The sequence below is a fragment of the Lacerta agilis genome, chromosome 14 (assembly GCF_009819535.1).
Source record: "Lacerta agilis isolate rLacAgi1 chromosome 14, rLacAgi1.pri, whole genome shotgun sequence".
NCBI lineage: Eukaryota > Metazoa > Chordata > Lepidosauria > Squamata > Lacertidae > Lacerta > Lacerta agilis.
Genome location: NC_046325.1, coordinates 5,867,409 through 6,004,908, shown reverse-complemented (window position 1 = coordinate 6,004,908; position 137,500 = coordinate 5,867,409). Strand labels below are relative to the sequence as shown.

Genomic DNA, 137,500 nt, shown 5'->3' with positions numbered 1-137,500 from the left:
GCCACTAAAGGTTCAGCAGGAATCGCCCCAGCCTTCTTTTAGGCATCCCCGAAAAGCGGTGTTGCTTAAGACAGGCCTTTCAATCGCGAACCTTCTTTTAACTAATCAGCATTTATTTGATGTTTCTACTGGTGACTTTACGAATGTTTTTATTTATGCTATTGTAATTTTGTTTACGGGATACTGCCTTGCTGTAATTTTTTTTAATGAAAGAGCAGTCTATAAAATCTAAAATAAAAATAAATAAATGTGCAAACCTAAAGTTCTGGTATGCACATGAATCCCTCTAGAGGCAACTTGATTCGATTACCCACTGGGAACTTTGGTATAAACTCCCCCCTCCCCTTTATGCAAAAACACAAAACCCAAATACTCACCCAGAAGCTCTGGCTTCTTGTTGGACAGGATCTGGTAGAATATATGGTAGTTTCTCTCAGCTTTGAGCTGGAAAATCACCCGGGACTTTTCCAGGAGATCTGAGACAGAAAGTGGGGGGCTGTGTGAAAACTGAATTGATGCAAGCTGTGTAAAATCTGGAACAGCCACTTACACCTTGCCAAAATACAACAACACAAAAAACACATAGTTGCACAGGATTGGCATATATTAATTTATATGCCTAGATGCAAATTTAGACATAACTACTACATATAAGAATTTATTTATTTGCAGCAACGATTGCTTATCCTTTTAGGCTCTCTCAGAGCATCGTACAAAATCAGTTCTAAGACACTGCTTGCCCTCAGGTATAACAAATGGGGAAGAGGGGAAATATCAGTTTTTAATGGATGAAACAGGTTACTGGTAGTTGCTTTTAGAGTTTGTAGAGATGGTTTCGTTGCATTAGAGTTTGTTGAATTGATATTGTTGTTATTAGAGCTTGGGTTTCTGCTTCATTCTGTTTTTACTGTGTGCGCCCCTCCAATGGCTTTACACCGTGAAGTTTTCTGTAAATTTGTTTTAATAATAACAACTGCTACTCTTTCTTAATTGGAGTATGTATGGTTGGGTAAGGAATTTGAAGAGGGAGGCTGGGGTTGCCAAGCTTTTTGGACCAGTGGAATTTTTGCGGAAGTGCAGTGGGTTCCAGTCACAAGATGGCTGCCGCAGGGTGTGTGGCATAGTACAGTATGGATGCTGCGGGGTGTGTGGCATAACACAAGGTGGCTGCCGCGGGGTGTGTGGCATAGGACAAGATGGCTGCCACAGGGTGTGTGGCATAACACAAGATGGCTGCCATGGGGTGTGTGGCATAACACAAGATGGCTGCCGCAGGGGGTGTGGCATAGTACAGTATGGCTGCCGTGGGGTGTGTGGCATAGCACAAGGTGGCTGCCGTGGGGTGTGTGGCATAGCACAAGGTGGCCATAGCTCTCAACTTTCCCTTTTTTTGCGGGAAATTCCCTTATTCCAGCGCTATTTCCCACTGCAAAAAAGGAAGGTTGAAAGCTATGAAGGTGGCTGCTGTGGGGTGTGTGGCATAGCACAAGATGGCTGCCGCAGGATGTGTGGCATAGCACAAGATGGTTGCCACAGGGGCATGCTGGAGACACAGTGCAAACAGGAATTGAGGAGGAAGAGCCAACGGTCTCCCATTTATTGAAGGTTATTGAGGAAACGTTTATTGAGACCTTTTTTGGGAACCATAGGAGGTAGTGGCAGGCACAGTAACTGGTGCCTATGGGCACTGCAATGGTGACCTCCAGGCTAAGGGGTGACTAGAAAGGCATGTGGGTCAGCTAAGACAGACAGAAACACAGCTGGATATACAGGCGGACACACAGATCAGACGGACCGATCCAACTTCCCTTCACAGTCTTACTTACAGGTTTCTATGTCGGCTGACGCCAACTTTCCCGTAGCCCCGAAATGGATTCGGATGAATTTACCCTAGACAGAAACAGGAAGGCACGACTATATTAGAGCACTGGACTCTGATAAAGAAGTCTTGGGTTCAAATCATTCTCTAAGCTGTGAAGTTCATGGGGTGGCTTCGGGTAAGGCAGAAGCTGCCTCTATGCGCTGCCAAGCCTACCTAGCAGGGTTGTTAGGCAACAATGCCGTTCTGAACTGTTTTGAGGGAGAACGTGAGACACAGAAACAGAATAACAGCAAAGTTTAATTGCAAGTTGGGTCGCTTTGCATGCAGAAGTTCCCAGGTTTCATCTCTGGCATCTGCAGATTGGGCTGTGGGTGCCCCAAGCCGGAAACCCTGGAGAGCTGCTGCCAGTCAGTGTGGACAATACTGAGCTAGATGGAGTCCTGGTCTGACTCAGCTTCCTATGTGCCCAAGGGCCTCGGCTGATATACGGGACGCACACCCCAAAAGCGTCCCAGAAAAACCAGGACATCCTCCCAACCCCCATGAGATCATGGCAGCCATTTTGGGTGCTGTGACCTTGCGCGATTTCATGCCAACATCTCACCCTGAAAAAAAAAGCACTTTTATTGACCCCACGGTTTCGCACGGCACCCCAAATCACACGTGGGGTCTTCCATACACCTCCCTAACCAGCCAGATTCACTCACAAATCGGGACGAGTTGTCGTTCCGCAAGGTCTTGGCGTTCCCGAAGGCCTCCAGGGCAGGGTTGGCCTGGATGATTTGATCTTCCAGCGTCCCCTGAAAAAAGCAGAGGGTGGGGTGTGGGGTTTTGAAAGGTGGTGAGAAAGGAAGTAGATGTAAGGATGCAAGGAAGGGTATGGTTGAGTGTCTTTTAAGATGTGTAGAATGTATGTTTGTTTTGTCTGTAATATGTTAATGTACTGTCAACTCTATTGATGAATAATAAAATAAAGTTTTTATTTTAAAAAAAGAAAGAAAGAAAAGAAAAAAAGCAGAGTGAACGGTTAGGGCAGCTTAATACCAACACACACCCTGACACATCTTCAGATCCCACATCATGCTCTGTGGGGCACTGCTGTGGGGAAATTCAGAGCATGCCGGGGTCCACTGTGGGGAATTATTATTATTTTTGCCTCAGGGGTTGCCATGTTGGATTAAACACAAGGCTGCATTTGCACTGCAAGGTTAGGGTGCTACGACGCCCGCTTTGAACAATCATGGCTTCCCCCCCAAAGCATTCTGGGAGCTGCCTCTCTTTGCTGAGAGTTGTTAGGAGACCCCCATTCCCCCCACAGAGGTACAGTTCTCAGAGTGGTCTAACAGCCAATCCCTCTTTCCAGAGAATTGTGAGGGAAATGGGGTGGGGTGGGGGTCCCCTAACAACTCTCAGCGCCATGAATAAGCCGCAGCTCCCAGAATTCTTTGGGGGGGGGGAAGCCATGACTGCTCAAAGCAGTACAAGACCTCCTAGTGGTGCAGCAATAAAACCACTGGCGCATTCGCAAAGCTAAGCAGGGCCTGATATGGTTTCCAACTGGATGGGGGACGGCGTGTTGATGTTCCTGCAAAAGGAGTTGGGCTAGACGACCCTCGGGGTCACTTCCAACTCTGTAATTGAAATGTACGATGTTAATGGGGCCTTAGCCAGCTATGCCAAGGGGCTAATTCTCCCTGGGGCGGGAAACCTGTGTCCGGGCTGCACCAATTTCAGATGTAAATGGCGGCTCCCGGAACGGATTCCCACGCAAGAAAGCTAGCATGTCAGAAACCAGAGTTTCTTCACACGCATGCCTTCGTTTCAAGCAGCTCTCAGGGAAACTGAGTTCTCCAAGGGGCAACACTGAGACTAAGGAGGAAGAAGCTGGTTCCTGGGCTGGATTATGCGAAGGTAGACATTAGGGGGCTGGCTGGGGGCAGGCTGAGGTGAGGTCGGTGAGGCCCCATACACCCCAAGGGACCAGCCACGGAAAATATAGTTGAAAAGAGCTCCTTCCCTAGTGTCAGCCATCTTGGACCTTGTTGGTGGCTCAACCCAGCTGGCAGTGACAGGGCCTTTTTGGTGGTGGCTCCCCGTTTGTGGAATGTGTTCCCTGTTCCTCTCTTCCTCGTTACAGACTTTCAGGAGGGAAAGGTCTGCGCTTCGCACACGCTCACGCTCACTCGTGGCCGGGTACCTTGTTGGTGTTGGCGGCATCCTTCTTGCGGTCGCCGATGGCAGCGATGCTGGCAAAGTACTGGATCACCCGTTTGGTGTTCACCGTCTTCCCTGCGCCGGATTCTCCGCTGGAATGAGGAGAGATTACGACTGTGAGGCAGCCGGGTAGAGGGGAAGCCTGCAAATGCTTTTGCAGTCAGAAAATACTTTTGCTTTTTAAAACATGCCAAATTGGGAGAAGGGGGTCATTTTGAGGCACTCACGTGATGAGGACAGACTGGTTTTCTCGGTCTAGAAGGAAAGAAGGAATGTAAGAATCGCCATGCTAACCCTGCATTCTGTCTCTGGCAATAAGCGGCTAACCAGAGTTCGCCCAGAAATGTTCACATGCAAAGTAAGGTGCTGAAAGTTGCCCCCCTCCCTTTTACCCTTAATATCTGGTGGTCAAAGATAGAGTCCTTCGGAACATGGCAGTTCCATTGCTAGATATCTTCGGTGAACAGCCACAGGCCTATCCTCTACTGGTTTCCCCAGTCCTCCAATTATTTATTGAGAAATGCCACTTATACCTTGGAATGCAGTGAATTTGAGCATATTATGAGTTGCATTGAGGAGATTTTAGACTAGTTTTTCCACCGCCCAGCGCCTTCCAGATGCTTTGGGCTACAATTGCCCCGGAGCAGATTAGCCAGGAGGGTTCTGGGCAGGGACGTGCCCCCTGTCTCCCCCACACAAATAAAATCCCCACACAAGGGCAACGGATCCTTTCGTACCAGTCAACATGTATTGGTACGCGTTGTCGGAGATGGAGAAGATGTGGGGAGGGGCTTCGCTTCGCTTCTTGCCCCTGTAGGCAGAGACGACCTCAGCATTGTAGACCGGCAGCCATTTGTAAGGGTTAACAGTCACACAGAAGAGGCCGGAGAATGTCTGGGGGAGAGAAAGGAAGAGGGAATGAAAAGATGAGAGGGACACGCCGAGACCAAGTTGGAATAAAGTGTGAACTTCATGCCCTCCGACATTTATCCAGTGAAATCAGGGACATCCCATTTCATCATTATAATTTTACTATTTGTACCCCAGATATCTTACTGGGTTGCCCCAGCCACTCTGGGCAACTTCCAACATATATAAAAACATAATAAAACATTAAACATTAAAAACCCCTTCCCTATACAGGATTGTCTTTAGACCAGTGTTTTTCAACCACTGTTCCACGGCACACTAGTGTGCCGCGAGATGTTGCCTGGTGTGCCGTGGGAAAAATTGAAAAATTCAAGAGAATTACTTTATATATAGTCAATATAGGCACAGAGTCAATTTTTTTTAACATTTTCTAATGGTGGTGTGCCTCGTGATTTTTTTCATGAAACAAGTGTGCCTTTGCCCAAAAAAGGTTGAAAAACACTGCTTTAGACCAGTGTTTTTCAACCACTGTTCCGCGGCACACTAGTGTGCCGCGAGATGTTGCCTGGTGTGCCGTGGGAAAAATTGAAAAATTACTTTATATATAGTCAATATAGGCACAGAGTTAATTTTTTTAACATTTTCTAATGGTGGTGTGCCTCGTGATTTTTTTCATGAAACAAGTGTGCCTTTGCCCAAAAAAGGTTGAAAAACACTGCTTTAGACGGATCAGGGGTCAGATAGCTCCATACACTCCAACATTTCTCCGATGAAAATAGGGGCACTGAAATATACTTGGAGTCAAGTGTGAATTTCATGCTCTTTATTCAGCTCCTAATAGTGAGGAATGGAAGTTTCCCCAAAACGTTTGCTTTATATACACTATTTACAACAATGGGCCCCACGTGATTGGCTAATTCCAGGATACTCCTGTATGCCAATCGGAGTGCGGATTCACTTCCACCTGCAGCTGGATTAGGTGGCTCCTGCGGACCAATCAGACTGCTGCAATCTCAATCCTATTGTTCTGGGACCAATCAGACTGCTGCAATCTCAATCCTATTGTTCTGGGACCAATCAGACTGCTGCAATCTCAATCCTATTGTTCTGGGACCAATCAGACTGCTGCAATCTCAATCCTATTGTTCTGGGACCAATCAGACTGCTGCAATCTCAATCCTATTGTTCTGGGACCAATCAGACTGCTGCAATCTCAATCCTATTGTTCTGGGACCAATCAGACTGCTGCAATCTCAATCCTATTGTTCTGGGACCAATCAGACTGCTGCAATCTCAACCCTATTGTTCTGGGACCAATCAGACTGCTGCAGTTTGGATCCTATTCAACTCAGTACATAACACGCACCCTAAGGGAAAGTGGGACATTGCAGGATGAAATCAGAAACCGGGATGGCTTCTCTAATCAGGGACGTCCCTGGAAAACAGGGACACTGAAAAAATATTGAAGATCTAGCAAAGAAACCATAGTTGACCAAAGGGGACTACGATTCCCATCAGCCCCAGTCAGCAGCCATTTTAGACTACAAATCCCATCAGCACCAAGACAATCACCGTCGTCAGGTGGCTGTGCTGACTGGTGCTGTTGGGAGTTCTAGTCCAAAACTTTTGAAGGGCCTCCGGTTGGGGAGGTAGCCCCCTAGATGGTGGGGAGCCCTCCCGCCGGACTTACATAGATCATCCAGGCGGCATAGCGCTCCTTCAGATTGTAGAGGACGGCAGCTTCGTGCAGGAAGGTCAACATGGCCATGTCTTCGATCTTGTCGAATTTGGGCGGGTTCTGCTGGTAGACGTCCGCCTCCTTCACTGTCACCGTCTGGGGGAGTTAGCAGAAACAACCGTCCGGATCCCACAATCAAAAACACCGACCCACCAATTCCCATCGGACCTTTAAGCTTCCAGAACACCTCCTCCTTCCCCTTTTGGGTCCTGACCCTGGTTCTTTGGCCTTTGACAGATGCAAAAGCCATAGCTCCGTTTCCGCTCTCCTCTTCGAACATTGCCCGTTCGTTGACTTTACACTATCCTGCTCTCCTCAAAAATCATCGAAACGTGAGAAAAGCCTGCCGGATCAGGGCCAAAGGCCCATCTCACCCAGCATCCTGTTCTCATGGTGGCCAACCAGATGCAAGCGGCACCTGAGCACACTCTCTCCCCTCCTGCGATTTCTAGCAACTGGCACTCGTTCCTGCCTCCAACCGCAGAGGCTGAAAATAGCCATGGTTAGCTTTGTCCTCCACAAACTGGTCCATAACCCGCTTTTAAAGCCATCCAGATGGGCAACCCTCACTGCCTCCTGTGGCAGTGAGTTCCACAGTTTAACGATACGCTGCGGAAAGAAGCACATTCTTTCCCCTGCCCCAAATCTTCCAATATTCGGCTTCACTGGAGACAAGCGTCCTCACAAACATGAACCACTCCTTGCCCCATTGCCCCGCCCCGACCTCTCTTGGCAATGCTCTTCACTATTTGAGCCCCAAGGATTCTCATTCTGTTAGGGGACGGGCTCTTGCTTTGCACCCGGACGGTCCCAGGTTCAATTCCTGCTAAGTCCTGGACAGCCTCTGCCAATCCGTGTTGAAAATGCTGAACTAGGTGGACCAATGGGTCCTCCTCAGGATGAGGCAGATTCCTATGTCCCTACCCACCTCTTTTGCAAAGCCCAGACCCTGCATTGTAGGGGGTTGGGCTAGATGACCCCTAGGGTCCCTTCCTGCAATTCTATGATTCTGTCCTCTGATTCTTTGCACCGCTCCCGACCTCTGCCCATGCCACAGACCTTGCCGTTCTCGGTTTGCACGGTGACCATGCCTCCCTCTCGGCTCGTGATCTTGCCCTTGACAAACTCTTCCTTCTCGTCGGGCACAAAGCACTCCGTGCGGATGTCGAAGATCCGGGTCTGGGCCTCCAGGCGCTCCTTGTCCGATTTCCGGAGGTAGGGAGCTGCTGCCCCGAACTCGGCCATCACGGCGTCACCCATCCTGCGTGGCAGGAGAAGGCAGGGAGGGCATGAGAGAAGCTCCGTTTACAGCAAGAGAAAGACTGCCGTCCCTGGTACACAGCACCACCGGTAACTTTCCAGCAAGTTTGGGGAGCCTGTGACCTTCTAAGGGCTGTTGGACTCTGATTCCCATAAGCGCCAGCAGCCAGCATGATGGGAGTTGTAGTCCAACAACTCATGGAAGGTACTGCATCATTTCTCAGTGGCCTGCTCATGCGTAGTAGTGGGATAATCTGTCAGTTCCAGTTTCTCACAAGCTGTGCACACACCATACATTTAAAGGGTGCAAACGCACACCTGAGACTCTTGGGAACTGTATTTTGTTACAGGAGTTGTAGTTCTGCAAGGGGTAAACTACAGTTCCCACGATTATTTGGGCTGGGGGAAAATGTGTTTTTAATGTACGCGATCTCAATTTCTATTTTTTTGGTCTTAAGCGCTGAATCTAGGCATATATTTTTAAAAAACGCTGAAAATGCTTTTTAAAAAACAGTTTTAAAATACATATGGAATTTCCCATTAGCTCACCATCGCCACCTGGTGTCACATTTGTATAATGCACTTAAAACACACTTAAAACGTTATACCTGCAGCTGTATAGCTGAGTTGGGTCTCTGCATTTCCATATCAGTTTGCAGGGAAAACAAAACAAAACAAAAAAAGTTCCCAGGAAAGTTCATAAGCATTCTAAGGCGAATCTATTGTAATATATGCTTGAATGAGCTTTTGCCTGATAAGACACGTTTTTGCAGCGCAATTTCCCCCTATACAATTCAGTTCATATATGGGGAGGCACCGGGGGGGAAGCGACAGAAAGCTCACCCTACCTGTTAGAGCCTTGGAGGAGGAAGATTAGAGCCTGAGAAAAGAAATTAAAAGTGTTGGTGAAGCAAGACGAGTGTCTGGCTTGAGTCAGGAACCGGTCGCTGGCGTCTTCTCGCTGAGCAGGTGGGAAAAGCAGCTGGAGCAGCTGCCTCTTAGGAAAGTCTGGACCAAAAGGTGGGAGGGTGGAAGGGGAAGGGGTTGCAAAAACTCATAGCCTTATTGGGGAGGATAAATGCCCCCCATCTCCTTCTTCCATCCAAGCAACCCCCACATTTTTCTTTGCCCGTAACAGTCACCCACTTCTCTATCCAGCCTCTAACATCTTGACCCTTCCCTGCTCCATCTGTGAGCCGTGGCCTCTCTCGCCCCCTCACCATAAGCCGCCCCCTCCCATGCATACAGGGAACTGTAGTTCCTTTACCCTCTCATCTCCAACCCCTCTTCTAGCCCTTCTTTGTCGCCTTCCACAAAAAATATTTTTCTTCTTTATTCGATTTATGTCACACAACTCCTCTGGGGGTGGGTGGGTGGAGAAACCCTCTTCTATCCCTAGGACTATCTTACTGAACTGGGCTGTGTACATTTAAAGCAGACAACCCCCCCCAAAAAAATTTAATCCTGGGAACTGTAGTTTCTTAAGGGGGCAGGGACCTGCGGCTCTGTGGCGGGTAAACTACAAAATTGCTTTGGGTGGGAACATGCTTTAAATCTGCGTTAAATGTGTGGTGCGCACGCAGCCCAAGTGTTAATTTCAAGTTTCCAGTCCTCAGTGCTTTTGGAGCCCTCTCTTGGCCTTTGTTTACCTTCTCTGTTTACTGCAAGCTCTACTTGCGCCCCCCCCATATTGTCTCCTTCTTCAGTCAATGTTATATAAATACCTCCTCCCTCTCTATTAACTCGCCTCTCCCCCTGGCCCCCTTGTAGGTGGTAGCAAGCCTCTTTCTTCAAAAGCCCCGTCATCCACAAAGCTTTTCTTCACGCACCTCACCCTCATAGGTGACCGATAGATTTTTCGCAACCCCCTTTGGGGAGCTCCGGAAAAGAGACCTGTGAAACTCAAAAGCTTACTTCTACAGACCAGAACCCCCATCCTCGCAGTTTGTTTGCTCATCCCTAACTTCTGCTTCATTGCACTTGCCTTACGCCTGGCCTACAGACACCAGAGAAATGCGCCCAGGTGTGTCTAAACAACACAGGTAAACAGGCAGGTGTCTGTATGCCAGAGAGGCCACTGACACTTCCACAAATATGCAAGCCACTTACAGATTGTTGCTATCATTGTTCTGATTTGCTAAACAACTGAAGAAGTGTGCATGCACACGAAAGCTCATACCAAGAACAAACTCAGTTGGTCTCTAAGGTGCTACTGGAAAGAATTTTTTATTTTGTTTCGACTATGGCAGACCAACACGGCTACCCACCTGTAACTGCAACTAAATGTTGATTCCTGACGAAAGCAAACATGGACCAACTCATCTAGGATTCTTTCTAGTAGCACCTTAGAGACCAACTGAGTTTGTTCCTGGTATGAGCTTTCGTGTGCATGCACACTTCTTCAGAGCCGCACTACAGATCTGAAGCTCTCACCCCCATGGCTTCGCCTAAAGAATCCTGGGAATTGTAGTTCATGCACCACAGAGCTGCAATTCCCAGCACTTGAAATAAACGACAGTTCTCAATAATCTTTGGGGGGGAAGAGCTTACATGACCTCAGCAGCAATAGAAACAGCATCTCAGCCCTCTTATTCCGGATCCAGCTTGGAAGAAACTATTTGCAGCCGAAAGACATTTTTCTTCCTTCGCATCCTTTCCTGACCCACATGCCTGAGACCCCCAATTTATTCCCTCCACTACGCCCACCCCACAAGCCCCACCGGACACCCCGAGACCAGAAATCTCTTACGCCAGGACACGAAGAAGGTAAGCCTGGAGTCCGAGCAAGATCTGAGCCTCCGGACCAACCCCCCTCCCTTTATATCCTCCTGTCCGAAATAGCATCATCCCCCCCCAGCCCAGTCTTCCGCCCCCCCCTCCCCGAAACAGGCCCGTCGCAGCTGTGAGTGACATGATGACAAGGATTCGGAGAGATGGCTCCGCGAAGGACCAGCCTGACCATGAATGGCACTCGTCTTCATCCCTTCAACTGTCCTCCCCCCACAAAAACCTCTCCTCTCTGCAGCCCCTCGATTCCCGGAGGAGGGAGGCACATTCTTCAGGGGGGGACATGAGGTTCGGAGGGTGCTGTTAGTGGCTGATAAGCGCCAGGGAAGCGAGCTGGAATGACAGCATGTTTCAGGTCTACGCAAGTGTATGGAGGGAAGATGCTAGGGCAGTGAGGGAGACAATTCAGTGATAAGGAGAAGACTTTGCAGACGGAAAGAGGAGAGTCTGAAAGCACAGAAGTGGGCTCGGAAGGAAGGAATCCTGTTAAAGTGCATATCTCTAAAACGAGGGGTTTTGGGGGGCACAAGTTCTGCTCATATTATCTTTTAAAAAAAAGATATGCATTTTAAAAAAAATCAGAGCGGTTTGCAACAATTATCCATCGATGTTAAAATGTAAAAATTAGGAAAGCAGCTAACTATTATGGAAAGGCAGTATTTTTAATTGCCTGCATATGTTTCCAGCAGACCTTTAAAAATCGAAAAGGAAGGTGCTTGCTGAATGTCCACTGGTACAGCATTCCAGCCCATTGGGCCGATGACACTAAAGGCTGTACTACATTAATATAGACCAGAGCTTTCCAAATTTTGCAGGTTGCTGGCACACTTCTTAGATTTCCGTCATTTCGTGACACAGTGATTGCGCTTTGCATCGTTTCGCGACACAGTAGTTCAGTTTTTACTAGCAAACCAGAGGTTAAACTAACCCCTTTCCAGTCCCGGGAGGAGCGTGGGGAGCGTTCGTGTGACACACTAACGTGTTGTGACACAGTTTAGAAAGCTCTGAAATAGGTGTTTAATCTAGGAATGACAGATTATTCTTGTTGCTGGCGTTAGCTGATGATAACATCATTCCTTTTTGTTAAAACAAAATAAAAAATAAAAATAAAATCCTTCCAGTAGCACCTTAGAGACCAACTTAAGTTTGTTCTTGGTATGAGCTTTCGTGTGCATGCACACTTCTTCAGATACCAGATGCCTTTTTGTTAACATGCAGTAGAATAAAATTAATCATACGATCGTAGAATCACGATTGCATAAAGGATTATCATAGTGCTATAAATGTATGGCGCAAACAGGGTCTTACTTAGAGCGCAACTCGTATGATTTTATCATTTGCTTATTTATTAAATTTATATTACACACATACACACCCACTCTGAAAAACGCAGGACAGTATATAGTCCTGCTCTGGAGCATCTTTGTCATGAAAAACTGCAAGATTTCGGAAGGAATGCACACCGATTGAAAACTGTAAGACGGCCACGAAATTTTGCAGGTGCGATGGCTTGTTCCTGCGTCGCAGGGGGTTGGACTAGATGACCCCCGGCCACCAACTCTACGGTCCTACGATTCTTCGCGTGGCTGTCCCGGCACCACCATGGATGCCAATCATCACCGGTGCACGGACAGGATGTCCCTTGCGAAGGAGGGATGACGCTCAAAGAATGCCGTGGGGGGGTGGGCGGGTGGGAGGGAAATGTCTGGCTCTGACCTCTGCCCTCCCCTCCAAACCACCCCGGTCACCTTCCCTGACCTTGGGGGTTGTTTGAGGGAACGGGGACCTCGGAGGGTGGTCAGAGATGGGGAGCTGGAATTAGCTCTCTCCCTCCCTACACACACACCCTCCCCCCCCCCGGGAACTTCACGCCTTCCCAAGGCCTTTTCGGACCAGGGTGCCGATTCTCAGCTGCCATTGTTGACTGGCGCTGATTCTCAGCTGCTATTGTTGACCAGCCGAGGGAGGGATGGGGAATGGGGGACAGGTGCCCGGAGCCAGGATAAGCCCAGGGGTGGGATTAAGCGGCAGGAGGGGGGGGGAGATGGCAGGTTTGGCGGGGTTTGGGGATTAACACCTGTTTTGTTTGTGGCACTAGGATGCTTTCGGATCATTTCCTGGACCCGGCTCTCTTTTGTCGCAGGGGGGGGGGAGGAAGCGGTCCATGCTGGCGGGCAGTAGCGGATGGGGGGGGGGGGAGTCCAAAAGGCCCAGAGAAGTGAGAGCTAAGATGCTTTTCAGGTGGGGGTGGACGGCAGCAGCTGGACTGGGGTGCTGAGTGGGACGGGTGCCTCGGGGCAGGACAAAGGCAGGTGGAGTGCGAGATTGCAGGGCTCGGTTTCGTTCTCACGCATCCGCAGACCTTTGTGTATCCCGCAGAACTGCGATTGTGCCTCTGCGACGGCATAGTCTGTTTTGGCCATGAGGTTCTAGTCCTCATCGCTGGCACGATTAAAGGAGGCAGCAAGGAAGGTTTTCTTGCGGCCGGTAGGTGGGCCTTAACCACCCTGCAAAGCTTCCCCACATGTTGTAGGAGCAGAATAATTTGTCGTTTAATTTATTTACGATGAAACTGCAATCTATTCTGCTTCGTTCCTTCCGTACACAAGATCCATCTCTTCCTGGTGGAGAACTTTATTTAAAGTTATTTATTAAATCTGTACACCGCCCTTCATCTGAAGATCTCAGGGCGATTCGGAGCATTAAAAGGCAAAATTAAAACGCACAGCTTAGACCAGGCATCCCCAGACTTGGCCCTCCACACGTTTTGGGACTACAATTCCCATCCTCCCTGACCACTGGTCCTGATAGCTACGGATGATGGGAGTTGTAGTCCCAAAACACCTGGAGGGCCGAGCTTGGGGGTGCCTGACTTAGACTGAAACTTTGTCAGATGGCACTTTGTCAGATGGCCCTCGAGACTCGGATGCGAGGGAACGGCACACGGCACATGCTCAGAGGTTCTATGACGACGAACGGCCCCCAGTCTATTTGCATGCTGCATTGGTAACATACAGATCCAGTGAGTATTTGCGTTCATTTATTTATTTCGCAAGGATTATGGACGGCTTGATTATAGCGAAACCTCAAAGTGCTTTACAGAAAGAATAAAGCAATAAGGGGGAGGGGTGGAGTTTAAGGCAACTATTTGAAACACTCAGAAAATATAGTTGATATCAACGGTGTGCTAAAGATAATACTAAAGCATTTGTCAACACTCTGCATGTCTAGATAGTCTTTTTTTCTTCTTTCCAAATGTGCCTCCAGGGGCGGAGCGAGGGGGGGGCGTAGGGGGCGATCCGCCCTGGGTACCGCCCTGGGGGGGTGACACTTGGGGTGGGGCCCTCCCCCTGCGATCGCGCCTCCAAAGCCGGCGCGCTTGCGGCGCAGCAACAAAGCCGGCGCAGCCTTAAAAGTTGCTGCGCCGCCGCACGGTTGGAAGGGGTGCCGGCCGCTCGCGCCTGCCATCTTGGGTGGACTGCGCATGTCCGCACATGCGCAGTCCACCCGGGATGCTGCCGCGCGCATTGTGACGTCACAGCGCATGCATCGTGACGTCAGAGCGCGTGCGCGCTAGGGAGTGGCGCCCCGCCCCCAGGGGGGTGCCCCCGTATTTGCTGCCCCGGGCAGCAAAGCAGCTCCCTACGCCACTGTGTGCCTTTATTACCTGCGTATTTTCCAACGGATTTTCGATTGTTAGCAAGGTGTCAAATGCAAGTCCCCTTATTTTCTGTTTTCCATTTTTCCTTATTCCTTTTATATTTCCATCTTCTCTAATTACTTTGGCCAGAGTTTCAATGCCCAATACAAATAACATTGGGGAAAGGGGGCATCCTTGTCTTGTACCTCGGGCTAGTGTACTTTGTTCTGTTATACCATCGTTCACTTCAATGGATGGGTAAAAATGGGTAAAGGGTGTAAAGGACCCCTGGACGCTTATGTCCAGTCAAAGGTGACTATGGGGTTGCGGCGCTCATCTTGCTTTCACGCCGAGGGAGCTGGCGTTTGTCCACAGACAGCTTTCCGGGTCACGTGGCCAGCATGACTAAACCGCTTATGGCACAATGGGACGCCGTGATGGAAACCAGAGCACACAGAAACATCGTTTACCTTCCCGCCGCAGAGGTACCTATTTATCTACTTGGCATGCGTTCAAACTGCTAGGTTGGCAGGAGCTGGGGCAGAGCAACGGGAGCTCACCCCGTCACAGGGATTCGAACCGCCGACCTTCTGATCGGCAAGCCCAAGAGGCTCAGTGGTTTAGACCACAGCGCCACCCGCATCCCTAAATGGACTACAATGGATAGTCTTGCCTAAAGACAACAGCATTTTTAAGCAGAGCACAAAAAGAGCACAGTGAAAGCAAATGTTTGTTGTCAACAGGCAGGGAGTTCCAACATGTGGGATAATGAAGTTCTGTTCACACTCTTGCATTCTTTTGTCCCTTGGGGCAAGGGCAGGAAAGGATCATGTGACCTGGAACGCCCCCCCTTCCCCCTCCCATGTTACCAATGCAACGTGAATCCACATGGTTTTCACGTGAAGACAGCAAATGACTCAGACCAAAATCACCTTCATTACTGTGAGCGAAAACAAGATGTAGTACCACTGTATTCCGCTCTGGTCAGACCTCACCTGGAATACTGTGTCCAGTTCTGGGCACCACAGTTCCAGAAGGATACTGACAAGCTGGAACGTGTCCAGAGGAGGGCAACCAAAATGGTCAAAGGCCTAGAAACGATGCCTTATGAGGAATGGCTTAGGGAGCTGGGTATGTTTAGCCTGGAGAAGAGAAGGTTAAGGGGGGATATGATAGCCATGTTCAAATATATCAAAGGATGTCATATAGAGGAGGGTGAAAGGTTGTTTTCTGCTGCTCCAGAGAAGCGGACACGGAGCAATGGATTCAAACTACAAGAAAGAAGATTCCACCTAAACATTAGGAAGAACTTCCTGGCAGTAAGAGCTGTTAGACAGTGGAATTTGCTGCCAAGGAGTGTGGTGGAGTCTCCTTCTTTGGAGGTCTTTAAGCGGAGGCTTGACAGCCATCTGTCGGGAATGCTTTGATGGTGTTTCCTGCTTGGCAGGGGGTTGGACTGGATGGCCCTTGGGGTCTCTTCCAACTCTAGGATTCTATGATTCTATGTTGTTGATTCCCATTTTCTACTCATTTTCTGTATCACCCAAGCGCCAACTACACTGGCCCATTGATATTTTTTTAATGTTACAAACATTGGCCAAGCTTGGGGTTCTGCTGAGCATGCAGAGAGACTTTGTATGTGTGTGTCTTTAGTAACTTACACACACACACACACACACACACACACACACACATTTGGCTATTAGGAGTAATCCTGGAGTAAATTGCAGCAGAATTACAGGCACATTAAACAAAGCAACTAGCAAAAGAATAAAGGCATATAGTAGGGTTGCCATATTTCCCGGACATAGCTGGTATTCAGCCCTTGCAAAAAAACCAACAACAACGTAATAACTTTTGTGTCTGCTGGAAGAGTTAATTATGGCCCATCTAGACATAGCGACTGGGACATTCGCAGGGAAACTGTTATGTACTGAGTTGAATAGGATCCAAACTGCAGCAGGCTGATTGGTCCTAGAACAATAGGATTGAGATTGCAGCAGTCTGACTGGTCCCAGAACAATAGGATTGAGATTGCAGCAGTCTGACTGGTCCCAGAACAATAGGATTGAGATTGCAGCAGTCTGATTGGTCCGCAGGAGCCACCCAATCCAGCTCCAGGTGGAAGTGAATCTGCACTCTGATTGGCATACAGGAGTATCCCGGAATTAGCCAATCACATGGGGCCCATTGTGTAAATAGTGTATATAAAGCAAACGTTTTGGGGGAACTACACTCCTCACTACTATGAGCTGAATAAAGAGCATGAAATTCACACTCGACTCCGAGTATCTTTCAGAAACCAAAATGCTTGTTTACAAAGCTATTGTACTACCAACCTTCCTGTCTGCTTGTGAAACATGGACCACTTATAAACGCCATCTCCAACTCCTTGAAAGATTCCATCAACGGTGTCTCCGAACATTTTTATACATCACTTGGGAAGACAGGCGAACTAATTCCAGTGTCCTGGAAGAAGCAAAGATCACCAGCGTCGAAGCAATGATTCTTCAACATCAACTTCGTTGGACTGGTCATGTTGTTCGGCTGCCTGATTATCATCTTCCAGAGCAACTACTCTATTCTGAACTTAAAAATGGAAAGCGTAATGCTGGCGGTCAGCAAAAGAGGTTTAAAGACTGTCTCAAGGCAAATCGGAAAAAAATGTAGTATAAACACCGACAATTGGGAAACACTGGCCTGCGAACGCTCCACTTGGAGAACAGCCTTTACCAAAGGTGTCATGGGCTTTGAAGACACTCGAACTCAGGACGCAAGGGAGAAATGTGCTAAGAGGAAGGCACGCTCGGCAAACCCTGACCGTGATCAGCTCCCGCCCAGAAACCTATGTCCCCACTGCGGAAGGATGTGTGGATCCAGAATTGGCCTCCAAAGTCACTTGTGGACAGTTTGCATTTCTTCCCGACTCCCTGACATCCCTAACGGAGGCCACTTCTGTGGTCTGCCTCGACAAGTGCATGAGAGGAATGTGAAAAAGCCACAACAACATAGGAAGAGCCTGTTCTGGGGCCATCTAATCCAGCCTCTTCTTCTCACCATGGCTAACCACATGCCTATGGGAAACCCGCAAGCAGGATTCGAACACAAGAGCCTTCTCCCCTCCTGCGGTTTCCAGCAACTGGTACTCAGAAGCATTGCTGCCTCTGACCGTGGAGGCAGAGCACAGCCATCGTGGCTGCCAGTCATCGATAGCCCTCTCCTCCGTGAATTTTGTCCAATCCTATTTTTAAAGCCATCCAAGATGGTGGCCATCCCTTCCTCCTGCTGTGGAGGGAGTTCCACAGTTACGCTCTGTGTAGTTTTTCCTTCCACCTGTCCTGAATCTTCCAAAATTTAGCTTTGCTGGATGCCACCAAGTTCTAATATTGTGAGAGAGGAATTTCATTTCGTTTCATGTTTTATTTTTATGGTGCTCATCTGACTGGGTTGCCCTAGCCACTCTGGGAAGCTTCAAACAAATCAAAACATTGAGCGAAGTTGGAATACATCAGTGGCTGTGAAAATATTGGAATGCGAAAACAAAGGACAATAGTTAAGATAAAAAACCTCTGGAATTTGAAGTATGGGAAGCCTTAAATAAAATTTAAAATAATAATTCGGTTGATTTGGAACCTTTCTTGTTTTAATGATAATTGGAGAAATAATTTGGAATGTAATTTGGAATGTTTCATATGATTTTGTTGTATTGGAAACTTTAATAAATATGATTTGAAAAAAACAAAACAAAACATTGAGCGAAGTTAAAGCTGTCTGCCGATGTCTGTCTCTTTAGGGTGGGATATTTGGGGGTTTGGGGGGGGGGTTGAAACTAAGAGAGCCACACATCAGTTGGGGGTTGGAAGTGGGGAGCAAGGGGGGCTGGGATCCTTGCTGTGGTATCTGGGAGTGCTGCATTCCCTTGTCTCTGGTAAATATCTCACTTCACACCCAGCTGCTGTTGACAGATTTCCAGCCTTGGCTGGCTTTCTGGAATCCTGGGCTTTTTATATCGAGACAAAAAGAAGCAGGGGATAGCTTGGGGGGTGGGTGGCGGCAGTGGGGTGGGTGGCGGTGGGGGGGGGAGAGAAGAGTTAATTATCTTGAGGCCTTTGTCTCTCCTCCTCCTGCGCTAGGGAAACAGCATCCGCAGGAGAGAGGCTGGAGGAATTGAATCTGGCCCGGTTCCCCGAACATAATGTCCACTTAGTTGGTATAAAGTGGTGATACCCGAACAAGAGTGCAACTGTTATCCAGAAAGAGGTGTGACATTCCGGGGATTTGGAAGGGGGGGGGACACACACGCACAGAGAGGGTGTCGGTGCATCTGTGCAACCCAAGCCTAATGTCATCTGCAACAGAATTTGGGTTGAGCTGACCCCACTGCCGCCGAAACTGTGCCTTGTCCCCTGCTATGAGGAATTAGCTCTCACCTATCCATCTCTGCTGGCCCCTTCTGTCCCGAGCCCCCAAACCCACAACTCGGGTCCCTCCTGTGTTCCTTCAATCTGGCCCTCAGCCCCCAAACCTCATAAACTCCGTTCCTTTGCTTGGCTATAAAAGGTAAAGGTAAAGGTTGTTGTTTAGTCGTTTTGTCGTGTCCGACTCTTCGGGATCCCATGGACCAGAGCACGCCAGGCACTCCTGAAAGGAGAATGTTAGCCGCTTTGAGACTCCTTCGTGTAGTGAAAAGCGGGATATCAAATCCAAACTCTTCTTCTCTTCTTCTTCTTCTTCTCCTGTCTTCCACTGCCTCCCGCAGTTTGGTCAGACTCATGTTGGTAGCTTCGAGAACACTGTCCTCTGTCATCCCCTCCTCCATGTGCCCTCAATCTTTCCCCTGACCATTAGGTCCAGTCGCGGACGACTCAGGGGTTGCGGCGCTCATCTCGCTCTATAGGCCGAGGGATCCGGCGTTTGCCCGCAGACAGCTTCCGAGTCATGTGGCCAGCATGACTAAGCCGCTTCTGGAAAAACCAGAGCAGCGCACGGAAACGCTGTTTACCTTCCCGCTGGAGCGGTACCTATTTCTCTACTTGCACTTTTGGCGTGCTTTCGAACTGCTATCTTGGCAGCAGCAGGGACCGAACAACGGGAGCTCACCCCGTCGCGGGGTTTCGAACCGCTGACCTTCTGATCAGCAAAACCTAGGCTCTGTGGTTTAGACCACAGCGCCACCTCTTATCTCTGAACCAGAAGGCTCATTGCCCCATACTTGCCCCCTTCCTGCTCTAGCAGTGCCCCACAACCATCCTCAAGCCCTGCCAAGTATCCCCCCCAAAAAAAAAATAACCCCACACAGCCTGCGTTGAGATACACCAGGGCTCCTCAGGTTGGACCTGGGCCCTCCAACACCCCACCTTTCTCCCAGTTCTACTGACCTCTTTTACCAGACCCTCCAAGTGTCCCTAATTTCCAGGGACACCCCCCAGTTTTAAAGAAGCCATCCCGGTTTCTCATTTGATCCCGGAATGTCCCGCTTTTCCTTTGGACGTCCCTATTTTCACCGGAGAAATGTTGGAGGGCATGGAGTTATGCAGCCCCCCCCCCCAGCCAAGGAGATGAGTAACTAGACAACTTTTAGAAGACATCTGAAGGCAGCCCTGTATAGGGAAGGTTTTTTATTTTTAACGTTTAATGTTTTATTACATTTTTATATATGTTGGAAGCCACCCAGAGTGGCTGGGGCAACTCAGTCAGATAGGTGGGGTATTATTATTATTATTATTATTATTATTATTATTATTATTATTAAATAGGACGTCCCTATTTTCATTGGAGAAATGTTGGAGGGTATGTCAACGGCTATGCTTTTGTCTCCATAGTCAGAGGCAGCAATGATTCTGAAAAGCAGTTGCTGGAAACCACAGAAAATGGAAATTATATACCTTTAGGGGCCAGGCAAAAAACGTTCCTCTTTGGCTGATGGATGTCCAACCAACGCCCTTTTAAAATGTGTTGGGTAGTGGTGGGATTATTTGGTTAGAGAGCCAGTGTGGTGTAGTGGTTAAGAGCGGTAGACTTGTAATCTGGTGAATCGGGTTCGCGTCTCCGCTCCTCCACACGCAGCTGCTGGGTGACCTTGGGCTAGTCACACTTCTCTGAAGTCTCTCAGCCCCACTCACCCCACAGAGTGTTTGTTGTGGGGGAGGAAGGGAAAGGAGAATGTTAGCCGCTTTGAGACTCCTTCGGGTAGTGAAAAGCGGGATATCAAATCCAAACTCTTCTTTGGTTGTTCTTCTTTTTGTTTTTATTGCACATTTCATGCTATTGTGATTTTATCTTGTGTACCCCTGAGACCTTTCGGGTATAGGGCGGTATACAAATTTAATTAAATTTTTTAAAAATGCTCTTGTGCTCAGGTCCTGCTGGCAGGTTTCCCGCGGGCATCTAGTTGGTGAGAACGGGATCGTGGTCTCGGTGGGTCATGGGTTTCTGATCCAGCCGGTCTCTTCTGGTTTTCCTCTTATCCCTCGCATCAGCTTGCCTGACGCCTCCTAAGCTAGGCCCCAAACCCGCAAGAGACGTGGGTCAGCAGGGGGCTGGGCGAGAGGAGTGGAAGGGGGTTGGGTTCCCCTTGTTTTAATTCTCAGATTTAGAGCACCTGCTAGACCCAAAGGCTCTGAGAACACCATGGCATGGCTGGGTGGCCCGGTGCCTCCCTCGGGACAAACACAAATCGTTTTGAAACTTTGAAACTATAGGTATTCAGTGCACCAAACCTGCCACCTAGAGAGCTCTGGCAGTTGCCACCTCTTGCCCCCGGGGCCCAGGATACTGCAAGATATGGCAATGGGCACTTAAGAACACGTTCCTGATGATGGAGTCAGGGCCGCCTTAAACATATCCAGTGCCATGGTGCAAAGCTCCCTCCGGTGCCAGCAGCCCCCCTCCCCCCGTTTCCCAGAGTTATCGACCTCCTCCGCCGGGGAAGAGGCAGAGGCTGGGCGCAGCGCCTCCCGACTCAGCTGGCCGCTTCGTGCCACGGTGGCCACGGCAGACGGGGGCTCCGGGCGCGGCTCTGCTTTGGCGCAACATGGCGGAGGCAGGCAAGGGTGGCGAGCTGATGCCTCCGCCTCTTCCCTGGCGCCCTCCAGAACGTGGCACCCTGGCGCCCCGCACCACTGGCCTCTATGGGTAAGACGCCCCTGGATGGAGTCACACATATAGGGGAGGAGCTAAAAAAGCCAATGCAATTCTGGGCTGCATCAATAGGAGTATAGCGTCTAGATCAAGGGAGGTAATAGTACCACTATATTCTGCTCTGGTCAGACCTCACCTGGAATACTGTGTCCAGTTCTGGGCACCACAGTTCAAGAAGGATACTGACAAGCTGGAACGTGTCCAGAGGAGGGCAACCAAAATGGTCAAAGGCCTGGAAACAATGCCTTATGAGGAACGGCTTAGGGAGCTGGGAATGTTTAGCCTGGAGAAGAGAAGGTTGAGGGGTGATATGATAGCCATGTTCAAATATATCAAAGGATGTCATATAGAGGAGGGAGAAAGGTTGTTTTCTGCTGCTCCAGAGAAGCAGACACGGAGCAATGGATTCAAACTACAAGAAAGAAGATTCCACCTAAACATTAGGAAGAACTTCCTGACAGTGAGAGCTGTTTGGCAGTGGAATTTGCTGCCAAGGAGTGTGGTGGAGTCTCCTTCTTTGGAGGTCTTTAAGCAGAGGCTTGACAGCCATCTGTCAGGAATGCTTTGATGGTGTTTCCTGCTTGGCAGGGGGTTGGACTGGATGGCCCTTGTGGTCTCTTTCAACTCTACGATTCTAAGAGAGAATAATATGTCTTAGGAGGGGGAAACTAAATGGGCATGAGCTCAGGTTATGAGTTTTGTAAATGGGGGTGAGGGAGGGGTCTCCACACTTTGCACCTTGCTCCCTTTTCCAGCCAGTGAGCACTCCGCCTGCAGGTAAGCAACTTCGGGGGGGGGGAAGGACCCCGAGAGTCGTCTAGTTCAGCTCCCTACAATTCAGGAATCTCAACTAAAGCACCCATGGCAGATGGCCACCCAGCCTCTGCTTAAAAACCTCCAAGGAAGTTTAACCTCTGGGGGGAACTTTGGAAAAGTGAATTGACGTTTTATTCTTTGAAGGAGAACTACCTGAAAACGATTCACAGATGCTATTTAACTCCGAGTGGGCTTGCTAAGACGTATAAGACTGAATCAGATAAGTGCTGGAGATGCAAAGAGGTGGGGGGGGGGGACGTTCTTTCATATGCGGTGGACTTGCAAAAGGGTAAAAGAGTATTTGGAAGTGATCGAAATAACGAATTGAAAAAAATGTTTAAAAGTACTTTCCCCCCAAAACCAGAATCGATATCTGTTGGGGATAACTCAGACTGAAATTCACAGGTGTCAATAACGGTTATTTCTGTATGCCACTACTGCGGCCCGTGTTTTGTTAGCCCCAAAATGGAAAACGAGCGAGGTCCCAACCAAAGAAGAATGGCAACTTAAGGGCCTGCAAGAGCCTTTGGGTTGGTTTCTGTTTGATATTTATGCTTCATTCTTTTATTGGTGGGTTATTTGAAAATGAGACTGCAGTTTTAATATTGAATTTTAAAATTTGTATTTTAATTTGTTATTTTAATTTGATCGTGTTTATGTTTTTGCTGTGATTTTAATTAGTGTTAGCCGCCCTGAGCCCGGTTTTTGGCTGGGAAGGGCGGGGTACAAATAAAAATTTATTATTATTATTATTATTATTACAACTTGCAGACTTAACATATAGAATAAGAGAACAAGAAGAACATACGTTTAAAGAAGACTGGAAAACGTTTATTGAATATATGGGAAATAACTGTGTACAGCTGAAAACACTGGAAGCATTAAGATAAATTCAACAGTTTTGATGGATGCAATAATGAAATACTGAATGGTATGGTTTTTTGTGATATGTAAAATGAATCGTGGAAAGAGAAGAAGGGAAGTCACTGATATCTTAAGGAGGTAAAACGAGTATAGTATCTTAAGTTGTAAAACAGAAAACCTAATAAAAGTTATATTTAAAAAAAGGAAGGAAGGAGAGTCCAACACTTCCCAAGGGTTGAACAGCTCTTGCCACCTGAAAGTTCCTCTTGATGTTGAGTCAAAATCTCCTTTCTTGCCATTTGAAGCCGTTGGTTCGAGTCCTGCCCTCTGGAGCGGGAGAAAAGAAGCTCGCTCCATCTTCGTTGCAAAAGTGCAGAGCATGGGTTATTATTTATGTGCAAAATAAGTACTGTATTTTGTAGAGAAATAAATACATTGACAAAATGAGGCGGGGGCCATGGGATCCCATGGGGCTGAACCAGTTAGGAGCTGGGGTGGATTGACAGGCAGAGGATTGACAAGTGCATTGCTCCCCACTTTTCCAGCTCACAGCTGTCTCCTGCCCCTCCCTCCCCACGGCCTAAGACCCTCCCTCCGCCAGCCAGGGCAGCACCCCCTCCTCACATCAGATTAATCCCAAGCAAGAAGAGGCAACGGATACTGAGTTCTGGAGCCCTCAGACCATCAGGTACTTTTGCATACTTGAAATGTCTCAAGATGTACATTTGGGGTGGGGTGGGGAGGCACAGAGATTTCCCTTTCTGTAAATATATTTTTATTTCCTCATGTAACGTATACAAAAGTAACCGCAGGTGGAAATTGAAAGATGAAAGGCAAAACTATAAAGCAGGGGTAGAATGAGTTGTGCATGGGTTAAATTTGGGGGAAAGTGCAAGTAAAGGAATATCAGCATGATTTGATTGTCAAGCGTAGTTCCAATTTTTCTGGGCTTGTGATGAGGTTTGTCTTGAAAATGATGGTTCTGCTCCACGTGTAATAAAGGAATAAAGAAATGATATTAAAAGTGTCTTGTCGAAATCTCAAATTATGGCTAGTTTTCTCCATTATTGCTATATTCCAGAGCGCGTGGTAAGATTCCGGGTTGTTTTCCATTGAGTTGCAATTGCTATTTGAGCTGCTGAGATCATATACAAGACCAACTCTTTTGACAGTATATCTGCTATTGAAATTATTCAGTAGCGTTCATCTTGGACCACGGCGTAGAGATTTTCTATTGGGGAAAAGAGGCATTTCGGTGCAAAGAGGCAGTATTTTGGGCTCCCTTTGTTTTCCATCCCCCACAAGATGCTCAGCTTGCCGGGGAGAGAGACACAGAGAGAAAGAAGAGCTGGTTTATGGAGCTTGCAAGAATAGGCAAGCTTTGGAGCTACACAGAGCAGTTTATCACACGGGCCAGGAAGATAGCTCCATTCTCGGTTGTCTAGAGGCACTTTAAGAGAGCAACAACGCCGGTTAAGGAGATGGTGCTGGGAGGAATCAGATTCATTATCCTGTTGGCGCTGATCGATGTTTTAATGCACTTTTAAGTGGACATTAACCGTGTGTTGTGATTAGGCTGTTATCTTTCTGCCTGAAGTTAATGATGTCTGCATTTATAACTGAGGTGTCTTCCTGGGGAGCTGCTTGGAGGCAGTTTTGAACAGGGAGTTCCCCGACAGCTCTCTCCCGCCGGCTACCTGTCCCGTAACAATCATCAAGTTGGAAGGGACCCCGCGAGTCATCTAGTCCAACCCGCCGCAACGTGAGAGGGTGGAGGAAGCAGGAGAAGGCCCATCCTTCGTGGGAAGGGACCTGACTCTCGACAGGTGGAGGTAAAGATGGCAGCACCAGTGAGGGAAAACTGGGCCACGCAGCCGTTCGGGCAAGACCAAGGAACCGCCTGCGTCCCCACAGCACCCTGAAGGAGTACGACAGACACTGCTTGGATGGCTGAGGTAAGTCCAGGAGTTAATCCCAACCTCCAGGAACCGGAACGTTATCCGGCATCCATTGTATGGAATAAGCCAGTCTGTGGTCCCTTCTCTTAGCAGTGGAACTGGCAGATGGGCACCATGTCCATTGATAAGAAATAATATGCAAGAAGTGCTCCGCTGGTTCAGACCAAATGTCCCTCTAGCCTAGCATCCTGCTCCCAAAAGAGGTCAACCAGGTTCTGCCCCCCCCCCCCAAGGAAGTTCATCAATAGGAAACTGCCTTATGCAGAGCCCATCTAGCTCAGCACTGCTTACACTGGCTGGCAGCCGCTTGCCAGGGTTTCAGCACGGGAAATCACCCAGACCTACCAGGAGATGTCATCGGGGACGTTCGCTGTGTAAGGCAGATACCCCACCACTGAGTTTACAGGCCTAAAAGCCAGCTGTGAACATGTCGGACGCCTCTTTCATGTTTATTACTGACAATATCAAACTCGGGGTTTCCCTGCCTCTTGACGCGGAGCTGGGAAATGAAATACTTCTCCTTGTCGCAGAGTCCAGGGCAGCCTGAAATATTGCAGGCTCCGAATGACATGAATAGAATCGTAGAGTCGGAAAGGGGCCCCGAGGGTCATCCAGTCCAACCCACTGCATTGCAGGAATCTCAGCTAATAGAAGTGGGGCATGTGGGCACCTGTGCGTGAGAGGGGGCTGTTTTGGGGGAGGGGGCAAGGCTGTGATTTAAGGGCGCATGGCATCCTTCTCACGCCGCCCTTCCGCTTTGCGAGGCTGGGATCTGATTATGCACCCATGGGGATTGCCTCTGTAGCTTGGCTCGCTTGCTCGAGCTGTGCGGAGCACTTTGCTCGCCCTTTTCTTTCTCAGAGCGAAGATCCCAAAGGCACTGCTTCTCCCTTGCAGAAACAGAGCTGCTCCAGGATGCAAGGAACTGCCTGGGCATTTCCCCAGAGAGGAATTTTTTTCAGTGCAATTTTCGTAGCTGTTTCAGGAAGTCAGATCGACTTGCCCAGAAATGGCCTTGTCCTGGGTTGTTGTTTTTTCTGTTGTTGTTGTTAAAAACAATATCTATCAATAGCCCCCTTCTAATCCTCCCAAGTCTATTTTAATAGTGCTGACCTATTTTAATCAGTTTAATCAAGGGATCCGGCGTAAGACAGCCTAATCTATACATCTGCGTGCTTTCATCTCTTCTAATCTCCCTGAATATTGTGTTTAATGCCTCTGATCCCTTTTAGGCACCTACCAGCCTGGCCTAATCTCATTTGCACATATGCATATTTTAATCTGCCTTTTGTTCAGCAGCTGACAGATACCCCCCCCCCCCCGTGCTTTCCTTTTGCATCCCCAACAAATTTTTCGATGGGAATTTTCTGCTGGGTGTGAAACAGGGTGGCATTATGTCTCATTTACATTAGGGGAAAACCTCCAGTTCTCTCTCTCCTGAGACTCCCCAGGTCAGGACTTTCCCGGACAATTGGTGAGGCTATGCTTATTCCATTATTCAGTTTATTCCTTCAATCTGATTGATTGATTGATTGTCATTTGGATTGATTAAAGGGGGGGGGGGGAAATGCCCTGGATTAACCAAGCAGCTGTCTTTTATTTCTATTTTCATGGTTTCAATTCTCAGCACAAACAAAAAAATATAGATACAAACATCGCAAACCAGCAATTACAGGAACAGTGCAGATAGCTACGATACTTGACAAGCTTAGCAGCTGATTATTATTATTTTTTTAAAAAAGAAAAGTGTGAATTGTTTTTAATGCAAATGTTTGAAAGAGCTGTGAATAGCAGTGCCTGTCTTAACATAATGTGTCATCTAAGAGGGTGCCCGGTTTTTTTTTTTCCATATAAGGGTCCTGCTAGATCAGACCAAAGGTAGCATTTTTCTGTTCACTGGGGCGGATCGGATGCCTCCAGGAGGCACACAAGCGGCCTCCTCCTCTGCTGTTGCACCCCTGAAACTGAAATTCAGAGGTACACTGCGTCTAAACATGGAACTTCATCTAGCTAGCTATCATGGATAACAGCCATCAGCACACCTGTAGTCCATGAATTTGCCTAATCCCCTTCAAAAGACGCACCCATGCCAGCACCCACCACCAGTTTCATGTGGCAGGCAGTTCCGCAAGTTAATTCTGTGGGGGGGGGTTGTGTGTGTGAAGCAACCGCTTTGTTGGTCTTGAATCTACTTCCACCAAACTTTAAATCAAGTTCAGCTATGGTGAGAGAAGTGGGGGGGGGGGACTTCTGTAAGCTGATTACAACTGGTACGACCAACCCACTAATGGCGTGGAATCATTGGCCTCTCAGGTATCCCTGAACTACAGCTCCCATCGACCCTGGCCATTGGCCATGCTTGCTGGGGCTGATGGGAGTTGTAGTTCGGCAACGTATGAAAGGTCAAAATCCATTATGACTGTGGCGAGAGAGAAATGTAGTTCACCCCTCACAGAGTTCCAATTCCCAGCATCCTCAACAAACTATAGTTCCCAGGATTTTGGGATGGAGGGAAGCTGTGTGCTTTAAATTTATGGCATGGATGTATCCGAAATTGGTGCATCTTGGAGAACAGAAGTGCACATAAATGTCCCTCTCCACCCAGACTGCGTTGGAAGGCGGTGGTACTGTACTCTCCTTCACTGGAGTTTTTTAAGCAGAAGGCATGCTTTGCAGAGGATTTCCTGTGTTGGCCAACAGGGTTAGGCTAAATGGCCTCTGAGACCCTTCCACCTCTGTGATTTGGAGAAAGGCTATTCCTGCTGTCACAAGGCTGGCTTGTTGTTGTTCAGTCGTTCAGTCGTGTCCGACTCTTCGTGACCCCATGGACCAGAGCACGCCAGGCACGCCTATCCTTCACTGCCTCTCGCAGTTTGGCCAAACTCATGTTAGTAGCTTTGAGAACACTGTCCAACCATCTCATCCTCTGTCGTCCCCTTCTCCTTGTGCCCTCCATCTTTCCCAACATCAGGGTCTTTTCTAGAGAGTCTTCTCTTCTCATGAGGTGGCCAAAGTACTGGAGCCTCAACTTCAGGATCTGTCCTTCTAGTGAGCACTCAGGGCTGATTTCTTTGAGAATGGATAAGTTTGATCTTCTTGCAGTCCATGGGACTCTCAAGAGTCTCCTCCAGCACCATAATTCAAAAGCATCAATTCTTCGGCGATCAGCCTTCTTTATGGTCCAGCTCTCACTTCCGTACATTACTACTGGGAAAACCATAGCTTTAACTATACGGACCTTTGTCGGCAAGGTGATGTCCTTGCTTTTTAAGATGCTGTCTAGGTTTGTCATTGCTTTTCTCCCAAGAAGCAGGCGTCTTCTAATTTCGTGACTGCTGTCACCATCTGCAGTGATCATGGAACCCAAAAAAGTGAAATCTCTCACTGCCTCCATTTCTTCCCCTTCTATTTGCCAGGAGGTGATGGGCCCAGTGGCCATGATCTTAGTTTTTTTGATGTTGAGCTTCAGACCATGTTGAGCTTCAGGCCATACAAGGCTGGCACCAATCCATTATTTATCTGTGCTTTGGTTGCAGCATGGGACTTATAGGCTTTCTGCACAAAGGGCTGTGACTTGGGGGCAAAGCACTGCAGGAATCACAGGTGCGGGTTTATAGCTGGGGGCAGGGCGCTTGTGGGTCTCTGGGTGTTGCTGGGCTGCAGATCTCATTGGCTCACTGCTCCCGTCTGAAGCTCTGAGAACTGAGGCTCAGAGAGGAACGCCCGGGCTGCTTGAAAGCGCTTTTGCAAAGGGCTTCCGCAAAGCCCCACAGCTGCTGTTTTCGGAGGCTCAATCAGGAACTGCTTGCTTGGAAGCGCTTTCGCCAAAGGGCTTCCTGGCAGCCCCGTCAGGCTCCTGCCTGAGCCTCCCGAGGCTCAAAGAGGAATGCTGGGCTGAGCAGGATTTAACCCCCGTTAATCAGCTGACAAGTAGGGATTAAATCTGTGATCCTCGGGGTGCTGAGGACCAATGCACCAGGTATTCCCATAAGACCAGGAGGGGGACTTTTGCAGAGTTTGGTTTCGCTTTTGACGACTGTCCCCCAGGGGGGCTCACCTGGCGTCTTCATTACTTATCTTTAGGCGCCAGGCGTAAACGTTTCACTCTAACCAGACCTTTGGCTGATTAACATTCTATAGCCTTTTAATTGTGCTTGTGGGTTGTTTTTGTTTCATTATGTATTTTGCATTCTTATTTTCTATTATTATGAGACGGGCCAGCCACTCTGTGATCCTAGATGAAGGGCAGTATACAATTTTTAATAATAATGTCTGCTGCCTTGGCTGAGCCAGCCTATTTCCTGCTATTTCCTGTCCTCAGCCTACATCAGCTGGTGGGTGGGTGTAATTTGGGGGGAAATGCCTTCTAGGCGCTGGCCTAGAAAAGCACTCTGCACATGCTCTAAGGCGCTCCCGCCGGTTCGCAACCCATTTGCAGCGGGGCGTAGGGGGCTGGGGTGTGTGCAGGGCCGGATTTAGGTTTGATGAGGCCCTTTATGTGTCCAGCTGTCCTTTGTCAACAAGAAATTGTCGCTGTTTTTTTGTGTTGAATATGTGCTACATGGTAATTTATGGACCTCACAGGTATCTAAAGCCATTTGCACATAACAACACAACACAAAACACTGTTGCCGTATGTAGGTTTTATTTTTGTTTTTGTTTTTTATCTTATATTTTGGAAATACTGTATACATCTAGGGGTTTTTTTCCCTTTTAATTTTTTGGGGCCCCCAAGAGAGTGGGGCCCTAAGCTATAGCTTGTTTAGCTTATGTGTAAATCATATGTGCGCCCTGGGGCTTTTCTTCCACTTGCCCTACCCCGGCGCCAAACCGGTTCCTCCTCTGCTCCCGGCCTTAGCCATAGAGGCTATTGGTGAGTGCAGGGCCGGCACGTCCATTAAGGCGAACTAGGCAATTGCCTAGGGCGCCAAAATGGAGGGGGCGCTGGCCAGGCTTGGGGGGGCGGGGGGGGGGCTAGCAGCAGCTTCTCCACTGTAGTGGAGAGGTGCTGCTTGCCCCCTACACCACCCCCGGCTCCCGCTAAAGCAGGCTTTGGCGGGGGGCAGGGGGCGGGGCGGGCGAGCAGCAGCTTCTCCGCTACAGCAGAGAAACTGCTGCTTGCCTCTCCACCACCCCCACCTCCCGCTAAAGCAGGCTTTGGCGGGGGGCAGGGGGCGCCTGAAGGTGGTCTGCCTAGAGCGCAAGAAACCCTAGCACCGGTCCTGGGTGAGGGAACCACGGAGGAGCCGCCCTCCAGCTGCTGCCCACCCAGAGGAAAAGGTGGGGGGGCACCGGAGGGATCCTTGCACCACGGCGCCAGATAGGCTTAAGACAGCCCTGCTCTAGACATTCAAAATTATCAGCTATCAGATATCTTATCCACCTTTTGCTATAAGGTCCCAGAGTTACAGTCCAGAGTTACAGCAACTTAAAAATAATCTTAAAACAATTGCAGAGAATTGGGCAGCTCCTAAAAAATCTAAATCTTAAGATATCAAAGTCCGGGGGGGGGGGGAGATGTGTGCTTTCAGCGTGTGATGGAGACTACACAATGATGCAAAAATTCCACAATTTGAGGGCTGCCACAATTATACTGTTAGATCTATTTTCATTTCTGCATTGTTCTTTTTTACTTGCTTGTAACTCAGTTCGGGACTTTTTAGTGACACACAACACACAAATTTAATCAATTGAAAGCTAAGCCCCAGAGTCAGGGTTATAACCAATATTAGTGCTCCACCGAGTAAATCCACTAAAAAGAATGAACATGACCAAGGGCCATTGAGTCCAATGGGTCTAACTCTGAGTAGAATTCAGGCCACATTCGTGCTATACGTTTAAAGCACTATGATACCACTTTAAACTGTCATGGCTCCCCCCCCAATAATTCTGTGAACTGTAGTTTGTTAAGGGTGCTGAGAGCTGCTTGGAGACCCCTCATTCCCCTCACAGAGCTACAGTTCCCAGAGTCCCCTAGGAAGAGGGGTTGATCGTTAAACCACTTTGCTAATTGTAGCTCTGGGAGGGGAAGAGGGCTCTCCCAACAATTCTCAGCTCCTTTAACAAACTACAGCTCCCGGAATTCTGTATGGCGCAGTTGTGACCCTAGGTAAAGGTAAAGGGACCCCTGACCATTAGGTCCAGTCGTGTCCGACTCTGGGGTTGTGGCACTAATCTCGCGTTACTGGCCAAGGGAGCCGGCGTACAGCTTCCGGGTCATGTGGCCAGCATGACTAAGCCGCTTCTGGCAAACCAGAGCAGCGCATGGAAACGCCGTTTACCTTCCCACCGGAGTGGTACCTATTTATCTACTTGCACTTTTGACGTGCTTTCGAACTGCTGGGACCGAACAACGGGAGCTCACCCCGTCGCAGGGATTCGAACCGCCCACCTTCTGATCAGCAAGCCCTAGGCTCTGCGGTTTAACCCAAACTCTTCCTTACAAGGAAAGAGATTTGGCCAAATTAGCCAATAACAGGTGAAAGCCACAAGGTGGCAGCCGTCGTTCAGGAAGGGGCTTAAGATACTGCCAGAAAACTGGGCATAAAAAACGCCAACTCTGGATATTTTGTACAAAAGGGAACTTTGCCTTTTACTGTGAATTTGGTGGTTGTGCTCGCCCAGGGAGAAGGGGGTTGGTCGAGGGTGCTGTCCTGTGGGGACCAGGGCTGCAGCAAGAGAGAGTGTCTCCAGATTGCATTTCACATGGAGAGATTCAGACACATATCCGGAAACTCGGGTTTGCACAATTAAGATGGATTTAAGGGCTCTGTCCCCCTACTGCCACAAATCCTCTTAAAAAGAGAGAGGGCTTCTTGCAGTGATGGGAACATATGCTGGAAAGTGTGGGGCGAATGAATGACGGATGGGAATACATATAAATACCCCTCCAACAGATTAGAAGCAACACTCAGGAAAGACCAGGAATAGCCTGGCAGCTGTGTAAGCTTTGCGCAATAAAAAAAAACAGGAGGAATGGGGTATAAACGGGTAGTTTGGATGAGCCTAGAGATTGTTTCTTTTCCTCAGGGCACAGATCTTCACCTCCCTTGTATTCTGGGGAGGAAACCCAGCCAGGTGAGCGGGGTACAAATAAATTATTATTATTATTATTATTATTATTATTATTAAGCAGCAATGCACCTATTGTGGCACTAAATGCTTAGTAAAATCATCATTATTCCTTATAATTCTGACGTTCAGGCTATGAGTGCCATTGTTTCTGAAGCCCAAACAAAACCACACACACACACACACACACACACACAAAACAAGGCAGTATCAGCATGTTTAGGGGGAACCACAAATTTGCAGAAGGACAACAGAAAATCTTTAGGGAGGAATGGGCAGGCTTTGTGGCCACTAATAACTGAATGTCTGCTGGGAAATGAGGCAAAAAGAAAACCAAGTGAAGAGAGAATGGAATGGTGTTTCCGGGGGGCGAGGGGTGGAGCTCAGCTGGTTGGAGGACAGGGCTGGAGCACTTCATGCTGCAACATTTTATTGCAGCTCCCTGTTTGGTTTTATTTAAGGAAAAAAAGAGGATCCGGCACCACCAGACCGAAAGGCTCCTCTAGCTCTAGGACAGTGATTTAGCAGAACGCCTTCTCTCTTGGCTTGCCTCCAGCACCTGGCATTCATTCGCATGTACCCTGCGAGCCTTTATATCACCACCACTCTGGCAAATGGCCCCTGACATGTACAGAGACACATGGAACGCAATAGCTGTTTGATAGCCTTTATTCTACATTTCGGGGGCCGTGCTGATATACAGAGCGGGGGGTGGGGGAGCGTCCTCCACTGCCTTTCAGGTGTGGATCTGGGGGTACACGTGTGATTCGAGGATGGGGGGGCGTCTGATCTTCAAAAGGAGTTACTCCTCGTTCAGACCTTTCTGCAAGGGGACAGGGAGAGAGGAAGAAGGAGTCAGCGGAGAAATGCAGATACCAGGTGGGTGGGAGTGGGGAGGGGGTGGAACCGAAATTACAGGGAGCGTGGCTGGAGTTGGAGTGGAGAGAGAACGCACCAGAGGGTTTCTCACCTTTGCCCCGATATCACGGCTCTTGGCCCTCAGCTTGTTGACTTGGGACTCGGCGATGTCCGCCCGCTCCTCGGCCTCATCCAGCTCGTGCTGAACCTTCCGGAATTTGGCCAGGTTGCTGTTGGCCTGTTCCTCCTGCATTTGGGGGGGGGGGCGGGAGAGAGAAAAAGACAGGGTGAAATCACAATGGGGTGGTGTGTTAAAGCATCAAATGAAGATCCGAGACAAAACGAAAGCAACTTCTTCGCACGGTGCAAACTGCGGAACTCCCTGCCACAAGAGGTTAGCGGCGGCCACCAACTTGGATGGCCTTAGAAGAGAACTGGGAAATTCATGGAGGGTAAGGCTATCTGTGTCTCCCAGAGATGAAGGGCTTGGTTCTGCCTCCGCTGTCAAAGGCGGTATTGCCAGCTGCTGGAATCGCAGGTGGGGAGAAACTCTGTCCCTGCAGGTTGCTGGAGGAGGAGGAAGAGGGATGGAAGGGAGGCCCTGCCCCATTTTCCTTCAGCCCCGCCCACTGTAGCCATGGCCCCGCCCACTGCCAATATGCTGCCCCTGACACATTATCCTCAAGGGAATTCAGCCCTCAACAGGGAAATGAAAATCTTGCCCACCCTGGCCATACAGTAAAGACCCTTGTATAAGCCTCGCTCCTCCTTTCTGTCAGAAATTTGAGTCTGGCATCAAATGAGGAGCAGGGCCTTATCGGCATGGGCGCCCCTAGAATGGGATTTCCTCCTCTGGAAAGATTGTTAAAAACCACCTCTGTCCTGATTAACTAACAGAAACAAAACAAAAACCTCCTTCCTTTTTTCTTCTTCTTCCCCCCCAGCAGGCATTAAAGCAGGTGATGATGGTTGATTTTAACAGTCTGGCTGTTTTTAATCTTGTCATTTTACATCCTGCTGACATGTGGTTTTATTTGATTTTACGCTGCTTACAAGTTCTGATTCTAATGGAATTGGATATTGGATTTTCATTTGCTTCTGTTGCCATTATTTTTCCCGTTCGGCTGCCCTGTCGGCGGGGAGAGGCGTAAACAAGAAATAAGATAATACTTCTGACTGCGTGTAGTGCGAGGGGGAAATTCGGGCAAGATGGAAGTGCTCTCTGTGGTCGCCCACGGTGACCGCAAAATGCTCACCCGCAGGTCCATTTATTGAGGCACGTAAATGGGAATAATGACGGGGAATGGAGAAGCGAGGAGTGGATGCAGGGCTTAGTGGTTAGAGCACCTGCCTTGTGCGCAGGGTTCAGTCCTCAGCATCTCTGGGTGGGCTGGAAGAGACGCTTGTCTGAAACCCTGGAGAGCTGCTGCTGCCACCAAGAGCAGGCACTACTGATCTCAATACCAGTATAAGACAGTTTTCTGTGTTCCTATGTGGGCCACGTAGGAGGCAGGTCATGGCGATTTCTCCCAGGTGTCAAGGAGGCAGAAGGAGCATAGGAGAGTGTTCCTCAGCCTTGGGCCCCCCAAACATTGCTTTGACTACACCTCCCATCATCCCTGAACTGGCTAGGGCTGATGGGAGTTGTAGTCCAACACCATCTGGGGACGACGACCTGGGGCTGAAGGACGAAGGTTCTTACCGCTTCCTCAGCCTGCCTCTTGTAAGCCTTGACTTTCAACTGGAGTTTATCCACCAGATCTTGGAGACGGACGAGGTTTTTCCGGTCCTCCTCCGTCTACAACACACAATTAAAAAAGAGAGAGAGACAGGCAGGTTATTTAGCATCCACATAGCTGAAGAAGGAAACTGACCCGCTGTGCTGGGTTGACAGCTTTGCCACCTCCCATGTAGTATTTGCAGGGCTGCAAATGGTCCGCGGAGGCCAGATTAGAAGGAACAAACTTTACCCAAAACAAAAACAAAAATAAAAAAAATTCCTTCCAGTAGCACCTTAGAGACCAACTAAGCTTGTTCTTGGTATGAGCTTTCGTGTGCATCTGAAGAAGTGTGCGTGCACACGAAAGCTCAAACCAAGAACGAACTGAGTTGGTCTCTAAGGTGCTACTGGAAGGAATTTTTTAATTTTGTTTTGACTATGACAGACCAACACGGCTACCTACCTGTAACTGAAACTTTACCCAGCAGCACTAGACTGCTACCAAACTATTCAAAAACCAAAAGAAGTCAGGGCTTCTTAGCTTCCTTTCCTTGCTGGGCTCACCTGGAACTGATTCGTTCCTGCTCACACTGCATCCCAGAGCTGGCCCTAACATTAGGTGGCAATCGGCATCTGCCTCAGGCGGCAGGTGCTGGGGGCAGCGGCGGCTTGTCAGCAGCCATACCCCCGGAGACCCCGAAGCTAGCTCACTCCGTGCCCCCTAAGCAAGTCTGCTGCCTCCCAAATGTGGAATGGGAGGCTGCCATCTTGCCCTTTGTCACTGGACAAGTCCTGCCTTCCTTCCCCTGTCACAGCTGTGAGTCTAATTCCTTCTGGACTGTGCTAGACTTAAAAGATGGTGGGCATGTTTTGAAGCTCCACTGAGAGTCATCGCACCAGAACTCTGAATTCCTAATGGAGATATCAGTATTTTGATCTCCACACTGCGTGGTTGTGTTTGGCGAGGGGGGCGCTGTTGAGTTTACTGTTCCAGAGCACGTTTTTTTCCTCTCTAGAATTTACTCGGAACACAATGCTTGGTTCCAGCAGCCTTTCCTAAACTGATCCACCTGTCTCCTGGCTGACGCAATAAGTTACATTTATTAATTCATGTCAGGTGTACATTTTCAGTGCAACACACCTGGATTTTCATTTTCGGGAGAAGATATTACCTCTGAATTCTCAACTAGTTGCAACTCTCCCTGATATTCGAAAAATCACAGGGCAACGCAGTTCTTCACTAGGTTTTGTATGCCACCAGTTTGATTAGGTAATCTTAAACTCGGCGGGATCGCCATCCCGATTCTAGATCTTTCTAGATCCCTGAGCCAAGCCACTAGCATTCGGGGGGGCTGAGCTGGGTTCGAGGTGGCGCTGTCAAAGTGTTCTGGAGGCTACTTGCTCGGAATGCGGTTAGATCGAAACACGTTCGCTCTTGGCTCAACTAGATGCTGTTCCGCATAGAAAGGAGGTCTATGAGCCCCCGCACCTGGTAGGTGAGCTCCTTGATGCGCCTCTCGCACTTGCGCATGCCCTTGACGTTCTCGGCGTTGCGCTTCTGCTCCATCTCCAGCTCGTTCTCCAGCTCCCGCACTCGGGCCTCCAGCTTCTGCAGCTGCTTCTTGCCGCCCTTCAGGGCCAGCTGCTCCGCCTCGTCCAGCCGCAGCTGCAGGTCCTTGATGGTCTGCTCCATGTTCTTCTTCATCCTCTCCAGGTGAGCGCTGGTGTCCTGCTCCTTCTTCAGCTCCTCCGCCATCATGGCCGCCTGGAGGAACGCAGAGAGAACGCAGAGAATTACCTCAGTCTGGCAAACACCAACGCAGGCCTTAAAAATCCCGAGGGGAGGAGGTGAAGGGGGCAGGAGCCCGTACTCCTCTTTATATCCCTGAACCACTTACAGGGGTGCCTCGGTTTTCAAACGTCTCCATTGACGAACATTTCAGTTTATGAACGCCGTAAACCCAGAAGTAAATGCTTCGGTTTTCGAACATGCCTCGGAAGTCAAACATGCCACGCGGCTTCCACTGAATGCAAGATCCTGAGGCCTAGCAGTCGGTTATTGAGTTTTCGGTTTTCGAACGTTTCAGAACTCAAACGGTCTTCCAGAATGGATTACGTTCGAAAACCGAGGTACCACTGTATTCTCGTCAATGTGACTAACAGGCCTCTCCTCCTTATGCACCACAGAGAGGATGGCTCCTTCCTCCTCTCAATAAATCAAAGGAAAAAGCGAATTCTGGGATATGCTTACATTATCTTCACTAAACATGGTTCTCCTAGTGGGGGAAGAATACATTGTTCTGGGCGGGGGGGGGCAACATTTTTTTTTCTGTCAGGGCCGCATTCCTTCAGGAGTAATCCCTCAGGGTCCGCATGCTAGCAGTGGGCAGAGCTGCTGGTTGGAGGAGCTAGCAACAGAAATAGGGCTTTTTGTTGTTGTTTATTAATCCAGAAAAGAAAAGAAAAAACCCTGCTCTGCTTCAATTTTCACCATGGCTACCTCAGATTAGAATTCCTGGTCCTGCGAAAATTCAACTCAAAACAAAGTGCCACTGAGTTCAATGTTGCTACTCTCAGGTAAGTAACTATACAACAGAACTAAAGTGAATGAATAAAATCCCTTTCTTACTTTAGTGTGCTTTAGCAGACACATGCACACAGAGGAGACTGAAGTTTACGCGTTTGTTCTCAGGCTGATGTGCCAAAATAAACCTTTGCCATATAAAACGGGGGAAAGGTGTTTTTTTTTAAAGATCCCATCAAGTTATTTTAATCAAATAAAACACTGCGCCTTCCAGCTGTTTTGAAACTACACAGAAAGGAGGGAAGCACACTAGGAAGAACCTAGGAAAAGCTAGGAGGACGTTAACAGGAAGGAAGGGAAGATGGGTCAACTTTCGGGAGGTGTTGAGGGCCACACATGATGAGGTCAGGGCCGCAGGTCACCCACCCGTGTTGTAGTGCGCAGTTGAGGCAGCTCCTCCTAAATAACCTTAGTAGCAAATGCTTCTCATCTGTCTAAACCCTGCCGGCCAGTGTAGACAACACTGAGCTCAATGGGCCAATGGTTTGAGGCAGGTTTCCATGTTCCCAAGGAACCCTTCCAGGTTGGAGCCACTGCTTCTGTGGAGGAGGAGAAGAACGCATCTCTTTCCCCACTCACATCCGTGATGGCTTTCTTGGCTTTCTCCTCGGCATTCCGGCATTCCTGGATGGCCTCCTCCACTTCCGTCTGCAGCTGGGACAGGTCGGACTCCATCTTCTTTTTCTGGTTGATGAGGCTGGTGTTCTGTGAAACAAACACGCTGTGGGTTTTTTGATCTAGGGCTGCCGGCCTCGGGAGAAATAGGAGGCACCAGGCAGAGGGCCTTCTCGGTAGTGGCGCCCGCCCTGTGGAACGCCCTCCCATCACAGGTCAAGGAGATAAACAACTACCTGACATTCAGAAAATACCTGAAGGCAGCTCTTTTCAGGGAAGTTTTTAATGTGTGATATTTTTGTATCTGATTTTTGTTGGAAGCCGCCCAGAGTGGCTGGGGAAATCCAGCCAGATGGGCGGGGTACAAATAATAAATATTATTATTATTATTATTATTATTATTATTATTATTATTACCTGCCGAAATATGACCTTAGAAAACGGTTTTATAGCGCGAGGCAAAGGCAGCCACTCTTTCTAGACCTCTGCTGGTCACCTCGTAGCCCCCACTCCCCAATTTCTGAACCATCCTAAGAAATCCCACAGCACGCTGGCCCCATGGTTTCTGGAATCTTCTATGGACGGTAAGCCCATTCCCCCACACCAGAGGCAGGAGTGACCGACCAGCGTCATGGGGAATGAGGGCCTTCCTAGGTGTTGCTTCCTTTCTGAGGTCCTGCGCATGCCTCTTCCCCACATTCCAGATGTTTCTCTGGCGGCCTGTGGCACTGCCACCATCTCCCCCGGCTAAGAAATCATCTCCCGACTCCGGTCCGTGCTTGGCATCCCAAGCTTCTGCTACTGGTCAAACCATAAATCCATTGCCCCACACCACTCCTGAGGCAGTGGTAAAAACATTAGGATTATACGGTGAATGCTCGTCTCTGCTCAGAATGTTCTAGAAAGCCCAGGAGCAGCTCACAGGGCAGGGAAGAGCTGCGGCAACAGCGGTGGCATCACTGCCGAGGTGTCGGTGAGGTCAGGGCTGCATGGCCACACCGGGGAGGGCCCCACATTGGATGCCCTGGTGCCTCTGCCTCCCAATAAGGCAACTCAATTGCTGAGAAGTTACTGTATCTTTCCGTCTATAAGACGCCCCCATGTATAAGACGCCCGGGGACTCCGGTTTAAGAAAATGGGGGGGAGATCTATCCGTGTATAAGATGCCCCCCAAATTTTGTACATTATTTTTGAGGGGGGAAACCTAGTCTTATACACGGAAAAATACGGTATTTATTTCATTTTTTTAAAAAAAGTTATGCACTGCTTGATTTAAAATAAAAATAAAAATAAAACACCTCAGAGCAGTTTGGAAAAACAATAAAAAAATAAAATTTTCAGTCACAAAGAGTTAAAAACAGCTGTTTTTTAAAATAAATAAATAAATCCTATTAATTAAAACCAGCTGTAAGCTAAAAAAACACACACACCCCAATTAACGTGCTCCGTATCTGAGTAGGCTTATCTAAACAAAAATTATTCTAAGCAGGCGCCGGAAAGAGCACAGGGAAGGCCTCACCCTGGTGTCAATCAGCAGGGAGTTCCGAAGCATAAGGTGCTGCCACACTAAAATACTGATTTCTTACAAATGCAGGGTGAGTATTAAGTCACTCCTGCGAATGCCACTATACAGAGGTATAGCGAAAATGCACATAATAGGAAGGGACGTCTGAGGGCAGAAATCTTCTGTTTCCCGGCTGATCCCAATCCAGGAGGTATAGTAAAAAGCCTTCCTTCTGAGGGTGCTCTTACTTGTGTGTGGAGGAGCTGGACCCTCTCGCTGGTTTCTATCAGCTCCTGCTCCGCCAGCTTCCGGGCCCGCTCCGTCTGCTCCACCACGGCACGCAGCTCCTCCAGCTCCGCCTGCAGCAGGTTGTTCCTCCGCTCCACAATGGCGATGTTCTCTTTCAGGTCCTCGTTGGCTCGGACGGCATCGTCCAACTGTATCTGGGTGTCCTGGGAGGGAAAAGGAAGGAGGCCGAGATTAAGTGCCGGAGATACAAATAAAACTCGAGGCTGCGTTCTGTCATGTGTGGTGGTGGACCTGTAAAAGGGTAAAAGAGCATTGGGAAATAATTCATAATGAATCGAAAATAATGTTTTAAAGTACTTTATAAAAAAATAAGAGTTCTTTCTGTTGGGGATAATTCAGACGGAAATTCCCAGGTGTCAAAAAAAGGTTGTTTATGTATGCCACTACAGCAGCTCGTGTTTTTTTTTAGCCCAAAAATGGAAAACAAGCGAAGTCCCAACTAAAGAAAAATGGCAACTTAAACTGATGGAATATATCCAGCTTGCCAATCTAACTTATAGAATAAGAGAACACGAAGAACATTCGTTTAAAGAAGACTGGAAAGTTTTTATTGAATATATGGGGGGAAATTGTGTATATTTGAAAAGGCGGGCAGCATTAAGATAAATTCAACAGTGTAAATAAGTTTTGACGGATGCAATAATGGAATACTGAATGGTTTAGTTTATATAAAATACGCAAGGATTTATGTTATGCGAAATGAGCCACGGAAAGAGAAGAAGGGAAGTTTTTGATATTTTAAGGTTGTTTAAATGAATATTATAAAATGTAAAACAGAAAATTTAATAAAAATTATAGAAAAAGGGAGAAGAAGGGAGCCAAGATGAAGCCAGGGGTTGGGGGGGAGGGAGAGATGAGGTATAAACTGAAGGGGGCTTCACCCCACTGCTGCGTTGCCGGGGTGTGTGGGGAACGAGAAGACTGAACTTTCTGGTGTTACCTTGAGGTATCCCTGCAAGGTTTTGACTTGCTTCTGCGCCTCGGCTGCGATGCGGTTGGCGTGACTGAGCTGGATCTCCATCTCGTTGAGGTCGCCCTCCATCTTCTTCTTGACCCTCAGCGCCTCGTTGCGGCTGCGGGTCTCGGCGTCGAGGGAGGCCTGGAGCGAGTCCACCATCCTCAAGTGGTTGCGCTTGGCTTGCTCCATCTCCTCATCCTTCTCGGCCAGCTTGCGCTCGATGTCGGCCTTGATCTGGTTGAACTCCAGCTGGGCCCGCAGGATCTTGCCTTCCTCATGCTCCAGAGAAGCCTGGATCGCGGAGGGAGATATTGGGTAGAGGGAAAGGGACAAGGTCATGCCATGCCCTCCCGCGTTCCTCAGGTGAAAATAGGGGCGAGGAGAGAAAGGCCTGACAGAAAGGACATTTGTACAACTATAGGCGAAAGATCGTGAGGGGAGGATGAAACGAAACTGAGGGAATGGAAAGGGGAAGGTAGAAAGGCCAAATGAAAAACAAGATGGCCGCGGTGTCGCTTTAGGGTCACAGCCAAAGGCCCTCCTCACCTCAGCCTCCTCCAGAGCCGCCTGCAACTCCATTTTCTCTGCGTCAAGTTGCTTCCGCACTTTCTCGAGCTCGTGGATGGTCTTGCCGCTGGATCCAAGCTGCTCCGTGAGGTCGGAAATCTCCTCTGCCAGGAACAGCAAAAAGATAGGGAGTCAGGCGGCATCCGACAGGAGTGGGTTTCGTTCGGGGCACGGCAGCGTGCCAAGGGAGGATTGGCCCCTGAGGGAGAAAAGGGCTCACCTTGCAAGTTCTTGTTCTCCCTCTTGAAGGTCTCCAGGTGCTCCAGAGACTCCTCGTAGGCGTTCTTCAGCTTGAAGAGCTCGGTGCTGAGAGAACGGGCCTCCTTCTGCGACGACTCCAGCTCCGTCTGGGACTCCTCGTACTTCTGCTTCCACTCTGACAGGAGCTGCGGTGGGTGATGGAGAAGCAGAGAGAGTAAGGCTTGAGAATTGCTATTTTTTTGAGGCACTCCTAGGCCCAATGCTCTCACAGCGAGCAAACGGACACCCCTGAAGCCAAGCCGTTGTGGCGTACTGGTTAAAGTGAGTTAAGAGCACGTGGCGCAGATGTGAGCTGAGCTTCACAAGCGTCCAGTACGGCCCAGTATCCCCACTAAGCAGAACTGGGTTGACCACAGCTGTCCCCCTACCCACCCCCTTCCGGATCCTTCCCTCTGCTTTTCCCGCCGTACTTTGTCAAAGTTCCTCTGCTTCTTGTCCAGGGCAGCTGCGGCCGCGTTGGAGCGCTCCACGTCCACCATGAGGTCTTCGATCTCGTTCTGCAGGCGGTGCTTGGTCTTCTCCAGGGAGGAGCACTTGGCGTTCACGGCCTCCACCGCCTCTTCGGCGTCCTGCAGGCGCTGCGCCAGCTTCTTCCTGACACACAAACGGGTCAAGGGGACGGGCACCATGAGCCAATGGACACGGAAGTAGCCCAAAAACCATGACAAGGAAGGGCACCTCTGGGGCTTAAGGAAAGGAGATAAGAAGAAGGGGCTCACCCCTCCTGCTTTGCTTAAAACAAGGGTAGGCAAACTAAGGCACGGGGGCCGGATCCGGCTCAATCACCTTCTAAATCCGGCCCGTGGACGGTCCAGGAATCAGCGTGTTTTTTACTTGAGTAGAATGTGTGCTTTAATTTGAAATGCATCTCTGGGTTATTTGTGGGGCACAGGAATTTGTTCACCCCCCCCCAAAAAAAATAGTGCCGGGCCCCCCCACAAGCTCTGAAGGACAGTGGACCGGCCACCTGCTGAAAAAGTTTGCTGACCCCTGGCTCAAAACCACAACTCCTCTGGGGAAATTAAATTCGGGCTGGAGTCAAAAGGGTTGGATTCCAGGCCCAATTCAAGGAGCTCATAGTGCCGTTTAAAGCCCTAGGCCACTTAGGCCTCACGGAAGATGACCTCCGTCCCTAAAGACTCTCTCAGGTGTTGAGATCGGCAGAGGGGGCCCCCTTGGTGCTTAGGGTACCCTCTAAAGTGCAGGGCAAGAACTTTCTCTGTGGCAGCCCTTAAGCCACTGAATTCCCTCCTCACAAAGCCCAGCATCTTCATTGTACGGCTTCCGCAGTATAAACCTCTACTTTCGCCTGCTTTGTTTTACGAGACCCATTTCTTTTGCTGAATCGACTGTCCTGCCTTTGGCTGGGACGGTTTTACCGTTCTACATGTTTTTGTTGTTTCAATTGCTTCCCCCCCTTTTATTGGCTATTGCATTGTTTTAACTTGGGTGGTGCAACAGGCCTGTGGTTGTGAGCTGAGGTGAGTTGTGGGTCTCACTGCCCTCCGCCCCACTTACTTGGCCTCCTCCAGCTCCTCCGTCCTCTGGATGGCGTCGGTCTCGTACTTGGTCCTCCACTGCGCCACCTCAGAGTTGGCCTTCGACAGTGAGCGCTGGAGCTCCGCTTTGGCCTCTGTTTCTTCCTCATACTGCTCCCTCATGAGGTCGCAGTCATGGCGGGCCGACTGCAGCGCATGCGCCAGCGCATTCTTGGCCTGAGGGGAAGGGAACAGCCACGTGGTCTCGGTGGCCGTCAGTCCCGACCGGACCAGTTATCTACCCTTCGCGTTGAGTCCTGTGGACTTCCTTCCCAAACCTCTTTGTGTCCCCCTTACCTTAGCTTCTTCTTCCAGTTGCCTCTTCAGATCTTCCAGTTGCTGGGTGTACGTCAGCTTCCCTCGCGTCAGCTGGTTGATCAAAGCGTCCTTCTCGTCCATCTGGCGGGATAATTCACCTAGGGAGAAGATTTGGGGCGGAGGAATCCATTATCTCAGGGAGTTTTGTTGACATCGGAATCGGCAGCCATATTGAACAGGGATCCCACAGGCTAAACGGTGTCTGTCTCTACACGCTTCTCTTCAGAAAATGTTCTGCAGAGGGTGCAACCGAAGATGAACACCAAATTAGGTGGACTACTTAAAAAAATAAATAGAAGTTAGTTGCTAGCTGGTCCCCCCCCCATTTGCAGGGTCAGGAGTTGAGGCAAGAAGGATAGCTCGGGTCATTTACGTATTCAGGGTTTCTTTTGGAGTGGGGAGGAGCATCAGAATATTGATTTTTAGCTCGCAAAGTAAATGAAAATGGTACAGTGGTACCTCGGTTCTCGAATGTCTTCGTTGACGAACATTTCGGAACCCAAACGCCGAAAACCCGGAAGTAAATGCCTCCGTTTTCGAACGCGCCTCGGAAGTCGAACAGCTTCCGCCGCGTGTTTTTCAATTATTTTCAATCGAATTTGCAGACTGCCCTTTGCGCCTCGGTTGTCGACCGTTTCGGAACTCGAACGGTTTTCCGGAATGGATTACATTCGAGAACCGAGGTATCACTGTGTGAGCAAATAATTTTGAAGGAAAGGGGAAAGAGGGAGGGGTGATGAAAGTAGGGCATGGCAGGAAGGAAGAAGAGAAAGAAAATTTTGAATGGATAGATGGATGGAAGTTTAGGTAGGTGGAAACCTGGTTCCATCTGAGCAAAGATGGAGGAGAAATGGCTAAACCAGAAAACTGTCAAGAAGGGCCAGCCATCAAGCTGTGGGAGACGGGCTTTAGCTCAGTGGTAGAGCACCAGCCTGGCATGCAAAATGTCCTAAATTCAACCTCCAGGAAAAAAGACGTTGTATGAACCGAGGGACGCACCAGCCTTCCCTACTCACCATTCTCAGTCTGGAGCTTAGCTCGCTGAGAGGTGAGGTCGTGGACCATTCGCTGACTCTCCTCGGACTTGGCCCGGTGCTCGTTCATTTGGTCTTCAAAGGTGCGGCACATTTTCTCCAGGTTGGCCTGAAACCCGACGGTGAGAGCAGTTGTTGGGGAATAAATGTAGCGGTGAATGGAGAGCATCAGCACCAGGTTGGAGGAGGGAACAATTTTAATTTTAACTCTGGAATGAAGGGTGCTCCCTCTGAATCTCAACCCCTCCCTATCTCTGTATCCCAGTCCAAATCAACCGGTTCGATGTCTCCTGGCTGTTCTCCCGCCGTGTTACGACCCCGCCGCAAACCGTGACTCCGCCCTCAGACCGTGACATCACCTGCCTCGCCCCACCCCAAACAAACAAACCCTGCCTCCCATTCTTTGGCTTAGAACCTTGGCTTTCAGCAGCTGCTCCATGTTGGAGGCAACGTCGTCCAGCTCCAGCTTCAACTCGCTCTTCTCCTTCTCCAGCTTCTGCTTCACGCGCTGCAGGTTGTCGATCTGCTCCCCCAGCTCCGCCGCCGAGTCGGCGTGCTTCTTGCGGAGCGTGGCCGCCGTGGCCTCGTGCTGCAGAGTGGCCTCCTCCAGGTCGCGGCGCATCTTCTGGAATTCCGCCTCCCGCTTCTTGTTCAGCTCGATCTGCACAGAGGTGGCCCCGCCGGCCTCCTCCAGCCGCTCGCTGATCTCCTCCAGCTCCCGCGAGAGGTCGGAGCGCTGCTTCTCCACCTTGGCCCGGGCTGTGCGCTCCGCCTCCAGCTCCTCTTCCAGCTCCTCGATCCGTGCCTGGACCAGGGAAGGAGGGAGACATTCTGTCAGCAAGATCTAGAAAAGCACGCTCCAGGAATTCTGTTGGCGGCCTCCATTTCAAAAGCCCAGGCTTAGATCCAGATTTGCGAAGCTTCTGTGGAGGTTCAAAGGACAATAACATCTAGGGGCACTGGAGGATTCCATTCAATCTGAATCTTTAAGTGGACTGACCCAATTTGCACTTCCTAGACTAGTACATGGATCGGAACACAGTTCCAGTCATACCTTGGAAGTCGAACAGAATCCGTTCCGGAAGTCAATTTGACTTCCAAAATGTTTGAAAACCAAATTGTGGCTTCTGATTGGCTGCAGGAAGCTCCTGCAGCCATTCAGAAGCCCTGGAAGCCCCGCTGGACGTTCAGGTTCCAAAAGAACATTCGTAAACCAGAACAATCACTTTCGGGTTTCCAGGGCGTTCAGGATCCAAGGTACGACTGTATCCTTTGGAGTGACTGAATTATGCAATTCTCAGCTCGTAAGGTTGCATATAGAAATGCATTTCATGGGAAAGTGCATGCAAATGTGTATATTTTAGAGGGAAATGCATACAGTTTAAAAGCGAGAAGTTTGTGGGCTAAAAAAAAAAGGCAGAAAACTGAGCAGAATGTAAAGCTAACATGGACTGGTTGCTATTAACATCCCCATTTCCCCACAGCAGATATTTGAGGTACAGAATTTCTCAAAAGCTATTGCTCTTTTAGAAGCAGCTATCCTCTACCCAAAAATATTGAGTTCTGTGCCTCATTTTGGTCCTGGGTTTATATATATTGTCAGGGATCTGCCCTCCGGGGCCAGGGAAGGTCACGGTGGGTACAGGCAGCCCCAGCCACTCCTATCTAGTGATACATCTCCCAGCGGTTCTTCCAGCACCACCCTTGGGGAGGAGGAGTTATCCTCAGGCAGCCAGGTGGAGCACAGGCTCCAGGATGTTGCTCAGAGACCCAGCACCGTCCGGCAGACCCGCTCTGAGGGGGAAACGCCACTTCCGTCGCCTGAGCTGCGCAGAGGGGTCAAGAGACCGGGGAGGCGGCACTTTAGGGTGCCGAAATCCCTATGTTGGGGTCGTAGCAGAAAACAGGCACTTCCGGATTCTTTGAGCGACTAGGCAGTCATGTTTTTAGGTAGCTCCGCACTGTAAATAGTTTGACACAATAAAGCTGTTAAAAGACAAGACGGACTTTGTCGTTACTCGCGAGCAACCCCCTTGCGGACCTGTATATATGCATACACACACACACACACACACACACACACACCATAGCTGTCAACTTTTCCCTATTCTTGCGAGGAATCCTATTTGGAATAAGGGAATTTCCCTTTAAAAAGGGGGGGAAGGTTGACAGCTATGACACACACGCAAACACACACACACACACACACACACAGAGAGAGAGAGAGACCACATCAGTGAAGTTGGCTTCAATGCACACCACCCTGTTATCAACCTTTTACCTGTAACTCTTTGAGTTTCTTCTGCAGCTGAATGGCCAAGGATTGCTCATCTTCAATTCTAGCATTGAGTGCGTTGAGCTCAAAGTCTTTCCTGGGGAAGACAAGAACCAACTTGCTGCATCCAACCACAGAGCGGCAGGAAGCAGCAGCACAAATATCCGTAACGAAAGGGAGGCGGGGAGTCAGCGATAAAATAAGGCACCACCCCTACTTCTTCAGCTTCTCGTCCAACTGCTGCTTGTCGTTCTCCAGGTCCATGATGCTTTCTTGGGTCAGCTTCAAGTCCCCTTCCAGCTTCCTCTTGGCTCGTTCCAGGTCCATCCGGATCTTCTTCTCTTGCTCCAGCGAGCCCTCCAGCTGTTGAGCAAAGACAGCGAGACCCTGAACCCAGAAACTGAGAAAGGAATCGCTACTCCTAAGATCAACAATGCGGTTGCTGTTGTTTTTACTACACTGAACGCCTTCCGACTCCTTTGAGGAAAATGCGAAAAATAACAGGCCGCCTGCCATGCGAGTGCTGCAGTTGATGCACTTACATCGTCCACTTGCTGTTCCAACTTGACCTTTGCTTTCGTAAGGGTGTTGACCTTGTCTTCCTCAGCTTGTAGGTCATCCAAGGCTTGCTGGTGTGCCTCCTGGAGAGCTTTCTTCTCCTTGGTTAGCTTCACGATGATCTCATCCAGGCCAGCCATCTCCTCTGTGAGGTTCTTAGCCTATGGGTGTATTATAATATTGAGTTATTAGATGAAACCCTCGAAAGATTCCATCAATGGTGTCTCAGAAATTTTTTACACATCACTTGGGAAGACAGGTGAACTAATGCTAGTGTCCTGGAAGAAGCAAAGATCAATAGTGTCGAAGCAATGATTCTTCAACATCAACTTCATTGGACTGGTCCTGTTTGGATGCCTGATTATCATCTTCCAAAGTAACTACTCTATTCCGAACTTAAAAATGGGAAACCGTAATGCTGGTGGTCAATAAAAGAGGTTTAAAGACTCCCTCAAGGCAAATCTTTAAAAATGTAGTATAAACACCAACAATTGGGAAACACAGGCCTGTGAACGCTCCAATTGGAGAACAGCCTTTACCAAAGGTGTCATGGGCTTTGAAGATGCTCGACCTCAGGACGAAAGGGAGAAATGTGCTAAGAGGAAGGCACGCTTGGCAAATCCTCACCGTGATCAACTCCCACCCAGAAACCAATGTCCCCACTGTGGAAGGATGTGTGGGCCCAGAATTGGTCTCCACAGTCACTTACGGACCCACTGTTAAAACCGTGTTTATGGAAGACAATCTTACTCAGCTATGAGTGATCACAGAAAATAAGGAGGAGGAGGAGGAGGATGTAGGCAAAATTCAAGGCGGCACTGAATGGAACGCAACCAAGGTTGGAGGTTCCTGAAAGAAAACTCTGAGTCCACCCAGGGTGGAATCTCATGGAGAATCAATTCTCCCGGCTGCCAACCTTAAACCAGATCCAACTGATAGTAGCAAAAGCTCCTTGGACTACCTAGCGAAGACAGATTTCGCTTCTATCCCCGCTCACCTTGTTTTCCGTGGCATGCTTCTCCTTCTCCACTTTCGCCAGGGTCAGCTCCAGGTCGTCAATGTCCTTCTTGAGCTCCGAACACTCGTCCTCCAGCTTCCGTTTCTTGGCTGTCAGCTCGGCGTTCATCTCCTCCTCGTCCTCAAGCCTCTCCGTCTGCTCCTTCACCTTGGCTTCCAGCTGGATCTTGTTCTTGATCAGCTGGTCACAGCGCTCTTCCGCGTCTGCAAGGTTGTCTTGCTCCTGGCGAAGGAAGAAGACATGCCCCCAAGGCTTTACCGCGAGTTCATGGCGCTTTTCGACCACTTTGCCTTTAGCTGTTAAAGTCAAATAATATCTTTGTTGCCCCATCACCCCAACTTACAGCCTGCACTTGCAGGTGGAGGTCGTTCTTCTCCTGGAGCAGGGAGACCATCTTCTCCTCCAGCTCCTTCCTCCGGGCCTCCGACTTCTCCAGAGCCTCCTTCAGCTTGGCAAACTCCTCTTTCATGGCCAACATCTCCTTCTCGGTCTCTGCACTCTTCAGCAGAGGCTTGATCTTGAAGTAGAGCCTCATCCAAGGCCAGTTCTTGACCACCATGAAGGACCGGATGTTATACTGGATCACCAGCAGCGATTCCCTGCAAATCAGAGAATGGGAGAGTTTGGGGTGGCATGATGAGGGAGGACACGTCAGGGTACAGAACACAGAAAAGGCCACCTCCCCAAGTTGGAGACCACGCACCCCTGCCTGAAACAGGAGGCTCACTTGAAACAAGCAAGGTTGGGATTATCCCACCATTCTGCAGTTGCATTCAGTGCAGGAAGCACAGAATTCCACATCCTGAGAATCTAATCATCCATAAATTTTATAGATAGGCTTAGTTTGTATGTGAACAGTTTCCTGGGTCCACCTAGTTCTGACTAAGGGAGGAGCAAGTCTGTCATTTCGGTGTCTCTCAGCCTCCCAATTCCCCCTCATTCAATTCTCCACATTAGTTTGCAATTCTTTTTTTAGAAAAACCAGGCCTGGTGAAAATTCACCAGCAAGTGTTTACCATGAGGGTATGCAATTTTGTATCAATACATCGCCGAAGAATTGGTGCTTTTGAATTATTGTGCTGGAGGAGACTCTTGAGAGTCCCATGGACTGCAAGAAGATCAAACCTATCCAGTCTGAAGGAAATCAGCCCTGAGTGCTCACTGGAAGGGCAGATCCTGAAGCTGAGGCTCCAATATTTTGGCCACCTCATGAGGAGAAGACTCCCTGGAAAAGACCCTGATGAACTTGGGAAAGATGGAGGGCACAAGGAGAAGGGGAAGACAGAGGACTAGATGGTTGGGCAGTGTTCTCGAAGCTACCAACATGAGTCTGACCAAACTGCGGGAGGCAGTGGAAGACAGGAGTGCCTGGTGTGCTCTGGTCCATGGAGTCATGAAGAGTTGGACACGACTAAACAACAACAACATGCAGTTTTGCCTACTGCACCCCCCTTTTTGCACAGCTTATTTATTTCCACTAATACATGCGTTTCTCTGCACACTTCACCCTGCTATATGTATTTTTGGGAACATTACTTTGCCTGGAGAATAGCATTTGCAAAATTCAGGGAGCTGTGAATTTTGAAGGCTGACCAGCTTTCAGTTTCAGTGAGCGTGAACAGGGCAGGTTAAATGAGAACTGGACTGAATTTCTCCCCAATCCCAAATTCTAACCGGAGGGCTCCAACACGCCCAGGCCAGTCCCCCATCTAACCACACATACAAATTCCGGAAAAATCCACTAAGGGACTTACTTCCTTTCCATGATCTTCCTGACTTCTATCCTGGCAAGGACTCCGCGGGACTGGGCCTGGATTCGGGTGATGATGCGGGAGAGACGCTCGTCCCTCATCTCCTCCAGCTGACCCAGGAGACCAGCCTTGAAGAACACCTGGGCAAAAAAGAGAGCATTGTGGTTTGTTGTTGTTGTTGCTGTTGTTGTTTTGGTTTTTTAAAGAAAAACAACCTGTGCTCAGACCCCTGCACAGGTTACCAGTTTGCTACTGGGCCTATATAATCTCAGCTGCCCTGCTCTGTACACGTTGAAGCTTGGATCTTGCATCTGTGTCTGTGCGTCACAGCCAATCCAAACCTCACCAGGGAGTGACCCACATTAGACAGCAGGGAGATCACATAACCCAACACAGCATTAGCCCTAGTCTCCTCTGTTGTGAAGAGCCAATCAACAGCACGGCCTGGAATGATGATGTCACCGCCGTTTCCTCGTGAGGAAGTGGCTCATCCCGCCTCTCACCTTAGTGTGCCCAAATTTGTACTGGTTGTGGTCGATATCGAGGGAGGTCAACAGTTTCTCCGCCCCTTTCCTGCTGTCGATGAACTGGCCTTCAGGGATGGCGGCTGGGTTCAGGATGCGGTATCTGGGAGAGAAGAAAGGAAGCGGTGCTCGATACCCCTGGCAGCTTCCCTTCCCTGGGCTTTTTCCTCTCAACATGGGCAGATGCCCAGATCAAAGGCCAGGAACGTGTATATTTCACAACTAAATTGTGGCAGAATACACAGGACCCAAAGAATCTCATCTTTCTCTCTCTCATCAAATTTCTAGTCCTCATGACTGTGAAAGCAAGTTTGGACAGATGTTGCCCATGCCTGCTGGAATTTCAAGAAACCAGAGAAGGTGGTTTGGATAGGAATGTTCAAGAGGACTTCCCCATATAACCACTTTAAAATGATGATCGAGCAGTATGAAAATGCCTTCACAGTCGTACCTTGGAAGTCAAACGGAATCCGTTCCGAAAGTCCGTTCGACTTCCAAAGCATTTGAAAACCAAATCGCGGCTTCTGGTTGGTTGCAGGAAGCTCCTGCAGCCAATCAGAAGCTGTGGAAGCCCCGCCGGACATCCGGGTTCCAAAAGAATGTTCACAAACCGGAACAATCACTTCCGGGTTTGTGGTGTTCGGGAGCCAAAACGTCCCGAGTTCTAGGGCGTTTGACAACCAAGGCACGACTGTATGTGTAGCTATGATTTCTGTATGGCAGGGGGTTAGACTAGATGGGGTCCCTTCCAACTCTACAGTTCTAGGATTCTATAAAAGGCACAATGCATTTTCTTTTTTAACTGAGCAGACATAGCCCAGACAGTGAACAGCCATGCAGGCAACTTCCCTCAGACGTTACCCCATTGCGCTCGGGGCACCCCCCATATTCATGTACCTTCCCCCAGTGACACTCTCAGCTTCTCTGAAGCATCATCCGTCTTCACCACTTGAGAGTTAAGCCTACCTTTGCCGAAAGTCCCCGTAGAGGATCCGGTTGGGGAACCCCTTCCGGCAGATCCGAATCCCCTCCAGTACCCCATTACAGCGCAGCTGGTGCATGACCAAAGGGTTGTCCATCACACCTGAGACAGCAGGAGAAAGGGGATGGATGCGTGAAAGGGGGAAATCGGTCCCTACCACGTAAGCACTTTAATCCAGTGGTTTAAAAGCATTTCTAAACCACTTAAAATACTTCAAAAACCTCTCTCACTGGGGTTACACCAGTTACAATGGAAACCCTAGCTGGAGACACCAGGGATTGAACCTGCGACCTTCAGCATGCAAGGCAGGTGGCTCTACCACTGAGCTACAGGCCATCCGCAAGGACTACAGCTCCCACCATCCCTGACCCTGATGGGAGTCCAAGAGAGAGAGCGGTCAGGACCCCAAAGGCACATCATACAAGAGAGACCTGGGATCTCACCTGGAGACTTGGTCTCGTTGGGGATGATGCAGCGCACAAAGTGAGGATGGGTGCAGCGCAGGTTGGTCATCAGCTTGTTGAGGTTCTCCTGGGCGAGAAAGGAAAAGCAGGTGGGTTGAGATGGGGTGGAGGAAGGCGAAAGAGGAGGAAGGACGACTTGGGAAGGCAAGCAGGTAGTTGAGATGGAGCAACTTTTATGAAAGAGGGCGGAATGAGAGGTGTCTAGGCAGGCAAGGCAGAGGATGGGCAGGTGGATTTGATTGACGGGGAAGGAAAGCAGGCAGAAAAAAGGAGTTATAGTTTTGCTGGAGTCAGGAAAGGGGATGACAAAAAGGGATTGGAGACCACAAAGCAGGCTTGGCCAACCTCTAGATGCTTTGGGCTATAAGTCCTATCAGCCCCAGCCAGCCGAGTTGCAGTCCAAAATAATCAGGATGTCTGATTATCGTCTTCCAAAGCAACTACTCTAACTTAAAAATGGAGAGCGTAATGCTGGTGGTCAACAAAAGAGGCAAATCTAAAAAAAATGTAGTATAAACACTGACAACTGGGAAATATTGGCCTGCGAGCGCTCCACTTGGAGAACAGCCTTTACCAAAGGTGTCATGGGCTTTGAAGACACTCGAACTCAGGACGCAAGGGAGAAATGTGCTAAGAGAAAGGCAAGCTTGGCAAACCCTCACCATGATCAGCTCCCACCCGGAATCCTATGTCCCCACCGTGGAAGGACGTGTGGATCCAGAATTGGCCTCCACAGTCACTTACGGACTCACTGTTAAGACCGTGTTCATGGAAACAATCTTACTCGGCTACGAGTGATCGCCAAAGAGGAGAAAAAGGAAGAAGTACAAAACATAATGTAAAAGAGACTGGGATGGGATGAAAAGAAATAAGAAAAGACTGAGATGGACATAAGTCAGTGGCTGGGGAGAAAATATGTGTTCGTCCACTTGGTCCTCACTGTGGGAACTCAGTGGCCTCCACTGAAGGGACATTTGGGCGATGGGAGCCACATGGCAAGCTTGGCTCAGGCCTCGCTGGGTCCCCCAATAACGTCCTTGCTACCCCTTTTGTTTCCAGACAGCCAACAAGGTTGGTGGTGATGGGGCAAGTAGACCTAAGGAGAGCGCTGCAATCAGAGGAAGCCCACCACAGAAGCTCATCCTCCTCTGGGGAAAGGGGTGCAAGGGAGCACAGCCCAAGGGCTGACCCCTAAGGATGGTGCTGCCAGCCTCTCCAAGGAAGCAGTCCTCAGGATATCCTCACCCGGTGCAGAGCAGACACAGTCTGGAAGGAAGAACCCTTCTTTTTGTGGGTCGTTTTCCCCTTGGAATCGGGAGCTGTTTGGAGAGAGAAAAACGGGGATTGAAGATGCAGCCTAAAGAAATACTGAATATGTGAAGAAATACCGAAATGCATTAATCAGGAAGGTGTGGGATCCAACAAGAGAGGGTCACATGATTCCCCCCCTACTGCTCAATATCTACATGGTTGGAGATGACTGCCACGAATTACTGGTGGCTGGTTTGAAACTATATGTGCTGAGACAAGGGCAAGGCACAAGGTCAGGCTGAGAGTGAGCGACTGGCCCAACGTCGCCCGGGGAGCTTCGTGGTAGAGTGGGAATTCAAACCCCAATCTCCCGGGTCCTAGTCCCACACTCCAACAGCCGCACCCACTGAGGGTCGCTGGGCTGCGCCGTGCCATAGTATTAAAGCGAATGACGCCAAGCCAGAGTCTTTGGTTTTCTGCAGATCCTAGCTCACGGACCGGAATGGAGTTTGGGACGGAGACGGCCCTGACTTGCCCCCCTTCCATTCCCTCCCTTACGTGCGTCCGATCCGGTGTAGTTGGCGAAGAGAAGAGCCAGGAGCTTGAGGGACGACTTCTGGTAGAGCCCCACCACTGTCTCGTTGAGGGGGTCCTTGTTCTTCTGCAGCCAGTGGTTGATGTTGTAGTCGACGGTGCCGGCGTAGTGCATGAGGGAGAAATGGGCCTCCGGCTTGCCCTTGATGTTGCGCGGCTTCCCAAAGTTGGCCGACTTGCCCAGGTGGTTGTCGTACAGCTTGGCCTTGAAGGTCATGTCAGAGGCCTTGGGGAACATGCACTCCTCCTCCAGGATGGACATGATGCCCATGGGCTGTGGAAGAGGACCAGGCATCAGGGGGTGGAGGGCAAGGAGGAGGCACCAGCAGGCAGCTCCTCCCCGTGGCTGTTTGCTATGGACGGAGGAAGCTGCCTTTCGCTGAGCTAGGCCATTGAGTCCACCTAGCTCAATACTGCCTACACGGACTGGCAGTGTCCCCCCAGGATTGTGATCGCACAGAGGCTGAGCAGGGAGAGAGGCCAGGGACTGGACCTTCTGCATGCAAAGCAGGTATTCCACCAATGGGCCACGGTGTTCGTCTTTATGGCATTTGCCACAAAGAGCAGCAGCGGCATGGTAGAGTCGAAAGGGACCCCCAAGGGCCATCTAGTCCAGCCCCCTGCAACACGGGAAGAATCCCTGGCAGGTGGCTATCCAAGCTCTGCTTAAAAACCTCCCAACACTGAGAAAGAAATACTCTGACTGTGCAGATTGCAGTGGCAACAGGTTCCTATGTCAGGGCATCCAGACAACCTTAGGTGGTTCCCCTCGCTTAGGGACGGAGGGGAAATTTTTTCCAGGCTGCTGCTTTTGGAAAAGGGCCAGCTTGATTTGCCGGTCCCAGACTGAATGTGCAGATTGGAGCCCAACTTTCAAGTGGATTTCGTGGAAGTCCGAACTTCACCATGCAGTCTTGGTGCCAATAAATGTACACAAAAATACAGTGGTACCTTGGTTCTCAAATGCCTTGGTACTCAAGTAAGTGTTCCAGTTTTCGAACTTCTTTCGGAAGCCGAACATCCGATGTGGTTGTTGGCTATTATTTTGGGGGTGCCTGCACCAATCAGAAGCTGAGCCTTGGTTTTCAAACATTTCAGAAGTCAAACGGACTTCCGGATGGGACTAAGTTTGTCACTTTTTGTTTTTGCTGTTTATCTTGTGTTGTTGTTTTTGAGGCTTTTTTGGTTAATTTGTTTTTGTGACTGTGTAGAACCCAGTTCAGCTACTGATTGATTGATTGATTGATCGTGTGACTGCAGAAATGGATAAAAGCAATGACTATCATCAGTGCAGGTAAGGAAAAAAAGTAATTTTAATTTTTATAATCTACAATACTGTCTTATTTATTTTATAGTACAGGTGAAACTCGAAAAATTAGAATATCGTGGGAAGGTTCATTTCTTTCAGTAATTCAACTTAAAAGGGGAAACTAATATATGAGATAGACTCATGACATGCAAAGCAAGATATGTCAAGCCTTTATTGTTATTATTGTGATGATTATGGCGTACAGCTGATGAGAACCCCAAATTAACTTTGGAGTTTTCATCAGCTGTATGCCATAATCATCACAATTATAACAACAAAGGCTTGACATATTTTGCTTTGCATGTCATGAGTCTATCTCATATATTAAACTCCAGTAGCTAATGAAAACAATTGCTTACATAAATGGACTTTTCCACGATATTCTAATTTTTCGAGTTTCACCTGTACAGTACATTGATTATTGCTTTCATTTTATGGATCAACGGTCTTGTTAGATAGTAAAATTCATGTTGAATTGCTGTTTTAGGGGTTGTTCTTAAAAATGTGGAACGGATTAATCCGTTTTGCATTACTTTCTAGGGGAAAGCATGCCTTGGTTTTGGAACGCTTTGGTTTTGGAATGGACTTCCGAAACGGATTAAGTTTGAGACCCAAGGTACCACTGAATGCATTTTACATTTTTAAAATGTGGGGGGGGGATGCATATTTTGGAGCTGGGTGCTGAAGAGGATGCAAAAATGCACATTTCTGGGGGAAGAATTGTGCATGAAGGTGAACAAATGCAAATTTCCCATGGATTCCTTTGAAAAATCCATGGCATGGAACAGACCTATGATTGCGGCACATGTGAAAATGAGATGGAAGAGAAATAGACAGATCTAGTAATCGGTGGAGGTTTTTAAACAGGTTGGATGACCATCTGGAAGGGATTCTTTAGCTCAGCGGTCTGCAAACTTACAGCGCCTCGGGCCAGTGTCTCCAGCGCTGATCGCGCAGTGGGCCGGAGTGCGGGGGACCATGCGCCCATACGCTTGCACACACGCTATTTCTGGCGCACTTCCAGGTCAGAGGAGCACCGGAAACAGCTTGTGCGCTTGTGCACGGGCCTCCTCCGACCTGGATGTGCACCGGAAATAACGCTTGCGCATGCGCACACATGCTATTTCCAGTGCTTCTCCGACCCAGAAGTGGGCAGCCGCGGGTGGCGGCAGCGGGGGTTGCCGGGGGCCGGATAAATGAGTCCCGTGGGCCGTAGTTTGGAGACCTCTGCTTTAGCAGTTCACTGCAAGGGGTTGGACTGGATGACTCTCAGGGTCTCAACCCCACAATTCTATGATTCTACAATCTCTTACTATCGACAACCTTGCACACTCTGGGAGGCAACTTAGGCGTAAATGAGTGGAAGTTGCCCTTTGGGGACTAAGGAGGGCGTGTTGGGGGCAAGGGGGCACCTTCTCAATGAGGTCGATGCAGGCCTGGAGGTCCATGCCGAAGTCGATGAAGACCCACTCGATCCCTTCTTTCTTGTACTCTTCCTGCTCCAGCACAAACATGTGGTGGTTGAAGAACTGCTGCAGCTTCTCGTTGGTGAAGTTGATGCACAGCTGCTCAAAGCTGTTGAACTGGGCAGAGAGACAGGGGAAAGGAAATCAAGGACTGGCAATCTGTCCTCCCCTTCCCTCCAGGGAGTGTCTCCCTCCTAAAACTACTTATGTGTCTTAACCCACCCAAGGGCATACAGGTCTCCCCCTCCTTTTCAATCCATCCCTGCAACAACCCTGCGAGGTAGGTTAGGCTGAGAGGCTGTGATGGGCACACTCAGTGAGCTTCATGGCTGAGTGGGGATTCGAACCCTGGTGTCCGGGTCCCAACTTGGCACTCTTAACTGCTCCGGCACACTGGTTCACTAGCCAGGAGCGATGTTGAAGGCTGCCAGTCTTTGCAGGAAGCCTTCTGAAAATTACCCCGTGAACTATTTTGCATAGATTCATGAATGGGTAGTAATAATAATAATAATAATAATAATAATAATAATAATAATGCCAGCAGAAATGGGGAACAGGCGGTTATTTGTAGGTCACGCTGGACCACCCATTCGTCTTTCCTGGTTTCCACCTGGCAAAGCCAAGCTGGACCACCCAGTTATTTACTCGAAATGGTTTCTCCCTGGAAGAGAACTACTTACATCGAAGATCTCAAAACCAGCAATGTCAAGCACCCCGATGAAATACTGGCGCGGAAGCTTGGTTTCCAGTGTGACATTGATTCTGGTCACCATCCAGTTGAACATTTTCTCATATACAGACTTGGCCAGGGCTCCAGTTGAGTAGTACACCTGGGTTTTTGTTTTTTGTTTTAAAGGGAGGGGGAAACAGAGAGAGAGAGGGAGAGGGGGGGATCTCATTAACCAGCTAAAACAAATCTGGGAAGGTAGAGGGGGCAACCTGTGGCCTTCAAAACCTCGAAAGAATGCCCCCACACCCTGACATTTCACATCCAGTTAAATATACATATTTATATACTGTATATGGTGCCAAATTTCAAAATGTGGTTCCTTCTAGCTCTGGTTCCAAGAGACTGGGAAAAGGAGTCCTGCCCCCCCCCTCCAGGACTGGCTCTCACCTGCTGGACATTTTGCCCTTTGGTGACGTACTCATTCCCAACTTTGACCCTCGGGTGGCAGAGACCCTTGAGCAGGTCGGCCGAGTTCAGGCCCATCAGGTAGGCAGACTTGTCGGCTTCTGGAAATTCAGAATTGGGGCGGGGTGGGTGGGTGGGAAATCACTCGATTATACCATGGCTCGCCTTGGTTGAGGAACGACAGTAGAAAAGCCAGAAGGGCTTCCAAAAGTGATGCAGCGTCAAAGGCAGATCCCGTGAAGGAAGAAGAAGAAGAATTTGGATTTGATATCCCGCTTTATCTCAAAGCGGCTCACATTCTCCTTTCCCTTCCTCCCCCACAACAAATACTCTGTGAGGTGAGTGGGGCTGAGAGACTCCAGAGAAGTGTGACTACCCCAAGGTCACCCAGCAGCTGCATGTGGAGGAGCGGGGAAGCGAACCCGGTTCACCAGATTACGAGTGCACCGCTCTGAACCACTACACCATAGCGGGCCCACCTCTCCCAGCCTCTGAGTTTGTATGGGATTCTGCTACCGACTTCTGCTACATGTCAGGAAACTGAGAGAGCCTCTTTTCATTTAAATTTCATTTAAAATTATCAAGTTTCTAGCCTGTAAGGCTAGAAACAGGGCGGAGGCAGCAGGCAAGGCATGATGAAATCTTTAGGGAAGTTTTTGATGTCTGTTGTTTTATCGTGTTTTTAATGTTCTGTTGGAAGCCGCCCAGAGTGGCTGAGAAAACCCAGCCAGATGGGTGCGGTAGAAATAAATTATTATTATTATTATTTGGATGGATGGATGGATGGATGGATGAATAAGAGAGGCAGTTGGAATTTCTCCAGCTGCAGGAGGGTTTCATTGCCCCACATGACTCCTACCCAGGATTTGCCAAAACAGAGTGCCATAGGTGACGTATATATGCACATACATGTATCCATAATTTACAGTACACAGGTTGTGGGATTCTGTTTTCTCGATGCAAAGGAGGCATCAGGCTGGGGAAGGCTGGGACAGAGCATCCTGCCCTGCCATCCAGCGTTCGTTTGCCTCGCTTGCGTACTGCTGCGAGCATCCTTCCTCACCTTCTGTGCCGTCGGGCTCTGCCTGTTCCTCGCGCTGCTTCTGCTTGAACTTCATGTTTCCGTAGTGCATGATGGCGCCCGTCAGTTTGTAGATGGAGTTCTTCTCTTCCTGGGTGAAGCCTAAGACGTCAAAGGCGCTCTGCAGGCGGAGGAAGCAAAGGGAGGGTTGGGTGCTGCTGCCCACACAGCCGTGAGGGGTGGGTGACTTGCTTGGAATATGGCTTCCACCACCCCCCATCCCCCAGCCACTCACGTCAGTGGCCAGCAGCTCCTCAGCATCATCGATGGACGGCACCGTGGTCTCTCCTTGGGAGATGAAGGCGTAGTCGTACGGGTTATTGGTTACCAGCATCATGTCTGGGAAGGAAAGGCATTGGGCAGGGAATAAGGCAAAAGGAAGCTTGTCCCTTTCCTTAAAAAAAAAAGTATTTTATTTTCATTTTTTAAAATTTCCAATTTTCCCCTATATATTTTTTCATCTAATTACATTTTTCCAATCCATTTTATCTCCTTTTTTTTTTTTTACCTTAACTCATATTACATTACAAGTGTTACAACAATCCTGCTAACGTTTCTATAAACTTTTTCCACTCTTGATTGAATTCCTTTGAATCTTGGTGTTTTCTTCTTTCGTTTGGACTTTCTCTTCCTTCCACTTCTGGGCAAGTAGCATTCTTGCGGCTGTTGTCGCATACATAAATAGCATTTTTAATTCTTTTGGTATTTCGTCTCCTGTTAACCCTGGTAAAAAGGCTTCTGGTTTTTTGATAGTTATAGGAAACTTTCCCCCCCAATTCATTATATATCATTTCCCAGAAGTCTTTTACATGTCCACCACATGTGGTGAAAAGTACCCTCTTGTTCTTTACACTTCCAATGTAAGTTGGAGGTGTTTTTATACGTCTTTGCTGATTTTACTGGAGTCGAAGATCGGCTCTTCCATCACAAGGCAAAGGGCACGGCCACAGACTGGTACAACCAATCAAAAGGAAGATGCAGCTCAGGCCAACTTGGCAAGATCAAGCCAAGCCAAGAGGTGACCCAGCAAGTCTCCGGGTTGGGAGGGAACTCAATGCAGCTTGCGAGAGATGGTGGAGGAAGACACGTTTCAACCCAAGGTAAGTACAGAGTTTCAAACTCAAAACATACACTATTTGCAGGGAAACACCCAAGTCCACCCAACCATGGCGGGGAGAAACATCAATTTGGTCCCCTTCGCTGGAGGTTTCAAAGCAGAGGCTGGATAGCCACCTGCCATGGATTCTTCAGTTCGCATTGCAGGGGGCTAGACTAGATGGCCCTTGGGTTCCCTTTCCAACTCTACAATTCTAGGACCAGATAAACAGAGATTTCTAGGAACCCGCTCGCCTCAAATCTAAGATAAGATACGTTAGCAGGTTGGACCCGCTAAATTTGGGTAATCGGAGATGCGAGGGACCACAAGGATGGGGGAATTTACTGCTGAACCTTAAATACAACCACAGGCCTCATCCAGACCCACCTCAACAGTTCCATCAGATGTGCCCCTACTCGGCATGATCCTGCACAGCCCAGCTGTATATGACAGAGAGACCTTCTGCTTAATGCAGCTCGTTAGAGAGAAAGGGCGCAGCTCAGCTGAATTAAGACTACAGGAATCTGCCACCAGACCTTTGATCCCTCTAGCTAAGGGGTCAGGAAACTTTTTCAGCAGGGGGCCGGTCCCCTGTCCCTCAGACCTTGTGGGGGGCTAGACTATATTTTGAAAAGGAAAAAAAAATGAACGAATTCCTATGCGGGTTGATGAGCAGCGGGCGAAAGGGCTCCGGAGAGGGGATGCTTAAAATGGCGGCCGCTCGAGCAGTGCTGCTGCTGGCACCAACAAAGCCCAGCCCCCTTCCTCCTCTAGGCAGGGCAGGGAGAAGCCAGGAGGAGGGAGGGAGGAGGCGCCACCGCCGCCGTGTGAGGGAGAGGGAAAGAATGTGCGCGCCTGCGATCCATGCAGCGATTCCTGGACCATCCGTGGGCCGGATCCAGAAGGCAATTGGGTCTGATATGGCCCGCGGGCCTTAGTTTGCCGAACCATTCTCTAGGTCAGCATTGTCTACTCTGACTGGCAGCCTTTCAGGCAGGGAATCTCCCCCATCCCTACTATGCAGATGACCCTAGGACCTTTTGCCTGCAGAGCAGGTGCCCTACCGCCGTTCTAGCGCAGGCTTAGATTTCTTCCGCGTAGAGAACACCTCAGCAAGATCTCAGACCCAGGCCAGAGTGGCTCTCCTTTGCAGCAACTCACCCAGGAGCTCCGGCTTCTTGTTGGACAAGATCTGGTAGTAGATGTGGTAGTTCCTCTCAGCTTTCAGCTGATTGATGACCCGGGACTTTTCCAGGAGGTCTGAGGAATAAGAGGAAGAGAAGGCAGCTGAAATGGAGGAGCAACGGCGAAAGGGGGGAAAAAATCATGGAGGATAAAGGTTTCTAGCCAAACTTCAGTCTCCACTGTTGGAGGCAACACGACTGTGGATCCCAGCAGCTGGGAATCGCAAGAGGGGAAGATGGTCTTGCACTCAGGTTCTGCGTTTTGGGGGCTTCCCACAGGTGAGAAGGTGGACTAGGTGGGCCATTGGCCTGATCCGGCTGGCAGGGCCTTACTTGCGTCCTTATGTTAATTCAGGGAGGAGGGCCAGAGATCGGGAGAAGTAAAGAAGGACAGGCCTTTGGCAAACTCACAGGTCTCTATGTCGGCTGAGGCCAGCTTCCCCGTCGCACCAAAATGGATCCGGATAAATTTGCCCTGGAAGAGAAAAGAAGAAACTGAGCAGGAGGTGCAGGCAGGGCGGGAGGAGCACAAATAATTATTATCTGTTGGTTTTATTCCCCCCCTCCCCAATTATATACCGCTCGATGGCAGAGGAAACCTTCGCAGGAGTTTACAAAAAAGAATAGAACAATGAAATTATCAGTGAAAACAATTCGGAACAGCTGTTTCAAAGAATCATATAATCTAATTCAATTCAGGAATATGCAGCTGTCCCATACGGGGATTGAACCTGCAACCTTGGCACGATCAGCTCTAACCAAGCTATCCAAAACATTCAAAAAACAAGTCAACGATAAGACAAGAACGTGCTAAAACACATGGCAATGTTCTAAATATCTGGGGAGTCTTGCCTAGACAGAAATGCGTCTAGCAGACGCTGAAACGAGTCCTCTGGTGTCAACAGGCAGGGAGTTCCTCACCATCGCAGAACAAGGGCTATTGGGCCCCTGTAGCAGTGCCAGTTCTGCAGGTGGAAGCGACTTGAGTGGGCCTATATGGGATTATGCAACCTCGTAGGCAGTTATTTTGGCATTGTCCCTCCTCTTCCCCGCCCCTGCCTCAAATTCCCTCTTGAGTTGACACTCACAAATCGGGACGAGTTGTCGTTCCGGACTGTCTTGGCATTCCCGAAGGCCTCCAGCGCAGGGTTTGCCTGGATGATTTGATCTTCCAGAGTCCCCTGTCGGTAGAGCAAGAGGTTAGAAACATTCTCTCTGCCAGCTCATTATTATTCCTTATCCATTTGCATGCCTCTTCATCGCCAAAAGTGGTTTACAAGTCTAAAACCAATATATCTGTGTGTGTACACACACACTCACACACATAGCAGACTGGAATAAAATCCATAATTGTAATGAACAATAAAGGAAGCCCATTTAGAATAGCAACCAAAACAATGGAAGAAGGAGGTTTGAGTCATCAGATCCGGGGAATGCCTGTTTAAACACGTGAGGATCAATGTGGTTTCATGGTTAGAGTGCCAGACTAGGACTTGGGAGACCAGGGTTCAACTCCCATCTGTGTGACCTTGGGCCAGACACCGTCCGTCAGCCGAGCCTACCTCACAGGGTTGTTGTGGGGCTAAAATGTGGAGGGGAACATCTTGGAGGAAAGGTAGGATATGAATATAAATTGGGTTCCATGATCACTGCAGATGGTGACAGCAGTCACGAAATTAGAAGACGCCTGCTTCTTGGGAGGAAAGCAATGACAAACCTAGACAGCATCTTAAAAAGCAGAGACATCACCTTGCCGACAAAGGTCCGTATAGTTAAAGCTATGGTTTTCCCATTAGTGAAGTGAGAGCTGGACCATAAAGAAGGCTGATCGCCGAAGAATTGATGCTTTTGAATTCTGGTGCTGGAGGAGACTCTGGAGAGTCCCATGGACTGCAAGAAGATCAAACCTATCCATTCTGAAGGAAATCAGCCCTGAGTGCTCACTGGAAGGACAGATCCTGAAGCTGATGCTCCAAGACTTTGGCCACCTCATGAGAAGAGAAGACTCCCTGGAAAAGACCCTGATGTTGGGAAAGATGGAGGGCACAAGGAGAAGGGGACGACAGAGGATGAGATGGTTGGACAGTGTTCTCGAAGCTACCAACATGAGTCTGGCCAAACTGCGGGAGGCAGTGGAAGACAGGAGTGCTTGGCGTGCTCTGGTCCATGGGGTCACGAACAGTCGGACACGACTAAACAACAACAAAAACCAGCAAACAGCGTAGAGGTGGGAGGAGGAGGAGGAGGAGAAGGGAATGTGGTTAGCAGTGGGAAAGATACGACGGCAGAAGTCGGTGGACAGTGGCAGTTCCTTCTTCCTTGCCTCTCTGGCTTTCGTTGCCTGCTTGAAGCTCTGAGTAGCTGTGGTCGGGCTGCTTTTCACGCGGTCCGGGTGCAACATGCAGCCGGTGGAGGCTGTTCCTTTAGGCTCCCAGCTAGCCCTCACCTGCCTGCTTCACCTCTAGCCAATCAGGGGGTGGGTGGCTCCGCCTACCATGATCTCTGGCGCCACCTGCTGTTGGTCTCCTGGCCTTCTGCCCTACCAGCCCTGACGGGTGCCAGCTACCACTACAAGAAGCCAGAGCCAGACAAAGCGGTCACCTTGCCAGTAGCCGCGGCTTGCTCCTTCTTGCTACGGTCGCCGATGGCAGCGATCACCGCGAAGTACTGGATGACACGCTTGGTGTTGACCGTCTTCCCTGCTCCGGATTCTCCGCTGCGGGGCAGAAAAACAAGGCTGCAGAGCAGGTGTGTTTGTAGACCAATCCACCGATCGATCAACTGCATCCTCATCCCTCTCGAGTGATTCCCCCCCACCCCAAAATCAAGGGTATTTTTTAAAAAATGTAATTTATTCTTCTAATATACCACATGGCTGTTCTTAAGAATACAAGTGTCACAGGCTGCCACTACAGCGTTGTTGCAAATGAGGAACAGTATCGTAGGTTTGCAGAGAAACAACAAAATCGAGGAACCTGATTTTTAATAGTTAAGTCTGTGGCACAAACGTTTTTAATATCTAATGCTGTATTGTTTTAACATTCGTTTGGGAGCCGCCCAGAGTGGCTGGGGAAGCTCAGCCAGATGGGCGGGGTACAAATAATAAATTATTAAATTATATTATTATTAGCAGCGGGGAGGGAGAACCACCCAGTTTTCTGAATCTTCCTTGCTCAGATGGTCACCTGGCCAATTTTTGCTGCTCACCCCAGGAGACCAGATGAGGAAGCAATCGTTCCCGCCCGTCTGGAGACAGAACAGGGCAAATGAGAATAGGAGGAAAGAGTGCGAGCTGGAGGTTTGCCATGGTGTCAATGGGTTTTAGGGAAGACCTGTTTAGGGAATTTTTAAATGCTTGATGTTTTATTGTATTTTTTATATTCTGTTGTGAGCCGCCCAGAGTGTCTGGGAAAACCAGCCAGATGGGCAGGTATTATTATTATTATTATTATTATTATTATTATTGTTGTTGTTGTTGTTATTGTTATTATTGTTATTGTTATTATTTTGATGGAGACAGCCAAAACAGCAGTGTCAAGAGTCGGTGGACCAACCACTTGGAGGGTTTAAAAATAAAATGAAGCAGTATATAAATTTTATGAAATAAAATGAATAGACCAAGAGGCAGCCTTAGATAAAATGGCAGGTTTTAGGGTGCAAGGGTCATAACATCCGCTTTGCATTCATAGAATCGTAGAATTGTAGAGTTGGAAGGGACCCCAGGGACCATCTAGTCCAACCCCCTGGAATGCAGGAATCTTTTGCCCAACATGGGGCTCAAACCCACAACCCTGAGATTAAGAGTCTCATGCTCTACCATCCAGATGATCCCAGGTTCATTCCCCGATGACATCTCCTGTTAGGGCTGGGGAAGAACCCTGCCGGGAAATCCTGAGGCGCTGTTGCCAGTCAGTGCAGGCAATATGGAGCTAGGTCTGACTAGGGCAAAGGCAGATTCCTCTGCACCTAAGGGTGTCCTGGAGACTTTGTAGGGAGAAACAGAAAGGGGAAGGGAAGGGAGGACTTACGTGATCAGGATAGACTGGTTCTCACGATCTAGAGAGAGAGAGAGGGAGAGAGAGAGAGAGAGAGAGAGAGAGAGAGAAGAGTTAAAAGGAAAGAGAGGAGGGGGAAATGGAAGGGGAGAAAACACAGAAGAAATAGGAAGTGGAAAATAGCAAAGCAGGATTTTTGCTCCCCAGTTTCTTGCCAAGACAAACAAACACATACACAAACACACACAGAGTTTCTGCTCCTTCCCCCTTTTCCTTACCTGTCAGCATATTCTGATAGGCATTGTCAGAGATGGAGAAGATGTGGGGAGGGGATTCGCTTCGCTTCTTCCCCCGGTAGGCAGCCACTACTTCCGGGTTGTAGACCGGCAACCACTTGTAGGGGTTGACAGTCACGCAAAAGAGCCCGGAATAGGTCTATAGAGGAGAGAGGGAGGAGGAGGGAGGAGGAGGAGGAAGAAGGGCGTTCTGTAAGAAAATTATGTCTTGTGGGGAATTAAAAGGGCAAGAAACTTGAAGGGTGGTGTGGGTTGTGAAAGGAAGCCAAGAACCTCAGGAGGCTTGGAACTGTTACTTTTTAACCCTCCCTGCAGGTTTCCAGGAAACCAGACGGCTGTCCACTGTTGGAAACCGAAAGCTGGGGTAGGTGGAATTCTGGTTCGATCCTGCAGGGCTCTCCTGACATTCTTAACTATCAGTGCCCAACAAGTCCACTCCAGCAAGGTGGGAATATTGCAGATTCTGGATAATTTTCAGGCGCCAGCTAAGGGGGAATGTCTGCAGCGCCTCACAGCCAATCGGCTGTCCTGGTGGATGGGAGGAGGAGGAGGAGGAGGAGGAGTCCAGCGTCACCCGGAGGCCTGCAAATTTCCTACAAGGAAGGGCCGTAGCTCTGGGAGAGGACACCTGCTTTGCATGCAGGAGGTCCCAGGTTCAAGATCCCTTCCTGAAACCCTTGGAGAGCCACTGCTGCCGGCCGGTGCTGGTGATACTGAGCTACACGGACCCAAAATGGCCTGGACTTGAGATAAGGCAGCTTCCCACTTACATAGATCATCCAGGCGGCGTAGCGCTCCTTCAGATTGTAGAGGACGGCAGGTTCGTGCAGGAAGGTCAACATGGCCATGTCCTCGATCTTGTCGAACTTGGGCGGGTTCTGTTGCATGATCTGGTCTTCCTTCACCGTCACCGTCTGCGGAGAGAAGGCAACGGAGCCTCAATCCAGCGGGACAGGCAGGGCCCAAAGGACGGGGAACCTCTTCCTCCCAACGGCCCCCAAAACTGAACCCACCGGGTTGCATCCAGTGCCCTCCTCAGACTGGCAGGTGCAATGAAGTTAACGGGCGCCACTCAGGTTCACGCCTTCGTTACATGTATTTAGGCATGAGGCAAAGGGATTCCTCTTCTCCCTGGCTAACTAAACGATGGATGGCCTTTTAAACTGGTGGAGGTATTTTTTTCCTGTTGTCATTATGGTATCCGTTCGTTATATAGCAGGGGTGGCCAACTTCCAAGGGACTGTGATCTACCCCCTTTTGGGGGGGGTTCAGGTCGAAGTTGTTGAGGTTATTTTAGGAAGGAACAAAATAGAAAATTCCTTCCAGTAGCACCTTAGAGACCAACTGAGTTTGTTCTTGCTATGAGCTTTCGTGTGCATGCACACTTCTTCAGATAGAAGAAGTGTGCATGCACACGAAAGATCTTCAGATCTGAAGAAGTGTGCATGCACACGAAAGCTCATACCAAGAACAAACTCAGTTGGTCTCTAAGGTGCTACTGGAAAGAATTTTCTATTTTGTTTCGACTATGGCAGACCAACACGGCTACCCACCTGTAACTGGAATTTAGGAATTTGGTGGTTCAGGTCATTTAAGGGGTGCAAGGCAAAGATGCTGAGCTTTTTTTAGGGGAGCCACTGATCTACCGGTGATCTACCACAGACGTCCAGTGATCTACCGGTAGATCACGATCTACCTGTTGGACATGCCTGTTAGTATTGTAAACCGCCCTGTGACCTTCAGATGAAGGGCAGCCAGAGAAATAAATTGAAACAATAATAGTGATAACGATTGTTCTCAACCATTGTCTCAAGGCAATTTGCACACAAGGTAAAAACGAACAGTTAAAGAACCCAAAATAACAAACACAGTGGTACCTTGGTTCTCGAACTTAATCCGTTCAAGGAGTCCATTCAGCTCCCGGAACTGTTCGGAAAACCGAGGCACAGCTTCCGATCGGCTGCAGGAGCTTCCTGCACTCAACCTGAAGCCGCGTCGGATGTTCGGCTTCTGGAAAAAAACGTTCGCAAACCTGAACGCTTACTTCTGGGTTTGCGGCGTCCGGGAGCCGATTTGTTTGACAGCTAAGCCGTTCGGGAACCAAGGAACCACTGTACATTTAAAAGCAAGGCTAGACGCTTGTGGCAAAAGGCCCATTTTATCCAGCTTGGGGGGGGGGGAAGCCTGTCGGAAGAAAACTGTGTATCACGACAGGGATGTTCGCTCGAGAGAACAGGGGCAGCCACACTAGAAGCCCCCAGTCAGGGCACGGCAGCTGGCACGTAGCTTCAGTGGGGAGGTGGGTGGCGGAACAGCATTTATAAAAAGACAGAGGAGAGATCATAGGCAGAAGGGAAGGTGGTTGTGGCTGGGTGGGAGGCATTTTTTTTAATGCCAAAATTTTGGAAGTTATGGAGCACAGCACGCAGAAGAGATACGATGGGATGGGCAGGAGGGGCAAAGAGAAATAGTCTACCACCTTGCCGTGCTCTGTGTCCGCGGTGACTTTGCCACCCTCCCTGGACGTGATCTTGGCCTTGACGAACTCCAGCTTCTCGTCCGGCACAAACACGTCCTTCTTCATGTCGAAAGGCCGGTTCTGCGCCTCGATCCTCTGCTTCTCAGACATGCGCAGGTAAGGGGCTGCGGGGCCAAAGTCGGCCATCCCGGCATCCGAAGACATGGCTGGAGCTGGAACGGGAACATTTCCAAGGGTAACAACCATGCAGCAAGCAGCGGCATCCTCGCACCTGTGACAGGAGCTTGTGGGATTCGAACCCGGGACTTCAAGGCCCGACTGTTGGGGGTGGTGCAATTTGCCAACCAGCCACCGGGGGGGACACATCACCCCATGAAGAGGAGGTATGCAATATATGCAGTTCACAAAATGCCCGTGGGGGGGGGAGCTCCATGTTGCCCAACACACATCTCCAAAAGGGAAGCTGTAGTGCTGCTGCCCCCAAGTGGACATTGGGAGGATTGCGCCATGCTTAATGCCACTGCCTCCTGCGCAAGTACCGTTTTTTTTCCGCTCCATAAGACACACTTTTTTCCTCCTAAAAAGTAAGGAGAAATATCTGTGCGTCTTATGGAGCGAATGGTGGTCCCTGGAGCCGAATTGCCCAGGGGCCAAATGCTTTTTATTTTACAAAGAGAAAAGGGGGTGTTGAAAGGGCCCTGCTCAGCAGCTGATCACCAAGAGATCGGGAGAGAGATAAGAGTCCCCGGCTCCCTTTCAGCCCCACCCTCCTTTGTTGAATGTGCTGCAGAGGGAGGTTGTTTGTTTCCCCAGCGACATGTGACTGGCTGATTAGATTATCTGTCTGGAAACTGTAGAAAAGGCTCCCTTTCCTTTAGAAGCTGCAGAAATGTGAGTTGAACCCCATAAAAGGGGGTTTTCTTCTTTGGTTTTCCCCCTTTCCAAAAGGAGCTTTGCTTTTCCCCCTTTGCAAAAAAGCTGCAAAACTTTTAGCTGATCCTCAAAAAAACCAGGGCTTTTCCCTTTGCAAAAAAAAGCTGCAGAACTTTTGGCTGATCCTCCAAAAAAACAGGGCTTTTGGAGGAGGAAAACCAGGGGGAAAATTTTTTCCTGGGTTTCCGCCTCTAAAAACGAGGTGCGCCCTATGGTCCGGTGCGCCCTATGGAGCGAAAAATACGGTATTCTGCCTTCTTGTGGGCTTGCAAAAATAAAATAAAACACCCCTTAGAAACAGGTCTGGTGCTTCACCCTAGAAGACACTGCGATCTGGATGCCAGCTAAAAGCAAACTGTGAATAAAACACCCGCAGAAGCAACTGCACCTGGACAGACGCTCCCCATATTTACCTTGTTTATTTTCCTACGGTTCCACAGGAGATTGGCTACCTGGGGCCGGATTACTATAGGTGAAAAAACACAAAATATATGCATGTTTATCCTCCCTGCCCTGCCCACCACAAACATATACGATATCTATAATTCTCTTCTGCTTGCACTTTCCTGAGAATTTTCCTGATTTGCAATTCCTGAGCCACTGTGTGAACAAAATCCTTTAAATTTGCACCTTGCCAAATCTTGTGGCCCCAAATTTTCTGACTGACCTCGGTCTGCCATCAGCCAGCCCATCTGACTGCCTTATACCCTGTCGAGTGAGCGACCCTGCCTGTCGGCTTCCTTCTCCTTCATCTTGGTGTTGCCCCTTGTGGAACTCAACAGGGCAAAAGCAGAACTAAAATTCAGCGTCCCTGCCTAGCATTGGCTGCGGTTGCGACGGTCGTTGGCTGTGGCGCCACCTACTGCTGGCCTCCTGCCTTGCGTCCCTGCCTCCCACCAGTCCCAGTGGACCCCAGCAGCAGGGAGGCGGCTCTAGGGACAGAGAGCGGCAATGTTGTCTGAGGGAGCAGAAGAACTTCCTGTGATTGAGAATGGAGGGCCTGGAGGAACGAAAGCCACAGGCAAATACCGATATTTACATGTTGCCCTAGCAAATAAATCTTTGTGAAAAGTTCGCCTCCGTCCGAGGAGCTCGGGGCAGCGTATACAGTTCTCCACGCACATTTTATCATCACGCAACAGCCCTGCGAGGTGCGTCAACCTAGGAAGCTGGGGCAGGGAGAGGGAGACTGGCCCAAGGTCACCCTGCAGGGTTTGTGGCTGAGAGGAAACTTGAGCTGAGCATCTCATGCCCAATTCTGCAATAAATCTCATGCCTGCAAACGGACAGAAGAAATTGTTGTTGTTGGACTACAACTCCCATCATCCTTGGTCACCGGAGATGCTGACGGGGGATGATGGGCTTTGTAGTCCAACAAACTACCAACAACAGCCTACACTCCTGGGTTACAGCCTGCCCCGTAGTGAGTCACGGCAGAAGCAGTACCGCCCTGCAAGTGTCAGTCCCCGCATGCAATTTTGGTCTAAAGTTAGATAGATCCCTGGTCTGAAAAGAGTCAAGAACCTCGAGTAGAGGCTTTCCCAGCCGTCATCCGAATTAAAATATTGTTTTGTTGGGAGATGCCAGGGAACCCTGAATCTTCTGCCAGCGATTCATGTGCTCGGATACTGAGCTGTGATGCTCTAACCATCACTGTGCTTTGGGGCTGCCTAGATAAGAGCATAAGGTGAGCTGGATCCGAACACAGGTCCATCTCTTTGAGCATCCTGTTCTCACAGCGGCCAACCAGATGCATATCAGAAGCTGGTAAGCAGGGCTTAAGCTCAACAGCGCACTCTCCTCACCTGCGATTCCGAGTAACCAGTAGCACATAACCATTATGGCAGGCAGATTTATTGTCCATGAATTCGTCTCAACCCCTTAAAGCCATTCAAGGCTGTGGCCATCACTACGCCTTGTGGCAGCGAGTTCCACAGCTCAGCTACGTGCAATCTGAAAATTGCTAGGCTCCCTGCGCAATTTCTCTCGCACCAAGGCTGTGATTTTGCACAACGGCTTCTAAAGGGGGGGGGGCGGCTGAACAGCTTTGGGTTCTTGAGGCAGAAGCTCCCCAGTTTTCCTTCCAGAGTGAAAACAAGCTAGACTTATGGCTAGCGCACACACAAAAACGGAACAACGATTTGTTATTATGAAAAACTTTCCAGAATTCTCTCCCTCAGGCCACACTGTTTATTACACCAGAAGCAAACGCGGGAGGAAAGTCCTTCGTTTCTCAACATACGGCCCATAGAAATCCTCACTCGATTCTCAAAGCCGCATGTAGGCAAGAGAAATCCCGAAAGATTTCAACACCTAAATTTCAAACTTAAGTTTTAATATTCAGCTGATAGGGGAAATAATAGCTTTGGGATTCCCGGTGTCTGTTTGCATTCACAATCTAAAGGAAATACTTGAGGGGGGGAGAGGAGGAAAGTGTTGTCTTCAAAATTCAAACAAGATATGCCTTTACACCACCCATTCCCAGGATGTAAACTTTCTCAGAAGGATGGATGAGGTATTTAATGGTCTAACCACTGGCATTCGGGTGAATGGTGGACGGGAAATTCTCAGTTCTCAGGATTTGCAGAATTAACACAGACTTCTTGAATTTGCTGGAAATGCACAACCAGGCACACTCACCACTACAAACAAAATAGAAAATTCTTTCCAGTAGCACCTTAGAGACCAACTGAGTTTGTTCTTGGTATGAGCTTTCGTGTGCATGCACACGAAAGCTCATACCAAGAACAAACTCAGTTGGTCTCTAAGGTGCTACTGGAAAGAATTTTCTATTTTGTTTCGACTATGGCAGACCAACACGGCTACCCACCTGTAACTCACCACTACAAACTCACACTTACACACTCACGAAAACACAGGCAGGGCTCTGTGCGGATGGGACACAATCCTAGCCCCTTCGCGCAACACATTGTTGAGAGCCGCGTCCAGTCCTTACAAGCCCCACTTAGGATGCGTGCTTATTTGCATATACCGTTTGTTCCATGCGTGCAAATCTCTCTCCGAACACACGACCCACCAACGGGCACGCACAAAGCCCCAATTTTGCACAGAGACCCCAGCACAAACACACACACGCCTGTGTGTATTTGCAAACACTGCAGCCAATTCCCAATTCCAGCCACTGTCTTGTGAGCTGCTGGTGTCAGGATTAAGACCTGGGAGAGACCAGGGTTCAAATCTACAAAGCTCGGCCCGTGAAGTTCACGACTGGGTGACCCTGGGCCGGTCGCCAGCTCTCAGCCTAGCCTACCTCGCAGGGTTGTTGTGTCAATTAAAATGAGGGGGGTGGGGAGAAGAACTAGGTGTGCCAGCTTGAGCTCCTTGGGAGAAAAAGGTGGGAGATAAAGGCAGCAAGTCAACTTCTACCGTTTGCCTGCATTGCAAATGTGCAAAAAATAAAAATAAAAATCATGAACCACCAGGTAAATTGAAAGCACACCTGGCTGCTTGGATTTCATTCACTGCCCCTAGGATACATCACGTGGTAGATCATAAGACTCTTAATCTCAGGTTTGTGGGTTCAAGCCCCATATTGGGCAAAGGATTCCTGCATTGCAGGAGGTTGGACTAGATGACCCTCAGAGTCCCTTCCATGGGTGCAAACTCCTTGCCTAGATCTTCCTATGCCCAGATGGCCAGAGCACAACCACAGGCAAACACAATACCTTCTCAGCCATCCCCAAACCCTCAAATGCAGAATAGCTGGCGTTGGGCCTTACCTGAGACCAGTGCAAGATGGGTGGGGTTGTAAGCTGGGTGCTTGGCCAGGACCCTGGTTATAAACCCCCTCTCCCCCCGCTCCCTCCCGCCGGCCAGCCTCATATGGGCACACGGACCCATTCCTCTCTCTTCCCCCCCCCCAACCACTTCCCTCCCCACCACCCCAATCCTATCGTGCTTCCCCTGGAACAATTGGAACAAGTCGTCATTGTTGTGGTATGAAGAATAAGAACAGGTTCAGGGAGAGGGGAGTGGGGGGGGGGAGACATCAAAATATCTTGGAACAACAGGGTTGAGATTCCATTGGGGGGAGAGTAGGGGGGTCTCCGGGGAGATGAGAGAACGGAGCTGCACATACTTTTTGCAACCAAGGAATATTCCACTGCCCTCCCCAACGCTCAGTTTCCACATGTAATCTCTTGCACACCCTCACCCATAGTTTATTGGAAACCCCCCCCCCCACACAAAAACCCTTAGCCATAGTTTACTGTTCCCCCACCTGGCAGAAACGTAATGGGAAGAATCCAGAGAAAGGAAAACGTTGCATCGAGGCATTGCGTTATCAAGTGCCGTTGATTTCGTCGCAAGCCGAGCGCCGAGATGCAACTCAGAGGGTTTGGGGGTGGTTTTGAACATGAGTAGGCAAACTAAGGCCCGGGGGCTAGATCCGACCCGATCACCTTTTAAATCTGGCCCACGGACGGTCCGGGAATCACCATGTTTTTACATGAGTAGAATGTGTCCATTTATTTAAAGTCCATCTCTGGGTTATTTGTGGGACCTGTGTGGTGTTTTTACATGAGTAGAATGTGTGCTTTTATTTAAAATGCATCTCTGGGTTATTTGTGGGGCATAGGAATTCGTTCACTTTTTTTTCCAAAATATAGTCCGGCCCCCCACAAGGTCTGAGGGACAGTGGACCGGCCCCCTGCTGAAAAAGTTTGCTGACCCCTGGTTTTGAAGGTGTAACTGATTTATGTCCAGAGCCCTGAGTTGCTTAGGGGGGGCTCGGCAACACCACTTGAAAACTTGTCACCATCCTCTGTTCTTCCCTTGATCCGGTAAACAGAATCGGGCAACGTGAAGCCGATTACGGGAGCCTCATCTCGGGAGACGTTTTCCTTTGCCTTCTCTTGAGGTCTTTTGCCACTCAATCGAGACTCACCTTTTGTAAGCGCAAACCAAAGACAAGTGCTGTCATAGATATCCCCCATGTTGTGCTTTCGCTGCCTGAATTATCACGGGAGGAGGTGTTCCTGGGCCGCTTTCCCTGTGCGGACTCATTCCCTGGAGAATATTGTAAGAGGGTTTCTACTGAGAGAGGGATATATATTTTTCCAATTTAAAAAATTATTATTTGAAAGCTGTTGCAGAGGGACATGATTTGGTCAAAAGAAGGGCTGTTCCTGGAACATTAAGCAGTGCTTGAAACTTCCCACCCACTCAGGAGTGGGAGAAACACAGGCGTGACAGAGGTACCTCATTTCTCCCCCAGAGGGGCTAATAGCAGCTTCCAGGCAGTGGGATTTGGAGTGGGGAAAAGAGGCAGAGAAGGTTGAACGCTGCCCTAGCTCAGCGATAAGAGCATTCTCTCTGCATGCAGAAGGTCCCGAATTCAAATCCTGCCATCTCCAGGGAAGAATAGCAAGAGATCCCTGCTTGAAACCCTGGAGAGCTGCTGCCAGCCAGTGTAAGCCCATCTTGTCTAGCATCCTGTTTTCGAAGTGGCCGCTTGGATGCCAGTGGGAAACTCTCGCAAGCAGGATTCAAGCACAAGACCCCTCTCCCCTCCTGTGGTCTCCAGCAACTGGCATCCAAAAGCGTTATTTCCTCGACTGTGAAGGCAGAGCACAGCTACCCTGTTTCTCCTAAAATAAGACATAGCCATAAAATAAGCCATATCAGGATTTCTATGCATTGGCGAAATATAAGCCGTTCCCCGAAAATAAGCCATACCCCGAAAATAAGCCATAGTGACGTGGTACCTCCCATTAAAACAGCCTGGAGAGGCGTGGCTATGCAGCTTACCGATGCGACACGGTTAAAATAAGACATCCCCTGAAAATAAGCCATACTGTGTTTTGTTGAGCGAAAAAAAATATAAGACGGTGTCTTATTTTAGGAGAAACACGGTAGCAGCAGCAGATCTGATCGCACACCTCACATGTAGCAGCTGTCTTGCTCTCACTTTCACGGGGAACAGCACCGCTAGTCCCATTTTACAGCTGGAGAACTGAGGCCAAAAGGAACATGTGCAATGCCACACATTCAGTCTGCAGCAGAGGGTTGTTTGCGTGAATGGACAAACTCGCCTTTTCCTCTTTTTTTTCCACTCAGGTGGAGAAAGTTTAGGTATACGAAACTCAAAAAGTCCAGCTGACAGCCAAACCACATTCTGGTTGTCTTTCGATTCATAGTTCGATTGCCCCGAGGCAAAAACATGAACCTGTTTAAACTTATGTAAGTTAAGAGGGTGATCTCTCAAACGGTACAAAACCCCTCAGAACAGTAGGCTACATAGGCAATACCCCAGCTAAGCAATTATGTGGAGAGCTGCAGGCATTTTTTTAATACTAGGAAGGAGGCTTTTCTTTCGAGGGGAGAGGGCTAACAGCCAGCAAACTATAGATGTCTTTTACCCCAGCAAAGAGGTTTTAACCAAGTCTTTTCCATTTTCCTGAGAAATCCACTTGCTCTCTGGAAGGGCTTGAAAACCATTGCAAAAACTATCTAGAGCTGCACTGTAATGGCATATAAACAGTAATAACAGAACTGACAATCTTCTCCATCCTCCCCGCCCCCCAACAAGATTTAGATTTCAAAATTTGGATCCGGAATTTGCAGGGTTGTGAGGAAAGCATGGGATCTATGCTAAGCCCAGACTTCCCTTAGCTGCAGAGCCAATTTCAAACCACCAGGACTCCGTTCTCGAAAGTCAAGGCGAGTGTACCTCTGAGCATGCACAGAGTGGCTTTCCTTTGCCAATTTGCCACCACGTGAGGCCGCACGCACAAGAGCTTCCGAGCCTGGGCTTTTTGTTCCCCTTTTCTTGCTTTTTAAACAACGTGAGAAGTTTGAAAACACAAAAGCTGCTTTTCATCGCAACCGCCCCCCCCAAAAGGCCTAGGCCTTTTAGCCCATCTTTGAGCCTGAATCTGGGTTTTTCCATAGCCTAGCCGAAGGGAAGGCTGGGACCCTGGACTCCTTTGTCCCCAGGCCTCGAGGAGAGCCGAGGCGCTGGATCGAGACCAGGGCATGCCGGGAGGCAGGACTCCTGGGTTCTATTCCCGTCTCCCCGACGAGGGGCTATAATAAGGAGCCTTTGTGGCGAGGTTGCTATATAAGGGCCGCCAGAGGAGCCGGCCGAGAAGGTCACGCTGCCTCAATGCCATTCCTGCCTTTTGTTCTGGGCCAAGGGGGGCCATCGGCGGACGTCACCCGCCAGATCGAGTGACGGCCAGGCGGGACCGGCGGCCAGCGCAGAGGGGAGGCGAAGGCCTGACATTTGGGGAGGGAATGCCGCATGGTGGGGGGGGGGCAGGCCATGCCCTGGAAGGCAGAAACGAGAGATGGCAGGGAAGGAGGCAAAAAGCAAAAAGCCAGGAGGGCGGAAAATGCCCACAGACAAGGCCGAAGGGAGGCCTGCATGGAGTTAATGGCCGGAAGGTGGCAGCTCCTGGCACGGTGCCCCCCATTCGCTGGCGCTGTGCCCTGCCCCGGATTATGAATTGGCTCCGGCCTCCCCCTCGCACCTGCTCCCTTCTTTGTCTCTCGCCTGGCACCCCCCCCCCCGCTCCCATGTGTCCATTGTCTGTCCTAATAATGCACGGCACAAATTTAGCCTCTGCAATGTGCTCCCTTTTTCCATGCAGCCCCGGCCACCTCAGCTTCCTTCGCAGAAGCGGGAGACGCCGGACAACTCTGAAGAACTGGCCCTGCTTCTTACGTCTTCCGTTTCTGAAAATTGTGTTTTTGTGTTGGGGTGTGCCTTTCCTCCTCTAACCACTACACCTGGCTACCCTGTCACCCTGGCTCCTAACCAGGATGAAGGCTCCATCTCCGTGCGCCCTGAACACCAGTGACGCATGAGCATCGCTCAGCTGACCATAAAGGCGCAATTAGAAGTCGTTTGGGGGCCTAGCAATTCAGTTGCCACAACAGGCAGGAATATGTCATTGTCAAGTGACCCACGGACGGCAGGGGAGCTTGAGAAGCACAGCCCTGAACCGCAAAATTTATCTCCGGAATTCGCATCGCCATCCCAAGCTGAGCTAAAAAAAGCAGGAATCGGCACAAGCTTTCTCTAACCACAAGGCCTGCTGCCCAATCGTCTCGCCTCCTGAACCTGCTCTTCAGGCTTTGCTGGTTCCGTCAGAGAAGAGAGAGGAAAGGACCCAGGAGTCCTGGCTCCTGACCCCCGTCCTTTACCCTTAGGCACGCCAATTTTCTTCCGGCAGACCCCTGAAGTCCTAGCCTTCAGCGCTCCTCGCACACCCTGCTCAGACCACTAGGCCCCACAGTCCCCATTTTGAAATCTGAGCGCAGGACTCAGCAGTCTGTAACACACGCTCACACTTCCGACAAGCCAATTTTCCCGGCTTCCCCCCAAATGAGCCATTTCTCTCCCCTGCCTGATGGGCACTGATGACTTTTTGGAGCCAGAATTCCAGCTGCGAGGGTAATAGGAAAGGTTGTTCCAGGAGCCCAGCTGGGAATGTAATTGGCACGAAAGCCATGCAAAATAAAAAAGAAAAGAAAAATGAACCAGCTTAAGGGAGTCCCCAGCTAAGGGGAGGGATGGGGAAGAGGGGGGCAGCCCTGGCAAGATGCCCCCCTCCGCCTTCGAAAACAATAGGCAGGTGAAACAAAGGCTAAACGTGGGCTGGAGAGAAGACAATGGGATTCCTGGCGCGCCCTGGCACTATGCGCCTGGCTATTGTTCCCGAGCCAGGATAGAGCAGAGGCCTCGACAGGACAGGAAAAGATCGAGAGGTCAGCGGGAGGGAGCGGCGCACCATCGCACAACTGTGTCACCCGTGCGGCATGGCGGCCAAGACAAGGCTAACACTCGGAGCATGTGTGGATGTCAACAGAGCCAGCACGTTGTTGTCGTTCAGTCGTGTCCGACTCTTTGTGACCCCATGGACCAGAGCATGCCAGGCACGCCTATCCTTCACTGCCTCTCGCAGTTTGGCCAAACTCATGTTAGTAGTTTCGAGAACACTGTCCAACCATCTCATCCTCTGTCGTCCCCTTCTCCTTGTGCCCTCCAGCCAGCACAGACCATGCTAAAATGCATCTGGGTTACGTTCGCGGGCAGGAAGCAACTTAGGTACCCGCCAATGAATCCGCCCGCAAAGCGAAAACAGGAATGGGCTCGTAAGGTTTATGCACATCGTAGGAACATTAAGAGGAGCTGGTGGGATCGGGCTAATGGCACCTCTAGGGCAGCATCCTGTTTTCACAGTGGCCAGGCAGTTGCTTTGGTGGGAAACCTGCAAGAAGAAGGGAAGGAGAGTTTGGATTTGATATCCCGCTTTATCACTACCCAAAGGAGTCTCAAAGCGGCCAACAATCTCCTTTCCCTTCTTCCCCCCGCAACAAACACTCTGTGAGGTGAGTGGGGCTGAGAGACTTCAGAAAAGTGTGACTAGCCCAAGGTCACCCAGCAGCTGCATGTGGAGGAGCGGAGACACGAACCCGGTTCCCCAGATTACGAGTCTACCGCTCTTAACCACTACACCACACTGGCTGTCATCTTGCGCTTCCCCATCTTGCAAACCCCAGCCAACTGGTGTCGCTTTCCACTCAACAAAGTCCCAAAGCGATTTGCAACCAAAGGTTTTTTTTTTAAAACCGTGAAATAAAAACCATGTAAAAGTTATTACAGGCAGATTTAGCCGTAGGAGAGCATATTCCTGTTTTAAGTCTTTGCCTGGTGGCAAAACGATGGCAAGGTTGGCACCAGGCGGGTCTCCTTGGGGACACAATCCCTTAAGAAAGCTGCCACGAGGGAGAAAGCCAGTTTGGTGGAGAGTCTGAAGACCGGCAGCTCAGTGGGGCAGAGGCTCTGGTTGCCACCCTCCAGACCTCTCACGGAGGGGCATGGAGAGGAGGGCCTCACGCAACAATCCCAGGGTCTGGACAGGGTCGCGAGCCGCCTCGGCCCATCTCCCCGCCATGCAGCGGGGCATCGCCCACGCAGCACCACCATCTCTCTACCACCCTGACCACAGATCAGCCCATGAAATCCAGGTGGCACCAGCTGAAAGATGTAACCCAACAGTACCCACAGCAACCTCCCGAGTTGGGTAATGGCTCTGGGGGAGAACAGCTGCTTTGCCTGCAGAAGGGCCCGGCAGAAAGGACCAGGAGGATGCTCCCCAGGGCTTCTTTTGGGGGGACAAGACATATGTCTGTCTAAACTGGTACAAGGCGTATGCGACCGTCATTCGCCTCTTTTTAGCCCTGGCGTGATTGTTTCGAAAATATCAAGCAGATAAAGCACGCCGGGGTTGCGAACGGCAGTAATGTCATCTTCTGGTTGGCCGAAGGGATGATGTTATTTGCTGGGAGGGAGCCAAGTTATGGGGGAGCTCAGGGGGGAGGAAAGAATGGGGGGGGGGAATAAACGGCCAGAGGGAAGGAGGAATATCGGGGGTGGCCGACGCGGGACGGTTGGTCGAGAGATAATGAAATATTGCGGGGACCCTAAATGGGGGTGGCTGTGATACCCGAGGATAAAGGACGAGAGTGTAAATACTTGCAGCTTCCACCCATCTATCAGCGGTTTATTAAGGTTCTCAATCACTGGCGTTGCGTCGCTGCATATTATAGGAGCAGAGAGCTGAAACAGCGACAAGGTTAACCCTCTGTGAATGCTCTGATCCCCCCCTCTCTCAAACTTTGCTTCCACTTTGGAAACCCCTCTCCCTTTTTTAATGCACGGTCGCCATTTTTATTTTTCATGTAGGAGGCTAAACCCATGAAAAGGGCGAAACAGCCAAACGGAAGGTGGGGACATTTATTTATTTTTAAATCAAGCCTGCTGCTGTTTCATTGGATTTGGCCTCTAAGGTTCGCTTTCTTTTTCCTCCCCACCATAGCTGTCAACTTTCCCCCTTTTTAAAGGGAAATTCCCTTATTCCAAATAGGATTCCTCGCAAGAAAAGGGAAAAGCTGACAGCTATGCTCCCCACCCCACCGCCCCACCCCGGATTTTAGGTTATGCTTAATGCTCTTAACATTTTGCAAGACACTTGGAGACGTCGTATTCAGCAAGCAACTAAACAAGTGACTTATTATTGGCAATGATAAATCCATCGAAGAATGAGCCAAAACGTGCGGGGGGGGGGTAGTTTCAGGGCGAGGACTGGGCTCTGTGTGCAAACCAGTTCTGCGAGGGGGGAAACTACAGTTCCCGTTATTGTATTTATTTTGGGGGTGTGTGTGGTTTAAATGTAGAGTGCACAAGCAGCCTCCGGAAAGGCGCAAGAGGGGGACATCGACACAAAGGCAGTGGGGGGTGGGGGATATGAACAGCTGGGAAAGGAGAGGGGGGACTGGGGTTCTTGGCAGCAAATTTAGCATTCGAACAATAGCAATGCAGATTCCTGGAAGCAGGAGGTGAGGGGAAGGAATGCCTGGCATCCCATTGTCTCTCTCTCTCTGACTTTTCACTAGCTGCCATGCTGAGGGTGGGGGTGACATCACTCGCTGGTTGCTCCAGAGGAGACTCTGCCAGAGATGGGGGTCTCCACACCCTCAGCCCTTGCCAGGCGCATTCTCAGCTGGGCCTTCGGGTGCTACCTGCCCATTGTCCTCGCGGCTGCAGGCCTGGCACCGAGGACCAGTTGCGCTGCCAGCTGGGCCCTAGATTTAAACATTGCGTGCTAAACATACAACAGACCAGGGTCCCACTATGCTGTAATTATCCCAGAGTTCCTAAGCGCAAAAAATGGTTGTTCACTTGCTCCAGTCAAGGGGTCAAAAGAGGTCTGTGGGTGGTGCGTTTTTCCAGACCGAGATAAAACAAAAGAACAGAATCGCTGTGTTTGTTCTTGTCGGGCACAGGGTGGTTGTGAAGTCAAATGGGGCGCAGAAGGCGCGCATCACAGATGCCACCTCACTTGAAGGGCGGAATAAAAATGTCTCGCCAGTAATAAATGGTGAGCGAAGACTTGCGAATATATAAAATTTGGGGGCTGGATAGAGCTCAATTGCCTGTGCTAATGAAACAGAACAGTAGTTGGCAATGGATTAAACCCTGCATGGCGTTCTTTGCTGTAAGGCTGCAGTTGGGTGAAATGAGCTCCGGTCCACGAAAGCTCATGCTGCAATAAGTGTCACTCCTTAAAAAGTCATTTCTATTACCTTTGCTGTTGACGAATGATCGGCCGCGTCTTCACCTGACATATGCAACAAACATGTGACTATACTGGTCGCGGTTCTGTATCAACAGAGAGGGGCAGACGGGGGTGGGAAGGCAGCCCATCTAGGAGAAGGAAAGCTCTGGAGTAAACCCTACACAAAACCGGAGTGGAGTCCCTAAGATGGTTGGATGCCACCAGGTATACCTTGTTCCAGCAACTCCTGCAGCCAAGCTGGTGCCAAATGTATTGCTCTGCTTTTCTTGGACCACATCAGCCAGGCCAAGGGGGGCAGGGAAGGAATCTTGTCGTCTTGGCAGCCCCGGACCTCCATGCACATTGCCCAGGTCACTTCAGTGCTGCTAATGCAGCAGTCTGATTTCACCCCCCTGAGGCCACTCCATTGCCTCTCACGATACACGGAATCCAACAATCAAGAGAGAACTCAGATCTGCGGCAATGGCACGTTTGCAAGACACCCGTTCTGCACACGGAAGGAACCAGTTCTTCATTGTACTTTGGAACTCCCTGCCCATTGATGGTCTGAGCCAGTTGATTTACCACTCTGAACAGCTCTGCCAGGCAATTCACTGAGGACACCACAGAGCCCAAGAGATAAGCTCTCTCTCCACTGCCGCCCCCCACCCAAAAAACATGGGGGGATCCTAAAAAGTGGGGTGGGGCCGGGGGAACAAAAAGAAGAGGAGAACCAAATGGAGCAAACTGGGAAGGGGCCAAGCCGGCTGGCAGCTGGAACCCAGACCAGGAGCACTGCACTCCGAAAAGCAGAGTGTCGCAGTGAGGTCCCACCTGCAAAAGTTCACATTCTTACCGTCCATTTCCTATGTGTTGCATCTTACTGGTTGGTTGGTTGGTTTTTACCGTAGCTCTTGAAAAAAGAAAGAAACATTCGAAAACTTATTTTGAAGACATCCCCCCCCGCCCAAATAAAAGCAACAACTGAACAAATCCAGCCCAGCGTGCTAAAAGCGACACAGGTTCCCATTTCAAACAGTATTAAAATACAGTATTAAAAAGAATACAGTAATTCTTAGGCTAGAGTTTTGGCGGACCTCCAGAGGACTGCACGACCCTCATGGTATTGTAGACTTGGGACACCCAAGGCGCATCTAGCCCAACCCCAGCAAAACACGGGCGTTCTAACCGCCCTGATTCTCAACGCAAATCTCTTTTATGAATTGGAGTTGTAAATTGGAGAAGGTCCCGCTGATTGGGCTACGTGTTTCCCGCGGGGCGGGTTTCAAGCTCCAATTGGCTGTTACGATCTGAATCCCCGCCTCCTTCTCCTCCCCCGCCCCGCTTCAATAGTATATTCGGCTCACACATCCTTTCTCTGTTTCGCATCGCAAACCCCCTCTCCGTGCCTCTGATTGGCCAGCGTTGCCCAAGAGGCCCAACCTTGTCACCTCATTGGCCAAACCTTCCCCGCAGGAGGCGGCCTTTCGGGCGCTATTGGTTATTTCTATAGCAACGGGGCGTTCCAATTTGTAAAGAGGCGGAAGTCGACGAGGAACTCTCACACACGCACACCGCGGCTCCGCCTTGAAATTAGTCCTCCTCCCCGCGATTGGCTGGAAGAGGCTCCTGCGGGGCGGAAGCCTTCCGGCCATTGGCCCGAACTCTCGCGGACCGAGGAGGTGGTTGCGTTTTGATTGGTCCGCGCCCTCAAAGAAGGCGGGGTGTTCCACCCCAGATGATTAGAGGCTCCTTCCTTTCCACGTGGGAGTAGGAGCGATGGACATGGCGGAGAGTCAGCCTGGGCCGCCTGCTTCTCTGGACCTGGGGGTAAGAAGGGAAGAGGGCGATCGAGGCGAGGGTGTCCTTGAGCACGTGCAGAGGGCCTTGCTTTGATCTCTGAGTTAATGCAGGCACGATCCTGAATTTACACCAGCTCAGTTGCTTCATGATGCCAACGTGTAACTTTCCTTTTCTTTTTGCCCAGCCCCATAAGATTATTGAACCCTGTTGTTTATCGTTTGCGCGTTTATTTGTTTGTTTATTAAGTTTGTATACCGGATATCTCGGGGTGGCTCACAGCATAAAAATACAAAATGAAAATACGCAAAATACGCAGTAAGAACAAGAACAAAACAAACGATTTACAGACACACACCCTCCCCCACAAATATATATATATATATATATATATATATATATATATATATATATATTTAAAATGTTGTTATTTCCTATTTTTACAACGCTCTTCTTGTCGGTCTTTATGCCGTAGCTCTTGATTTTATGATGGTTTTATTTTTCAGTGTTGTACCTTAGTAGCTCCTCTTAGAGATTTTAAATATTAAAAGAGTGGTTTACAGATGCTTTTGATTAAAGAATGCCATGCAGGGTTTAAGCCAATACCAACTGCTGATCCCAACAAATGGGGCTTCTAGGATGGAGGAGATTAGGGTATCCCGTAGGCTAGAATGAGTCCAGTTTTCTCTTCTTTATTTCTTCTGTCCTGCCTTTTAAAAACATTTTTCATTAGGGTTCTCATTTGATTTATCTCTACGGAAGTAGAAATGGCGTTTGTGTGTGTGTTTAAAAAAAAAGTGCATCCAAGTTCCTTATTTTTTTCGTTATTTTTTTTAAATGAAGGATTTGGAATCCTAAGGATTATGTTGAAGGTTATATAGGTGTGATAATAACATGTAAGTAACCTGCTTAAAGCTAATTTTGTTGGTTAGTAACTAAATAGCAAACGTAATTTAAAAAAACCAAAACTTCTGTACCTCTCACTTTAGAAATGAGCAGTGCAACTCTGTGCATGCTTTACTGGGGCTTGTAGAATTTCAGCTTCCCAAAATCAGGGGTGCTAAGATGTTGTAGTGTGACTTTGGGATTCAAAATATAGTTTGGTTGAATTGATATAATTAAAACAAAATAAAATAAAAAAATTCTTTCCAGTAGCACCTGAGAGACCAACTAAGTTTGTTCTTGGTATGAGCTTTCGTGTGAAGTGTGCATGCACACGAAAGCTCATACCAAGAACAAACTTAGTTGGTCTCTAAGGTGCTACTGGAAGGAATTTTTTATTTTATTTTGTTTTGACTATGGCAGACCAACATGGCTACCTACCTGTAACTGATATAATTAAGTTTTGCTTGGTAAATAAATTGTATGTAGAATCATAGAATCATAGAGTTGGAAGAGACCACAGGGGCCATCTAGTCCAACCCCCCTGCCAAGCAGGAAACACCATCAAAGCATTCCTGACAGATGGCTGTCAAGCCTCCGCTTAAAGACCTCCAAAGAAGGAGACTCCACCACACTCCTTGGCAGCAAATTCCACCGTCGAACAGCTCTTACTGTCAGGAAGTTCTTCCTAATGTTTAGGTGGAATCTTCTTTCTTGTAGTTTGAATCCATTGCCCCGTGTCCGCTTCTCTGGAGCAGCAGAAAACAACCTTTCTCCCTCCTCTATATGACATCCTTTTATATATTTGAATGTGTGTAAAATTACGTAGAAATCATTTAAATGATTGCCAAGCGTTTGCAACTATATATTATTTTTAGAACCATTTCAGAATGGTTTCAGAACTGTTTTTTAAGGTATGGAACGTGTTGCATTAATCTAGGCCAAGTTCACACCACACATTTAAAGGACGATGGCTCCTCTTTAAATAGCCGTTCACTGTTTCCCCTGAAATAACTCTGGGAATTGTAGCTCTTTGAGGAGAATTGGAAGTCCCCATACCCCTCACAGCACCCTTAACAAATTACACAAGCGATTTAAAAGCATTGTGTGGATGGGGACCTTGTCCAGATGTGGCCATGGTGTGGGTGACAGTGGCCGGATATGCTTTTCCAAGGGATTTTGGGGTGAGGTTCTAACAAAGAGGCCTTTTATATGAGGAAATTGTGCATTTTGGTGTTGGGAGCAGCAGGGTATGGAGCGTGGGGAGGTTGATGGGGGAGAGAAGCACAACCTTCTGTGCTCCAGAGATTTTGGATCAAGACCTCCATCGTTCCTGAAGGTTGACTGTTCCTGGTGGTATTTGTCTTTCCACCTGGAGGGCTTTCTGGTTCGGTAAAAGCTGTGGCAGTGCATTTTGGGGTTGTTCACCATTTTTATGGCCAGTTTGAGTCATAATAATAATAATAATAATAATAATAATAATAATAATTTATTTGTACCCCGCCCATCTGGCTGGGTCTCCCCAGCCACTCTGGGTGGCTTCCACCAAACATTAAAATACATTTAAAATATCACAGTTAAAAAACTTCCCTAAACAGGGCTGCCTTCAGGTATTTTCTGAATGTCAGGTTTATTCCCTTGACTTCTGAGGGTGGTTTGAGCAGGTTGGGAAGATTGGATCTGAGATGCTGCTTCCCCCCTTGCTTTGGGAGGGGTGAGGTGCATATTTTGAAAATTTCTCCCCCTTTCTGTTTTCCTTCTTGCTCCAGGAGAGAGTGGAAGCAGATCTGCCGGCAGCCCTCGGCCTCTTGAAATCCCTCCAAGACCAGGTGAGGGACACCTTCCTCTTCCCTTTCGCGGCAGGCATCCCATCTCTGATCCCTCTTTAAGCTTCACTGTCTTTCTTATTTTGCCTCTTGCTGGGGTACAGGTGGTCGCGGTGACCCATCATGTACAGACTCTGGCGCAGAAGGTTCGGGCAGGGGCCTACGCCACCGAGAAGGTGAGTTGTTCTTGGAGGAATTTGGGGTGGGGAGCCTAATTCGCACCTGGCCCTGGCTTCTCTGTGACTGCTCTATTTCTTGGTTTGGTAATGTGAAACCAAAAAGGCAGGCGCCTCTGAGCACGTGAAGAGTGCCCTTCCCGTTACTGTGCTTAGGCTTTGGGGCAGGCATCAACCCCCAGAGCGTTCAGCTAAGGGAGCCTTCCCCCAGGTTTTATAATTCTGAAGTTTGAATGATTTTATGATGCACTGCTTTGATATATAAATAACAAGCTGCCTGTTTATATGGAGAAAACTTTTCTACTTAATTTTATTTCAAAAACAATCATATACCGCTTGATTATTATTTTTTGCAAGCACCTCAAAGCCTTTTACAGAAAGAATAAAAATGAAAATTTCAGTTTAAAGATGATAAAACAGTCAAGAAATAATCAGAATCAATTTTCAATGGAAAGGCAAATTGCGGTAAAATACACATCAACATTCTGCATGTCTGGATAGCCTTGCCTAAAAAATGTTTTTAGCAAGTGCTGAAAACAGTACAGGAAAGGCCCCTGTCTGGAATCAATAGGCAGGGAGTTCCAAAGGTTGGTTTCTTACATGTACGAAATGAGTATTACGGGACTCGCAACTTCCACCTGTCTCAGCCATCATTGCCTCTCACGAGGAATGATGGGAGTTGTAGTCCAAAACATCTGGGAGGGGGCACCTGCATGGGAGAAGGCTGTCTTAAAGAAAATACTATTGAATTCCCAAGATACTGGCCACTGATCTCTGACTTCAAGTCTTTCTTTCCGGTTAAAAATGTCCCATAATTTCTCTTGCTGTTGTATTGGGGGGGGGCCCTCTGCTCCCCCATTTATATATTTAACCAAGTCAAACCAGATTGAATAACGTGTGTTTTTCCTTGATATCTCTGTGTGAATGAACTCTATGCATTAGCTTTTTTGTTGGTCATTGCCAGAATCCAGACTGTGCCACACCAGATTTCCCATGCGCTTCCAAAACCATCCCTTACTCTTTCTCACTCCCAGGGCCTCAGTTTCTTGGAAGTGAAAGACCAGCTCCTCCTCCTCTATCTCCAAGACCTCTCTCACCTGATCCTGGAAAAAACTTCGGGGAACTCCATGGCTGACAACCCGGCCTTACTGCGCTTAGTGGAAACCAGAACGGTAGGAGTGGGGAGGAGGCCTGGAATAGGGGGAATTTTTGCACTGATGATTCCTTTCTGAATTGGTTAGTTGCTTTGTTTTGCCCGGGGCAACCCGAAACATCTTAAAGCCAAGAACAAGACAGATAATTAAAAAGGCCACATAGAAAACAAGAAATACCGTATTTTTCGCTCCATAAGACACACTTTTTTCCTCCTAAAAAGTAAGGGGAAATGTCTGTGCGTCTTATGGAGCGAATGCATGGTTCCTGGAGCCGGATTGCCTAGGGGCCAAAAGCAGATCGGGCTCTTTTTTTTACAAAGAGAGAAGGGGGTGTTGAAAGGAAGCCGTTCAGCAAGTGATCTGGAGAGAGATAAGGCTCCCTTTCCAGCCCCGCCCGCTTGCCCAGGCCTCCATTGTTGAATGCAGAGGGAGGCTGTTTGTTTCCCCAGCGACATGTGACTGGCTGATTAGATTATCTGTCTGGAAACTGTAGAAATGGCTGGAGGACTAGAAGCTGCAGAACTGTGAGTTGGACCCCATAAAAAGGGGGCTTTTCCTTTTTGCAAAAAAGCTGCACCACTTTTCAGCTGATCATCAAAAAAGCAGGGCTTTTCCCTTTGCGCAAAAAAGCTGCACCACTTTTCAGCTGATCCTCAAAAAAACAGGGCTTTTCCCTTTGCAAAAAAGCTGCACCACTTTGAGCTGATCCTCAAAAAAAACAGGGCTTTCCTCTTCTAAAAACTAGGTGCGTCTTATGGAGCGAAAAATACGGTGCATTAGAAACATCCCACCCACTTTTAAAGGCTTCCGGGAAGAGGAATGCTTTAGACTGGTGCCTATAGAGATGTAATTAAGGTACCTGGGGAGAGCATTCCGCAAACGGGGAGCCACCACAGAACAGGCCCTTTCTCGTGTTGCCGCCTTCCAAACCTCTCATGGATGAGGCACATGACGAAGGGCCTCAGATGCTGACCGCAGGGTCTGGGTTGGTTCCTATGAGGAGAGGTGGTCCTTGAGGCATTGCAGTGCTGAGCCGTTGAAGGCTTTATCGGTCAAAACCAGCACTTTGAATTGGGCCCGGAAACTAATCGGTAGCCAGGGCAGTCGACCCAGGATTGTCTTGCCTCGGTGAGCAACCTGGTCGCGGAATTCTGCACTAGTTGAAGTTTCCAGGCAGAGGGCCTTCTGCCCACCCTGTGGAATGCCCTCCCGTCAGATGTCAAGGAAATACACAACTATCCGACTTTTAGAAGACATCTGATGGCAGCCCTGTTAGGGAAGTTTTGAATGTTTGAAATTTTATTCTGTTTTTAATGTTCTGTTGAAAACCGCCCACAGTGGCTAGGGAAACCCAGCCAGATGGGCAGGGTAGAAATAAATTATTATTATTATTATTATTATTATTATTATTATTATTATTATTTCCGAACCGTCATCAGAGGCAGCTCCATGTATAACACATTGCAGTAATCTAGCCTGGAGGTTATCAGAGCGTAGACGGCAGAAGTTAAGCTATCTTATCCTTGAAAGACCTGCATTGGCTCCCAGTACATTTCCGAGCACAATTCAAAGTGTTGGTGCTGACCTTGAAAGCCCTAAACGGCCTCGGCCCAGTATACCTGAAGGAGCGTCTCCACCCCCATCGTTCTGCCCGGACACTGAGGTCCAGCTCTGAGGGCCTTTTGGCGGTTCCCTCGCAGCGAGAAGCCAAGTTACAGGGAACCAGGCAGAGGGCCTTCTCGGTAGTGGCACCCGCCCTGTGGAACGCCCTCCCATCAGATGTCAAAGAGAAAAACAACTACCAGACTTTTAGAAACATCTGAAGGCAGCCCTGTTTAGGGAAGCTTTTAATGTTTAATAGATGGTTGTTTTTTTAATATTCTGTTGGAAGCCTCCCAGAGTGGCTTGGGAAACCCAGGGCAGGGAATGAATGAATGAATAAATGAATAAATAAATCATCAACATCCTTGCCCAGAGGAAGGGCCCAGCTGGGCCACCAGCCGAAGCCAATGGAAGGCACTTAGGCCACCTCAGCCTCAGGTGACAGCAGTGGACCCGGAAGTACCCCCAAGCTGCGTAGCCCCATCAGGAGCAGGCGACCTCCCACCCATCCAGTCTAGGGACCCTCCCGCTAACAGTGCCTCAATCTTACCTGCATGCAGGATACCTGTTGGTCTTTTCACCTGCATGGCCGAGTTGTAGGGTCTGCAGCGCAGTGTTAAGACGCTTGTTCTGCGTGGAACACCCCTTCTTCGGTCACCAGTATCTCCAGATTAAGGGTGACTCTTTGTATATTTGACACTCTCTGTTCCCACGGCCGAGCTGGACAAATTGTGTCTCTGGATAAGGCTGAAGGCTGACCCCTCCCTGTCCTTGACATCTTGGCAGGTCTTGGAGAAGATGCGTCCCATTGACCAGAAGTTGAAGTACCAGGTGGACAAACTTGTGAAGGCGGCCGTCACAGGGGCACTGGGTGAGACATGCGGACATTTCCAGCTTCAGAGTGGGGGGGAGGGAGGCAATCCTGGGACTTTTCCGAGGGTGCGGCCTAATTCACACTCCTGGGACGCTGCTTTCTTTGCAGGCGAAAACGACCCGCTGCGGTTCAAACCGAATCCTGGCAACCTCGTGAGCAAGGTATGACAAACGGGTGCTGGGAGTGGCTTTGGTTCAGGAGCAAGGGCTTCTGGGTTTGCCAGAGGTAGCGGTGGGCTGGCATTGGTCTGGAGTGGAATGTCCTTCTCATTTTAGATACACAAAATAAAAGGGCCTGTTCGGGGCATGTTGTTTGGCAGAGCCTTATCAGTGGTGGCACCATTTCTCTGGAGTTTCCTTTTCGGGGAGCATGAGAGCTTGCCTCTCTATTTTCTGACGTCAACCAAACACAGTACTTTTGCCAGGCACATTTGTCTACCATGGGACTTTACACCTGAGTAAAGTTTTTCTGTAATTTAGCAGGGTTGTTTTTTTTTTGTTCTTAGTTTAGAATTAAGGAATTTTTTTAAAAAATCAATTTCTTCTTACATCGTTGCTGATTTTAATGTGTGCGTTTCTGCATCACTTTTAAATGAGTCCTTAGGAAAATGTGACAAACTTCAAGATTTCCAACTGGTTAAGGTGTGCCTTGTCTCAATTCATAGAATCGTAGTTGTAAGAGTTGGGAGGGACCACGAGGTCCAGGTATTTTGCCTAATGTGGGACTCGAACCCACAACCCTGAGATTAAGAGTCTCATGCTCTGACTGAACTTCACTTTTTAAAAAAACTACTTAAAAGCTTCATTATATGTTTGTTTATTTTCTCTTTCCTGTTCCTATATTAATCCTTGTATTTGTTGGCACTCTTCTTCTCTCTTACTCTCTGGCCTGTGAAAAACTTTCCCACCTCCTTCAAGCTCCATTTTGTCTTTTGAGGGGGGAGGGGTTGATGTATTTTAAGATCAATGACAAACCTAGACAGCATCTTAAAAAGCAGAGACATCACCTTGCCGACAAAGTTCCATATAGTTAAAGCTATGGTTTTCCCAGTAGTGATGTATGGAAGTGAGAGCTGGACCATAAAGACGATCGCCAAAGAATTTATGCTTTTGAATTATGGCGCTGGAGGAGACTCTTGAGAGTCCCATGGACTGAAAAAAGATCAAACTTATCCATCCGTAAAGAAATCAGCCCTGAGTGTTCACTGGAAGGACAGATCCTGAAGTTGAGGCTCCAGTACTTTGGCCACCTCATGAGAAGAGAAGACTCCCTAGAAAAGACCCTGATGTTGGGAAAGATGGAGGGCACAAGGAGAAGGGGACGACAGAGGACGAGATGGTTGGACAGTGTTCTCGAAGCGACTAACATGAGTTTGGCCAAACTGCGAGAGGCAGTGAAGGATAGGGGTGCCTGGCGTGCTCTGGTCCATGGGGTCACGAAGAGTCGGACACGACTGAACGACTGAACAACAACAACAAGATCAGGCCTGCCCACCTTGGATTCCACATGTTGTTGGACTGCAGCCTCCATCATCCCTGGTCATTGGCCATGCCGGCTTGGAATGAAGAGGGTTTCATCCGACATTTGGAGAATGCTGTTTCAGATTGTGAGACACTGGGCATCGAATGATTGTGTCCTGCTCTCCTTCTTACATCTGTACAGTGCCTCCCCAGCAGATGCAAGATACACACCATATAAATAAAGATTTTTATAACGCTTCAGTGGACCAGGCTAAGCCTAAGTGTTCAAGAATGCCAGAAACCAAACTTTTATTTTAAAACAGGAAGAATCCCGGCAAACAAATGTGAGCATCGCGAAATGGTTGGGGCCTCGCCTTGGCTTGGAACCAACCGGGGCATAGCTGTCAACTTTTCCCTTTTTTAAAAGGGAAATTCCCTTATTCTGAATAGGATTCCTCGCAAGAAAAGGGGAAAGTTGACAGCTATGAACCGGGTGTCCTGTCAGAGGGCATATAATAACTTTAAAAATGCTTGATCCTTGTGATTTTCCTCTGTTCTCTCCGCAGCTCGACGACTCGGAGGAGAGCGAAGATGGAGAAGCCGCTGGTGGCGCAAAGAATTCTGGGAAAGGGGCGTCTAAAGGAGGGAGCAGGAAATACGTCCCGCCCCGCTTGGTTCCTGTACATTATGGTATGCAGGATAATTTAGGTGGAGGAGGGTTGGCCTGGCATTGCTGACAGGAGCAGGGATGCGGTGCTGGCAGATTTGCCCTTACCCCACCCAGAAGTGGCTGCGATTGAGCAGCTGCAGGGCTGTTTTACCCATAGACGCTAGTGGTGCGGGGCGCCGGGGTGCCAAGTTCTGGAGGGCACCAGGCGAGAGTCCGGGGAACACTGAATAAGCGCGCTGAGTGAGTGAGGCTGCGTGTGCCGCTCCCACCGAGCGCCGGCTCGGTTTTTTCCCTTTTAGCTTGCAGGTACCGTGTCAGACTGTTGCTTCTCTTTGCCTCAGATGAAACGGAAGCCGAGAGGGAGAAGAAGCTTCTGGAGCAGGCCAAAAAGCGAGCACTCAGCAGCTCCATCATCCGGGAGCTGAAGGAGCAATACTCGGATGCCCCGGAGGAGGTCCGGGAAGGGCGCTATTCTCATGCCAGCCGGCAGAGCCGAGAGGATGAGCACCGGTTAGTTTGGAGGGGTAGGGAATCACAGGGAAGAGAGGGGCAGAAGTCGAGGGCGTCTTTGCAAGTGGAAGGGCTGTGAGAAGCCAGGAAGAGCTCTGGGGCTGGGTGAAGCCAAGGCCTGTCTAGTCCAGAAACCTGTTCTCACCGTGGCCCAGCGATATGGGAAACCCACAACCAGCGCAAATGTGCTGTCCTCACTTGAGAATCCCAAGAACTATTACAGTGGTGCCTTGGTTTAAGAAGAGTTTGGATTTGATATCCCGCTTTATCACTACCCGAAGGAGTCTCAAGGCGGCTAACATTCTCCTTTCCCTTCCTCCCCCACAACAAACACTCTGTGAGGTGAGTGGGGCTGAGAGACTTCAGAAAAGTGTGACTAGCCCAAGGTCACCCAGCAGCTGCATGTGGAGGAGCGGGGACGCGAACCCGGTTCACCAGATTACAAGCCTACCGCTCTTAACTGCTACACCACATAATCAATTCCGGAGGTCCGGTTGTAAACCAAAACAGGTTGTAACCAAAGGCGCGCTTTCGCCAGTGGGGCCTCCCAAAAAAATGGGTTGTAATTAAAAAAAATGGCTTGTAATCCAAAAAAAGGACACACACTTCTGGGTTTGACGTGGTTGTAATCCAAAATGGTTGTAATCCAAAGCGGTTGCAAACCAAGGTACCACTGTATTTTGAGGCACAGCGGTGGTAGGAAATAGCCCATTTGGACGCTGCTAAATCTTGTGGAGGCGAATTCCATAGTTTAACCCTGCCGTCTCCCATGGGATTCTGGTATGAAAAGAGAATTTTCTCCCTGTTCACTTCCTCCACACGGTGCCTAATTTCCGCACTTTTCCTGGGTCTTCCCTTCCCACCCCCAGCAAATGTCTGAGGGTTGTGGGTTTTCTCGGAGCAGTGCATGGGTGTTTTAAGGGATTCTGGGGGCTGGTTTCAAGCAAAGGGTGGAGCGTGCTGGGAGATCGAGCTTCCGGGCTCCACGCCATACCTACAAAAGACAGGCTGTTCTGGAAGGTTGGAGAGGCTGCCTTTCTTTTTCCCGCTCTCCCCCCTCCCCAAAATTTATTTAGATTCACGAATAACGTAAATAATATACACACTCTTAATTCGACAAAAATAAAACCATATACAAATAATCTTCTGTGAGGTTACAAAAATTCAACTTAAATTAAATTTATACAGTCTCTTTTTTTTCTTTCTTGAAGAGGCTGCCTTTAGAAGCGTAGGACCCGGGGGTCTTGTTAGCCAGTGTAGTCCAGCCCCTGTTGAGTGCAGGGATTCTGGAGTTTGAGCCTCCGTAGCTTCTGGCTGCAGAAAAAAACCCCCACATTTTGAAGTAGTTTTCAGAAGACGTCTGAAAGTAGGCAGGGTTGATTCCTGCCAAACCCCCTAGTGGCAGGGAGTTCCGCAGGGCACTAAAGGCGCAATCCCTCGTGAAGGCCGACCGAACCTCAGGGGTGCTGGGAACTGCCAGAAGTGCCCCCTCAAAGGGTCTCTGGATATCTGTATCGGGGGAGAGGCTTGTGCTTCCCACGGCAACTGGTCCCGCCTCTGAGCTGTAGTGGTTAAGAGTGATAGACTCGTAATCGGGTGAACCGGGTTCGTGCCTCCGCTCCTCCACATGCAGCTGCTGGGTGACCTTGGGCTAGTCACACTTCTCTGAAGTCTCTCAGCCCCACTCACCTCACAGAGTGTTTGTTGTGGGGGAGGAAGGGAAAGGAGAATGTTAGCCGCTTTGAGACTCCTTCGGGTAGTGATAAAGCGGGAAAGCAAATCCAGACTCTTCTTCTTCTTCTCCTGCCAGGAAGATGATCTTCATGTTCAAATGAGGGGCGGGATGTGTGTGTCCAAAAGAGATTTTTCTATTGGTACCGGCCACAGCGGCTGGTGGAGCTGCCACGTTCAGAGGCAGCGTACCCGCTAAAGCCGCTCGCCTTGAGTTTTGGTAACAATTTTCCCCGTGGCTTCGTTCTGCAGGACAAACTACGAGGAGAGCATGATGGTCCGTCTCAACGTGACCCGGAAGGAGAAGGCGCGCCGCAGACGAGTGGGGGACCTGGGCTCGCAGCTCAGCTCCCTCACCCACTTCGGGGACATCACCGCGTTGACGGGGGCAGCAGCCCCATTGGGAGAGGTGAGCCTTTTGGTGGATGCGGCCAGCTGTTAGTGGGTGGGCGGGTGGCTCTTGCCTGAATCGCACAAAGTAGAAATTTGGAAGGTATTCATGCAAGTCCCGCTTCCCGAACTCGGTGCGTTCCCTGGAAATTGTTCATCGTGCGAGTGTTTTGCATAGCGGATCGACGGTTTCCATTGATTCCCATGGGGAAATTTTTGATGCATTCCGAGTGTGGGAACTCTGGGAATTGTAGCTCGGAGAAGCGAATAGGACCCTCCTAACAACTCACAAATAATAATAGTAATAGTAATAATAATATTTAAACCCCAGCCACTCTTGAGAGGCTTCCAGCAAAATGTTAAAAATACGATAAAACATCAAACATTAAAAACTTCCCTAAACAGGGCTGCCTTCAGGTGTCTTCTAAAAGTCAGGTAGTTGTTTTATTTCCTTGACATCTGGTGCGAGGGCGTTCCACAGGGCGGGTGCCACTACCGAGAAGGCCCTGTGCTTGGTTCCCTGTATTTTCGCTTCTCGCAGGGAGGGAACCGCCAGAAGGCCCTCGGCGCTGGACCTCAGTGTCCGGGCTGAACGATGGGGGTGGAGACGCTCCTTCAGGTATGCTGGGCCAAGGCCGTTTAGGGCTTTAAAGGTCAGCACCAACACTTTGAATTGTGCTCAGAAACTTACTGGGAGCCAATGTAAGTCTGGTATATGGTCTCGGCGGCCAGTCACCAGTCTAGCAGCCGCATTCTGGATTAGTTGTAAATAACAAAGCAGTATCATGCTGCTTTGCCCTGCGTCCTGGAGGTGGAACCAGTGTCCTGTCCCGCTCGTTGCTGGAGAGGTGGCGCCATAAAATGTTCCCGCCGTTCACTTTTCAAATGACATTTGGCTCGGTGAACCCCAAAGCAAGGGGGTCACTTGACTGTCTGCTTTAGCAGCCAACAGCCAGTTCAAAAATCTCTGGCTGCACCTCAGAAGATGCGATTTGAAAGGCCGTTCGATGACAGCCTGCAGTCCCATGTAAGGTTTTCATGTTTTCTTTCCTCACATTCCTGCCTCTCAGGATTCGGGCCCCCAGAGGAAGAAGAAGAAAAAGGTCGGCATGAAACGAGGAAAGCAGAAAAGAGGTAAGTGCCATCAAAATATTCTGGTTTTCCTGGCGAACCTCAGCTCGCCCTCGTCCGCACAGAGGCCCTATCGAACCCTACACTTAAAGCTCTATGATACCACTCTTGGGCAGCCAGAGATTTCCCTGAAGGACTCCTGGGAAATGTTGTTTCTCATGCGTGTTGAGAATTATTCCTTTCCCGGAACTACAATTCCCAGCGTGCTTCAACGTTCAGTCCCTCTTTCCGGGGAACTCTGGGTATTGTAGCTCTGTGGAGCAGGGGGAAGTAGGGGTTTCCCAGCGACCCTCAGCGCCCTTAACAAACTACAATTCCCAGGAGTCTCTGGGGGAAGCCTTAACTGTTTATAATGTGCTGGGGGTACTGCTTTAAACGCATGCTGCTTGATGTGGGCAGACAAAAGGCAGGTTGGTAAAATTTGTACCTGGAGGGTACAAAAAAAACTTTTCTGGAAGCTGTTCTGTAGCACCTGAGCCTTCCCCCCCTCACCCCACATCATCCTTCTTGATGACAGTTCCTCACAGAGGTCTAGCTGCATGATATAACCCATGTACACATGCGAAATCCTCTCCTCTCCTCTATACTAACTCGCTCTTTTTTTCTCTCTCTTTCTCTTCCTCGTTCCACCCCACCCCAGGTTTCCGCAAGAGGCGATAACCCCCTCACAGTACTTGGGACCGATCTCTGCAAACCCCAATATCTCGGGATTTTTCACATCCGTTAGATTTGGTAACAATAAAGTTCAAGCGCTCGTTTCTCTTTTCCCTGTCAAAAAAAAGATTTGTTGTGTTTTCCTTTCCATCTTGTAAAGGGAGGGTGGGCACCTGCAGGAACGTTTCCGTGGGGCGGAAGGATCAGAAAGAAAGCTGGGAGCAGGCTGGTTTGTCTCGCACAAAACAGGAGAAGCAGGGAGGCAGTATGGTGCATTGGTTAGTGTGTCACACTACTAGGGTTTTGGGAGACCCACGGTTCAGCCATGAAGCTTCAATGGGTGGGCCTTGGGGCCAGTCACTGCCTCTCAGCCCAGCCCTACCTCACAGGGTTGTTGGGATTAAATGAGGGGGGAGAAGAACGATGTATACACCTCGGAGAAAAATAGGTGGGGTATAGATGCAATAAATAAAAATAGTGTTTTCGTTTCTCCTCATATTCTAGAAACTTGGTCTGTTTTTTCCCTTTGAAAACTGGGAACCTGGAGGGGATGGTCTCCCCGACCCTCAGATACCCATGGGGGGACACACCATTTATTTGGAACGTAAATCAACACAGTTAAATCATATATTTTTCACTCGGGTCCATAACCACTCGATCCCTCCTAACACCTGATCCCCAAGGAGATCTCCATGCCCCCCCAAACAAAATGTGTGACTTGCTCCCCTCCCTCTCTGCTCGCTGTCAAAGAGGCATGTAAATTCGCAACTGTCTTTCTTTTTGTCTCTCTCTTTTTCTCTCTCCCCCTGAGCGAGGAAACCTCTTTTTAATTCGGGAATCCCCACGTCTCTTTCTCTCTCTCTCTCTCTTTTTTCCTCCTCTCTCTCTCTCTCTCTCCCCCCGCCACCCTGCTTGTCTGGTTTTAGAGCTACTGGCAGAATCAATGCCATCGACCTGGTTTTGGGGGGCCGGAGCGGAAAGGGGAATCCTCTGCTGCTTTAAACCCTGATCGGGCTAAGTGGAATCCGATAAACACAGGGAGGAAATCAATCGCCTGACACACTCGAGGAATTGGGGGGGGGGGGGCGCTGCTGGAGACGGGAAAAGGGAGGGCCTGCTTTCCAGCGAGCTTGGGGGGGGGGATTTTCCACAGGATTGAGGAGCCCAGGGCTGTTTGCAAGGGGTGGCGGTTGAATTGCGACGGCATCTTAATTGTTCTGTTTCCCCTACACGCATAATTTCCCTCCTCTGCTCAGAGGCCATCTTCTTCTGTGCTCCCCCCCCCCCCAAAAAAACCCCCACAATATCTCGAATCCTACCCCCCACTCACATGGGTTTCCTGAGTCAGCAGCGGCCGCCGCGACCTTTGCCGGAGTGCAAAGGAGAAACAGATTAATTCATTAGCACAGTTTTTTATCGGGAGGGGATTATGACGGGGGTAGGGGGTGAGGAGAGGCATGGACGTGCAGGAGAAAATGGGGGGTTTGAGAGCAAGGGGGGGCTCACAGGTGTGACTGCGACTGGATAAGGGGGGGGCCTTTGTGGTTGGAATATCAGTCAGCGGCGACCGGGGGGGGGGGTCGAGTGCGAAGGGGGAAATGAGCAGGTTTGGGGGGCGGAACTGAAACTTTGGAATGAAACACTGGGATAAAGGCAGTGGCCGGGTAAGATGGGAGAGGTTTTTTTGGGGGGGGGGTCAGGCTGTAGTCACAAGGGGGGCATTGGTAGATCTCGAGGGGAAACGCCGCCGTGTGAAAGCGTCGGAATAGGAATGGGGGGATCAAGGTTCGAATCCCCACTTGGCCCATTAAGCTCCTTGGCCAGTTGCTATCTCTTTCTCTCTCTCTCTCAGCCTAACCTCCCTAACAAGGTTGTTGGCATTAAACGGGCAGCCGGAAGAACCACCTCAGAGGAATAAGGTGGGGGGGGGCTGTGAATGCAATAAAAAAATAAATAATATGTGAGGAGGCCCCGCTCTGTGGCCTGGTCCACCTGAGGCCTTTTTATACTCCGTGTAGTAATACTGAGACAGACAGAGACAAAACCACCTTTGAATAAACTGCTGGTTCTTTTTTCCTGGGAGATCGCTCCCTGCCCTCAACCCACTGACACCCTTTCTGTAATCCCAGTGCACTTACTGGTTTTTCCTCCAGGTGGTGCTGCAGGGTCCGTCTCTCCCCCCCCCCCCCAGTATCCCAACTCCTTTCCTCTTCGCCCCCCCCCCCCAACCCACCTCATTTTCATTCCATCCACGCATCCTCCGGCTCCCGTCCTCAAATTAATTTGGTGCCATGTATTGCTGCAGTTTCTTTCTCGCTGCACACCCCCTCCCCTCCCCAGCCTCATCGCTCTCTGTCTTTCTGCCTTCATCCTGCTGTCCGTCCGTTGTTATTTTTTCCCCTCCCCTCCCCGGTTCTCTCTCTCCTCTTCTCTTCTCCGCTCCCTCTCTTTTTCTTCATAAATTCTCGTGCGTTGCAGTTTTTTTTATTCCTGCCCCCTTCTCCTCTCCCCCCGCCCCGCCTCTCGCAAGCCCACTCTCGCGTCTCCTTTCTGTTCTGTACATTAAATTCCCCAAGTGCAAATGCGTTGGGAAAGCCGGGGGGGCGGCGGCGATGAAAAGCCCGCATGACAAAGTCATTTTATAATTTATCCACAGGGCCAGTGTGAGGCCATGCATGATACCATTAAACACATAAGGATTTTCCATTTGAAATAAAGTACATCTGGGTTGCTGCGTCCCCCCCACAATATCCCAGTTTTTGCCCCTCCACCCTCTGATTGCTCCTTCCTGCTTTTTTGACTTCTGTGGAATTGCTCTTCGTTTCTGAAGGAATGCTGCCTTTTTTATTTAAGGCTGCAATCCCATATTTTTAATAATAATAAATTTCAGGAGTCTCTCCCTAGGAAGCACCTCTTGCAATGCGACATCTATAAAGCAATTGCACATGCTAAAAAACACTTTCGCGTTTTACCCGCCCTGGCGGTAGTATTCGACGGGCTTTACTTCTGAGTTGATGCGCGTCGAGTCGTGCTGTAAAGACGTTTTTATTCCTCCTGACGGGGCGTCAAGCGTCGTTTCCTGCCAGCAACAAACCCCTGTTATCCTCACAAGAACCCTGCAATGTAGGCTAGGCTGAGGAGATGGTGACTAGGCCGGGCTGAGCTCCTTGACTGAGGGGAGATTCGAACTAGGCGTTTCTCTGTCTGGTCCAAGCGTGGGGGAATCCCTGGATCGTGGACTTGTTGACTCAAGAGAATAAGACTGTGTACTGCGTCCTCCGCCGGAGGCTGTGTGCCTCTTGCCTGCTGGTTTCTGGGAATCGCAAGGGTGGGGGTTCAACAGCAAGTTGGAAGGCCACAGGTTTCTCTCCCAGACCAGCACCCTAAACTCCACGCTGCTTGCTATTCACCCACCAAAAACACCTTCCATGGGACAATGGCCTCAGCCATCCCTTTAATGCCATAGTTTTCACACTACAAAAAAAGAGAATCTTAGAGCTGGAAGGGTCCCGGGGTCATCTAGTCCAACCCCCGGCAATACAGGGATCTCAGCTAAGGCAACCCTGGCAGGTGGCCACCCAACCTCTGCTTAAAAACCTCCAGTGAAGGAGAGGCCACCACCTCTCGTGGGGTTCTGTTCCCACGAGGAACAGTTTATTTGGAGTGGTGAAATTTAAGGGTCTGTGTGTGTGTCTGTGTGTGTGTGAGAGAGAGAGAGACTTTCTGCCGCTCCCCCTCAGCCCCTCGCTGATGCCAGCTGCCGTTTTGGTTATCTTAGGAAGCCCCTGGCGATATTCTGCAATGGCGGAGGGTGTTCTGGGAAACCAAGATGGAGTCCAGGAGCAGCGAGGGGCCTGGGGAAGCGACAGCGTCCCTAAAAGTCAGGGGGGGAACTGTTTTGCAGGTGTCCTCTTTGCAGAAAGAAAGACAATCCTCTTGTATTTAGTTCTCCTCAGTGCCGCCGCCCCCCCTGAACCCAGTAAAGAAATATTGGTTTATTTTCTCTCCGGGCTCGGCTGCCATGACATGCCCGCAGTGGTAAGTTAATAGCACCGTAATCCTGCCCCAAAGGCCACGGCTCTTAGCTCAGCAGCCACATTTAACTTGTCTCTGGGCAATTGGCCATGATGAGCCCTCTCTGCCTGTCCGCAGCCGTGTTAGGGGAGATCAGATCTATCACTCGGTGTGCTTGAACTGGGTCGTCCTCCGAGCTTGAACTTAGAAACGCAAAATTCTGAATGATGGGGCCTGTGAAAAAGATACGGAAATTAGGTAGATGGGCCGGCCGTTTTATTTATGCAGTTTGATTCTGCAATGTTTGCTATTCTATAGGACAGAAATGGGGGGGATATTTGGTGGGTGGGGCCAGAGGTGAAGGGGGGTGGAGCAGCAAATGCCATTTCCGCCCCGCCCCCTTTGTACAGGAAGCTGGTTTTTACACGAATTCAACGCGTGTCTCCGTTCTCCATCTTGGCAAGGGGGGCACAGAGAGATGGCCAACAACTCTGCTTAAAAAGTTCCAAGGAAGGAGAGTCCACAACCTTCCGAGGGAGTCCGTTCCACTGTCAAACAGCTCTTACGGTCAGAAGTTTCTTCCTGGTGTTGTGTCAGATTCTCCTTTCTTGTAACTTGAAGGCATTGGTTCAGGTCCTACCCTCCAGAGCAGGAGAAAACAAGCTTGCTCCGTCCTCCATGTGTTACTCCCTGAGATATCTGAAGATGGCTATCATATCTCCTCTCAGTCTTCTCTTTTTCCAGGCTAAACCTACACAGTTCCCTCAACCATTCCTCATCAGGCTCGGTTTCCAGACCTTTGATCATCTTGGTCATGTTCCTCCTCTGGACATGTTCCAGCTTGTCAATATCCTCCTTAAATTGTGCTGCCCAGAACTGGGCGCGGTACTCCCGGCCTGACCAAGGCAGAATAAAATAAAATGGTGCCGTGACTTCCCTTCTATACTTCTGTTGATGCAGCCTAGAATAGCATTCGCTGTTTTGCTGCAGCATCACACTGTTGGCTCGTGTGAAGTTTGTGGTTCACTAAGACCCCTAGATCCCTTGCACATGCACTATTGGCCGACCAGGTGTGTCCCCCCCCCCCATCTTGTATTCATGCAGCTGGTTCTTCTTGCCCAAGTGCAGAACCTTACATGTGTCCCCATTGGAATACATTTCTGTTAGTTTGGGCCCAGTTACGGTCATCTTGAACCCCGATTCTATCTTCTGCGGCATTAGCTACTCCTCCCCAGTTTGGTGCTTCTGCAAATTTGATGAGCATCCCCTCAATTCCTTCATCCAAGTCGCTTATAAATAGAATCATAGAACCATAGAGTTGGAAGAGACCACAAGGGCCATCCAGTCCAACCCCCTGCCAAGCAGGAAACACCATCAAAGCATTCCTGACAGATGGCTGTTAAGCCTCCGCTTAAAGACCTCCAAAGAAGGAGACTCCACCACACTCCTTGGCAGCAAATTCCACTGCCGAACAGCTCTCACTGTCAGGAAGTTCTTCCTAATGTTTAGGTGGAATCTTCTTTCTTGTAGTTTGAATCCATTGCCCCGTGTCCGCTTCTCTGGAGCAGCAGAAAACAACCTTTCTCCCTCCTCTAGATGACATCCTTTTATATATTTGAACATGGCTATCATATCACCCCTTAACCTTCTCTTCTCCAGGCTAAACATAAAGGCGTTGAACAACAATGGGCAACATAGAGAACATGCCAGGAGGCTTTTATATTTCGTTTTTATATTATATTTCATTTTATATTACGTTTCCAAGCGCAATTCAAAGTGTTGGTGTTGATCTTTAAAGCCCTAAACGGCCTCAAAGGCCCAGTATACCTGAGGGAGTGTCTCCACCCCCATCGTTCTGCCCGGACAATGAGGTCCAGCTCCGAGGGTCTTCTGGCGGTTCCCTCACCAGGCAGGGAACCAGGCAGAGGGCCTTCTCGGTGGTGGTGCCTGCCCTGTGGAACGCCCTCCCACCAGATGTCAAGGAAATAAGCGACTATCCTACTTTTAAAAGACATCTGAAGGCAGTCCTGTTTAGGGAAGTTTTTAATGTTTTATGCTGTATCGTGTTTTTAATATTCAGTTGGGAGCCACCCAGAGTGGCTGGGGAAACCCAGCCAGATGGGCGGGGTATAAATTATAAATTATTTATTATTATTTAAAAGCATGGTATAATCATGGGTTGCCAACGTGGCACCCTTGAAATCTTAGCCTGGTGCCGATGAAACCTCTGATCCAAGCCCCTTCCTGTCCCCTTGGGCATGAGGTGCTGGGAATGGTTACTCCCCACCCCCACACACCTTGACCTGAAGGTGGAAGTTGGAAAAATGACACTCTTTCTCCACTTCTTATTACATCTCTCTGTGCTTTTCAAGGCTCTTGCCTACTCTCTTACCCTGATGCCTTGGGAAAGCAAAGTGCGTAACACAGTACAATCCGGAGAAGAAAAGAGACCCAAAGGGGTCGGTGCCCCGCAGCCCTTGCTCAAAAAGCCCAGGTGTGTCTACAGTGCGACCCCTGCTTTTTATATAAAAGCACGTATAGTCACAATACTTAAAGCGGCATCAGTGTGAAAAATAAAACAACTCGGGCATCCATCTCCGCTGCGAGAGATTTATTACAATGTGACTCGGGGATAAATAGGGGAAGTCGAAATGGTGGAGGAAGAACAATTTTTCATACTGTGAGACTCTCCACACTGTGACATCTTGCCTTGTTTAAGTAATAAAAATGGTGTTTTTTGTGCTGCTAGGATGCATAAACAGACACACACACACCCCTTTTTTGCTAATGCCTCGGGTTGCTTGCAGCTCCTGGTGATTTTGTGGGATTTGGTGTTTAAAGGAGGGTTAAACCGAACCCATGTCCTTTTAACGGTCAAGCGTCGTGGATCCTGGCCGAGTTTCCTTGGCTCTGGACCACACAGAAATGTCAAGTGGTATCTGTGAAAACGGCTGCTTAGGATAGAGGCGTCTTGCATAATGTGAACGCTGTGATTCCTGCATTGCCTGGGGGGTGGGATGGATGACCCCTGGAGCCCTTTCCAACTCTACAATTCTATGATGCCACTAGAGGAACACTTACTTGGGTGCGGGGCTTTCTCGAATGGCAGAATCCCTGCTGCATGGTAAGCATCTTTGCCAACCTAGCCCGCTGTGGACATAACTCTAAACCGTAGTTTAGTGCAAACTTCCCCAACCTGGTGCCCTCCAGATGGTTGGGAGTAGGACTCGCATCTGTCCCAACTACCAGGGCTGATGGGAATGGTACTCCAAAACGTCTAGAGGTTGGGAAAATGTTTGACATTCGGAGAAACCTCAGACTCTAACCCATGTCATCCGAACAATAGTTAATCTTAACTGCCTCTCCTCTACAAATTAACCATAGTTAATAATAATTTTTAAAAGCAAATTATGTACCCTACCTCAGTGTTTTTCAACCACTGTTCCAAGGCACACTAGTGTGCCGCGAGATGTTGCCTGGTGTGCCGTGGGAAAATTACTTTATATATAGTCAATATACGCACAGAGTTAAATTTTTTAACATTTTCTAATGGTGGTGTGCCTCGTGATTTTTTTCATGAAACAAGTGTGCCTTTGCCCAAAAAAGGTTGAAAAACACTGCCCTACCTTTCCATCCAAAGATGCGACTGACTGTATAAAATCCAAGCACTTGTGATTTGAAGCATTTTTTTAACTCTGTTCTTCACCCCAAAATGCCCCCAGGTTGATTTATAAAGATCAGTAATACAACAGCCCTTGTCCCCAGGCTTGCAATCTTTAAAAGACATTGCATAAAAGGGAAAGGAAGAAGAACAGGAAAAAAGCAATCCGAGACTAGTTCTTAGTTACAAATTTCTTCTTAACGGAAATGTCGCAGCAGGGATCATTCAGTTTGTAACGTAAGGGTTAATTTTGTTATCGGTAAGTCATCTTAGCAAGCAGGCAGCATGGCACGATCTCTAGTGTAGTAGCACATGCTCTGATTGGCTGTGTAGTTCTGAGGGAGCCCTACCTCTGTATGTTTAGTTGAATGTCTCTCTGCTGCATACAAGGCCTGAAGTCAGAAAAACGAAACTTCTTTGGTTTCTCCTCAGATTATGCAGTTTTCCTCAGGAAAGCGTTATCAGGATTTCATTTCTCTCTGGATACCGCCTGCGTTATTTAAGTGGCTTTGCTCACACTTCTAACAGCCAGCTGGAGAGGAGAACCCAAGCTCACTGATCTCAATAGGATAGAGAAGCTGTGCTTCCCATCTCAGTTGCAGCCTGATGGAACGGCTGTGGGAGAGGGGGAAACTGACGGAGTAGCCCTGCTTCCATTTTTCTCCCTTTGGTGCTGCCTGTTGGAATGATGGAAAACGATCTCGGGTAACGCTAAAGAAAGAAAAGAAGCGGAAGGAATCTAAAAGCAAGACAGAACAGCAGATGAAACCCAGAACCCAACGAGTCGAATGCATTGAACAGCTGCTGTAACAACTAAATCTTCAAAAGGCATTGGAATACCAACAATAAAGTTATTTCTGGGCAGGCAAGTTCTAGCAGAATTTGAACTGAAATCTGGGTCTGTTTCCAACATTTGCGATCCTTTGGAACGAATGGACATGACTCAGTTAATTACAGGGAGTCTACTCTTGAGTACAGTTTAGTTGGATATAGCCCATACATTTTATCTCCCATCTCATAGAGCTGGGCCACAAGGGTTTGATCAAATTTCTGGAGTCCAATGTTTAAAAAGAGGGTGGGTTTCTAGCCCTGATGAAGGAAAATTGACCTCCGAATCGCCACCGAAAGCAGTTGATAGCTAAGGTGCTGCGGCCCTGCTGCAGGTAGAGAGCTACAGACTTAGGGTGAGGTTCCGTCTAAAGGAAGCCCATTAAGATCCCGTTGGTATTAGTTGGAGAGAATATGCAATGTGCTGAACTCCACTGGTGAAATCAGCAGAGCTGGCAAGTGATTGGCTTTGGCATATGGGCAGTTTGTCCTCAGCTCCACCATTTAAAAACAAAGGGTACCAAATCAATTTTTGCTTTCTTCCTGGGATGTAAATTTGGAGTTTTGGGATTTATTTATTTTTGCAATTGTGATTGGTTTCAGTGGGGGAGCAAGTGTGTTTCAGCTCTTTTAATTTTCTTTTAGTGTAACACTTCCCTCCTTGGCATTTCAAATATCTCTCGTTATTTAATTTGTAACGTTCATATTTTGCCAGTTTGCCAATAATCTTGCCCTTGCCTCCCATTCCCCCCCCCCCAAAAAAAACTTTCCCTAAGAGGAATATTGGTTACGTTGAAACCTCTGGACACCAAACCCCAAGTTTTTTTTTTTTAATGTTTGCAGCACAATTTATAATATGTTCTAATTACTTCTGGTTATTGGCTTCCCTCCCTCTCAAGGTCCTATCCTTTGCTCTCTCCTAACACACTACTTTCCTCCCAGGATGGGCGGGGGGAGAGAAAACATCTCCTGCCCCCCCCACATTAAATGGCACCCCCAAATCCTTGACTTTCCTTGCCCACTTTCCCCCCCCCTGCCTCGATGCCCAGCCGAGATCCCTTCCTCCGAACCCCTCCTCTTCCTCCCCCACCATTGCACCGTCGGAATGTTAATTAGCATCTAGGATTTAATTAATTCAGCTGCCAATTAGTGTGGTGGCGGGGGGAGGGGTGCTGCAGACGGGGGGCACAGATGGTTGTTCCTGGGCTGGCACCGTGCCACTTTCAACGGCGGATAGGGTGGGCGCGACGAAAAGCCCAAGGAGTCGGGTGTTTTGTGTGTCCATGTGTGTGTGTGTGTTTCGTCTCTTCTCCGGAAGGGACGCCAGGCTTGGTCATGCAAAAACACACACATACGCACAAACCCTTGTATCTCCCCCCCCCCCCCCGGCGTGGTTGGCATAACGAACTGGCACCTGCACCACAGGACATAACTGGAAATGGGTGCTGGAACGAGGTTGGCACCGTATGAAGGGGAGAGAGAAAGAAAGAAAAGAAAGAAAGAAAGAGGGGAGGAAGAGAAAGGGTGATAGGAAAAGACGGGGGAAAGGATGAGAGTGTGGAGGATGAGGGTTGCGCCGAGGGTTTCGAAGGGGAGCGAGCGACGAGGGGAAGGGGGCAGAGAAGCAGGGGATGGCTGGAACGAAAAAGCGAACGATAAGTGCAGGGATGGAGGGGGGAGGCAGAAGGATGGAGGTTGTGATGGTGGGGGGGGGTGGAGAGGAAGGAGAGGAGGTGGCATATGCCAGCCCGATACCCGAAGCGATTCTGCACGGGGGAGGGGCGATGACAGCTGGCACGGAGCAGTCGCCCGCCCTGCCACCCTCCCTTCCCTCTGCGGCATTCGCTCCGCTCGCCAGCTTTCATGCCAACCGGGCAGGGGTGCTGGTGTGTAGGGCGGGGGGGGGGAGGCTGAGTGTGAGATGCCAGGTTGGTGCATGATGACAGCAAAAGGGAGTGGGGGGGACCAGGCAAGGCAGCAGCTGGCAAGGCTGTGCCCGCAGGGAGACGGGAGGCAAGAGAGAGGGCCAGAGCAAACGGATTGGCACCAGGGTGGAGGCTGGCGCGCCGCGTCTGTGTGCAAATCTCTCTCTTTCTCTCGATGTGTGCGAGGGTGTACAGCGCTTTTCGCGTGCTGGCACCGTGCCCCCCTCCCGGCTCCGCTCTCTCCGTTTGGCAGCAGCTGGCAGGTGGCGAGGTGTTGGGAGGCATGGAAGGGGCAGGAGGAAGCCGAAAGAAGGGAGACGAGGTGGAGCCGGGTGGGTGCTTTGGTGACGGGCATCTGAGGTTGGACCCGGGCGGAGCTGTGGGCATTTGGGATGAGTGACTGGGATTGACACAAGAATGGGATATGAGAGAGAGAGAGAGGCAGGCAGACGTGGAAATAAAAGCCTGGGCAAGTGTGGGGGTGGGTGCGACTTGGGGGGGGTGCCATGTGGGGGAGAGGAAGGGCAGCCGCTAGATCGTGCCGCGGGCATTATTGGCACCCAGATCAGTTCTGTACTAAACGTCTCTTCCTCTCTCTCTGTCTCTCCCCACCCGGCCCCACTCCCTCTTTTCACACTGGCACACCTGTGACCATCTGAAGTTGGCACCGAGTCAAAGCCGGCTGGGGCTGGCATCACCCGCACTGGCACGTGAACAGAGTCGCTGATCTTGGCACTGCGGCAAACGGCGGGGAAGGAGAGGAGGATGATAAAGTCGCTGCCATCCCTGCTGCCTGGGCACAGCCTCGTCGCGGCAGGCGGAGACCCTGGCGGGCACGGAAGAATGTGGCGCACGGGGAATGGGGCAGACGGAGAGGCGTTCTGCCGGGTAGACATCTTTCTTTCTCCTGCTCCTTTCTATCTATCTGTCTGTTTTCTCTTTCTCAGTCGTATCGATCTGCCACCACTGAACGAACGTCTGCAGGTCAAGACCAGGAGCTCGAAAGATCTTCAGTCTTCAACCAACCTCCTTCATGGACCATCAAGGTATAGACTTGAAATTTCTTCTCCTACACTTCCAGGAATAGGAGTTGTGGGTTCTCCGGCAGCAGTTTTGGGAGAGCGGGCTGCTGACGTGATAAATGTTTGCATTTTATGTTGGGTGGGGCATACCATAGGATGGGTATGGTGGTTATCCAACTACCCACAGCGAGAGGCTGAGCGAACGGTTTGTTCAGATTGGTGGAATGGGAGGCCGATGGAAGCCGCCTTGACTGCTCAACATAGTTTTGATGTTTTCGGTTGTTGGGTAGCGGTTTGGCTACAAGTGGTCCCTTTCGGTTCCATAGAAACTGTCAGTCCTTATCGGCGGGGAAAAAAACCTCTTAAAATGTTCCTCCTCATTTTAAATATTTTTAATTAACATTTTTTAAAAGTGGAGCTGACAACCTATAATTTTCCAGGTGCTTTAATGGGAGGAGAACATCCAAACCAATTAATAACTTTTTTGATGAAGATAATGGCCTTGCACTAATCATTAATATGATCAGTGTACGGTCAAATGTGTCCCATTAAAATCAACTAGAAACCAGCATCCCAAGAACTGGGTGGTTAATTCATATCAATTTGTGAAATTCAGCCCTTCTCCCCGTTTCTTGTTAGCTCCTTCTTTGTTCCCTATTTTCTCTTCCATTTTGCTGAAGCTTTTCTCTTCCCCCAACTTCTCACTGTGTTCCTGTTCTGTTCTGTTTGGTTTTGTTTTTTTTACCTGTTTCTTCATCCACTTTACCTCTGGGCTCCTGGGCTTCTTTACTTTCCGTAATATCTTCCTTATCCTCAGACTAAAAGTTGTTGTGAGGTTTAAATTCCAGCCAAACTCCTAGTTTTCCCTTCCCTCACAGAAACCAGACCTACAAACATTCCAATAGCTATGTCCCCTGAGAACCTGGAGCACCTGAAAGCATTCTGTGTCATCACAGAAGCTCAGCCAATCACTGCTGGAGGCTTCGGCAGCATACCTACTGTGCAATATAGATACAAGCCAATTTATCAGTGGATCCTTATTGGTTCGCAGTTTATCTAAGATGTGTTGCTTGAGTCGAGTGGTAGTCATAGATGACTTGCAAACCAAAGATGCCTGCCCAGACAGCTCTGATTAAAATCTGATTAAAACCCCACATTTTAATCTGTGATTAATAAATTACTTGATTAATCATGTCTATCAAGTCTTCAGCCCTAATAAACTCTAAGAGACAATTTTCATCAAGGAGAATTATTTTCAATTTCCAAAAGCTTTAAAGCGAAACACGTTATAATTGTCCAGACGCAGATAGTGCATGAAGAGGGCCCCTTTTCCGGTCTGATCCTGTGCCCTTTTAGAATTTCAGTTTCCCCCCTGCTCCTTTCTTGCTTCCTATTCACTCACTTCATCAGAGGGTCTGTGTGCCAGGTGGAAAATGCTACCCCACACCAATTCCGGGGGAGTCGTGTGTGTAAAAAGAATTATTTTAACTCAATTTAAATTACAAAAAAATCCCTCAAGCCCCAATATTCATATTGACCTATGAAGTCTTTAATCATTAGGATCCTACATACCCCAAAGAGTGCCTCCTCTCCTTTCCCCCAACTTGTTCTTAAAGATTGGCTGGAGGCAGCCTCTTCCCTGCATTGCCCCTATGCCAGATTCAGCCATCTTGGACGAAGAGCAGGGTGGGGAATGTGTGGCCCTCCAGATGTGATTGAACTCCAACTCCCATCAGCCCCAGCAAGCATGGCCAATGGGCAAGGCTGATGGGAGTTGTAGTCCAACCACATCTGGAAGGCCACTGGTTGATTATCCCAAATACAGACAGAGGTGTTTTGGGCGGGTGAGTTGCAAGAGCAGAGCTTCCTTCCCTTGAAGGGAAATCATTTTTACCCAGAAGTAAGTCCCATTGTCCTCAGTAGGGCTTATTTCTGTAATAAATCTGCTTAGGATCTCCGCCTTACAGATTCATTAAAGTCTGACCCGGAATGCCTTCCAGAAGAAATAATGCCTATTTCTTTTGTCTGAAGCATCGTTAGCCTTCTCTTTGGCTGGAAAAGGATTCCAGAGCAGTTTACAAATATCAGTGAATTTATTATTTTAAAATATATATCTGGTTTTTCACTCAAATGTGTCCCGAGGCGACTTGCAGTGTACAAACGAGACGCCAAATGTAATAGCAAGAATAAAATGAAAGTCTAAAATGCTTGTATATATTAGGGACAGGTCCACTCCGTTGACAAATAATTATAAAGAGAAGCCACCGACATACCCAGGAACCCTTCAAATTAAGGGCCAAATGTCTGGTTTTTCCTGGCGCCTAAAAGCAAGCCATGATAGTGCCAGACATTCCTGGAGACAGTTTTCCACAATGCAAAAGGAATAGAGCTTGGGAGGGAGGGAGGGAGGGAGGAAGAAACCAAGTCAGGCACTAGTTTCTTAGTTACAAAATTCTTATAATGACCTGGTGGACTGGAAACAGCCAAACTCTGTCTTGTTTTCTGTAACTATGGTTAAGTGTCATGTCTGAATGCCTAGCTAGACCATTGCTTAAAAGGATCGCCCGCCAACATCGGATTGTGAAACTGTGGTTTGCATTGGGCTTCCAAACTATGGTTTGCATGGTTGAGCATTCCAGCAAACCACAGTACATACAGTTTCTAGGTGATAAGCCAGTCTCTTGCTGACATCTCCATATGCCCGTCACCGAGGGCTGGTGCTTAATTTAGTAACCTGTTTTGCTGTGCATTTGAGATAGCAGCGAGCGTTTAAGACCACAAACCATAGTTAGGACTAACCGTAATCGTTGTGTCTGCCTTTAGTTCCTTGGTTGTTGTTTTTCCAGCCTGTGCTTGGTAGCTAGAGTTAAGCATTGTGCATGATTTTAAGCTTTTTCTATGATGGGCACGAGGCTGGCTGGTTCACAAATCTGTCTGGCTCGAAGACCTCAACACATCGGACCTTTTCTTTGTGGTTGTGGTTCAGCGATGGCTGTTTTCGTGGCATTTTGGTTTCCTTTTGGGTAGTGTTAACCTTCCCCAAGTCCTTTGGAAAGGCTGGACTGGAAAGGCAACTTGCCAGCCAAGTGAACAAATACTGCAAAATTAATACAGAAATAGATCTTGTCACGCTTTGAGCCTATGTGAATGGGACTGAGGAACTTCCCCTCTTAATCTGAGCTGGAGTTCTGTTTCCTTTCTTTCCTGAGCATCAGAACTGTATGGTAGTAGGTTTTCGACAGCCGAAGTAAATTCTTTGCGAATCTCCGTACCGGCACGGAGCAGCTTTGCATGTGCCGCTAAACCGAACTGTAGCTTAGCATTAAGGAGGATATTGACAAGCTGGAACGTGTGGCAGAAGAGGGAGACCAAGATTATAAAGGGCTTTAGGAGGAATGGTTGAGGTAGTTGGGTGCCTGTAGAACATAAGACACTGAGTTGCTATGAGAGCCATCTTCAAATATCTGAGGGGCTGCCCCATGGAAGATGGGGCAAGCTTGTTTCCTCCTGCTGCAGTGGCGTCGAGCCAATGGATTCAAATCACAAGAAAGGAGATCCCGACCAAATGTTAGGAATAACTTTTGGACCAGAAGAGCAATTCACGGTGGAACGGGCGACCTCGGAAGGTGGCAGACTCTTCCCTTGGAGGTTTTTAAACAGAGGTTGGATGGTCAGGGGTTGTTTAGCTGTGGTTTTTGCTTTGCGGGGGTTCAAGATAAACCACAAACCTGGGTTCAGGTGGCACGTTGAGCCAAACCATGGTTTAGCTCTCAGCAGCAGCACAGTGGCTGCAATTTCCACTTTATAGCTTAAACAGAATTTCATGTTGGGGATGGGGGAGCTCCTTTTGAGAGAAGGTGGCAAGTAGAAGTCTTTTTATGGTGCTTTCTCTTAAGTGACATTTTGCTTTCTTCATATTTATATACCTACTTAATTTATATAGCGTTCCCATAGCAGAAGTACTCTAGGAAGCCAGTGTGGTCTAGTGGTTAGAGTGTCGGAGTAGGACTTGGGAGATCAGGGTTCAAATCCCCACTCGGTCATGAAGCTCACTGGGTGACCTTGGGTCAGTCACAGTCCCTCAACGTACCTCACAGGGTCGTTGTAGAGATTAACTGAGGACGGGGGTGAACCATGTACCCCTTGGAGGAAAACGTGGGATATAAACAAGCTTTCCTGCTTAAGAAAGCTGGTCGGGCCAGCAAGGTGGAGAGGTCGGTTGCCAACCTGGCCTCCATAGATCACCTTGTGGTCGCAATTGGACCTGGACCAGTCGCAAAACATGCTTGGTGCCTGGGGGATTTCTGATTGGTTAATGTTTGCAGATGTTAGACCAGTTTCAGACCTATTTAATAGCTGTGCCTAGCAACTAAAAGATGGTGGACATAGGCTAGGGAAGAATTTTCAGTCTCCCCAGAAGACTACAGTTCCCACAATTCTTTGGTGGTGGAGAAACCCTCAAGAGTTGAGCAGGCTTCAAAATGTTGCAGGTCTATAGTGCGGGTGTAGTTTTTTGGGTTACCAGTATGATATTTCAATGCAGAGGATGTCATACATTTGGGGCAGAGGGCCAATGGGTGTCACTCGCCTCGTTCTCATCCATGGTGTTTGTGTGTGTACAGATCTAGGTAGATGTACCGGTATATATTCTGCAGCAAAAGTGCACTGATGAGTCTGTTGATTTGGTGATGCTGAATTTAATCAGCTCACGGTAAGTAGCAAAATATTTTTGCTAATCAATGCAGATAATGGGTTTTGAATATCCTTGTAAAGTGAGATGATTCAAGAGAGGAGCCGTTGTTCAGGAACCTGAGAGAAATTAGCAGAATATTTTTGCTAATCAATGCAGATGATGGTTTTCAAATATCGTTGTAATGCGAGATGCTTCGGGAGAGGAGAGGCTCGATCTGAGCCAGAGTTTAGCCCCAGAACCTATTTATTGTGTCAGAGACTGAGCACACTGAAACAAACAGCAGTGTGAATGTCACCAGGCCAATTGCAGAAATATCCATGGTGGATTGTACCACTCGGCTACAGATGAAGGAATCATCTGTTTCAATGCTTTGTGGGGAAGAAATATTGCAAGCAAAGGAGAGGATTAGATTAGAATGCTTCCCCCAATGTGCTCATTTTTTAAGAACAGGGAGGTGTGTGGGGGGGGGGGTGTTATTGGGACCTTCCAAGCTTGCAATCTGAAATGGTGCAGTCTAGGAAGGACTTGTATCAGCTTGGAGTCGTGTTTTCGTTGACAGTGTAGAGAAGCAGAGAGCCACATTCTTCCCACCAGAGCACAACCCTTCTCGTTTCCCTCTGCTGATCCTTAGGGAAGACGTCAGAAGAAAAGTATCATGATGCCAGCGAGTTCTTAAGAGTCAGCTCTCCCTCCTTTGCCCAGACCGCAAACGGATGCGTTATTATTACCGTATTTTCCGGCGTATAAGACGACTGGGCGTATAAGACGACCCCCAACTTTTCCAGTTAAAATGTAGAGTTTTAGATATACTCGACCGCAGATTCTCCACTCACCTTATAAAACGACCCCCGACTTTTGAGAAGATTTTCCTGGATTAAAAAGTAGTCTTATACGCCTGAATATACAGTATTTGTTTCTTTAGCTTTTTGATTCCGACAGAAACCAGATTCTGAGCTTCACACCCCCAATGCCCCACTACAGTCATGAGGGCTAGAAACGTCTTTTAAAAATCAAGCATTGATTGATCCTCTGAAACCTAAACACTTATGCTAGAGGCCAGTCTTTGCCACAAACCCCAACCAGCATTTTTGGGGGGAGTCAGTGCTGCTTTATTAATCTGTCTGTCTGTCTGTCTTAATTGGCGGGTGGTAGTGAAAGGCAGGCATTGAGTCAGGCCTAGCAGCCGTAGGGAGATTGTGGAGAGATCTTGAAGCTCTGATTCTGGCACAGGGTGGGACTGTGCACAGGATCACTTGGCCGAGTCTGATTCTGTTTCCCACCATCAGAAGTTGTTGTTGTTGTTGTTGTTGTTGTTGTTGTTGTTGTTGTTGTTGTTGTATTTTCACCCTCCACTCTAAGGTCCCAGGGTGAGTTACAATTAAAAAGCAATATGAAAAACAGTTTAAAACAACCCACCATTACAGAAATAAGTTGGGTCCAAGAATTACGCACTTTTGAGTGTCGAAAGCCAAGATAAAGGGGTGCATCTTCAGCATATGCCAAAAGCCATACAACGAGGGTGCCAGGTACACCTCTCTGAGGGAGTCCCACAGCTTAGGGGCTGCCACAGAGAAGGCCCTGTCCTGGGCTGCCACCCCCCAGAGCTTCTGAGGGCACTGGAACAAGAAAGGGGGCTGCCCCTCTTTGCCAATCTAAACACCTGAGGGGGTCTGTAGCGAAGACTGTCTTTCAGGTATTCAGGGCCTGTGTCGTTTATGGCTTTAAACACCAACGTGAGCACGGTGAATTGGGCCCAGGGGCTTTTGAGATCTACACGGAAGCCAAGCCACTAATGTGGCCACTGCAGTTGGCACCAGTTGAAGTTTCCATGTTGTCTTCCAAGGGCAGCCCCACACAGGAACACTGGGGCTGGTGGCAGCGCAGGAACCTCTTGCACAAAGCCAATGGGCAGGTGGGAAGCTGTGTGGGGCAGGCAGACAATGAGTTTTGTAGGCTGGTTCTGCAGGACCAGGCAGTCCAAGAGATGGGGAGGGCATAGGGGCCGAGTTTTACCAGCCAAGTGGAAGCAAAGTAGGAGCTGGCCGGGGCTGAATTGATCGGTTAAATCTGAGCTCTTTGAGCCTCTTATTACAAGGGTGGTGTTGACCCAACAATGGCATTATCCCAGGACCCCTGAAGGTAGAAATTAATCTTAACGTGCCTTCTGCTGAGGGCTGTCTGCTTTCTGTATTTTGTACTCACAACAACCCTGTGAGGTAGGTGCAGCTAAGGAAGCGTGAATTGCCCAACGTCGCCCAGTGAGCTTCATGTTTGAAAAGGGATTCGAACCCAAGTCTCCCTGACCTGCACATACCCAATATCCCATCCAATGCACTATGCTGGCCTTTTGTGGGCCTGGATGGGGTATGGCGTATGTGGGTCTGCCCTATGGAATTTGGGGTGGTGAGTCAGGTTCTGTATAGCTTGAATAGGTGCTACAGTGGGGATGGGGATTTCCCCCCCCCCAGCCAGAGGGCCGCATTCTGATCTGAGCAATCTTTCGGGGGCCATATGCCAGTGACTTGGCAGGGCCAGAGGGAAAAGTGAAGGGGGCAATCATTTTAAATTTTACGGTAGGTTAGTTTCTGCATACCGGTACTTTGCCTCCCCGCCCTTGGAAAAATTCCCATGGCCTTTGCCCCCTTCCCTCACCCCTTATGTCAAAAGACTACAGTCTTCTACCAAAGTCTCCAAGATGGCGCCCGTTGCCGTGGCAACAGAAACAGGGAACCAGGCCCTGATTCCCCCAGCTTGAGAAACACAGGCCAAAGATGGCAGGCTACCTTCACCTTCTCCCCCCCACCCCACCCCTTAGACGTTTAGGGTTGGCAAAGAAGAGGACGGGGTGGAGACAGATCTGGAAATGTGTGCGAATTCTTCCGCCATTAAAGAACAATCGATGGGGAGTTGATCGATCAAGGACACACTGGAGGCCCCAAATAGATGTCAGTGAAGTAGTACGGTTGCACCTCATATCCCAAGCCTTTAAAAATGGGTCAGCCCAGATTGTACACCGGTATTTATGCTCTATTGCACATAAAATATTCCCTTTGCCCTTGACAAAGACTTCCCAACATGCAGCCTGTTAGCAGGTGATAATGCTCCTCTCCCGTGCTGTGAAAATCTTTCCCCTTCCCTGATTCCCAGATACCAAGCACAAACACCAACATGGTGGAGCATCTTCTCCACGTGCCGAAGGTCTCGGGTTCAATTTCTGTCACTTCCAGGCAGGGCTGGGAGAGACCCATGGGCTTCCTCCATGGGGTGGCACCCAGCTTCCTGAAATCGTTGTCTTATTATCTCATTTTATTTTCTAACCATCCTGGGCACCGTTCCCCCTTGAGAAATGGTTTTTTTTTGGGGGGGCACCTAAATCTGCCCCTGGTTGATCTCAACCACTGAGAATCTCATCTGCTGCTATCTGCACAGCCTCTTCCTGACTTCCGTTCCTTGGTCACACTCTAGCGTGACCGAATTTTGGAAAACCATGGTGTTTAGGAGGATAGCATAGCTAGGAGAGGGCAGCGGTCTTGCCTGATGCCGGAGACCTTGTTTAATTTTCAAGTCTGCCCTGCTTTTCATCCAACAGAAAACTCTCAAGAGCACCTGACGGTATGGAAATTTTAAAAAGAATCAGAATATCTTAATGGTGTGCTCAGTTTAAACCAGTAGCTGGTTTGGATTTCTTTGTAGGGTTTCCCCCTCCAAATCAACCTTACAAATTTCAGAATATTTGGATCGCCTGCTAAGAAACTGGTGCCGGTTGGAAACAAATATTGTTTTTCTTTCCACGCACATTTCTTGCTAAGCAAAATTGTTTTAGAACATTTTTTGCATTAAATCACAGTGTTTGAGATTTTATTTGGGTTTGCACCCATTATTAGCAGGGTTGTGGAGAGGCAGATAACAGTCAGTGCTAAAGTACCAGGCACAGAGCCAGTAAGTGACCCAGACTCATTTTCTTAAAAAGAAAGTTATGAAGCAATGTACAGTTGTACTTATAAATTTTCTATTAGATGAGCCAGCCTGGCTGCTCCCGCCTTTTGTTTTTTAGCCAATGAGTGAAGTCATAACTGTGATTGACAAGGGAGCTGTTTGGACACCCGGCCAGAGAAATCCCCAGGGTCTCAAAGAGCTGCCGATTTCCTTCTTCTGTCTCAATTTTCTCCATAATTTCCCCTTTCCCTGAAGCAACTAGGATGCGTCCTTCCTGTGGTGTGTTTGTCTGAGCTGTTTCCTGCAAATACTACTACACAGAGAGTCCAGGCGGATGTTGAAGGAATTCCCCCCCCCCCACCTTCAGATGGCAATGCAATTTTTTTTCCAAAAAGTAAAATAAAAATGCAGAGGCTTTGGCATAAACACCAAGCAATAAGAATTCTCTGTATAGGCAATTTGGCAGTATAGTGGTATACGCGAGAAGGGATTACCTATGTGCTTAATAGGCCTTACTTACAGGACTAGGTTTTGGTTTAGGGTTGGCATTGAGAGAAAGCCAGCCTTCAACAGCTGTGTGGCAGGCAGAAATTAAGCAGGTTCAGCTGTTTCTAGTATGGAAATACAATTTTTTTGGGGGGGGGAAGAGTGGTGCGTTCGAATTCTGCCGGTCAATGACACAAAGCATACGCAAACGTCATGCAAATCTGTGCCCTCTTTTTCAAGTGTGTTGGAGGACCCAGAAAAAAACAGGAAACCCTGTTGTGCCCCCCCCCGGTACCACAGGACTTCAAATCTTTACAGCGCCCGTTTTGTGGCACTCCTTTCCCAAGGCATATGGGTGATCGGTTTCCGAGTAAAACATAAGCAACTAAGTCTTGCATCCCCCTCGTTAACAAGGGAGGGATGGCGATAATTGCTTTTGTTTCAATTATCTACTTGTGTTTTTTTATCTTGTATTTTATTTGGTGAACCTGCCCTGAGATCTCGTGACGAAGGTCGCTATATAGATTCAATAAATAATAAGAACAACCCACATTCATTGGCACTGTGCAAATAAACCCCTAGATCAAGGAATTCACTTTTTTAAAGTTGTTTTGGGTGCACATGAAATATACTTTCCCTGCTCCACAGGAAAAAGCGAGACCTTAGATCAGTATCCAATATTCGTCTATCCTTCGGTGCTTTTACTCTCTTCCCTCCCCCCTCCCCCCACAAATATATGCAGCCCAAACACCACCCTGCCAAAAGCATGTTCGATCCCCCCCCGACCATCTCTTTTAATATAATTTTTATTTCTTTTTAATTTTTTATTGTACCCCATCCCCCCCATTTTAAATACACAACAGAAAGACATTTCCCCTCGCCCCATTCTGGGGTGCAGAGTTGTGGGGAGAAGGGGGGCAGTCTGAGGAAAACAGGGCGGTCTTGGAGGGTGAGCCGCTGTAGGAGCCCACCCCCTCTGGACGCCCCAAATGTAGTTCGTTTGGTTATTTTGTGGGGGATTCTTTCTTTTTTTTGTAATCCCCCCCTTCTCTACCCCACAGGTTTCCACTTCCATCAACTTCTTAAAATTCTTGTCCATCTTTGTTTTAAGTGGGAGAGGGCCTAAAAAACACTTGGCAGGTTGGAAGGGGGGGGTAGCAGGGCTGTGGAAAGAAAAGAACGGGAGAAGGAACCCCAAAAGAACGGACACAAAGGAGGAAGAAAAAACGTGAGGGCGTAACTTTTCTTCTTCTTCTTCGTCATCGTCGTCATATGTCTTTTTCTTTTAAAAAAAATTATTTCCAGTTTGCTTTTTATTATTCCATTTTGTTGGTGGGTAGTCTCTCTCTCAAACTGTTGGTTTTCTTTTTGGTTATTGTATAGAAGTTTTTTTTTTTTTTTAAGAGCTTTGGATTCATAAAGAGGGTTTTTGTGTTCTTTTTTTTTCCTTTTTTTTTCTTTTTTGCAAGGACGTCGGCACACCAGCACGTGGCAGGTAACTGTGTGTGTGCAGACGGGAGGATCCTTCTGGTTTTATTATTATTATTTTCTTCTCTTTCTTTCTTTCTTTTTTTTAAAGCCATCGGAGTAGGGGTTTTTTTGTGTGTCGTTTCCCGCGCGGAGACGGAAGTCACGTCTATCAGGAGGAAAAAGACAGCGAGGTTGTTAGTTTTATTTGGTTCCTCAGTGCGGGCAGAGACCCAACTGGGGACGAGGAGGAGGAGGAGGAGAGAGAGAGAGGAGGAGGAGGAGGGGAAAAATGGCGGGAAAGAAGAGGGAGAGGCGCCTTTCTTCCCCAGTTTGGTTGCTGTTCAAGTCGTTCAATATCCATCAACAAGTTCGGGAGTCTGTCCATCCGTCCAGGACAGGAATTATTATACACAATGGGCAGCACATGCTCTAGGAGGGGTAGGGGTTGGGGTTGGGGACTCAGTTTCTCATCTTTGCCCCCCTCCCCCCCCTTAAGTTTTGTTTCCTTGGGTTAATAATTTTTCTTTCTTTCCGTCCATTATTTTTGTTTGCTTTTTTTTTTTTTGGCCTTTCTCAAGTCGGTAATAACACAGTAAAAGGGTGGAAGGTGAGAGAGAGTGAGAGAAGGAGCTCTAAGCAGGTGTGTGTGAGAGAGAGCGAGAGAGGGAGGAAGAGAGAGGAGACCAGGTTCGCACGAGGGCGTGCAGCGGGTGTGCCGGCAGCGATCACAAGCGTGTGTGGAGACGGGCGTGGGGGGGGGAGGAGTGTGGTTCTCGCACACGTGAGGGGTAGGACTTTGGGCAAAGGATTCTGGGAAGCTGCCGTTGACGCGAGGAGATGGCGTGGCGGAAAGCGTGCGAGGGAAGGGGGCCCTCTCCACTGGGCATCCCGAGGAACACCTGTTGAGGTGCCCGGGGAGCCTCCTTGAGGGAAAACATGGAGGGCACCGAGACCAGAACCATAGACAGGGAGAGCCTCTCTTGCCTCTCTCACGTGAGGTACATGTGTATGCCACAGGAGGTGGAAGACTCTGGAATACACAGGCATGTGCGAAGGGACTGCAGGAAGGCGATGGGTTGGGCAGCCTGACAGGATCCAGGAATCCGTTCAGGGAGGGGAGACCCTGGGAACTGGCGTCAGCCGATGCACAGGGCCGTGAGGGCAAGGGGCTGGGTGGGTGGCGGAGGAGGACAACGTCTGCACTCCATGCAGAGCGCAAGGCATTTCTGAGGTGGGCACTGTTGGGAGGGGGCTCCTCAGACGGCAGGCTGCATTCCTGTTCCGCACCAGGTCAACTGGTCTTCCCTCAAGATGGCGGTGGTGTGGGGGGGGGAGTGGTGTGGGAAGGCTGGACATCTGGGTCCAGCTTTGCCCACATGGCTACCCAGGAGTCTGGGAAGAGTGTGGCCTTCAGGCAACTGGGTGTCACTTTGGCCGGGGACGGTTTCTTGAGTTTACTGGTGGCGGGGGCTGCGTGATGGGCGTTTGGTATGGGCAGAGGGCGCAGGGCACGCCAAGCGGGCGCCCTTCCCTCCGCCGGCTGGTTGGTTAGTTGGGTGGTTGGTTGGTTGCTTAGTCCTTCTCTCTCAGTCGGTGGCAGTGTAGCATCCGTCTCTATAAAGCTAGTAGTGTCGTAGAGGTAGCGTTACTTTTTGGGCTGGAGTCCGAGTGAGGTAATTTGGATTCCTCTTTGGCAAACACCGATGCGGTTGCTGCGTTGGATCTGGCCTTGCGCCGGTGAGCGCTGGAGCGAAGGTGGGCCCCCAGGGCCTCGCGCCCGCTCACAAGCACCTCGCAGGCCAGGCAGTGGTAGGTGCACACGGGCACCCGCAGCGGGGGCGGGGCCGCGGGGGGCTGGCGCCCAAAGTAGCAGAAAGTGGCCTGGTGGGCGGCGGCGGCCCCCTCGCTCTCGAAGGCCGCCTTGCACTGGCGGCAGAGGTACTGGTGAGTCACGTCAACCGTGGAGATGCCGGGGGCCTCGGGCACCTCGACGGGCGGCTCGGGCATGGGCGTCGGGAGCAGGGGGCTGGGCAGCAGCCCCATAAGCGTCTGAGGTATGACGGGGTTCATGGGGAACAGCCCCTTCTTCATGCCGTAGAGCTGCTGGAAGTAGGCGCCGGGCAGCTGCGCGCCAAAGAGCGAGGGGGCTGCCGCCGTCGCTGCCGCCGGCAACGGGAAGGGCAGGAACTGGCCTCCCAGCAAGGCCGGCACGGCGGCCTTCAACGTCTTGAGGTTCTTCACCGCGGCAGTGGAGGGCACGGAGGGTTCCTGGGCTGAGCTGGAGGCGGGGTCTGCCTGGCCGTCGCCCGGGGAAGTCTCTGGAGCAGGTGCCGGCTCTGTGGAGGGGCCAAGCTGGGCCGGTTCCGGGGTGAGGTGCTGAGGTAAGGGGGGCCCCGGCTGCGTGGAGGCCAAAGGGGTGCTCAGGGCCCCGGAGGAGGAAGAGGAAGGGCCTGTTGGGAGAAAAAAAGGTATGAGTTGTGTGCTGCCTCCACCTGTTTCCTCACATTGCCTTTCTCCACTGGCTCCCTCCTTTAAAGCCTTAGGGCCAGGATCCTTGCAAGAAGACTGGAGAGCCCAGCCCATCCCTCCTGGGATAGCTTAGGCAGGAGAGCATGAAACTCTTAATCTCATGGTTAATCTCTTGAAAGACCTACATTGGCTCCCAGTACGTTTCCAAGCACAGTTCATAGTGTTGGTGCTGACCTTTAAAGCCCTAAACAGCCTTGGCCCAGTATACCTGAAGGAGTGTCTCCACGCCCTTCGTTCTGCCTGGACACTGAGGTCAAGCTCTGAGGGCCTTCTGGCGGTTCCTTCACTGCGAGAAGTGAGGTTACAGGGAACCAGGCAGAGGGCCTTCTCGGTAGTGGCGCCCACCCTGTGGAACAGCCTCCCATCAGATGTCAAGGAAATAAACAACTATCTGACATTTAGAAGACACCTGAAGGCAGCCCTGTTTAGGGAAGTTTTTAATGACTGGTGTTTTAATGTTTTTTTTAATATTTAGTTGGAAGCCGCCCAGAGTGGCCGGGGAAACCCAGCCAGATGGGCAGGGTATAAATAATAAATTTATTATTATTATTATTTATTTAGGAGTTCGAGTCCCACGTTGGGTCTTGCAGGGGGTTTGACTAGATGATCTCTACAATTCCACAACCCAACACCTGCTTCTTCTGCTTGCTGAGATAGACGCCCTCTCATTCTGGTAACAAGACGCCAACTACCACTCTCAATGAACCACCCCAGGGGGCAGAGTAGGAGATTCCGGCGCCATTTTCACCCCAACCTACTCCCGGCGCGCACCATGGAAGCCTTGGGCGTGGGACAGCGGGAAGGAAAGGCTAGGCTAATGGGATGAAGAAGAAGAAAAAGTTGGGAGAAGAGAAAGATTGTGTGGAGAACCAGAATGCCGCATGGAGAGACTGCTTGGGATGAAAATGACGCCTGGGCGGCCATCTTGGAAGCTTCCACGCAAAATGGCAGAAGTGGGGATGAGGGTCAGAGCAGCAAGTGGAGACCTAGCGATACTTTTGGAGAGAAGCTGAGCAGATATGGGATTGGAAAGATCCCATCGTGAGTGGCGAACCTGTAACATGGCTTAATGACGAGGCCCCATCCCCAACCTCCTTGAACGTAACTTACCTTTCCTTCCCACCTCTCACTCACCTGGCGCAAAGGGAGCCATGCTTCCAAGGGAAGATGGCACGGTGGCGGGAGGCATGGAGGCACCCAGCCTTGTCGGAGATGGTGTCCCTTTGTCCGGCACGAGCTCATAGCACTTGCTCTCGCTCTTGAGCTGGGCCTTAATGGCCTCCTTGAGTCGGGCAAGGTGCCCGCGGGAGAAGAGGTGCCCACGGCAGGACACGTAGAAATCGTACTTGACTTCGCAGTAGGGGCACTCTGCCTGCGATGGAGTGCTGGGGTGCCCCTCCTCGCCACCGCTGGCAGCCTTGGCCTTCTTCTCTTTGGCCCTGGCATTCTGGAACCACACCTGGATCACCCGCTTGGGCAGCCCTATTTCCTCGCCCAGCACCTCGCATTCTTGCATGGTGGGTGTCCGGTAGGCCTCGTAGCAAACCTTCATGATCTTCAGCTGCAGGCTGGACATCTGCGTGCGATACCGGCGCTGGCCCAAAGCGTCGTGCATGCCTCCAAAGCTGCTGTCCGCCCCTCGGCTCCGCCGGCTGCCGGAGAAATCCAGATCGGCCAGCGACGACGAGGAGGAGGAAGACGAGTCGCTCATCTCCCCTCCCGACAGGCTCCGGTCTTCGTTCTCTTTTGGCAATTCTTCTTCGGCTGCTTCTTCCTGCGCTTGTGGCTCCGCAGGAATCTCTGGCTTCGCTGGAGGTAGCTGTAAGCTCACCGCAGGGAGGCTGGGTGCGAAACCCGCTCCGTAGTGGATGGTCTGGTCTCGCGGCAGAGGGCTGAACTTTGGGAAGGCGGAGGGGAGCACCTGCGAGGGCTTGCCGGTTGCGTTGGCCGTGCCGGCGTTGCACCGAAACTGACCCTTCCTCTCGCGGGCTCTCGTGTTCTGGAACCACACTTGAACCACCCTCTTCTTGAGCCCAACCTCTTCGGAGATGCAGTCAAGCATCTTGCGGGTCGGGTTGGAGTCCTGCATGTACCAGCGGTACAGGATCTCCAGCTGCTCCGGCAAAATGGTGGTGCGCAGGCGCTTGTCCCGGGGGGGCTCGCCGTCCCCTCCCGCCACGCTGGCGCACTCGCTGCCGGTGGGCGACAAGCTCCCGTCTTCGTGTTTCCGCTTCTGCGCCCGGGAAGGGTCTGGGTGGACGGCGCGGTCGCCAAACACCAGCGGGGCCAAATCCAGGGGAGGCTGGGGGGCAAGCGGGGCTGGCGGAGGGCCGGTTGCTGGCATGTGAGAAACACGGTGGATATTGAGGAGGTCGACGCTTGAGAACTTGGCTGTGCAGTGGTCACAGGGATGGGTGCTTGCGTTTTCGGGAGGGGCTGTGGGTTGCTCCTCCTCCTGAGGTTTGTCTCCAGCGGCGTCAACCTTAGCTTCCCCATCAGCCCCTGAAGGCTCCGGCGGCTGCTGTTGCTGCGGCTGCTGCTCTTCTTCTTCCTCCTCCTCCTGCTCCTCTTCCTCGGGGCCCTCGTTCTCCTCTTCAGCACCATCTCCCTCCACATCCACCGGCTGGTCGTTGTAGCACTTTTTAAGGTGGCGCATGAGCTCAAAGATGCAGCGGAAGGACGCCCGGCATTTCTTGCAGGAGGGCTGCACTGCGGCCCCTCCGCCACCCACGCTGGCCTCGCTCCCGCCGCATTTCCGCGCTTTCTGGCGGGCGTTTTGGAACCAAACCACGATGACTCTGTTGGGCAACCCCAGCATTGCAGACAGCCGCTCCACCTCGCCGTCTTTGGGGTAGGCGCTGCACTCGAAGAAAGACTGTAGGGCTTGAGACTGGAACTCTGTGAACTTGGTGCGGGAGAAGCGCCGGGTGGACGGGAAGCCCCCGCGAAGAGGCTCGGGAACCCCGGGCCCGCCGCCGCCTTCCTCATCCTCCCCCCGGAACCACAAGGATTTCAAGCGCTCGGGAGGCACGTGAGGAGTCTCGCTCTCTAGCGGCGGCACCACCACTGGCATGGGCTGCATTATAAACGGAGGGCAGAGCGGGGGGATCTCCAGAGGCATGGCGGCTGGCACGGTCACTGTGGCGGTGTCCGTGGCAGTGGCGGCAGCAGTGGTTGGGGCAGTCGTTGTGGCAGTGGCTGTCTCGATGGGCAGTGCTGGCGGCGGAGGGGGATACATGCTGTCGTAGCTCTTCCGGAACTGGGCGGCGTAGCGGTTGAGTGCCTCGAAGGGCAGGAACCGCCGGTGCACATGCTCCTCGTGCGTCTTCAGGATGAGCATGTTGGAGAACTGCTTCCCACATGCGCCACACAAGAGCTTGCCCGCCGGCGGGCGCGGAGGTGCGGCCGGGGCGGGGGTGGCAGGCTGCTTCCCCTCGTTGTACTGGATCACCAGCTCAAACCCAAAGTTCTCCAGGAGGGCTTTGGCAGCCGTGCGGGATGCCTCGCTCCCTTGTTGGCCCCCCTCGGCCTCCTCGGCTTCGGCCTCTTCTGGCGCCTCTGGTTTGGAGCCGGCAGTGGCTGCTGGCGCCTGCTCTTCCTTGGCTGGCATAGGAGGCAGCAGCACGGGCGGCGTGGCTGGGAGGGTCAGTGCCGGGGTGGCCAAAGCCAGCTTGGGGGCCACCTTGAGGTCGTGCAGGTAGAAGGGGAGCAGCAGCTGCTGTTGCTGCTGCTGCAGTTTCAGGAGCGACTCTGGCACCAGCGGGAAGGGCGGCAGCAGCGGTGGAGTGAACAAGGGCGCAGGGAAGCGCTGCAGCTCCGCCGCGGACGGCGCCAGGAACGGGAGCGTGGGCACCTGCACGCAGCTCGCCTCCAGGAGCTTGGGGGCTTCCGCTTCCAGCGCCGCGTCGCACGGGGGCTCCGGCTCGGCGGCCGGCAGCTCTGCTTTGCCGGCGGCTTCCATCTTGGCGACGCGGGAGCGGGTCTGGTGCAGAACGGAGCGCATGTGGATCTCCAGAGTGGAGCTCTGGTTGTAGGAGACCCGGCAGGTGGTGCACTTGTAGGGCTTGTCTGAGGAGGGCTGGGGAACGCCGGCGGCGCCGGGCTCGCCCCGGGACGGCGCGGAGGGGTCGGCCGAGGCCTTCTTCATCTTGTGCAGGTGGGAGACGGAGTTGTAGTGCACCAAGAGGATGTTTTTCTGCGTGAAGGACTCCTTGCACACCGTGCACTTGTAGGGGCGGGCCGGGTCGAGGAACTTATCCAAGGCGAAATTGGTCGCCTTGCGGTAGGACAGCGGGTGCCGGGGGTCTTGGCTGGGCAGGGCGAGCGGAGAGGCCTCAGGAGCCTCGGCTGAAGCCTGTGGCGGTGGCGGCGGCAGCTCCTCCAACGGGGCGTTCAGTTGAGGAACATCTTCGTCTTCAAACTCCAGAGGAGCAACTGAAGGAGGAGGAGGTGGTGGTGGTGGTGGAGGAGGAGGAGGAGAGGTTGGGGGAGGCTTTTCTGGGGGGTCAGCAGGTGGAGCAGGGGAGGCTGGAGGAGGAGGAGGAGGCGGAGTTTCAGGGCAGAGCCCAGGAGCCGGAGAGGATTTCTCCCCTGTAGGTGGTGCTGATGTAGGAGAGAGAAAGAAAAAGGAGAGAGAGAAGCTACCATCAGTTGTCCCCGTAGCTTGTTTTTCCGTTCCTTAGCCAGGATGTATTTGTGTGCGCGCATGGAGGTGCTAGGTGCGGAAGTGGAGCTTGTCACAGTGGATCGCAAATAGTACAGCAACTAGCACGAGACTCTTAATTTCAGGGTCTTGGGTTCGAGCCCCATGTTGGGCAAAAGACTCCTGCATTGCAGAGAGTTGGACTAGGTGATCGTTGTGGTCCCTTTCCTCATCCTCCCCCCGGAACCACTGGCATCTCCAGGGGCAGGGAGGCTGGCATCACAGTCACTGTGGCCCTGTCTGTGGAAGAGACCCAACTCTACAGTCCCACCATTCTATGGTGCCTGGTCTGTCTTTACCAACCCCACGATTCTAGGTGTTTGCTAGAGGGTTTGTCCAAAAACGGCTGGGAATCCCCAGTGGCACCTGCTGAGAGCAGGTGTGTTTCCTGGCAAAATGCAGGACTCGCTGCCTGGGGGGGGGGGGGAATTCTTTTTATCCGTGACGCTTTCCATACCTCAACGCTTCCTGCCTCATCTGTAAATGTAGATCTGTGTAAATTAGCTGCTTGAATTTTTGTAGGTGCTGTGTGTGTTCAAATGGAGCAGGATAAGTACTGCCTTGACCTCATTCACAATTTCTGATATCTAGGAGGGCCAAATATTTGGGGAGTTTATAGCCCCTGCCCTGCAAAAAGGGACTTGTTTTACTTAATATGCTTTGCTTCTGCCATGCTTCTCTAACCAATACAATCAGTTGTGGCATCCTAAGAAGCCTTATGAGTTTCCCAGGAAGCAGGTTTCTAGTCCTCATGCCCTCCAGACAGAGAAGCTTGAGAATAGGCACAACAAAGCCGTTGATTAGTCCTGCCAGTAACTGCTTCTTCCTGCTTAATTTTTTTGTTTTTTGGCAAGGGATGCCGGGAAGGGGAGGTTAGGGTCAAGCAGGCGTCCTGGTTGCCACGAAATCCCTGGCATCTTGATGCTACCCTTAGCTGGTGAAAAGGGAAAGACCCTCTCTTTGCAGCCCACACACTACTTACCAGCAAGAGGGCTTTCAGGTTCGTTCCCAGCCCCTTGCTCTGAGCTGGGCGTCCCGCCTGGCTTTGGTGGGTCAGGAGGGAGGTTGAGGCCGGGGACAACTTTGGTGGCAAAGGTCATTTCCACAGTAGTGGCCTGGAGAGAGGGTCGAGAAGAAGAAAAAAGCAGAATTATATGAGCCAAAGGCGGGCTGGGGAAAGGAGGACCCAGTTATTATTAGCGATCATTTGGAGCAGGGATGCAGAACTGGGGGCCACGGGTTCCCCATTCCCCAAATTATAAAGTATTTACAAAATGCTGCTGCGGCCATTTCACGAATGCTGGAAACAGGCTAAAGCTCACCAGTCGGTGGAGCCACAAACACCTCCCTCCTAATGACGTCCCCCATGTGGCTCTCTGAATGTTTATTAGAATTAGAATTTATATACCACCCTATACCCAGAGGTCTCGGGTTGGTTCACAGAACAAAAGCAAAATATAAAACCTCAAGATATATACAGTGGCACCTTGACTCTCAAACGCATAGGTACTAAAATGCCTTGGTTCCCAAACGCCGAAAACCCGGAAGTGTTCCGGTTTTCAAATGTTTTTCGGAAGCCAAACGTCTGATGCGGCTGTTGGCTGTTGTTTCCGGGGGGCCTGCACCAATCAGAAGCCGCGCCTTGGTTTTCGGAAGTCAAACAGACTTCCAGAACAGATTAAGTTTGGCGCTTTTGTTTTTGCTATTTATTTTGTGGTTTTTGTTTTTGTGACTGTGTGGAATCCAGTTCAGCTATTGATTAATTGATTGATTGATTGATTGTGTGACTGCGGAAATGGATTAAAAGCCCCCCGTCCAAACAATGACTATCATCAGTGGAGGTAAGAAAAGAAATCAATTTTAATTTTTATCATCTACAATACTGTCTTATTTATTTTACAGTATATAGTACATTGATTATTGTTTTCATTTTATGGCTCAACGGTCTCGTTAAGATAGTAAAATTCATGTTCAGCGGCTGTTTCAGGGGTTGTTTTTAAAAGTCTAGAACGGATTAATCTGTTTTGCATTACTTTCTAGGAGAAAGTGGTTTGGAATGCTTTGGTTTTGGAACGGGCTTCCGGAACGGATTAAGTTTGAGAACCAAGGTACCACTGTAATTAAAATTAAAATAAAAACAACAACCCTGTTGTTCTCACCACTGGGTCCCCACATCTTCCACAGCCCCCTTTGTCATCCACGGTCCCCACCTCCTTGACAGCAGTGTGACGGGCACAGACTCAACAAGTCAACCTTTCCAGAAAGGGAAAGGCCTCACCTGCTGAACTACCTGCAAAGGGTTAGTGGCACATGAAAAAGCAGGGCTGGGTTGTGCGATCATTAACCCTTAATTTGGTTCCAACATTAAGCTGGGCAGGGAAGGTCAGGGAAGAGGGGCAGGGAGAGGTTGCCCACTGGGCCAGCAACTTACCACCAGAAGCAGCTTCTCTACACATTCGGGCACCACGTTGTGGATGTGGCTGAGGTGGAAGTGGAGGTTGGTGCGCCCGACCAGCTGCTCCTGGCAGAGTGGGCATCGGAATTTGGGCTGCACGGCATGCTGGGAGACAGTGTGAGCCCGGACGGCTTCGGCTGATGGGTCGGTGTAGTTGCAGTAGGGGCAGCAGAACACCTGCTTGGCAGGAAGAAGGTGAGCAGGGGGGGGGGGGAGAGAGAGAGAGATGGAGGTCCGAGAAAAGAAAACTGTTAGCTCCAGGAAGCAAGAGGCTGTCTCTTCCTGGCGCCTGGGGGGAAAGGGGGATTTGCATAAATATCTTATTGAGGATTTGAGGGAGGAGGGGTGGCGGTGTAGGCAGAGCAGAAGGAAACAAAAAGTTTTTAAGAGGGAAATCACAGAGGACGATTAGTAATCATTTTTTAAAAAAATGGAGCTGACACATGCTTGCTCCCACCTGCTCATCTTGGTCCTGGGCCATCTTCGGAAGAAAATAAATAAACTCTCTCCCCTCCCCACCCACCCCCCAAAATATTGCCTTTTCTTACACGCAAACAAGCTAGTGCCCCAAGCGGCAGACTGGGGGATGTGTATGGCTTAAAGGCCTTAGGCTGAATGATCAAAGAGAGACATCAAAGAGTGTCTGTGTCAGGATTTCACCTAAGGGCTGATTGGTATCTGCAGAAAGCAGAAGGCAGGTCAAGGGTTGAGCCGAGCAAAAATGAGAGGTTCTGTCCCTTGCCAGGCACGCGCCCGTGTGCTCAGTGGGGGGCAGCTGTAAAATGGGCATAAGAAACCCAACGCCAGTTAACATCGAAGGGCTTGTTGCAAGGACCAACCTGATCACGACTGCACAGCCTTGCCAGCGTTTTCATCTTGAGAATCATGGGCTTTTCTGGGCTGGGCAAGGGGTGGGGTCAGAACAGGCAGAGAAGTGGGTTTTCCAAACCCCTGGATGCATGGCAATGCAATGTTAATAGGATGGGACCAGTATAAGTAGAGAATCCCATTCAAGAAACAGGCTTTGAAGATGCAGTGGTTAACGGTTAACTTTGTGTATTTCACAGCTGGTCATGCCCAATTTGTTTCATCAGGGTGGAACTCACCCCCCCACCGCTAGGCAGAGATGCTTAATTTCTGTTTTTAATTCAGCCATTTGGACCCCCCACCAGGAACAAGCAAGCAAAAAAAAAAATAATCTAATCTGCCAAGTGAAGATTCACTGGGATATTTGAGGCCGCCGCCGTTGAATTGTGTAGAGAGAGGGTTAAAATGGAGGAGACACTGTGTGATTCCCCCACCTCTGCCTCCCCCCCCCGCAAAGCCCCCCAATAAGCGCCACTCACTGTAGTGTCTCCCACACCTCCAGCTTTCGTTTCAGTCTCGTCAGAACCTGCAGAAAGGAAAGAAAGGGCAGGGGGGGGGAACGTTATGGTGTTTTCCTGCAGACACTTTCAAAATGGCGGTTAAATGCTCCAAGGGGCTTTGAGGCCTGATGGAGAAGTGTGGCGAGAGAGGGGCTCTTGGTGGTGGTACCAGACGAGGACCGCCCACCCACTGCAGTGGGGACAGCTGAATGGGGGGTATTGAATCAGGCACCCTGAAATGGATGCCTTGGCAGCCGCCCCGCCCCCCTCGGTACAACCATCCCTGTTCCTGCAAGCAATACTTTAAATGCTGAATTTTTAAAATCGCCCTAACCCGCCCTGGGACCAGCTGGAGAAGGGCAGGTAATAAATTTAATAAGGATAATAAAAACAGCCAGCCTCACAGAAGCGGGGAGCGAGGCTTGCTGGGACTCGCCCACAAATACCCCTGGTATTATTCCTTTTGCAGCAGTCGCGGTGGCAAAATGGGACTCTGCACTTAGACAACACTCAAAACCGAGGGAAGGCATTGCAGGGTCTTCCTCTCAAACTCCTGGCGCTACACCCCTGGCGGTTGGGGATGGCTGCGCCTTTCAACAGAACGCCGCCTCCTTAAGGGAGGGTGGCGCTGGGGGAATCAAGAGGGGCACATACATTTGGGGGGGTTGGCATCCCTGAATGGGAGGAGCCTTTCGCATGGGCTGCTGCCATGAGGGAGGGGTTAGGGGCGTGGCCAGCAATGAAGGCGTGGCTTCAAGGAGGAGCGATCTCGCCAGTGGGCGTGGCTTTGCGCAAGAGGGGAGGAGTCACTCACCGGCCGCCTGGGCTTTACTCTGCGTTTCCTTTTCGGGGGGCAAGTTCTCTGGCACTGTTTCTTTCCCTAGAGACGGGGAGAGAACCATACATGGGTGCAGGGCAGAGGGAGAAGTGAATTGGGGGGTGGGCTTCCCAGATGCTGTTGGACTCCCGACTCCACCAACCCCCAGCCAGCATGGGCAACAATCAGGGATGATGGGAGCTTTGGTCCAGCTTCCGGAGACCTCTACCACCCAGATAGCCTGGTGGATATCCCTGCTTCTCCTCTTTCACCTGGGAGTTTGGAAGGTGGGAAACTTGGGGGTGGGTTGGGGGGGGAGTGTGAGACGAGAGAGGAGGGAATTCCGCCGCCGACGCTGTGAGAGCCGGCATGACGCACGATCCAGGACTTTATCCTCGTCAGAGACTAATTAAACTCTCAACCCAAGTGGGATCGTTAATATCGAACGGACTTGCCTTTCCGCCCGGCGGTAGCAACCTCACTGCCATTGGCAACTCAATTAACACTATTCAATACACCCGCCAAGATGTTAAGACCTCCATTTCTCACAACGCAGGGTGTTCTCATCCGGCAAACCCCCCCCCCTTTTCCCGGTGCACACATTTCCTATTGCGTTGTCCTAACCGCCTCAGATCTCCTCACAGGCCACCCACCCCGGACACCCCCATCCTATGCTCTCGCTTCCACTAATGATGATGATCCGATCCCCTTATCCAGGACTACTTTTATCACCCAGTCAAAGCCACCCATTCCCATCTTTCGGCTTGGAGTCTGCCCTCAGGACCGGACCCCCTCACTAGCCTCCCCTAACAACCCCCGACCAACACAGCTCCCCCCTCCCCACGTTTTAAATGCATTTTATGCAGCTGATCCTTGTTGACTTCCGCACACTCTCAGGTGTGTGTGAGGGGGAGGTGGAACCCTTGCAGGGTCAACAATGTTTTGAAAGATAAATTTGAAGCTGGGAACGAGGCCAACTCGCATCACGTGGGGGGGGGGGTCCGCCCTGGGCACCTGACGGGAGGTGGGTGAGGGCAGCTACCAGCTAGAAGAAGGTGAGGGAAGGAAGGGAGGAAAGGCAATCTCTATCCTTCCTCCCTATTTCTTTCTCTCTTCCCTTTTTTTTCTCTCCCCCCCCCCTGGCCCGGCTGCGGTCCCTACATCTCTCTTTCTCATTTCTCCTCTCCTTCATTCTTCCTGCGGGTTGCTAGGCAACCACCCCAGTATCTGTCATAATCCATTATGAAGCTGGGGAGGGAGGGGGAGGGAGAGAAGGAGAGGGAGGTTGGCGGCGGTGGAAGAAGAAGAGGAGGATGGAGCGTTCAGCAGCTTCTCGCTTGAATATCTGCGGACACAGGCATGCATTAAACGCAGAGCAAAAGGGGAAGATGTGGTATAGCAAAGGGGGTGTGAAAGAGAGAAGGGGGGGGAGAAGGCAGGCAGACAATGGAGGAATGAAAGAGTATTCTGTATCCGACCTTCAGTTCTCCCCCCACCCCCCAAAAAAACTCCCACAGCCTTGCCACTTTGAACATTTGCAAGAATCGCTGTTTCCTCTCCTCTCTCCAACTGTCAACCCTCAAAATTCAGTCCCTACTACTATTGCTGCTATTCCCCACCATTCGTGCCCTTCATTCAGTGCGAATCTGCAGCCTGGCACCTTCTGTGGGTTTGCCATCCTCTCCGGCAGCACGGGGTGCCCGCCATGGCCAACCTGCAGGACCGTTACCGGCGGGGTTGGCAGGAGCAAAGCAGATGTATCTCTCGAGGCCCGGGGTGCCTTCTCCGTTCTGGAGGAGCTGCAGGCGCCACTGGCCATGGGAGTCGCGGTGTTGGGGAGAGCGGAGGTGCTGGATCATGGCCAGGCGGTTCGGGGCGTCCGTGTTGCAAAGGAGGCAGCGGAATGGGGCAGGTTCGGGGCCTGGTGGCACTGCCGATGTGGACTCCATTTCCAGGAGGAACTAGTGGGAAGAGAAGGAAAGAATTGCAGATAGCAAAGACATGGGATCCGTTCCACTACGGTTCCACCTGCCCCTTCTCGCTCCTACCCTTTTCCTCTTTCCCTTATGGCATGCCTCCATTCCTCTAAAGCCCCTCCCATTCTTGTGGCTCCACCCCCTTTCTGCTTGGCTCCACCCACTTCCTATTAGGAACGCCCTGAAAGGGACAGCTTAGCTCCGCCCCCATTTAGGCGGGAGTTGGAGGAAGGCCACTCCCCATGTTGCCCACAAGCCCCGCCCACTCCCCTTAGACCCTGGCACCTTGTAGCCTTGCAGCGCCTCCTGGTGGCCGGCCCCCGCCACGTGCAGCCTCATCTTCTCCTTGCTGTTGGTCTCGTATTCGCAGAGATTGCAGTGCAGGTGGAGGGGCGGGCCGAGCGGAAGCTCCGCCCCCATGTGGGCCCCGAGGCTGCCCCCTTCGCGCAGGTGGGCTGCCAGCTGGTACTTGAGGGCGTGCTTGTCGGTCTTGAGGTGCAGCTGGAAGTTGGCCTTCAGCTGGGTGCCGTAGGCGCAGAGCCTGCAGCGGTGCAAGTCGCCCGACACCTCCTTCCACTCGGCCTCGGGCAGTGAGCGGGGGGCCGACGCGTGCCTCAGGAGTGCCTCCAGGCTGTCTGTGTTGAAGGCTTGGCACACCAGGCATCCGAACAGCCTCTGGGGAGCCCCCAGGTCTGGTGCAGAGTGGGGCGGCAGCGGGGAAGGTGGGGCGGGCTCCGGAGACAGAGATGCAGGAGCTGTGGGGAGAAGGGCGGCAGAATGACTGCCTATGGACGGAGAGGGCGACACACTTCAAATTTAGACACAAGGCAAAGGGAGGAAGGAAGGAGCTAAAGAATTCGGGGCTGAGGTATGGGTATTATTATTATTATTAATTAAATTTGCATGCCACCCTCCATCCGTAGATCTCAAGGCAGTTCGCAACACGAAAATGCAATATGGAAAACACAAACTACATAATGGCAATACACACAAAGCTGGGGAGGCAGCAAGTGAGAGGAGCAAAACAGAAAGGATTAGAAAGGAAAACTGCACAGACCAAACAACAAAACGGGAGTAGAGACTGTGGCCACATTCACACAACACATTTAAAGCTCTTTGATACTCCTTCAGACAGTCACAGCTGCCCCAAAGTGCCCTTGAAGGTGTAGCTCTGCAAAAGGAATAAGGGGTCTCTTAACAGCTCTCAGAACCCTTAACAGACTACAGCTCCCAGGATTCTTTGTGGAAAGCCATGACTGTTCACAGGGCTGTAAATGTATTGTGGGAATGTGGTGAACGACACAAGAGGCCTGTTCATGATCAATTAAGACTCCCGCTCAGACTTTAGATCCCATCGCGGTGGCAATGATTGGGGAGGGGAGGCGACTATCCCTTACCTGAGCCCAAGGCAGCCATCTTCCTGCCGGCGGCAGCGTTGAGGTGTGGGAAACCTCCGTTGAGCAAGAGCTGGCTTTGCTCCATGGTCTTGTCCCCCCGCAGGGCCGAGCTGCCCGCGGTGTGAGCGTGGTGGGGGTGTGCATGGTGCGAGTGGCCCAGGGCCTGAGCCCCATAGAACTGGAAGAGCTCCGGCTGCCCCTTGCCCCCTGGCGCGGCTTGGGCCTGCCCCAGGAGCCCGGGCAGCGCCAGGGGCAGCCCTTGGTGGAGCAGGAGCATGTTCTGCATGTGCTTCTCGGAGGTCATGTGGATGCGCAAGTTGCGGGAGATGTTGGTTTCGTAGCTGCACACTTTGCACTGCCAGGAGGATTTGCCTTTTGACTCCTTCTCCTCGGGTGACGACGGGGTCGGCGCCACCGGGGGCGCCACCGAGGGGGCCCCGCCGCCTCCCCCCGTGGCCTGGTAGCCCTGCAGGTTGGCTAGGTGCTTGTCGGACTGCATGTGGATGCTGAGGTTGCCCTTGGTGGTGGTGGAGTAGTTGCAGGCCTCGCAGCGGTAGGGCTTGTAGCCGCAGTTGTAGCTCTCGCCCCGGGCCAGGCGAGGGTGCGGCCCGCCGGAGCTGCAGTAAGCGCAGTGGCTGTTGTTCTCGGGGTGCTTCTCCTTCATGTGGACGTCTAAGGTCTGCTGGTACTTGTAATGCCAGTTGCACTTTGGGCATTTGAGGGTCTTGCAGGAGTTGCGCGAGTGCAGCAGGGACATGTGGCCGGACAAAGTCAACCCCGAGTAGGCCATGGCGGTGAAGTCTTCCCCAAAGGAAAGCGAGTGCCCTCCGTTGTGGCTGCTGCTGCCGCCGCCGCCGCCACCGCTCAGCCCGTTGTTGACCTCAAACGTGGCGCTCACCATCTCGTTGGCCATCCCAACACCGACGGTGCCGTGCGTCAAGTCGGCCGCGCCAACGTCATGGGTCAACCCAACCCTACCGGCATCCAGGTTGGCGTTGGCTGGGCTGTCGTTCACTTTGGTGGCCAACCCGGAGCTGTTCGTCCCGCCGGCTGACTCGGCGCAAGCGACGTCTCTGGCCAGTTCTGCGCCGGAGGCTTCATTGGCCAACTCTGCGTTGGTGTCTTCCTTGGGCAACCCTACGTTAGCTGCAGCGTCGTTGCCGTTGGGCTTCTTCAGCGGTGTCTCTGAGAGGGGGGTGCTGGCACCCGTGGGTGGGCTTTGGCCGTGTGAGCTTTGGTCTGGGAGAAGCCTCCCTTCCTCTTTCTGATTTTCGGCCGCCGCTGCTGCTGCCGCCTCCTCCTCCTCCTCTTCCTCCTCCTTTTCTTCTTCTGGTTTCTCCTCCGCGCCTCCCTTTGCCCAGTGCTCGCCGCCGACCCTTAACTCTTTGGCATCTGGTGGCTCGCATGGTTTTCCTGGGCTCCCCTTCTTCTTTTTCTTTTTCTGTTTCTCTTCCTCCTCCTCCTCCTCCTCCGTTACATTCACCCATCTGCTACACATTCGGACATTGAGGTCTGCCTTGGTGGTGGGCTTATTTGGTTCGAGGAAGCCAAGCGTGGTGCCTTGGAACATGGCAGAAGCCCCTCCAGACAGGGCCTGGCATTCGTCGGGGCTCAGCTGTGCCCCATGGGCTACACGGGCGTGAGCCGCCAAGGAGCGTCCCCGGCAGAAGGAGAGGCGGCAGATCAGGCAAAGCCAGATGGGTGGAGACGGCAGCTCCCCTTCTCGGCCAGGGCCGGCTTCCCCTTTGAGGTTCTCCTCGTCCTCCGCCAGGGCGGCGGCAGGGGCATCTTTGGGTTTGGTGGGAGAGTTTTTGGCAGACATGGTTCGAGGGGGGGCCCTGGCCAGTCGGAAACTGTAGAAGGCGCCGTGAGGGGTCCACTCGCCTGGCGCTGAGGTATTCTGGGACATTTGGTCAGTAGACGTAAAGCCTTGGTTTGGGCCTCCACCGCGCTGGACGTGGAGGACGGACACCTGGGGAGATGTGGTGCTTAGGGAGCCCTTTGGTAAGAGAACGTGGCCGCCGCTGAGGAGATAGGCCGAGCCCTCGGCGGAGAAGAAGAGCGGGGCCTTGCGCCCGCCGTCCTCTTCCCCCTCTCCGCCGCCTTCTGCTTCTTGCTTCTTCCCATCTTCTCTGGGTGGTGCTGCTTGCGGGGAAGGCGGTGGGTTTGGCGTCGCGAGGCCGCAGTCGGCTTGGAGGAGAGGCCCGGGCAAGATGGCGGCCGGGAGCTTCGTGGAGCCGAGTGCTGCTTGGGAACCGGAGCAGGGCCTCATGGTGTCGTTGGGAGAGGGGGCATCAGAGGAGGAGGAGGAGGAGGAGGAAGGGTCCGAGAGGGGGGGTTCTTTGGTGGCTGGAGAGGCAGGAGAGTCCTGAGCGGGCCGAGGCGCGGCCCTGTCATCCTGCCCGTCGGCCGGGGGGGCAGCAGCGGAGCAGGAGGAGGAGGAGGAGGAGGAGGCAGAGTTAGAGGGGGCGTCCATGGCGGTGCGGGCGCGAGGGGTGCGGAGGGGTCATCTCAGCACGGGAGCCGAGACCCTGAAGGGGAAACAGAAAAAAAGGCAGCCAGTCGTGAAATCTTGTTTCTCGTTCTGAATTCCCCGTGTCGGACCTTCCTCAACTTTTGGTGTGCAAAGCAGCTGGAGGCCACAATTTGTGCCACGCTAAATTTAAACACAGTATCATAACCACTTTAAACACACACAGCTTCTCTCAAAGAACCCTGGGAGCTGTAGTTTAAGGGTGCCCCAAGAACTACAGTTCCCAGAGTTCCTTGTGAAGAAGCATTGACAGTTGAACCGCTCTGGGAGGGGATCCGGAGTCTCCAAACAACTATCTGCGCCCTTAACGTACTACAACTCCCAGAATTCTGTGGGGGAAGCCAAGGCTTCCTGCTTTAAATGTATGGTATGGAAGGCTGCTTCATCTAAAGTGACTTTAGCATAATTTAGTAGGAACATACTTCCTTATACAGTCATACCTTAGAAGTCGATCGGAGTCAGTTCCAGAAGTCCGTTCGACTTCCAGAACGATTGAAAACCAAAGCGCGGCTTCAGATTGGCTGCAGGAAACTCCTGCAGCCAATAGGAAGCCGCAGAAGCCCGTTGGACATTCGGCTTCCGAAAGAACGTTCGAAAACCGGAACACTCACATCCGGGTTTCCATCGTTCGGGAGCCGATTTGTTCGGGAGCCCAAGGCGGTCAAGATCCAAGGTACGACTGTACAGAGTCAGACCGGTGGTCTGTTTAGTTCTGTGTTGTCCGCACTGGCCGGCAGTTGCTCTCCAGGATTCTCCTAGCCCTACCTGGATCTTTCTCCATGCCATCCAGATACTCTACCACGGAGCTACACCCCTTTCCTAGACAGGCCTTGCTTGCCCCCGCCACCATCTTCTCCCTCACCTCCATCCTATCCCGCTTCTGGGTGGGCAAAGTGATTGTGCAAACACCTGAAACGGCTTCCGCTGCTCTTGCCCCCCAAATTATAGTCTGGGGGAGCGTTCGCACATACTGCTCTCTCGCTGATGACTGTAATATCATGGGATGTTTGGGGGTCACTGCCAATCAAACTCTACGGAAGGGGACCTCAGCTCGGCGTTGGAGCACATACTATGCTTGCAGAAGGCACCGGGTTTAATGTCAGGGCCCCCCCAGTTTGGAAAGATCAGCAGAGGACAGGAAATACTCCTTTCGTGGAGAGCCGTTGCAGGCCAGGGATAGGCTTATTGAGATATAAGGTAGTTCTTAGCTCAGGGATATAGTGCCTGATTTTATGTGCAAAAGGTCCCAGCTTCGAGAAAGGCCAGAAATGTTCAATGGGAACTTATTCAAGCTGCACGTTGTCTAGCTATGCCCGTTCTCGTGTTAAATCAGCTCCCAATATGGGGAGAGGAGAGCTGGTTATGGCAGGGTGGAGGTGGGCGGGTCAGGGAAGGGCAATTGTGAAAACATGAGGACTCTGGGCAAACAGCCCGGCTACTGGAAAGGGGGGGGGGTGGGGGGTGGCAAAAGGCGCCTCTTCTGGATCTGGGCTGGGGAAGGATTTGCAATGCAAATTAATAGCTTAGCATGCCAGCAGCTGATAAAAGTGGGGGAGGGGGCAAGGAAAAAGAGGAATCCTTCCATTCTGCAGTGTACAAGCACTAGGGGCAAATGCACGCATCCCCACATTCTCTTGCAGGTTTCCATTTACTCCCACGTTCAGATGGCTACCACATCCTTCCACTTTCCTGGCACTCAGTTCAGCCCGTAAGTGGACAGTGCTTAAAACTCCCGTTGTTCCAGGCGCGTTTTGCGACGGGGAAATCTCATTAGCTTCTGAGCTCTGGGCGCAATACTGCACCTAAGATTCCAGATTAAAACTGAAGAGTGGAAGGAAAGGGGGGGCCTTTTTATGCCTCCCCAGTACCAGCCACTCTCTGAAGACTGGAGAAGAGACTCTCTTAA

General features: G+C 50.2%; 4 protein-coding genes across 6 annotated transcripts in view; 1 reads left to right on the top strand and 3 right to left on the bottom strand.

Moving 5' to 3' along the window:
- LOC117058003 (myosin-6) overlaps nucleotides 1–10,670 on the bottom strand; it is a 51,827-nt gene extending 41,157 nt beyond the window's left edge. The window contains exons 1-10 of the mRNA XM_033168849.1: nucleotides 10,654–10,670; nucleotides 8,753–8,784; nucleotides 7,704–7,905; nucleotides 6,597–6,740; nucleotides 4,774–4,930; nucleotides 4,264–4,291; nucleotides 4,020–4,128; nucleotides 2,530–2,622; nucleotides 1,827–1,890; nucleotides 378–476 (exon numbers count right to left, since the gene is read on the bottom strand). Coding sequence (XP_033024740.1) covers nucleotides 378–476; nucleotides 1,827–1,890; nucleotides 2,530–2,622; nucleotides 4,020–4,128; nucleotides 4,264–4,291; nucleotides 4,774–4,930; nucleotides 6,597–6,740; nucleotides 7,704–7,904 — 895 coding nt within the window. The 5' untranslated portion in view covers nucleotide 7,905; nucleotides 8,753–8,784; nucleotides 10,654–10,670. The remainder of the gene's footprint in view (nucleotides 1–377; nucleotides 477–1,826; nucleotides 1,891–2,529; nucleotides 2,623–4,019; nucleotides 4,129–4,263; nucleotides 4,292–4,773; nucleotides 4,931–6,596; nucleotides 6,741–7,703; nucleotides 7,906–8,752; nucleotides 8,785–10,653) is intronic.
- Nucleotides 10,671–32,833: 22,163 nt separating this feature from the next.
- Nucleotides 32,834–72,596, bottom strand: MYH7 (myosin heavy chain 7). Of its 2 annotated transcripts, none has more exons than XM_033168847.1 (40): nucleotides 72,578–72,596; nucleotides 69,251–69,303; nucleotides 67,905–68,116; nucleotides 66,196–66,339; nucleotides 65,408–65,564; nucleotides 65,163–65,190; nucleotides 63,736–63,850; nucleotides 62,223–62,315; nucleotides 61,546–61,609; nucleotides 61,112–61,210; nucleotides 59,090–59,193; nucleotides 58,837–58,975; nucleotides 57,756–57,874; nucleotides 57,319–57,468; nucleotides 56,585–56,755; nucleotides 53,828–54,137; nucleotides 53,264–53,337; nucleotides 51,998–52,085; nucleotides 51,539–51,656; nucleotides 50,552–50,675; nucleotides 50,052–50,188; nucleotides 48,641–48,896; nucleotides 48,277–48,519; nucleotides 47,264–47,440; nucleotides 46,939–47,084; nucleotides 46,728–46,818; nucleotides 44,862–45,251; nucleotides 44,429–44,555; nucleotides 43,392–43,510; nucleotides 43,075–43,271; nucleotides 41,967–42,150; nucleotides 41,516–41,681; nucleotides 41,275–41,399; nucleotides 40,711–41,019; nucleotides 39,710–39,913; nucleotides 37,922–38,047; nucleotides 36,248–36,523; nucleotides 34,741–34,836; nucleotides 33,136–33,285; nucleotides 32,834–33,003 (listed from the first exon to the last, which is right to left on the bottom strand). In XM_033168847.1, the coding sequence occupies exons 3-40, from the start codon at nucleotides 68,106–68,108 to the stop codon at nucleotides 32,983–32,985; spliced, it is 5,841 nt and encodes a 1,946-aa protein (XP_033024738.1). In that variant the 5' UTR covers nucleotides 68,109–68,116; nucleotides 69,251–69,303; nucleotides 72,578–72,596; the 3' UTR covers nucleotides 32,834–32,982. The 2 variants fall into 2 exon arrangements, with proteins under 2 accessions (XP_033024738.1, XP_033024739.1); XM_033168848.1 differs by having other exon boundaries at nucleotides 33,151–33,285.
- A 10,053-nt stretch (nucleotides 72,597–82,649) lies between these two features.
- NGDN (neuroguidin) lies at nucleotides 82,650–95,909 on the top strand. The gene is made up of 11 exons (XM_033170519.1): nucleotides 82,650–82,753; nucleotides 85,375–85,434; nucleotides 85,536–85,607; nucleotides 86,642–86,779; nucleotides 89,150–89,234; nucleotides 89,346–89,398; nucleotides 91,264–91,387; nucleotides 91,709–91,877; nucleotides 93,861–94,017; nucleotides 95,069–95,132; nucleotides 95,770–95,909. Exons 1-11 carry the CDS (start codon nucleotides 82,703–82,705, stop codon nucleotides 95,787–95,789), a joined length of 993 nt encoding a protein of 330 aa, XP_033026410.1. The 5' UTR covers nucleotides 82,650–82,702; the 3' UTR covers nucleotides 95,790–95,909.
- Nucleotides 95,910–118,944: 23,035 nt separating this feature from the next.
- Nucleotides 118,945–135,661, bottom strand: LOC117058036 (zinc finger homeobox protein 2-like). 2 transcript variants are annotated; one of them, XM_033168911.1, is made up of 9 exons: nucleotides 133,062–135,661; nucleotides 131,950–132,449; nucleotides 131,418–131,649; nucleotides 129,686–129,751; nucleotides 128,851–128,897; nucleotides 127,481–127,681; nucleotides 126,032–126,164; nucleotides 121,482–124,949; nucleotides 118,945–120,268 (listed from the first exon to the last, which is right to left on the bottom strand). In XM_033168911.1, exons 1-9 carry the CDS (start codon nucleotides 135,535–135,537, stop codon nucleotides 119,433–119,435), a joined length of 7,959 nt encoding a protein of 2,652 aa, XP_033024802.1. In that variant the 5' UTR covers nucleotides 135,538–135,661; the 3' UTR covers nucleotides 118,945–119,432. The 2 variants fall into 2 exon arrangements, with proteins under 2 accessions (XP_033024802.1, XP_033024803.1); XM_033168912.1 differs by having other exon boundaries at nucleotides 118,946–120,268; nucleotides 131,950–132,419.
- Nucleotides 135,662–137,500: the final 1,839 nt, after the last annotated feature.

Bases quoted from the DNA above. Each gene is read 5' to 3' on its own strand.
- LOC117058036 (XM_033168911.1), bottom strand. From the start codon at position 135,537: ATGGACGCCCCCTCTAACTCTGCCTCCTCCTCCTCCTCCTCCTCCTGC. The intron at 128,898-129,685 runs GTGAGTGACTCC...TCCTTTCTGCAG, and splicing joins GAGTAAAGCCCAGGCGGCCG to GTTCTGACGAGACTGAAACG. The intron at 124,950-126,031 runs GTAAGTAGTGTG...CTCCTACATCAG, and splicing joins ACCTGAAAGCCCTCTTGCTG to CACCACCTACAGGGGAGAAA.
- MYH7 (XM_033168847.1), bottom strand. From the start codon at position 68,108: ATGTCTTCGGATGCCGGGATGGCCGACTTTGGCCCCGCAGCCCCTTAC. The intron at 45,252-46,727 runs GTAAAAGGTTGA...TCCCTGGTCCAG, and splicing joins AGAAACTCAAAGAGTTACAG to GCACGGATCGAGGAGCTGGA. The intron at 41,020-41,274 runs GTGAGGAGGGCC...TCCGCGATCCAG, and splicing joins CGGCTCTGGAGGAGGCTGAG to GCTTCTCTGGAGCATGAGGA.
- NGDN (XM_033170519.1), top strand. From the start codon at position 82,703: ATGGACATGGCGGAGAGTCAGCCTGGGCCGCCTGCTTCTCTGGACCTG. The intron at 82,754-85,374 runs GTAAGAAGGGAA...TTCTTGCTCCAG, and splicing joins CTGCTTCTCTGGACCTGGGG to GAGAGAGTGGAAGCAGATCT. The intron at 91,388-91,708 runs GTATGCAGGATA...TCTTTGCCTCAG, and splicing joins CTTGGTTCCTGTACATTATG to ATGAAACGGAAGCCGAGAGG.